The 144,179-nt window shown below is 40.2% G+C and overlaps 1 protein-coding gene and 1 long non-coding RNA gene across 8 annotated transcripts; one reads left to right on the plus strand and one right to left on the minus strand.

The window, feature by feature from the left end:
* Positions 1–3,112: 3,112 nt before the first annotated feature.
* On the minus strand, positions 3,113–75,619 carry WAC (WW domain containing adaptor with coiled-coil). 7 transcript variants are annotated; one of them, XM_055146707.1, is made up of 14 exons: positions 75,487–75,619; positions 73,645–73,681; positions 71,923–72,118; positions 35,860–35,966; positions 33,267–33,382; positions 32,502–32,614; positions 27,842–28,150; positions 16,255–16,500; positions 14,683–14,805; positions 13,329–13,477; positions 11,072–11,190; positions 8,620–8,806; positions 7,569–7,696; positions 3,113–6,244 (listed from the first exon to the last, which is right to left on the minus strand). In XM_055146707.1, exons 3-14 carry the CDS (start codon positions 72,059–72,061, stop codon positions 6,175–6,177), a joined length of 1,806 nt encoding a protein of 601 aa, XP_055002682.1. In that variant the 5' UTR covers positions 72,062–72,118; positions 73,645–73,681; positions 75,487–75,619; the 3' UTR covers positions 3,113–6,174. The 7 variants fall into 7 exon arrangements, with proteins under 7 accessions (XP_055002682.1, XP_055002681.1, XP_055002679.1 ...); XM_055146706.1 differs by lacking the exon at positions 75,487–75,619 and adding an exon at positions 74,745–74,837; XM_055146704.1 differs by lacking the exon at positions 75,487–75,619 and adding an exon at positions 74,076–74,579 and having other exon boundaries at positions 8,620–8,803; positions 71,923–72,135; positions 73,644–73,681.
* Positions 75,205–107,900, plus strand: LOC129406981 (uncharacterized). The gene is made up of 3 exons (XR_008631376.1): positions 75,205–75,335; positions 106,891–106,948; positions 107,807–107,900. It is a non-coding gene; the product is annotated as an uncharacterized LOC129406981 (long non-coding RNA).
* Positions 107,901–144,179: the final 36,279 nt, after the last annotated feature.

Consider the following 144,179-nt stretch of genomic DNA (forward strand, 5'->3'; position numbering starts at 1 on the left):
CTATGTCAGGGCTGGTGACTTGGCAACTTGTTTAAATCTCAGCTTGGTATTTGTTCCTAAAAATCTCATTGTGAGACGGGGAGGGGGAGGAGGGGGAGCTCTGTCAGCACTATTTCCTAATCAACTACTTTTACACTGCAACGTTTTATTTTACTATTCATGTACATTTCCTGTCACTCTAGTGGGGTGTGAATTGCTTCCAAATTACCAGAATTTTATACCACCATTTTATTAGTCTTTTTTTTTAAAAAAAAAAAAAAACTACATATATTAGGATCACAACGGTGTTGCTATTGCTTTGCTATCATCAGAAAACGTTGCTCAAATGTCCACATTTTGTCTTTGCCTTGTTAAGGGTTCAGAACTTGTGCTTTATTTTGCTTGTTTGGTCTTCATTTCTTTTTCTGTCCTCAGCTTTATAGGAAAGCTTTCATTCTTGGGCCCATTCTAACACAGGCAGAACTAGAAGAGGAGGAACTAGAGTCCCTCTCTCCCTGATTCAGGTACTAGCCAATCAGGACCACGGGGGTGGGGGGTGGGGTCCTCCTCACATGCCACCGGGGCACACCCGGCTGTGCTCCGTGCCTCAGGATCACTCCTTTTGGGGCTCGGAGGACCAAGGTGTGGGAATCAAACCCAGGTTGGCCATATGCAAAGACTTTCTGTACTCTGCCTACCCCCGACCATGTGCATTTCTAAAATTACTTTGTCATGAAGACATTTTTTTTTGCTTTTTGGGTCACACCCAGCGATGTACAGGGGTTACTCCTGGCTCTGCACTCAGGAATTACTCCTGGCGGTGCTCAGGGGACCATATGGGATGCTGGGATTCGAACCCGGGTTGGCCGTGTGCAAGGCAAATGCCCTACCCGTTATGCTATTGCTCCAGCCCGTCATGAAGACATTTTAGGAATGCCAAGACATCAACATGGGAAAAAAATTTTGTTTGGGCATTTGCCTTGCACGTGGTCGAGCTGGGTTCGATTCTTCCATCCCTCTTGGCGAGCCCGGCAAGCTACGGAGGAGTATCCCGCCCACACAGCAGAGCCTGGCAAGCTACTGTGGTATATTCAATGTCAAAAACAGTAAGAAGTCTCGCAATGGAGACGTTAACTGGTGCCCGTTCGAGCAAATCGATGAACAAACGGGACGACAGTGTGACAGAGTTTGTTTTTGGACCACACCTGGTCAGTGCTGAGGCTTAGTCCTAGCCATGCACTCAAGAATCAATCCTGGCAGGGATTACGAGACTACATCAGATGCCAGGACTTTAACCCGGACCAACCACTTATTCTACGTAGTGCTGGGGACCACAGGTGATCCTGGAATTTGAATTACTGTCATCAGTGTCACAGCCGCAGACATGCTAGGCAAGCAATTTAACCCTTGTACTATCTCTCCAGTTTAAGGAATATTTTTTAAAACAATACACTGAGAAAGTACTTAAACTATGTACTTTCATCTTGCAAAAATCTCTGATCACCTAGTTGATGGGAGCACCTGTCTATATATCTAAAAATATAAATGGAAAAAATGTATTGAGATATTTTATTAATGGGCTGGAGCGACAGCAGTGGTAGGGCGTTCGCCTTTCACGAGGCCGACCCTAGTTCGATTCCTCCGCCCCTCTCGGAGAGCCCGGCAAGCTACTGAGAGTATCGCGCCTGCACGGCAGAGCCTGGCAAGCTACCCGTGGCGTATTGGATATGCCAAAAAGTTAACAATAAGTCTCACAATGAGAGACGTTACTGGTACCCGCTCGAACCAATCGATGAGCAACGGGATGACAGTCACAGTCATAGACAATATTTAATACTTGAGAAAGGTATCAAACCTTCCATCACAAAGGCAGGGAGTTCTAATAAAAAGCATTTTTCTCTACGATGGGTACAGTTATAGCAGCCAGTAGGTATCTCAGAATGTTATTGCAGTGTTTTCTGCCTCTACAACTCTTGGGGTCTGGTAAGATGCCAACAAATCATCTGGATCATCTGGACCACAGATTGGTGATCAAAATGCTCAAACTTTATGGGTCACACCCAGAGATGCTCAGGGATCACTCCTGGTGGTGCTCGGGGGACCCTATGGGTGATTGAGCCCAGGTCAGCCTTGTAAACCAAACTCCTTCCCCCACAGTACTACTCCCAATGTTGGAACTTAAGAAATCGGGGCCCCAACTTACCAAATACCACCTCAGAAGCTGTCTCATTCTACTGCCTCAGCTCCCAAAGCTTATCCCATCAAGGTGTCATTGCTCCTCCCTGGCTTATTTACTCTTTAAAGTGTGGATGAGACATAAGTCAGTAGGAGGTTTGGATTTCTGAAAACAACACTTCACTCAGGTGTGGCTGTACAGAGAATAGATTGTGTGGTAAGATGTGTGCAAGCAAAGACAAAGGTTAGGACTTTGGGGCAGCAGAGGTAGAGTTGAAAACGATTGTGGATTAGAATAGTAAATAGATGCAAGTAGTGGGAATTCTCAGATCCAAAGTATATTTAAAAGACAATTTGTGGCAAGTGCAATTCAGAGGCAATTAAATGGGCAGTAAAAATAAAGGCCAATTCCATTTTGGGACTCAAGCAACTCAAGTTTTGATGGCACTGAAAACGGGATCCGAGTATCAAAATTCTGAGAACTAGTTCCACTAAGGTAAATTACCTAAACTGTTATTGGGAGGTCAAGAAAGATTGGTGGTAATTTGGGGCTAGGGAGAAGAGCATGCCAGCAGTACTGGCTCTGTGCCACAAGGAAGGATCATTCCTTGCGGTGCTCAAAGGACCATATGTGGTGCAGGGGGTCAAATCGGGGTAGGCTGCATACAATCCAAGCACCTTATTCCGTACACTATCTGGCCCAAAAGACTGGAATTTGTAAAACTACTGGTCTGGATGAGACCTATTGGGGTAGACTGAATTTTAGGACCGGCCCAAAATTCAGAAAAAATACGGTACAGTGAATTATAATTGGACAAAGATCTCCAACTTAGAAATTATACTGGGTTGACTGAAATAAATGACAGCTATTTAAACTTCAACAGCTATCTGGTTTTGAGTCATGGACATAAGGCACTAAGACTTTCAAAACAGACTGTTCTGAAATAACTGCACAATATAGTCAAAACATATTTATTACTTTTTAGTGTCATTTTGTACACTCCAGTACAAATACAAGAATATAGCCATATTTACAAGTATTGCAAAGAAACTGTATATTCAAACCCCACATCTAAATACAGTAGCTTTAAATTCTGAACTACAGTAATAGTTCTGGTTTGCAGTGAATTACTTCGGCGCCCTCTGCCCTGCCCCCTCCCCTTTGAAATGATCCTTGAAGCTGAAGCTGTGTTTCAACAGAACATATATTGTTTGTGAAATGGGTTAACAATTCATTCTTTGCAAAGTTTTAAGCACCTCCTTTCCAGGACTTAGTAAGTGTGGAAACACTTAAAATCTAGATAACAAAATCATTCATTTGGACTATTTTTAAAAAGGTGAAGCATGGATTTCCTTTATCAAGTTTTAAAAATTAGTTAATAGGAAAAGCAAAGGAAAAAATAGAGAAGCTGGTTCTTTTGGGTAAAGCCTTTCTAAGAGACACATCTCCACAAAATACATTTTATTACAATATTAGTTTTTAAAGATTTGACTACAAGAATGTCTCTTTTAAAAGAGAAACATAAAAAGATAAAAACCCTGAGGTTTCCTAGGGGGCTATCCGTATTTCTGATTGCAAATTATTTGAACCGAGGTGCCAAACGAAGAGATACATGTTCAAAATAATGACAACAGGTCAACTAGGTAAGAATATTTCCAGATATCATGTGTATTTTAATAAATATTCCTGGTTATTCAAGGTTAGTGGTAGTTGAATAACATGTCTGTATTAAAGTGCAATATTTAAAATAATTTACGAAAGAATAAGTGAATCAAATATTGTAAAAATATCTCCACAAAACTTTAATTTTTTTTGTGTTTAAAAATTCACCAAGAAATTCCAAATGAGGCATCTTTTACTACATATGTGAGTGATTCATTTAAGGATGTAAACATTTTTTAAAGCAAAGGAGTAAGGTGACAGAGAACAATAAACTATTAGCAAATCAAACTTAGAATTCCCTTGTATCACAAGTCAAACTGCCATCTGATCAGGACAATTTGCCTAGTATAGCATAAATTGCTCATTTCTTTCCAGGAAAAATACAGGACTCATAAGTAAGGGTTCTTGCTTAACATAGCTTGGAGTTTCACTACATGCACTAATCAAGCCCAGCAAATGTCAACAATCTCACACAAGTATGAACATTTCATGACGATAAGATTTTGTGACATGTCTTTTCTTACATTTTAAAAGTATTTCCAAGTTACAATTAAAAAGTCACCTCCCAGTAGATTTTGGTTCTTAATTACACTGGAACATTTTAAAGAAAATATCCATACCATTGCTTACAGGTTATCTTTAAAATCTGTTGCAAGTCTCAGCATTATCTTTTATATTTTGGGCTCAAAACACAAAGCAACTTAAAAACTTTAGTATCCCAGAAATGTAATATAACATTGTCTAACAACACAAAATAAGCCCTTGGTGCTGGCAGTTCTGAAAGCACATGAATATATCTGCCTCAACATACAAAACACAAAGTCTCTAAATTGAGTACAATTTTTTAAATTAAAGTTTGTTTTTTCCTGCATAAAGAAACCTTTGTGATTTGTTATAATACTGGCAGTGTCATGCTAAGGCCATGTGTCCAATATTTTAGCAGAGGAAAAAAAAAAGCCAAGGTAAATTTATAGTAGCAATAGTTTCTTTTTTTATTTTAATATACTTTAGGAAACAATATACAAAGCTGAGCTTTCTGACCATCTCCAGGTAACAGCAGAAAGCTCCAATTACACAAATTTAGCGTTTTGTGATGGCTAAGAACAGCAGTCAGCACCAGACTTGAACAGTTAACTACAACACAAACATCCTTCAAAATGAAATGTCATAATAGCAAGACAGGTAAACCAGGGCTTAACAAAGGACAACCACTTGGGAAGTGACTCAATCATTCTTGTTGAATTTCATATTTATTTCCTTAAATATCTTATACACAATTTCCTGTTAATAGACTTAAACAAAAGCTTCCTTAAGAAATTAAATTAAGTAAAAATATTCAACAAGAATATTTCTGATAAAGAGAATCCCCAGGTAGTTCAAAATTCTAATATGCACTGACCGAAGGAAAAGAAAAGTAACAATTTTTGTTTTTGTTTTAACATGTTTATTACAACAGATACAATTCACATCTGACTAGCTTTGTTTCCTCTTTCCCCTCCCACAACCATGTTCATTGGGCCATTTCCTTATATTTGAGCAATCAATGTACTTTCAGCACACATGCCCAGCAGTACTTTTAAGTCCATTCTTACAGGGTGCAAATGGATTTCAATAATTTATACAAACAAGTGGGTTATGCTCAATCACTGCAATTGTAAGCTACTGTACACAGGAATGAAAGGTTATAGAAAAGTGCCATAGCAACAGTGCCTTAAGAAAGGAGAAAAAGAGGAGCCTTAAAAAATGGATAAAATCAGATCAAGGATTTCCAAAGGGAATGGAACACAAGGGAAATGGAAAACATTTCTCTGCAAAACAAATGGAGAAGCACTGCTCTCGATCAGGTGCGCGTATGGGAACAGCTGTTTCATGATATTTTGTACATTGCCCGTGTGGTTCAAAAATCGTATCCTTGGACACATATCGCCTGGCGCTTGCACTGAATTTTTGAAAATTCAAGATTTCTGAATGATAAATTAACCCCCCCCAATTTTTTTTTTTTAAAAAAGCTAATTTTGCAGACAGGTTTACATGTAAAAGGCTAGGGATTTAGCCACCTCAGCATTGATTAGTTTTGGATGTCTAAGCTCTGTTACACATGGCTTCCCATGGCTTCACTCTACAAAACATATTTACAACGTGAAGAATACATCTACAAGAAATCTACATTTCAAGGGTTTTACAAATGAATTTTGTATCTTCCCCCTGAATTGACTCTCACAGACCCCGTCCCCTTGTCATTTCCTTTGCCCAGCTTAACGGTCCAAAGTCTACTTAAATGCAGCTCAAAAATGTTAAGATTGGGCAAGAGATAATATAGTTCTTGTACTCAAAACCATGTGCAATTATTCACATCTTCAAACCATGAAGGAGTTCTGATTTTTTAGCTTTTCAAGTTCCTTAATTTGTTGCCTCAAAAATAGTATCCTGAAAGAAAAGAATGTTTAAATAAACATCACAGACTTTTAAGTAATTTGAGACTAATAATCCAGAATTGAGAAAAACTATAAAATATAAGCTCTATTTAAATGTATCTGGATTGCAAAACATAAGATGTTTCATAGCAGTTTCTCAATTAACTTAAATACACAAAAAGATGGTTAAAAATGCTGTTCACTATATTCTCAGAAAGTGCAAACAGGGTTTTTATGTTAGAACCACTTGCAAATCAATCCCATAGCAAAAAAATTTCTAGATTATATTTACATTTAAGAATGATCTCTGGTTATTCTAGTATTAAAAAGGTTAAGGAAGAAAACCTTTTCCAAGTTTACTGTAAATCCCGAATTGGTATTAACCAAATACCTATTTATGGGTTCATGACAAGATCAACCTCACCTGTGAGGTAGTGATTTACATAGGTAGTTTGTGAAATCACTTTAAGTCTGCCATGATTTTGCAATAGATATGTAAAAATTAAGTGTATAATGTCTGAATGGAATACAGATTAAGAAATACAACACACAAAAATATTTAAAACGCTAATGCTGGCATGGACCACACGGATGGCTCACACTTGAATGTGGCTCAATACAACCACAGCGTGTAAAGTTAAAACAAAGCACACATGACTACAATTGCTGGAAAATTAATTTCTCTGCATGATTTTCAAGGGACCTATTAATGATCAAAATTTTGGGCTGAGAGGCTGGAGTGATAGCACAGCAAGTAGGGCATTTGCCTTGAGCGCGGCCGACCCGGGTTCAATCCCCAGCATCCCATATAGTCCCCTGAGCACCACCAGGGGTAATTCCTGAGTGCAATGCCAGGAGTGACCCTTGTGCATCACTGGATATGACCCCAAAACAAAACAAAAAACAAAACAAAAAAAGGCCTGAATTTCAACTCTAACACATGGCACCCTAAAGTCCTACTCTTTAGGGTGTATAAGGTAGTGTAGTTGTAAAATTGTAATTAAGTTACTATCAAGATTCCATTTACAAAATACTAAGTAAAAAAGATTTGTTTTTTGTATGACACCCCACGATACTCAGGGGTGACTCAATTAGTCTGTGCTCAGGAATCACTACTGGTGGACCATATGGGATGTCAGGGATAGAACCTGGGTCGGCTGTGCGCAAGGTAACCACCCTGCCAACCCCGAGAAAATTATTTAAATCTAAATTACTCAACAGATTTGTTACTATGGAATATGAAAAGTGTGTAAAAAGGCCAACTTTGAATTTTAACACTCCTAGGCCTCATCTTAGATTTAACTATGAAAAAAATCTTATTTTAGAAAAAAATTTACCTTTGTTCTCGCAAAGTTGCTTGAATTTCACATACTCGGACTAATGATCTTAAATTTTTTAACTCAGTACAAATTTCTGACATGTGAACACTTCCCATGTTATGGGATTCTTCTCTCAATCTTGATGCCTGCATAAAGAAATACGTCATATAAAATATAACTTGCATACAGAATAAACCAAATTTCAGAGGAGAATTTTAAACAAGATTACATTATAATCGGTTTCCTTTAGATAGCATCATATTAGGATTGAAGGACTCATGACCTGTGGTTGAGAAGGGGTCAGCCAAAACAAAGTTCAGGTATAGCACTGATACAGGGGCTCCACTGTGTTCTTGTGTTTAAACACAAAATATATCTCTGTGACTCTACATGGAAATTTTCAGATGGTCAATTATCTGATAAAAAGGAGAAGCCAAAGAATTCACCACAATGTCCTCAGAGCCCTCATGTTCATCCCAGAGCAAAATTATACTCCGTAACTTGCTAGTCTAGTCGGATGACCATGAGAATAAGTAATACTAATAGGATCTACAATAGTCAGAATGACTGAAGAAAAAAAGGAGGAAAAAACCCCACAAAAAACCCCAATATTTGCTTTTAAGGTACAACATTTTAATGAACCAGGTAGCCTTAGAACAGTATATTTGACCTTAAGGGTCTCTCCAAGCCATACAGTAAGACCTCTGTACAGGATAGCAGTAATGACAACTGTATAATAACATTTTACAGAACTATATAATGTTTTATGAGATTATAAAAAGTTACAAAAGCCCTATAAATATAAGTCAAGTATTTTATAAAATGACTCCAACTGATTATTTGAAATATATCTTGAATTCAGTGGCTCAGAGCAGGTTTTGTGGTGGGACAGGGGTTTGGGGGCCACACTCAGAATGCTAAGGTACTATAAGCAGTGCCACAAGTAAGGCAAGTACTATGTCTCCTGTACTATCCCATCAATCTCCAGATAAGATTTTTAAAAATAGAACTGAGAGTCTCTTTTGACCATCCAAAGGTAAAACATATGCTGCCGATTATGTCAACACACCTGTTTCTCTGCGTGATCTGCAGGCCATCCTTGAACATGCTTTATGAGATTTTCACTGAAGTGTGCTGCTAGCGTAGGTGTTAATGAACATGAAGGTCGGGCAGATGAATTCTGTGGTACAACTGTTGCATTTGATACATTACTACTAGAAGTATGATTTGGACCAGGTGACGGACTTCTCTGGCTACTGGGAAGGGGGTGAAAAAAAAGAATTGCAAGTATAGTGTGTTTAAAAGTAGTTTCTAGGTACTGCAGACATTCCTGATATTTTTTTACTAAAGAAATACAAAACTTTAACATAAAGTATGGTTTAAAAGCCAAAGTACGTACTTATCATGTGTTCCTTTTGGGGGGAAAAAGTCCTTTAACATAAATGCCAATCAATTTTAAAAGAACAGTATTCTTAACATTTAAGACCAGACCCTGTTGTCCTTGCATATCACCAAATACTAAGAATATAAAAATGGTCTCATTTTCAGTTGTATATATGTAGCGGGGGTGGGGCGATAGGGGAAGTGTGTGTGTGTATGGTTGGCCCCTGGTAGGGGAGGTTCTCGCTGCAGGTCATGAAGATGCAGAGGCGGGCTTAAGCAATCAACACCTAAAGCATTTTATTTTATCTTAAAAATTTATTTATTTTGGTCTTTTGGTGTCACTCCTGGTGATGCTCAGGGGTTATTCCTGACTCTGCACTCAGGAATTATGCCTGGTGGTGCTCAGGAGAACATACAGGATGTTTGGGATCAAACCTGGGTTGGCCAAGTGCAATCTGCTGGACTACAGCTCCAGTCCCACTGAAAGCATTTATTTATTTTTGCATTTTCCATATATATGTGTATATATATATATATATATATATATATATATATATATATACATACACCTCTCGAAGAGCCTGGCAAGCTACCCAGAGTATCCTGCCCACATGGCAGAGCCTGGCAAGCTACCTGTGGCGGGTTCGATATGCCAAATACAGTAACAATAATAGTCTCATTTCCCTGACCCTTAAAAGAGCCTCCAATTGTTGGGAAAGATGAGTAAGGAGAGGCTGCTAAAATCTCAGGACTGGGATGAATGGAGACTTTACTGGCGCCAGCTCCAGTAAATCGATGAACAACGGGATGACAGTGATACAGTGATAAGTGCCACATCTGAGAATTCTATCTTAAATATTTGTAGATAAGTTGCAGGAAAATGCACGGTCTTAAAAACAAAGTCACTGTATCACTGACATCCCATTGCTCATCGATTTGCTCAAGCAGGCACCAATAGCGTCTCCACTGTGAGACTTGTGACTGTTTTTGGCATATCGAATACACCACGGGTAGCTTGCCAGGCTCTTTGAGAGAGGCAAAGGGATAGAACTCGGGTCGGCCACAGCCCTACCCGCTGTGCTGTCACTCCAGTCCAAAAAAAACAAAATTCTGGCTGAATACTGTAAAGTCAAACATAAGCATCTTTTGATAGCATGAATGAATTTAGTGGCAAGTAAGAGTAAAAAGGAACACTGAGATTCGCCTTCTTTTCTACCTGTAGAAAAGTTATAGTTTGGCAATATGGTGGCAAGAACCAAATATTTAGTGACACAAGTTGATTTCCTAGCCTACCTATGTAACCACACTTGGCTCTGAATGAACTTGTTATTTTTCAAATCTAAATCTCCCAAGAGATTAAGAGATTTTACCACCAACGGTATTTAAAGTAATGGTGAATGCCTTAAAAAACATTTAAGAAGAATTTCCAAAAATGGCCTGAGTAAAGGCAACACTAAGGAGATGCTTGCTGAGGTGAAGAGAACAATTCTCATTTGCAGTTTGAAATGCTTGTTCATAGAATAAAAAGTTGTATTACTTGCCACCTCATAGCATGAAATAAATATCAAACAAATAATTCAAAGGTGTATTTATTAGCAGAAAAAGCGATAGAGACAACAGTGCTGACAAGGAATCTTCTTAGGCTTCTGAAGCTATTTAGAAAAGACAGCATACCCACTGGGAAATATAAACACAAGTTCAAGATGTAAGATCGTTTTGCTTTCTCAATACGCTCCAATGTAAAACTAGTCATGGAGCATAAGATTATGTAATTTTTCAACAAATGATGGTATTATCAGGTTATATGTACTATCATGCCTCACAGACTTTACCACCAAGAGAGACAGACACTGCTGAAAAGCTGTTTTTCAAAACAACCCGGTTCACTACAAAAGACAACAACCTACTTGTAATAAGATCTGCATCTGGAAATTCCTGAATATATACAATTATATATATATATAATTAGGTTATTCAATATAAATTATACAATTTATAATATAAACTTATACAACCATATAAACTTCATGTATAAAGTTTGATTTTATGAACATCTCTAATATTTGAACAAAGCAATATCCCTAGTAGAGGGGTTGGGGGAGAAAATGGTGTTGTCTCAATACATCAAATGAACTTACTTTGACCGCTGAAGACTTCGAGGAGAGAGAGGTTCGTGACCCGGCTGTTTCTCAGCCGTTACAGGCTGCTGTGTTGCTGATTGCGAAACTGGTCCTTGCTTAACTACTGGAGTACTAACCTAAAATGTCAAAATTTGGTTGAAATAAACGTAAATCATATATACTCAGAATGAAAACTAGATAAAAGCAAAAATTCTACCATTGAAAATTTTCTATTCCTGTTTTTCAGTGGTTTTTAAGATAATAAGAGCTCCTCTATAAAATTACTAATAAACATGTTTACTTATATAAAGAACTAAAGGTTCATAACACGTCTTCAGATCCACAGAGCAAGTCTAATCAATGATCATGTTGCTCCAAAGCTTTGGAACTATCTGGCCCAAGAGCTAAGTTTTTAAAGACACAATTTCTTTATAAAATATGGTCCAGGTGCATTATCAGATAAGAACTGGTTTTCTTCAGTTTTAGCCCCATTTTCTAATACCCCACTGGGAAGTTGAATAGCTAAATAGCTTCAGCTCTAACCCTAAGCAGGTTACTTGTCAGCAATGTTGTTCCTATCACTTCTTTGCTAACAAATAAACCTTTGAATTAAATATACCTTTTTGGACTTCTCATTGCTTCTATGGCAATATTTCATCTAAGCAGAGAATATATCAATCCATCTCTTAAGGCAACAAACACTGACACATACATTTCTATGTCCTTTAAAAGAGATGTTTTACCCTACAGACACCTATAATGAGAGGTCCACAAGACAGAGACATGCCATATTCCGATGACACCAAGAGAAAACAAACAGCTTTATAGAAACCCAAATTAAAGGCAATCAGGCCCATCTGTGATTAAGTCACACTCACCATCAGAATTGTGGATTTTGGGGTGGGGGAGAAGGGTGTGCCGGGTCAAGAATGGAGGAAAGAGGTGAAAAATACGCTCACAAAATCTATCTAAGACTGAATCTTTATTCTATAGAGTGGTCTATACACTTGAAGCACATTTTCTACCACTCACTGGGCACATCACGCCCCCACCCCAGAATGGTTTATCACATTATCATTTTACAAATAGTCACCAGTCATCACACTTTCTTAAATCACAAGTTTAATTTAGAGTTCTAAGAATACGTTTGTTTTTGCTTGAAGTTATTATAATTCTCAGAAGCTAAAAGCAGGGCCAAAGGGATATAGATAGTTTAAGGTGCTTGTTTTGCAAGCAGCCAATCTGAATTCAATCTCTGGCACCACCACCTGGTCCCCTGAGCTTCAACAGGAATGATACCTGAGCACCACTAGTTTAGCTCAAATAAATAAAGGCAAACTAAGGAATTTCATAGTTTAAAAAACCCTTAATTAAAAAAATAGTCTATACTGATCCTAAAACATAAACAAATAAATGGCTTAAGTAGAGAAAGATGAGCCAGAAATAAAAACCTAAAAGTTGTCCTACTCTACATACTTTAATGCGTTATCATTGTTTCTGATTATAGTAAAGAAATCTCTGGCACAGAAACTTCAAACAGTCCAATGTTTTACAATAACTTGAAAAAAACCCCTTCTATCATTTGCCATTTAAAGCTGAAAGAAGAAAAATGTCCTAACTTGTATGAGCCAAACTTACTATCTTTCAGAACTTTACTAAGAGTAAAAGAGTACGATATGACTGGGATTTGCTCTTTAATTTTTGGGCAAAACTCAAACATGTGGTGTAAAATCTGACTGCAGCATGAAGGCCCTGTACAGATTCTAGTAAGAACAGGCCAACAATTTTCTAGCTAAGTCCTGGGTAGACACCCAGGAAACATTTTATTCAAACAAAAACAGTATAATTCAGTAAAATGGGTTTTAGATTAAAAAGACCAAGATTATTTTAATGTATTAGATGAAGTGTGATTGATTCTGATGATATGAAGTTAAACATATATAAAAATGAAGCTGTTAACGTAGAAATACACTTACTTCCGAAAGAGGGTGTTGGGAATAACTGAAAAACTGGTTTTGTAAGGATATCCTAGAGTGTCAAAAAATTTTACAAGTATGTCCCTTATCTGGCTCTCCAATGTCAGTAATTCCAAAATCAAAATATAAAATCAGCATATAAGAATAGCATAGATGACACACCTTCCTACTTAATTTCAGTTCAGTTAATTATTCACTCTACTACCGCACACTTCATTCTTAGAAGAGGTTTTCCTACAATATAGATGTATTCAAGACACAGCAAAATCATTTTCCTTTTCCTGAAAGGTTAAACATACCTTTGGCTGTGATGAAACAGGAGGAGTACTAATCAAAGGTTTGATAGGAACTGTGTTAGTCTGAGGTGTGCTTATTCTTGGAGACACATAGGATCTTGGGGACGACGCATCAGACGTTAAAGACATTGGAGACTGATTAGATGGCTGAGCTGTATAGAAAAGAGAAGCAAATGATTTCAAATAAACCAAAACCCTTTGTAATATATGTGGGAGAGAATACAGCATCTCTCCACATGCCTCATGCTGCCCTCTCAGCCCCTTAAATTCCCTTTCAAAAGAAAATTCATCTTATTAAATCAAAGTCTGAGATATTCAATGATGCCACGCTGATTTCACTAGATAAGCATACCATTACATTAGTGTAATGCTAATTTTTCACACTGGAACGAGAACGTAAGCTATGATCTCTTCACACATGGGCAGGCTTTTTATGTCTAATCTTCACTCCTCGATCTTTTCTAAGTTTTGGGAGTCTCTTGCTTTTTGAGATTAGCCAGAAAGTTGCTGAAGTCCTTTCACTATTATACTTTAATTTTACACCAGGAATTCTTGTTATCAATGTTCTCAGGTCTGAGAAAGGAGTCTAATGAAGGACAGTAGTACAGCCCTGCCCCCGCCCGCCCACATTTCTTTAGCGCTTCTTTCCATCAGAGAAGAGGGACAGCTACATTAAAACAGGACTCGCATATTTCTGTATCTCTGAACAAAAAAGCATTTAACATCAGTTTCAGACCAAAATCCACTCTTAAATATATTATTTTTACTTATACCAAATGTATTTGGAGCCAACTATATCAGTTAGTCCTGAATTAAACATATATTATAAATTTATGTGATGGCAACACAAAGTATAAAAAACAAAAAAAAACTCTGTAAGGGTTAGATACTATAGCTGGTAGGTACTTGCCCTGCCTTGTATGCGGCTGACCCGGATTTGATCCCTGGTCCCTATATGGTCCTCTAAGCCCACCAGGAAGAATTATCCATGAACATCAAAATAAACAATTTCACTATAGCTATCAAAAAAAAGAAGAAGAAGAAAAAAAGAAACTCTTGGGGCTGGAGGACAGCACAGCAGGTAGGGCATTTGCCTTGCACATGGCCGACCCAGGTTCAATTCCCAGCATCCCATATGGTTCCCCAAGCATCGCCAGGAATAATTCCTGAGTGCATGAGCCAGGAGTAACCTCTGTGCATTGCCAGGTGTGACCCAAAAAGGAAAAAAAAAAAAGGATAAGAAAAAGAAAAATCTCTTGCCAATCTTTTCAAAGGCCAAAACAGTATACAGTAAATAGTAACATTAAAAAAATAAATCATGATTCCAATTTTTAGATAATTTTATGAGTATAAATACCTTGTGTGGAGAGCTGAGCAGCCTGAGATATCAGAGAAGTTATGTTGAAAGCAGATGGTCCAGCAGTAAGAAACTTATGAATTATAGACTGCAATGAGGCTTGCGTCACAGCAGCTGTAAGAACTAAGAAAACACATCTAAGTTAAACAAACATTAGTAACAACTTTCAAGAACTAAAAAAAAAAAAAAACTCAGGAAAGTGTTTCAAATAAAAACTCTCAAAAGTTTACGAAACAGAATATAAAACAGGTCTAAAGATTTGAAATAAAAGCACAGGAAAAAGTATTTAATATGTTTATGATAGTCATGTAGTAGTTCCCTTCACACTATAAACTCTGTGTGTTGAGTTAAAAGAAAACCTCTTTATGACAGTTTCATTCAAGTCTCTTCACTGGAACTTACACTAGAAACCTCTCATATCTAGGTAAAATGCTTGGCACATTACTTAGCACTAAGCAGGTACTGGATACTTAGTGCATCTGCTTATGAGAAAAACTAATCATTTAAAACCTAAATCAAAACCTCACAAAAATTAATATGTATATACATATAAAGTTGGTGCATAGTTTAGAATATCAGCTATTTTCAAAGCATGCATAGTTATTAACAGGGTTCTGTAAGTCTTCCCTAAACCTATCCAACATAGCTCTCTCATGCCCATCAAAACATTCATCAAACAAGAAAATGGCATAATTAAATACAGATTTTGGGGTCACACCCAGCAGTGCCTTAAGTTACCACTCCTAGTTTAATGCTTAGAGGGCAGAGGGGAAGCAGGGGTCATAGCTGCAGTGCTCAGACGACCATGAAAGGTTGGGAAGCACACTGCTTGCAATATAAGCTCTAACCCATTATCAGTACAAGAGTGGTATACCCATCATTAAAAAAAAAAAATTACAGAAGGTAAATTAAGATTAATGACCAGCAAGCCTAAATAGAAAAAGAAATTAACCACTCAGCAATACCATTAACTATATATATTATATAGTTACACATTACATATATAAAACTGTAAGTGAAATAGAAATATTTAACCACGCTCTTATAATTCAGTGACTCTAAATGGTTTATGAATTAAAATTATACTTTATTCCACCTTAATTTGAGGCAGTGCTTAAATACAATATTAAAAAGCAAAGTTAGAATACAAATTGCAATTAAGAAAAATAAAGTAGAATCCCATTATTACTACTCAAAATTATCTATTATACTATCAGGGGACTTACCTATATTTCTATTCTTAGTAATTAATATTTTAAAATTTCAAATAATCATTTACCCATTTATAGGAAACTCTAAGACCTATTAGAAATGAAATTTTCAAATTTCATTCTTAGTTTTAGTAAGTACTTTCAACTACAAAACCTAATTTAAATAAAGAATGACTTTTTAAGTTCATATTAAGCCTGGAAAAACAGTGAAGGAAACAAAATTTTAAGAGAAGTTTGGAAGTTTCAAAACAAAATTCAAATGTTAATATAAAAATGAAACAAGTATACTAAATTAGGGACTTTACTAATTGCATAACTTGCACAATACAGACTGCTTTGTAAACCTACTATAAAAATTTACCTTCATTTATTTTGGATATGTCCACATTAGAATTATTAAGTTGAAGCGTGGCTTGCAAAGCAGGAAGCAATTGTCTAAGAAGATTTGGGTCCTGAAGTAATGGAGGTATTGGAGACTGTGGAACAGGAGAAACAGGGATTGCTGAAGCAGATGTTGGAGGTGCCGATGTGGGGTTCAGCCCAGAGGCAGAAGATGTGGAAGGAGTTGTGCAAGAATGTGATACAGTTTTGTCTCCAGATGCAGATTCTACATAAAATAAAAAGATAAAAGGGCTAAAAAAACAGTGCGTTTGAATGGAGAAAAACTGAAAGTCAATCTCAAATCAACAACTTCCATGTCCCAGGCACCTAACACAGTAATCATTTAGTCTTTCCGTGGGATGGGGTTCATGTAGATACAGACGCCCTGTAAAGTTATTTTATCCCAATTTCATAGGTAAGAAGACTCAACAAATAACAGTAACCATAGTATTTGGTAAAACAGTAATAGTTTAATCACACCCATGCCTTAAATTTATACTTTGCCGACTAGGAATACTATTCTGAACAACTTAATTGTTTTCAGCTTTTAGACCATTCCCAGTGATGAGTATGTAGTGCCAGGAGTCTGTGCCTTAAGTGCTGTACCATGTCTGTGGCACCTGAGCAGTGAAGTTTTAGCTACATCTTAAAATAGGCTTTATTTGGAGCTACAGAGATAGTACTGCTATGAATATTGCCTTAGCACTCCTAGGGTAACACTGCTACAAGTAATTCCTGAGCACAAAGCCAGAATAACCCTGAGAACGGCTGGGTGGGTGTGGCTCTAGAGCCTAAAAGTAAGTTTTTAAAAGACTTTATTAAGATAAAGGAGCAGTACAGTTCTCCAGAAATCTAACTTCTTATGTCTGATAAAATTTTAGAATTTTATGTCTGATAAAATAACTTCAGCTGGAATATTTACAGCCACAAGTAACAGCTAAATATGGCAAAGACTTTCATACAAATCAGGCAAGGCACCATCACATTAAGCGTACCAAGTTTTTGATAATGAGAAGACTCCCTTTATTTTAGAAATGACATACTACTCTTATAAATTAAATGTATAAAGAACTCTACTGATATCGTTTACGGATTATCAAAACTTAAAAGTCATTTCCATAACAAAACCAAACAAAAATTACAAAAAAATCCCGTAATATCTGTATTCAGAACTAAAATATGCACTAGAACATTATCTAAAAGCTGCCATTGCAAGTGATTTATACAGACTCAACATAGGAAGTATTAACAAATTCCCTGCTTACATCTGGAAGAAAGTGTCAAAGAGAGCGCACAGGAGCTAAGGGGCATGCCTTCCACCTATGTGGCGGACCTTGGTTTGATCACAGTGCAAATGATCCTGGAGCACTACCAGGACTGCAGCACTGAGGAGACAGGAATAAACCCCTAAGTGTCACAAAGTGGCCCCCAAACCAAAACCAACCAAACAAAAAAGACCTGGAAACAGAAACACTGTGGCCTGCCTTGTCAGACATTTAAACTAAGATGGGGGCAGAGGGGAGAGTGAGGGGTGATCACCAGGGCAAGCAGAATATCAAGAAGCAGGAAATTAAAAAAAAAAAACAAGCATAAAAACCCAATTATATACAAAGTACGGGGGCAAGTATTTTATGGAACTCCTATAAATCCAAAAAGACAAACTCACAGTATAAAAAAGAGCTGCAAAAATACATTTTAAGAAGAAAACGGAATGGCTTTAAAACCACAGAAACTGCTTGGTTCATCATAAATTAAGAGGAAGGATATCCTTTCACATACTTCATACTGAGAAAGGGGGGGGAGGCAGCGGGGCGCACACACGGCTGTGCTCAGGGCTCATTGCTGGTGGGGCAAAGGGAAACCATACGGATCAAATTTGGTTCAACACTGGTTCAACAAGGCCAATCGCTGTATCAGCTGTGCTATCACTTTGGCACCTCCCCCCTTTTTTAAAAAAAGTATGACAAACAGATGTCAACAAGGAGTAATGAAAATGCAAGCCTTTCTACTCAGAACATAAGTAAAACATAATCACACTGGAAAATAATCTAATTTAGAAAAGTTGGAGAAATACTTTTTGACCCAGTTTCTCCAACAGTTATGTTGTCTCTGGTATATGTAAAGAAGGAAATATATTTAACAATTTTCAACAGAATTATGTTTGATTTTTAGAATTTTTGATGCTCTGGGGCTATTTCTTATTCCATACTCAGGAGTGACCCTGGACAGTGCTGGGGGGAGGGGATTTGTACACAGGCTAGTAGGATGCAAAGCCTTAACCCACACTTTCTTTGTACTCTAATCTCTGCCCCGTATTTGTTACATCTTATTTTACTTTTTGGGTCACACCTGATGACACTCAGGAATTACTCCTGGTGATACTCAGGGGACCATATGGGATACTGGAGATCGGACGTGGGTTGGGTCACCACATGCAAGGCAAATGCCCTGCCTGCTGTACTACTGTTCCCGGCCATCACTTCCAGGTTTTGTTGTGAATTAATAAACAAGTGTAAAAAATTGTTGAATGATATACAATGTCCTTGGAAAATTGCTGAGTTATTACATTTTATATTACTGCTTTCTTCAGATCATATTCCCTTAAGAATCATCCTAGAAAATAGCAAAGGGACATTTTGATTAATGTATAGAATGAAACAAGTATTATATGCCTGAAATGATCCTTACTCTAACTAGAATACTGGGGACTTTTCTACTCTTTCTTTCTTTCTTTCTCCTCTCTCTCTCTCTTGATTTTTGCGTCACACCCTGCAATGCTCAGGGGTTACTCCTGACCCTTGCACTCAGTAATTACTCCTGGTGGTGCTTGGGGAATCATATGGGATGCCAGGGATTCTGGGTCAGTGACATGCAAGGCAAACGCCTTACCCGCTGTACTACTGCTCCAGCTCCCCTTTCTACTTTTAATATTTTAAGTTTAGGAAAGGAAAACGCGTGTTTTAAATTAATTTTCGATGCTATTAAATCTATTCACAGATTTAAAAAAATGAAAATATTTTAAAATCCTTCCAATTCAAGAAAATACACTACAATATTAGTATTTATTTACCCCTAGGATAAATTTCCTTTTGTAGATTTTTGAGATTACAAATAGTATGGAAGCCAACTGTTACTACTCAGAAATTCCTGAACAAATGTCCCCGACTCTTTTCTTGGGTATGTCATACCCAGTGGTGCTCCGACGATCATATGGGATTCCAGAGATCAAACCCGGGCGTGCCGCATGAAAGGCCCCAAATGGCTATTTCTTAAGGCAAGAATTTCTCTATTAAAAGACCTCATTAGTTCTCAACAGAGTGCTTTTTTAGAATTTTAATGTTGAAATTAAAATAGATACCAGACTCCACCCAACCTAACAGTGCTTGGAAAAGACCAAGCAAATTTGAACTTGCAATACCACATGAGTGATTTTGGCACGCCTTGCTGGTTATGGGGAGGATGGGAAAAAATCCTGTAACTTTTACCGAAGAACATCAAAAATTTAAACATAGCATGGCATAGAATAATGAAAAGACCAAAGACAAGAAAGCTAAAACACTTTTTAGATAAGTCTTTTTACACACTAGGAAACACCGTTTCCTCCTAAAATGTTCTTTTCCCTAAGACTCATAAAAATGCCCTTCTGAAGTATGTATCACAATAAAGTGAGTCACTAAGTTTAGTAATTTATATATAAACTGTAAACACAAAAAGCCATTTTGCCCTAACCGATATTTCATGTTATACGACATCAAATATGATTTCAATTATATCTGTAGCCTAGTAAAAAACAGAAGTTGGCACCATCATACTTGTTGACTGGGTGCTTCTCTTAATCTATGAATTCAAATCCTGACATAATGGGAGTTGAGGTCTGAGAGAGTACAGCAGGTAAGATGCTTGCCTGGCACAAAACTGACCTAGGTTCAATTCCCTGCGCCATATATATGGTGCCCCCCCAAGTCTCAACAGTAAACCTTGAGCAGAGCCAGAAGAGCACAGCTGGTATAGCCCCGTTGCCTCCCCCCTCCCACCCACAGCTGGCCCCCAAACCCCCAAGACAATGGGTAGAAAAGTATAAAGTTTCCATAAATAGCTGGCCACATGAACAATTAACATCTTACTTTATGTTATTTTCATAAAGGTAGGTCACACTATAGTCTTTTGAGAAATTAACTTGTATACACATATGCAATCTGTCAGGATGTGAAGCTAATGTACTTATTTACTAACTTGCTTACACAGACTTCTGCTAAACTAAAAATGAATTTTAAAAGCCGTATTTTTTGAAAATAGCTGAAGGTAAAGATGTACTTTTAGAGAATAAATGTAGTGTTTTATATCTTATTACAATAGCCTCTAGAGGCTTTTTTGAGAGTATCAGCCTCTTGTTATACATTCCTTAAATGAAACTTTACCAAGCCTCTTTTTAAGAGGTTCTCCAAAATGAGTCTGCTTTGAAATGGAATGGTATTAAGTTTCAGCTCTAGTGGCATTGTGATACTTGTGTAACTGCATCTCTGCACTAACATTTAGTGATCTCTAAGCTACTTGAAGATTTAAGAAATTTAATTCACTTTGCCTTGTTTCTCTGACTTCTGGTTTCCTAACCAATTCTTTTCTTTAGAATGAAACACAATAAGCATGTTACTCCCATTTTAGTTTGAATTGAGTCTGTTTTGTAAAACCTCTATCTCTCCCTTTGTTTAGAAGTATAATTATTTGGGGCGGAGCGATAGCACAGCGGGTAGGGCGTTTGCCTTGCATGCAGCCGACCCGGGTTCGATCCTCGGCATCCCATATGGTCCCCCAAGCACTGCCAGGAGTAATTCCTGAGTGCAAAGCCAGGAGTAACCCCTGAGCATTGCTGGGTGTGACCCAAAAAGCCAAAAAAAAAAAAAAGAAGTATAATTATTCATTTTTATTACCCATTTTTACCAGTAGAGGGAATAATCTACCATAACCTGTTACTTAAACTAAAATTCTGATTACTTAAAAACCAGTATCCCTCACCTCTTTTAATCACTCATCCTTTCAAAACAAAACTCAAAACCAGTTTAGGAGGCTGAAGAGACAGTCCATTGGGTAGCCTTGCATGCAGCTGACCTGGGTTCAATCCTCAGCATCCCATTTGGTCTTCGGAGCACCACCAGGAGTTACTTCCTGAGTGCAGAGCCAGTGGTAATCCCTGAGCATAGCTGGTGTGGCACACTGGCCTCTCCCCTCCCAATCAAGTTTCCCTCTAATCTACATTTTCCTGACATGCCAAAATATATCTTTTTAAATGTACAACAATATCTAAAGAGATATTTAATTTTATTTCTTATAATTAAAATCATTATCCTAAAACATAAATAATTCAACATTTTTGAAACTGTAACAAATTTTGCATAAATGACCTCCATTAACAATGTTCCAGTTACATTCTCCTGTCCCCATATTCAACTGTTCTTAATGGCCACTAACTAATGGGATAATAAAAATCAAAACCAGCCAACTCATTTTAATATTAATTTTTGGTGTGTATCATCTATCTCTTGAAATGTTTTAATGCTGGTAAATTAGAGTCCATTATCATATAAGCATCACTATTACACAATTCCAAAACTATATCATCTCTTCAAACAGTGATTCAGTTTTAACAGTGACTTCACATTTATCACCCCCTCCCTATTTCCCCGGAAACACGATTTGTCTGCTAACTCTAGGTGCCTCATATAAATACGGTATTTGTTCTTTAGTTTCACCTAGTTTCACTTTAGTTTCACTTAAACGATTTGTGATGCCAAATCTATCAGAATTTTATTATCTAAGGGTACAGATGTTACATGTATACATTGTATCACCTTTTGTTTATCCTCCTACTGATAGACACTTGTATTGCTTCTATCATTTCCCTATGATTCATAAACTAGGTAAGGAATTGCTGGGTTCCGTGGTCATTTTGTTTTTACTTTCTGAGGTGCTGCCAAACAGTTTTGCACAGTAACAACATGATTTTAGATTCCATAACAGCAACACAGTAGGGTTACAATTCCTACACACCCTCAAAATCACCTTATTTTCCGTTGTTTTAGATGCATGCCAGTATGGATGATAAATGGTTAAATGGTTCATTCATTTTGCAAAGCAAATGCCCTTATCCTGCTCTACTATCTTTCTGGCCCTGAGAATGTCTTTTTAACGTAGCCAATTTTACTGACCTAAAGCACCCATTTGTTTTTGGCTTTTGTTTATAGGGTCCACACCCAGTAATGCTGTGGGGCCACCTGGGCCACACCTGGCGCTGCTTAGGGCAAAGAGAGGATGCAATTTAGATACCTGACTGAGGGTATAAAGTCCCATGCGCTATAAAGATGCATCTGTCTTGAAGGCTTTATAAAGGCTTTCCTACCCCTCAAGATATATATTCTTTCCAGTTATTTCTTTTGCCTTGCTGTTCAAAATATTTTCTTTCAGCTAAGCTCAGTATGCTGGATTTACTGACAAATAGATAAGATCCCTCCACTAACGTATTTTCACAGTAGTTATATAACATTAACTTTAACTCTATGGCTAGTTTTTCCAAAATGCTTTGTAGTCGTAAAAATTATTTCATAAAAAAGGAACAATAAATAGCAGATTACTACCCAGTTATCTTCCTAGAGCTTAAAGTCTATGATAACACAGCTGAAAAAGTCTTGATACTTTGAATTTCACTGTGTACAAATATTGATCAGATCACTAAGTGGAAGAGTATTTAATACACAAAAAATAACTGATTAGATTATGACTGTGGGACTAGCAATGTGACTGTGACTATTCAGACATGGTGATCTGAGGGCTAGCTTGGGAAATCACTCTTAAGCTTTCTTCTGTGTACTATTATCTAGTTTTCAAATTTATCTATGCTAATAAATCCGAAGTTACTTGGTAACTCCTGGAGAGGATATGCATACTTTAAGTGTAAAAGGCCCAGTTCTATTTCCAACACCACAAGCTCCCCAAGTACCACTAGGAGTTATCAAAGAGCTAGGAATAGCACCTCCAGGCACTACCAGGTATGAACCACCACCCAAGAGTCCAAACGTGGAGGGGGGAGAGAACGACCCAAAACACACCAAGTATGTTGATTAAGGGCATTACACTTATTTTTTCTTTTTGGTTTTTGGGTCACACTTGGCCATGCATAGGGGTGTGCCTCTGCACTCAGGAATTATTCCTGGCAGTGCTCGAGGGATCATATGGAATGCTGAGAATTGAACCCGGGTTGGCCGTGTGCAAGACAAATGCCCTACCCACTGTGCTATTGCTCTAGCCCCCTGGCCATTACACTTGCATTTATTTGACTAAACCAATAAAGACTGAGACTCTGAGTCTTGTGGTCTATTTTGTTAATACAAATCTGAAAAGGAGGATGAAGTTCAGGAGTCAGCTAGAATGGTCACAGAATTGCCAACCAGTGAAATAATTTTTATTTCACTGTGCTCAGGGATTACTCCTGGTGGGACTTGGGGGACCATCTCGGATTGTCTAGTACTGAACTTGGGTCAGCCACATGCAAGGCAAGCACCCATAGGGTGCTTTTTTGAGCACGTCAAGTTTCTCGACTTTTTATATACAGCTGACTCAATAAAGCATTCCTGCCAACAGGTGTTCAAATATTACCCTAAAAGGGGGTGCCTGACTCCCTTCTTTGTATTATCTAACAACTGAATTGTTCTCTATAAAACTAAAGAGCTTTGCTGCTTTTCTGCATTTCCATTCTTCAAGTTCTTTTTCTTAAAAGATGTAGTAGCACTGAGTAGACTGAAACTTCTTGCTGGGAGGCTTTCATTATATGCACAGCATATAAATTTTCTTTTTCTCTAAAATATGTATTTTTAACCGTGATAGTTGGTGCAGATGGTTCACCAATCCTCACATTATCATTATTCTTCCAATTACTTAAAATTACTTAATAAACATCTACTGTTTTTGTCAATCACTAGGAATATTATCAGTGGCTATTTAATACAGCCACCTGGGTTTTTATATTTTCAGATAGTATGGCTATACAATGGGCACTTTGTAAATAGGAAGTTTGTTTAGTATTTCTTACATTAATAGAGAAGAAGCCAGAGTAATAATACAGTGGGACGTGTAACTGCCTTGTTGCATGCAGCCAACTTTGGTTCAAATCCCGTACTGTCCCCCAGCCTGCAGGGAGTGGTCCCTGAGCACCAACAGGTGTGGCTCATGACCAAAATTAATTAACAGACAGGGACCAGGGCTAGTGCCCATGTTTGCCTGGAGCCCTGATTCTGAGCACAATATGAACCAATTATACAAGTGATAATATAAATTTGTTATATATAATTTTTTTTTTACATATAGCTTGTGATCAACAAAGATACTTAGACCTGAATCATTATGATTTGTCAGATTTTATTTTTTTGCTTTTTGGGTCACACCCGGCGATGTACAGGGGTAGTTAGTCCTGGCTCTGCACTCAGGAATTACTCCTGGCGGTGCTCAGGGGACCATATGGGATGCTGGGAATCGAACCCAGGTCGGCCGCGTGCAAGGCAAATGCCCTACCCGCTGTGCTATTGCTCCATCCCTAATTTGTCAGAAAATTTTAATGCTAAAATTCAAAGCAATACAGATCTCTATGTAGTTTTTTCATTCCCAGCAGGTCAACTGAGCCAGAAGAGCATGAGATACAGCAGTGCAGCCACCAGGGCTATACCCAGCAAAGCTGAGGTGTGTACAGCTTTTGTGTTATGGAGAACACAGATTTTGAAAACACTGCCTCACAGACCACAGTATTGAAAACTAGGTTCAGGTTCGTATACAAGAGAGTAATTTCCTTTACAATATGTTATAAAAAATAAAGGCTGGAGAGAGAGGGCAATGAGTTGAAACACATGGTTTGTATAAAGGCTGCCAGATTTCAACTGCAGAGTGTGTCCCCTGCCCCCTCCTTGCACCATAAGAACCCACAGCATGAAACTGGGGTTAGCCCCTGCACATCACAGGTGTGGCTCTAAAACAAGAGTAAACTCAGATGTATAAGAAAATTCTTAGCATTAAATCTGGGTTCATAAAGAGGATACCAGAGCCAGTTCTTTTAACGAAGGAATTACGGAAAATATAAAAGTAGAATGTGGTGATCAGTGTCAAGTATTTGCTATGATCTTACTAAGATGTGCAACTTTGTCTTTTTGGAACCGTCAAAATTTTGGGGGGTGCAGGGGGCGAGAGGGGATAGGGTGCACCTGACACTGCTCAGGGGACTGCCAGGTGATGCCAGGATTTGAACTACTGTCACGGCTGCTGTAACTTAACCTCTACACTAGCTCTTTGCCCTTCACCAACAGAAGTGACACATTATCACCTAAATCATGTAATGATGCCATCATACGTGAATGGACCAACAGAATGGCAGTTAATCAGTTAATCAGTAACGTACTGAAACAGAGATCATCTAGAGAGAAGGCTGGTTCTCATCCATGTGTGAGGCCTTAGATTTAATAAAGACTTAAAAAAATTAAAAAGCACCTCATTTTCAACAATGGCAGTGGCAATAAAAAAGAAAACATACACAGAATGATGTAGAATAGCTCATGATTTGTCAACATAACAAATGATGAAGAGCAAGGAAACTTTTGGGAACAGTGTTGTCACTGAGAGAGTAACATGAAGAAAGGGAGAAATCTGGGACACATTACTGCAAGGAAATTGAATAAATACCAGGAACTTACAAAAGGGAGTCTAATATAACTAAGAAATAAACCTAAGAGAGAAAAAGCTTTTAGTAGATGTGCTGCCAAAGCAAGCACAAAGAAAAACTTTCAAGAGGAATTTAAAACACAAAAAAACCCACCAAAAAACAAAGCCTTATATTGTTCTGTGATTAAAGAATCGAACTGAACTGAAAAACCCTTATTAACATCATCTGTAAAGTACCATGATATTACAGTATTAATTTAGATGTCACCTCTTTAGATTTCTTTTTATAAGTTTAATTCTATAAGGAAAAATATGACTTCTATGTATAAACCATCTCTAGAGAATCTGACACTTGAACACTTGGAACAACATGTCTAATGCCTATGAAACTATGTAGTTTAGTAATATATAGTAAGAGCCACAAAAGAAATTTAAGTAACATTCATCAAAGGAAGCTAGGAATAAAATTTGTCAACAAATTAAATCAAAGCGTGAACTAGTAAAAGGACAGGGGTCTTACATGGGCCAGGACCTGAGTTGGATACTTAGCACCACATGGCTCCCTGAGCACTGCTGGGAGAAGCCCTAGTGGGCCCCTGCACCACTTCATCACCAGGCTCTGCATTGCCCAACTGGCTAAGCACTGCCAGGTATAGCCTCCAGAGCCCTAGGATCAGGAGTGCTTAGCATTCAGGAGCCAATGGACAACAGACTGAACATGAAGACGAATGCACACCAACTAACCCCTCAGGACATAAGCATATACAACTTCCTTAATTACTGATGTTGGGCTGGAGAGAGAATACAGGGGTTAAGGTCTTTGCCTTGCATGTTGTCCAAGCCTGGTTCACTTTCATAGTATCACATACATCCCAATCAATACCAAGAGTGATCCTGGAGCACAGTGTCAGGAGTAAGCCCTCACAGTGGGGTATGTGCCCCACACTCGGGCACTCCCCCCCCGCCCCAATTACTAATGTTTCTTACTGGTCTACTGACTCTACCTATCTTTTGCTTACTTACTGACCAGTAATATCCTTGGTCTCTTGAACCCACAAGTTTGGGATTGGGATTGAGACTGTCCTAGGCAAAGACACTTATTCATCCCTTCTTTTTTTTTTTTTTTTTTTTTTTTGCTTTTTGGGTCACACCCAGCGATGCTCAGGGGTTACTCCTGGCTTTGCACTCAGGAGTTACTCCTGGCGGTGCTTGGGGGACCATATGGGATGCCGGGGATCGAACCCGGGTCGGCCGAGTGCAAGGCAAACGCCCTACCCGCTGTGCTATCGCTCCGGCCCCTATTCATCCCTTCTTACGCTATGTCAAAGTCAAGAGTCAAGTAATTATTTTAGAACATGATACTGTTACTGGCACCAAGCACATTTGGGATGCATAGGTTAATTTTTACTCTTCAGACAAAAGTTAAACCCGTGACTTGGGTTTTTTATTCCACATATAAAACCTTAATTACAAATTATGTAGAAATGACAAGTTTTAAGTATCTCTATTCATAATTACTTTAAATTAAAAAAATGAGAAAATTTCTAAACCAGAAAACAATTATCACAAAAATTTTAAATTACTTTATATAAATATGAAGGGTCATTTGGCTTTGGTATGTTAAATCATTGTTAACTGCATGTTATGTTAAATCACTATAACCTGACCTCAAAGTGTCAAAGGCAAAAAAAAAAAAAGACAAAACCCACCTAAATATGACTAATGCTACACCTCAATCTATTTTGTAGCACTTTAAGAGACCTTGAAAAAGAACTTATAACTTAAGTATTACTTAAGCTAAAGGAAATAATGTAATATAATCAGAAACTCTCAAACTATAGTTCAACGTGCAGCATCTAGTAATAATGGCATACCTTTTCTTTCTGTTTTCTGTGCAGGGACAGAAGATGTGGGTGTAGGCAGTTTTGATAAAGTAGATGCTCCATTAGCATCAAATGATTTCTTTGGCTGGTGATCAGACTGTAGCGTAAATGGACTAGAAGGAACAGTGCTTGGGGTAGCAGTTGGATGAACCACTGGTTTGATGGGGTGCTGTACTGGCGTAGAACTACTGTGAGTCTCTGCTCTTGGCAGTCTGTAGTCTCTGTCATTGTGTCTGCTTGTTTGAGACAAAATATTCTGTGGGAGCAAACTACTGGCATCACTGGAATGCTTGTCTTCCACTTTAGTTCACAGTTCGAAAAAAGAAGTTGGAATGATGGAAGGGGGAAGAAAAAAGATTACGTTAGAATCCTGTCTTTAACATCACCTAATTTAGCAACATACTTGTACTTATATCTTTTTTTTAAGGAAAAAAAAAAAACTGCTAACCCAGTTAGTGTCAGCAGTTTTACCACTATAAAATCCAAGTACTGGAAAAGTTCTAGCTTATAACTAAACTTAAGATTTCAAGTGGGCTACTGTTTCGGGACTCTAGAAACACATCATAGTTCAGAAAAAAAAAAAAAGTTAAAAAATCTTTAAATTTTTTTCCTTTAAAATATGGATAATAGGTTCTAGCAATTAAATTATCCACAGTGGTTCAATTTGGAAAACTCATCAGGCTGTTTTTTCTGAATACGTAATAACTGGTGGGCTTTAAAGTACTTTGTACCAAGGCTTAAAAGAGCTTGCTTTAGAATGATTGGATTTATGATGAACTGCATCCAGTAAACCAATTCGCAGATACCAGTCTGCTACAAAATCAAGGTGTAGATAATGGTATCTGAAAATAGAAACCCTCTATCACAGAAAAAATTATTATTTGCCAATACCAATTACATATAAAAATCAAACCATTTCAAATTTAAAGCCACAAAAATACTTCAACTCAGAAGATACTGAAAATAGTTTAAATTCTATCACCATGTTTTCAAAAAAGCATTATGAAAAGTTGACATCACCAGCTCACCAAATAGACCGACCCCAAAGCCTGTAGTCTAAATTCCAACAGTCCAGTGAATTAAAGAACTAAACTTTCAACACAGAAACATCTAAGCTTCAAGCACTGCTATACATGGTATTTCAAGGGAAGACCTCCCTGTTAAACAGCATCGTGCCCACCCTACGCAATTCATGATTTCTCTAGTCCAGACAAGCACACAACTCTTACAAGTTACATCAATGAGAAATACACGGTACTGCCAACTTTAATTACAACAAAACACAAGGTCTTTTGACTTAACTTCATAAAGTGGAGCACTATAAATAGCTCATGAGAAAAATGAACAAATAGATCTATTACAGTATAATAAACTGTTGCATGATATTAACTTACAAGTAGCAATTTGCAAGAACATACTTATTCTAATTAGAGCATACTTCATTCTAACTTCTGAAAAGACCACTATGTAGATAAAAACCTTAAATGGACAGTTCTAACAAAATAATTCTATTTTCCATTTCCACCCAATTTGTCAGGATCATTATCTAGAACTTTAATCACCTGGAACAAGAAAATTTCCTTTCTGTTCAATGCTACTACAAGCAAAACATATTCAGATACAAGTTAAAAGACAATTCCAAATTCCTAGGCATCATCAAAAAATTGCCAGCAGCATCACAGAATTAAGAAACTTGCAGCTATAAGAGCATTGTTATTCACAACTCTAGACAATACAACTCAAGCAGCAATTCTCTTTGTATACCCCAGACAAGATAACATTTAAGCAAATAACTAGAGACCAACAAAGGAGTGTAAGAGTGCCAGGAATGGTACTGGTCCTCCATATTCTATAACCCTGTATAGCAATCCCACAAAATCTGACCTGAAGAAAACATCAAGGCATGGTAATATTTTGAAAAATAAAATTAGCTTTGCATCATTTCTTTTACCTGTATTCTCTAAATCCTCCCAGCTTCCCTCTACCATTCACTACCTTTTATTGAACATGCAACTACTTAAAATATGGGTAAGCCATACCAACTTATTTTTGAGTAAACAATAGAAAATTTTTAAATGATTAGTGACTTTATTACCATGTACCAAGTATGATTTAGTTTAGCCATATTAAAAAAGCAATACAGCAGAGGTTGGAGAGGCAGTACAATAGGTGGGACACTTGCCTTGCACATGGATGACCCGGATTCGATGATCACCATGTCCCCAAAATCCCCTGAGCCCTGCCAGGAGTGATCCCTAAACGCAGACCCAAGAATGAGCCCTGAGCACCACCCAGTGTGGCCCAACCCACCTCCGCACGCATAACTAGCTAATATTACCCCAAACATTATCTCAAATGTTACCTAAAATATGTATAAAGTTACATTAAAGTAAAGAGTTACGGCAGATGGTGTTGAAATGGCTGACCCAGTCTGATTCTAGGCACAATGGTGCCCTGAGAATCACTGAGTATCCCTGGCGATCCTGGAGCACCACTAAGGTATGGGTAAACCTCACTTCAAACTGCTGGTCTGGAAACCCTGGAATTGCCAGGAGGAAATCCGGCCCCTCCTCCTGCAAATGCGTATAGCACTTGTTCACCAGGCAGGTGAACATCATCATCTTCAACAGCCACAATAAATGGGAGTGTGGGAAGGAATAAAACAAAGAATTGAACATAAAGAAGTAATCAAACAGTGGGTGGAGACCAACACCAAAGGGCTGTTTATAGTAGGGAAAGATTAGGAAACATACAAAGTACCTACGGATATGGTGATTTACAACTCAGGTCAGACCTGAAGTACAAAATACCACATATATAGTCAATAAATAAAGAATAAAAAGACACACACAAGTGTCTTTTACATATGACTGAACAAAATGTTCAAACAGCAACATATAATCCCAATTTTTGTTATAAAATAAATACATGTAATTTTTCTATGTGATACAGATAGCAAGAAAACATTATGTGCTCAAATGTACCTGTGTCCCAAGATGGCAATTTCCCATTCTGATATGTCAATAGCACCTTACTATCAAAATCATAATAAACAGTTTTAAAACTAAATCACATGACTTAACTTTTATCAAAACAACTCTACTCCTCCATTTACTCCTAAAAGCTAACAGGTAACTTTGGAAAGAATATGTAGATATGTTACGTTATCTGTTCTCTCTCCCTGAGAACCACTGAGAGCCACTATAAATAGACATGTCTGACGCAAACATTTTTTAAATGTTGTCTTTTCCACACATTTGCCACTCCTCTATATCCATCACCCCCTACTTTGTCAGATGACGCACAAGCTCAAAAGGAAAACTTTCACTTTAATTTTATTTGGTTGCCAAAGTTCAGTTACTTTAAACTGTGTTAAAGTACAATAGAACTGGAACCCTAGGTCTTCTGTCTCAAAATGTAATACCCTGAATTTCAGTTAATTTAAAGGCTATTATTTCCTAAGTGTAATTTCACTAATTACGAATCACGATTAGTGAATCATGATTAGAAAGTTAAATGTTCCAAAAAACATCCTAATTTAGTTTTGCAATATGATACAATCTATTTCCTTTTTATTCTTTCCAACTTAAAATAAAAATCATCAACATCCGGGGCTGGAGTGATAGCATAGCGGGTGGGGCATTTGCCTTGCACGCGGCCGACCCGGGTTCAAATCCCAGCATCCCATATGGTCCCCTGAGCACCGCCAGGAGTAATTCCTGAGTGCAGAGCCAGGAGTAACCCCTGTGCATCGCCAGGTGTGACCCAAAAACCAAAAAAAAAAAAAAAAAAAAAAAAAAAAAAAAAAAAAAAATCATCAACATCCTTTCATGAGACCTAGCTTTCTGTTTTGAATTAAGAAAGTATCCAAACATTTAAGTCAAGGACTTCCCAAAATACAGTTTAAAATTCGTCTCAGAACTCTAAAGGGCATTTAAATTTTATTTGGGACAATGTAAACTAATGAGAATATAAACTCTTTAGTAAAAGCTTCAGACTGAAATCTATTTTAAAAATGAAAAGCAAGCAATTTATAAAACCTCATTTGAACTAAATCTGACACCAAGAGACCATCAAATTATGCTCATAGTTCAATATATACAGATGAAGACCACCAAAAACAAATGAAGACATTTTCCAGTAGGCACTTTAACAATTCATTGGAAATTCAATATGGAGACATTATATACATGTTTAGAGAAATAAATTTTCAAATATGAGGATAAACAAGTTTCCCACTGAAAACATAAAATACCACACAAAATACCACTAAGCACTTTGATGTAACAATCATGGGTGTGATTCATTGTCAGACCAAAAGCCATCGAGTTTTCAGTTTAAAAGAACACAAGAGGTTTGAGGCAGAAACTATCTTAAAACGTCAATCCAAAATATGAAATTAAGTTTACCAACTAAGCTGCATTAGACCAACTATGGTAGACATTAGCACTATGTACATTATTTCACAATGTGCCCTTTTACCCTTTTTAGGAAACAAAATAGTTGTGAATAGTAGGCTAACTCAACATAAACGATATCTCGTGTTTCTATTATTTTAGTTTACAAATAAAAAGCTGCATACAGACTTGTAAATACATACACTATAGAAATAAAATTAAACATACTGTTTCAAGAAAACATTAGTACTTACTTCCACTGGCAAACCCACTAGTGGCTGTTGCTTGCATCACCTCTCTTCTGTAATCCCTATCTTTTGGAAAGCTATTAACTGCCATCTTGTTTGCTTCTTTTTGTCTTTGTTCTCTAAGAACAACAACAAAAGATACAATTATAAAAACTTTATCAAGTATAATGAGTGACATATACTACTCTTGATCAGATATTCAATAGAACGTAACACATTGGAGGGAGGACCTACAAGAAGACTGAACATGACCATCTGCATTTAGCTTGTATGAGAGATGGGCTGTACTATGTATATTCGTGCATTAAATCACGTATACAAAGAAAATGCATTATTGTCAAAAAAAAAAGATAAAGATTACAACTATGTAAAAGATATACAAATGAAAAGTGTCTTAATAGGAAATGTTTAAAATTAATATACCAATTGCTCACAGGTTGCTATGCACAACTGCTTATCTGGCCTAATATTTTCTCATTAAGGGCTGGGTCACAGCCAGTGGTACTCTGGGGACCAGACCTAAACCCTGGGTTCCTGCACAAAGCATGTGGTCAGCCTACTGAGTTATCTCCACAGCCCTGTCCTATTTGGTTTTCTTTAAAAAGACAAATTATGAAAATCAGAATGAGCCAAACACTGCAATTACAATGAAGAGGAATAACTATCACTATGCCTAACACCAAGAGGCATACAGTGCAAAAAGCTTTGTGTACCAAAATTAACCTGTAGAATCAAGAATGATAACTACTAAATTAAATTGAGAGCAAATACCTTTCAAGCCACTCTTTTGGCTTTTCCCACTGTGAAACTTCTGTTCGACAATTGTAGTAGTACTTTTTTCCAGAAGAGCTAATATGCTCAGACCAGTCATCTGCAGCATCGTAAGGCTTAAAAACACATTTTCAACAATTAGAAATGTCAATAGTGTTTAATCAATTGAGGCGATACCAGAATGTAAAAGGATACATGAGACAACTGAATGAAATAAAAGGTGCCCTGATAAAAGGCAAGTATTTGCATACACTTTTATCTTATGAGACCTATGTCTATTAAAACCTTCAACAATAATAATGGCAGCACCCATATACTATCAAATGAAACAAATTTTAATACATTAACATCTTGACTTTATAGGGAAGCACTACATAAGCTCTCATTATTACCATCACTTAAATTCTGTCACAACTATCTATCACAACTAAGTGGTTTGAATGGCATCACAGCAAATCAGTTATAAATTGGTAAAAGCCTATGACTATAACCACCTGAAGTGTCACAGAATAACCCACACTACAGTAGAAACTATGGTGACCACGCTTCTTTTGTTTTGTGGCATACCTGACGGTGCTCGGTGGCCCAATTAGTGCCAGGAACTAGGCCTCTTGCATGAAAAGCATGGGATCCAGCCTATTAAGTTATCACTCTGGCCATTAAGCTAAATCTCTTAGCACAAAGAGCTTTGATAATGCTTGAAGGTTTATTTTCAAGCTGTTATTCCACTCAAACACAAATAAAATTTCTATATTCTGCTGTGACCCGAGAAAGTCAAAAAGAACTAAAAGCAGACTCAAAATTAAACTGGTCAAGTCTTCCATGTTGAGAATATAAACTCTTAAGAATATTTTAAAAAAGGGGGGGGGGTGTTGCTGGAGCAATAGTACAACGGATAGGGCGTCTGCCTTCCACACAGCCGACCAGGGTTTGATTCCCAGCATCCCATATGGTTGGCCAAGCACCACCAAGAGCAATTCCTGAGTGTAAAGCCAGGAGTAACCCCTGTGCATCGCTGGGTGTGACCCCCCCCAAAAAAAGAGTATTTAAAAAAAATGGGGCTGGAAAGCAAGTTAGGGCACTTGCCTTGCATGATGCCATCCAAGGTTCAATCCCTTGCACGCCCCCATAAGCACCACTACCCATACAGTCCCCCAAGTATGGCAGGAAAGAACTGTGTGTGCAGAGCCTTGAGCAATGCCAGGTGGCCCAAAACAAAGAGAATGTAAGAAATATTTCCTTTATCTTATCTTTCCTTCAAAAGTCTGTACAAGGAAGGTAACATGTACTCTGAGATCCCTTATGCCTCTGAAGACCCACCCGAGAGAAAGACCCCCCCAACACATGAACTGGTCTTCAATTTGCCATTTCTAAACACACTTTCCTATTTTCCCATGTAAGCTGCTTTCTGTAACATGCAGTCAAAATGGTTCTCTCAGATGTGATTCTGTCACCTTGCAATGTGCTGGCACATTACTTCTTAAAGCTCTTTCTCCACCTGATCTAAGGAGTGACCTACTCCAGTGCCAGTGAAACCAGACCTTCACTTGATTAAAGTTTGACTTCACTTGATTACAGTTAGGTGGTATTTAGCACTGATAGGTTCTTGAATCCCCTGTCACCTTTAATATACTGACATTTTCGCTGCAATTTGTTTCACTGAAGCCATATTAAGTGTGAAGCATTGGTGGTATGATACATGGAACATGTCATAGAAGTATGTGCACAATGTGAGCCAACTGACAATGTCTGGGGACATATATCTGTGATAGAATTCAACGACTTTTTTTTTTTTTTATAAAACTTACATTATTTGGCATGAGAAGTAAATTTATGGTCCGCCCCCCACTCTCTCTACAACTTTAGCTCCTACATTCTTCTTCCACACTACCAAAATGCCTTTGTTTCACCCATGTCATTTTCCACTTCTAGGACAGTGTAGGTGCAGTCCCTTTGCACACTACATAGATCTCTTCGACTGGCTCTGTGATATCCAATCTGTTAGGTAGCATTATTTATAATACCTTTATACAGTTTTCATTCATATTAGAAATTCTGAGTGAGTGCCCCCAGAGCACATTTAACATGCACTATTTACTTACCATGGTCTCCATTATAGTTCAAAAGTTATTAACGTGGGCCATGCTTTCTTAGTTCTACAAAGCTATAATCTGGTGTATATCTGACAAACTGAAACCTTAAATTGTGTTGAATGTGTCTATTAAAATTTGCACATAAACTTTAAAGCGACATTTTTAAGCATTAAAAATGTCATACCTTATTAGCATTGACTTCTTTTTATAGATATCTATCTAGAACTGTGTCAAAACACTGTAGTTCCTATCTCTGTATGTGTATGTTATAAAATGTTCATACATTATGGAGAAAATACGAACTGTACAAAAATGCTTAGGAATTTAATATCAAGAAGGTATACTCTGACTAGACTAAGTTCATTAGCTATCCTCAGCTCATTAGTTCAATCAAATACATTACAATCACTGGATTTTTAAAAAAAGTTTAAAAATATTTTATATGACTTTTGTTTTGCAATAAATTAAAACAAAATAGCACTGCCTGTTTAAATACTTACTGCATCTGAAGTTTTGCTTGGATTATTGCTTGGATTAGAAGAATGTGAATTTGAACTATGAAGAGCACTGTGGTTGTGTGAATTTTCTTGTGGAGAGTAACTGGTCCCTTAAAAAAAACAAAGAGAAAAGTGAATTAATTTTAAGTTGCATTTCATGTTTAAATGTGTTTTTATCATAAGTTAACAACTACTTTTTCATTTTCTGGTTTTTGGGTCACACCTGTGATGCTCAGGGGTTATTCCTGGTGGTACTCTGGGGACCATGAGATGCTGGGAATCAGAACTCCAGGCAGCCGCGTGCAAACGCCCTACCCGCTGTGCTATCACTCCAGCCCCACTTACATGTTTCGTACATAATATAGCTTACCGATTTCCCTAGTTACATTTGAGTAACTACAAGAAATACACTTTTTTTTTTTAAATTGAAGATGTGGTTAAAAGAGCATATATCCTGTATGGCTTCATATCCAACTGAGTGGAACAATATTAATAATTCAATGTGCAAAATGTCATCTATATAATCTCCAGCAAAACTTTTTTCCAAAAATAAGTCACTGGGAAAAGGCAGAAACATAATACACAGAATGGCACACTCACACAAAGACACAATAGGTAACAGGAGTCACAATTACACATTTTACACTATTTTCTATTGCCTTAGATTTTTTACACTCTTCTCTAATACATGCAAAGCAAAATTGAGATTCCATACTTGTCAACCCTACGAGATGAGACTTTCTATATTGGTATCTGCTTGTAATCTTCTTAATTCTAGCTCTGTACTGAGCTCTGACTTATTTTCTATTTGGCTATCTAAAATCTTGTTTTCGCTCTGTTCCAGCTCACTGTTACAAAGTCTTAGCCATTTCTGTGGTTCTGACAGCCAATTCCTTCACTGCTGTGCCATCTGAATTTCCCTTTCTTCTTCCAGTTTTGATTTACTTTGCACTATAGCACTGCCATCCCGTTGTTCATTGATTTGCTCAAGTGCAATAATGCAAACTAAACAAAAGCAATAAATTCTTTACATTTAACGAATGAACAAAACCAAGAAAAATAGTCAAGAATCAACTCAGTGTGAAGAAAAGTTAACATAGCAGACATGAGACTGTTACTAACCTTAGAAAAGTGTATTTGCACAGCTGGACAGTGGCTGGCATGCAGAAAACTATATTTCAGGAGACTTCATAACAAAATAGATGGAGTTGTTGTGACTAAGCTGTTTGTGCGTACAAAACAGTTTAGATGGTATACCCTTTCTTACTGGCCATCTGAAATTTGGGTAGGTTTGAGGCAAACTACACGCTAATCAGACAAACCAAATGAAATCTTAGACACAAAATAAGTAGATAAAACTGGGGCTGGAGTGATAGCACAGTGGGTAGGGCGTTTGCCTTGCACTCGGCCGACCTGGGTTCGATTCCCAGCATCCCATATGGTCCCCTGAGCAGCGCCAGGGTTAATTCTTGAGTGCAGAGCCAGGAGTGACCCCTGTGCATCGCTGGGTGTGACCCAAAAAGCAAAAAATAAAAAATAATAATAAAAAAAATAAGTAGACAAAACTTCCTAAGAGTTGCAAGAATTCACTGCTGTTTTCATTCAGAGGATATTCTTAGAAACTTGAACCTTGTTCCCTTCAGATTTTACCTCATATGCCTTTTCCCTTGATGATTTTGTTTTATACCTTTTCATAATGATTAATAGCCATGACTATAAATGAATGAATGAATGAATAAATAAATAAGTGTTCAGTTTTCTTTGAGAATCATCTATCCTGGTGCGGGTCATCTTAGGACCCCAGAAAATCCACTTAAAGAAAAAGTAATAATACAAGTTTTGAAAACTGTAGGTCTAGTAGACCTATGGCAACATTCCCACTTTTCAAATGAAAGTCATTAAAAAAAAAAAAAAAGGAAACAAGTCACAATTTTTGATTCAAGATTACTGGCAAATGCCAATAAAGAATAAACCAGAACACAATTTTTATGTATTGCTAGTACAGCTGAAATATCCATGAAAAATTATATAAATATATATTGGCAGTAACAGAGAAATACGTAACCACAATTCATTATAAATCAGAATTAGGGTCCAAGGAAATAGTTTAGCTCTTAGGGCTTGAGCTCTGATCTCTGGCTCTGCAAGCCCCTAAAAACCACTAGGTGTGGCCTAAACAAACACTTCACAAAAATAGGTAAATAAAAATAAAAACCCACACCAGAAAAACAATTCCACTTATTTGTGCTCTTATACCACCAAGAGCACAAAATACCAGTTCAAGAAGATTTTTGCATTTATGTTCACTGTAACACTATTTACAATAATTCAAGATGTATAAATGCAAGAGTTCAACAACAGGTGAGTAGATAAAGAATCTGGGATACATACCCAACATACAAAACCTTGTTTTAAAATTGAATTTTGCAGTTCATAGCCAATTTTTTTCTCAGAAGCGGGTGCACCAGGCAGAGCTCAGGCTTATTCCTGGCTCTGTACTCAGGGTGACCCCGGTGGGGACCACATGGGATGCTGGGGATTGAATCTGGACCAGCCACATGGAAAGCAAGCATCCTACTCCCTGTACTGCCAATCTGGCTCCAAGTTTGTCACAATTTAAATAGAAACTGAGTATCAAAGTGTCAAAGGGAAGACAAAACATGGAACAATTTCCCTCATGTGTTATAGAAACCTAGTCACAGACCTTGAAAAGTCTGCCTATGAAACTTTACAAAGTTTGCAAAGTGGGGGCAGGGAAGATGCAAGGGTATCTAGAGACAGAGGCGGGATTCGGGAACTTTAGTGGCAGCTACATGTGTAGTGACGCTATGTTGTGACACTATGTGTCTGTGGTATTATACTACTATATATCAAGATACCTAAGTTAGAAAGATTATAGCCCTATTTGACATTTGTTCGCAGAATTCTTCTCTATTTTTTGGGGGGGAGCGGTCTCCCTAGTGCTTTAAAGTACAGGGGCCCCTCTGGCAATCCTCAGCAACATGGCCAGTGGTTCAATGCAAGGGTTAGAGAATGCAATGCTGTGAGGTCCATGAGGTGCTGGGGATTAGCTGGCCACTCCAGGAGTACCTCAAAGGCTCCAAGGACCACACAGCATGGGGATCAAACCAAGACCAGCTGCCTGCAAAGTGTGTGGCTTAATCCCTATATCTCTGACCCATTGCATATTCTTAAGAATGATGGAATATGCTAACATATAAAACAGGTGCCATATTAAAGATTAAGACATGATAAGTACTCAGCAAACAATATGTTAGGGTAAGTTATTTTTTCCTCATCCTTATCCTTTTATGAAGTTAGAAACTTAGAAACTAGGAATTCACCCCATTATAGTATTAATATTATTTCAGTGATAAATCAAAATATCAATAAGCATTCCAGTAAGTTTTTGTCTCTGAAGAAATGGTATTTTCCTACTAGTCTGGCAGAAATTAGCAGGTAGCTTTTAGGTATAGTAGATATGTTTTCAGAGGGCATCACACAACCAAAGCTTAAGTATTAGCATGAAACATGAGCTGAAGACTGAGTCTGTTCAGACTCCAGAGAAAACGAAATCCCCTTTTTAAAAGGAAGTCATTTTCAGAGGCAGGAGGAGCTGGTCTTTTTGTTTTTGGGGGCCCCTACCTGGCAGTGTTCAGGGTTTACCCTGGCTCTGTGCTCAGGTATCACTTCTAGGAGGACTTGAGGCACCATATGCAGTTCCAAGGATGGAACCAAGGTAGGCTGCGTACATTCAAAGTGCCCTATCCACTGTACTATTAAGAGTCTGCAGCTCATGAAGAGCTCTCTAAACAGGACTAAATTCCATACTCTAGAAGACAGTATGGAATTTTACCTAGACCATAGGGGGAAAAAAAAAAGCCAGATAGTTGCGTCAGAACAAGCCAACGGACATTCTTATATAGAATACAAAATAAGGGTAGTTTTAAAGAAATGATAAACACATGAAGCTTTGCCAAAGAATATCACCACTTTATTGTTAAAAGTAACACTACCATTAAAGTTTATATTGTCCTTCAAAGCATCTGGAGGCAAAGGCTGGGGATTTCATTTGGGTTTCTCAATTTCTGCACTCAATTCCTTTCCAAACTGAAGTAAAACAAGAAAATTCTCAAAAGAGGGTGCTGGTGAGTGACTGATTACATACCCCTCCCCAGAGCGATAAGTGGTCAGGGCTTTCCAGAGCTTATCTAGAAAATGTGCTACTACAGTTTTTCTTTAGAATCTTTTGTCTAATCTTAAAAGAGTCACACAGAGATCCAAGAGGTAGCACTCCTGCCTTACAAGCCTTAGAGTGAGTTTGATCACAATGTCACAACAAATTTGGGTGACTTCCACCCCAACCCAACCACAAAAAGGTAAGCTTTAAATAAAAATGAATTTTAAAATACAATTTTAAATATATTTAACAACTCAGATGAACTTCTTTATCATATCCCACAATAAATTTGTTTTTGGATAAAAACACAAAATTTTAAAATTATTAGTATAGGTCTGGAGAGAGTACAGTGGGTCAGGCATGTGCCTTACACATAGCAGCCCTGGGTTCGATGCCTGGCATCCCATTTGGTCCTCCAAGCCCCAGGACTGACTCCTGAATACAAAGCCAAGAATAATCCCTGGGCACTACCAGGTGTGGTCCTAAAAGCAAAGAATAAAAACTAGAATCATGAAGGAGAGTCAGTCTAAGAATGAAAGAATGATTTGTGGGTGGTAACATTAACAGAGCATCAAATTCAATTCAAAGTGATTATTAGTCCTTCAAATGCACAAAAGCAATATGTACATATACCAGTGAGGGATCAGTTTACCCCAACAAAGTAATGATGCAAAAGCTGCTTATAAGGGTCAGTATCTCCTTTAAGAGGATCAGTGAGCCCTAAAGTTCACAACCAGTAGTCTCAGAGAAGGGGGTTAAAGTTGGCTAAATAGCACACATTTAAAACCACCCCTCAGAAGTACAAGCTGTCCTTTTCATTTTATGTTTATGCTTTTAACTATCTAAGTACCTAAAAAACATGTAGAAAATGCTACCTTCTGTATTTAACCGGCAGATATGAAATGGATAGAACGCTATAGTAGAGTAGAAATTCAAGATCAGCAAGCCTCAATCTATTTTGTCCACTTTTTTTAGATTTTCATTTTAAATTTAATTGTGAGAAATACAATGCTTTCATGTACTTATTTAGAGTGATTCAATGCATTTGAAACACTTTATTTACCAAACTCATAGACTAATTGAATTTCACTTTAGACATTCTCAATCTGTATTTTATGCAAAATTCTGATTCAGTCAGGCAACATTATGTTTGTCCATGTTTTTAAAACTAAAATTTTATCACACACAGCTACAGCCTATGACAAATATTATTTATGGCCTGGCTATTTCTCATCTTTAACTGTAGCAATTACTGAGTAGCATATAAGACTAAAACACTATCCAGCACTTTAAGAAAAGGTCTGCAAACCCTTGGACCAGGAAGTTAATCAAAGACAGGTCTCAATGTAATGTAAGAGTCTGACCTTTTCCCCTGATAATATTTAAAAGACAGAATCATCCTCCCAAACTTCAGAAGCTAGACTTTTAAGGGCAAGAAAGATATAACCTGTAGTCCGAGAAAGATAGTCCTAGGAAATTTTCCTGGGAAACGAGCTCAAAACAATAAAAGATAGTAAAACAGACCTGACGCACCAAGAAGTAGCAATTATTAAGATGTCCTCTCATTTATAAAGGTGTTCTCTCAAGAGAAAAGGTAATTTGGATATTAGTGGTAGAAGTGGAATATAAAACTATTGGTTCAAGGGCTCAGGCGGTAACAACGGGTAGGGCATTTGTCTTGCACGTGGCTAACCCAGGTTCGATCCCCAGCATCTCATATGGTCCCCTGAGCACCGCCAGGGGTACTTCCTGAGTGCATGAACCAGAAGTAACCCCTGTGCATCACTGGGTGTGAGCCAAAAAGAAAAAAATAAAAATAAAACTATTCATTCAAAACAGCTATCCAAATACTTGTGACTGGAGAGATAGTACAGCAGATTGAGGTGCTGGCTTCACACAGGCTTACCCAGGTTCTCTCCCGACATCCCATATGATCCCCAGAGCCAAACTGCAGTGATTCTGAGTGCGCAAAAAGTCCAATTCCCCTCCTCATAGCCCACCCCCTCCACACACACACAACAAAATAGTCTAGTGAACACAACTTTTAGAAAAATAAAATCACTTTCACTCTTACTCAAGGGGAAAATATGGTGATATGTTATAAGATGTAGTAACTGAATCAATTAAGATCCCAGAAAGCAAACGAAGCATTTCAAATACATTAGAAAAAAACACACCCAACTGTTTTTCAAACTCATCAAAACAGTCCACCTTAAGAGCTTGGATCTAAGTGGATCTCAAACTTTTAATATTATTAAAAATGTGGATTTCAAGGCTGTTTTAATCTCACAGATGTACCCTTTCACAGTATACAGTAAGGGTCCAAAAAAACCTAAGTTTTATTTATTCTTTTTTTCATTTTGGGGCCACACCCAGAGGCTCAGGGGTTACTCCTGGCTCTGTACCCGGGAATCAGTCCCGGGGGGTGCTTGGAGGATGTCAGTGACCAAACCCAGTAGGCTGGATGCAAGGCAAGCTTCTTGCCTATCCTATTCTAAATGTTGAGCACTGCCTTCCACTATTTGGATCCTCTTATCATTCGACATTCTATCTGTAGTAATTTTTTACCATGACAAATTTTTCTTGAAAAACTTTTATTTTTGTCAAACTGTATGCATATCAAATTGTGTGTGTGTGTGTGGGGGGGGGAATCTTAATGGGAAATGAGTAGTAGCAAACCACTCATAAATACAAGTGTTCCAGGAACACTAATAAAAAAAAAATTCACAAAACAACATGAATGGCACAGGCAAGCTGCTCAGAATTTTGGGAAATCTCAAAACTCAAAAAAGGGGGTATACAAATATTGGTTTTGTAGTAAACAATTTGCCATGGAAATAAGTTCTGTGCATTATGGCTACAAGGACAAAGGCAAAAACACAATTCACACAGCCAGTTATGCAAGATTATTAGTTTTCTTTATTATTTGGAGAGTGGGACACCCAGCAGTACTCATGTTACTTATTCCTGATGGGATAAAAACAATCTGGAATCAAATTCTAAATCTGGGGGCAGGGGTGGGTGGGTGGAACAGCAGGGGATGGGTCAGACCAGGTGGTGTGCAGGGGTCTGGTTTCATCTTCTGGGGACCTTATGTAGTGCTGGGGATTGAACTGCAGTAAGCTGCTTGCAAAGCAAGTAGCTGATCTCACTTTCCAGACCATAAACCCCCAGCTAATAATGATGTAATCAGAAGTGTCCAGAGTAAGAAACATAATTTTTAAAAGTCTTATCAAACTTTACCAAAACTATTTTTCAAAAGACCAGAGCAACTTCACTCAAAGATAAGCACAAATATGCCATGCAGAGCCTGTGCACAGACTAAAGCCTGTGCGCGCATGTGTGTAGGGGGGAATGAAGGGTGGGGAGCAGGGGCAGGAGAAATATATAAAAAAAATCAAGAAGCAAAGAAAATACTTTAAAAAAATCAAAACAGTCGATGGGGACAGCAGGATAGTACAGGAGGCACAGAGCTTTCTTTACATGTTGCCAACCATGTTTGATCCCCAGCATCCTCATATGGCCCCTCTTAAAGCCCCACGAGAAGTGAGCCCTGAACACAGAGCAAGGAGTGAGCCCTGAGACTACCTGGTGTGGCCAAAAAATAAAAATCAACATTGCTGAAAGCTTACAGAATTGAAATATCAATGATGACTCCAACATATGTAAAACTGGAGGTCCTAATGAGACAAGGATATTCAGTTATGTAAGAAAAACTTTCTTGAAAAAAAGAACGCAGTTTAGAGACTGAAACATCATAATAAAAATTTTTCATATTCTGGTAAAGTTGCTGAATTTTACAGAACACAAAAAGTATCAAGACAGCAGAAGCAAATGCCTTGTAAGATTAAAATGGTCTCTCCCATCTCTGACATACACACCATGACCTTCAAGATTCACCGAAAATACATGCTAGAAAGCAATATAGAATTGTCATGCAAGTAAGCCATTTTTAAATACTGGCTTTGACCCGGAAATTCATTTCCAACCAAGTCATTCATGAACATTTTTAAATATTTAAGAATTAAAAAAAATAAAGCATTCTTAACATGGGGGTGATGAGGCTAGCAGGCACACTAACAATCATTATCACTACTGAAGATGTGGCACTTTAGTACACTGACAGTGTATACTGACTACATCTGCTTACTATCTTAAATCTACAGTCACATTATTACACTAAGTGTTCATTTTGTCAACTGTCCTGTGCCATATGACTGGTATAGAGCAATGCTTAACTTGTGGATTACATTCTTCAAACTTTTCCTTCATTTAATTTTACATTAATTAGTTTCATAGTATTCTTTTCACAAATATATAATTCATTATCTAAGGAGGTAGTTCAAAAGGCTGCAGCACAAGTCTTGCATGTCCGGGGCCTTGAGTTCAATTCCCAGTACCCACTGGTCTACCATTTGGGTGCCAGAGCACACCAAAAGTAGCCTGAGGCGTCCAGCACACTGGGCCCAAAGAGTATTATCTCTAGGTCAGAATGAGCCTTCTGTTCTGGTTGCCCGAATATTGCCTGGAGTGACGCCTGGAGCCCTAACCATTTCTTGGGAGGGCAACCCCCAACCAGAAAAAAATGAAACCATTCTTCCCCTGAGTTTAGCTTCCCAAAGTTACATATCAAAACAAACTTTTCAATAGTTCAAACTCCTAGTATCAACCATCTCTTTAAATACAAAATAAATTTTAATTCCCCAGGTGATTCTCATAGAAAGTCAGATATGAAACTTACCAAGTCGGCCAGTCACACAATTTACTACAACCACTTCAAAGTATCCTAATTTTCAAAGGCAAACTAAATGATGTCTAGTAATTTTAGAAGACTCTTTTATTCTTTTTTAAACTATAGATTTTATTATATATCAAATTCTAAAATGTGTGTCACTGCTTTTTGGACAGTGATTTTTAGGTCTTAAAAATAAAGCAGACTGGGGCCGGAGCGATAGCACAGCAGGTAGGGCGCTTGCCTTGCACGCGGCCTACCTGGGTTCGATCCCCGACATCCCATATGGTCCCCCAAGCACTGCCAGGAGCAATTCCTGAGTGCAAAGCCAGGAGTAACCCCTGAGCATCGCTGGGTGTGACCCAAAAAGCAAAAAAAATTAAAAAAATTTAAAAAATTAAAAAAAATAAAGCAGACGTCCCTCTCAAAATATTTAAGACCAAAGACTTTGGAGGTTATAAATTACCTTAAGCATATTGAACAAACAATATCAAAGAATGTACCTGTTCCATTGATTCTACTGACTATATGTGAAGGAATGCAGGTTATCCAATAGAGCTTATTCTTTGATTAAGTGAAAAAGCAAGGCACAGTAAATTTGCTATCACTCTAATAAGACACGAATATTAAAACACTAAACTAACATCTAATAAAACTCACTTAAAAATTCAGGTGGAGGGGGGCTGGAGCAATAGCACAGCGGGTAGGGCGTTTGCCTTGCACGTGGCCGACTTGGGTTCGATTCCCAGCATCCCATATGGTCCCCTGAGCACTGCCAGGGGCAATTCTTGAGTGCAGAGCCAGGAGTACCCCTGTGCATCGCCAGGTGTGACCCCCCACCCAAAAAAAAGATAGAGTACCAGAAGTAAGGCACTTGCTTTGCATATGGTCACCCCCAGTTAGATCCCTGGCACTGCATATCACTCAAGCACGGCGAGTGATCCCAGGGCAGAGCCAAGACTAGTCAGTCCTACACACCTGCCCAGCCCTCACCTGCCAACGAAGAGATAAAAAATCAACTATCTGTGCAATGATCTTAGATTCTGGCAACCGTAATGATTTATAACAAAGTTCAATGAATGATGACAGTAAAAGATTATTTTTCTGCTTTTGTCATTAAAAAGTTAAGCAACTAGCCAATTATGTGTTACTCCAGCAATTGTTCTCAGACATTTAAACAAAAACCTTGTGAGAAGGTTATTATACTGAGAGTAGTCACCAAACTGTGCAAGGCCAAATGTCCCTCAAAGGTGAGTGGTGAAACAAATGGATATAACATCTCATAAGACACCACTCCACAAACACTTTGTTCATATATATTCCCTGTTATGCCTAGTGATGAACATCAGTCTGAAAGATTACATACCAAGATCCTAATTATTTAAATCCTTGAACTGAGGCTCAGGGAAGAGGTAACTAGCTATGGATATAAACCCTGTACAAGGAATTTTCTGTACCTTGACTGTCACTGCAGTCACATTAATTTGCCCATGCAAAGTGCATGCAATTAAATATTTATTTAATAAATAAATATTAAATTATATACATGCAGATACAGGTAAAATGGACAAAATCATGAACAAGGTTGCAGATAGAGGTAAAAAAGGATGAAATCACAAACAAGATCAACGAATTCTATAATGTCAATTTCTTGGTTTTTTGTACTATAATCATGTAAGATAATCTTACCATTACTAAAATTGTAACAGTAATTATTAGTAAATATTATTTTGAAATACTGGATCTCCTCGCAGCATTTTTTAAACCACTGTGAGCAAATCCACAATTATCTAAAAAATTTAAAAAGAATTTTTAAGTAAACCACTTAAAATTAAACAGCTGGAATTCAGTTCAAGTGTTAATGTTCATTCTAATCTCTTACTGTTATCAAATAAAAGGAACAGTTTTGTCCTCTCTGCTATGTCATTTTTGCTAAATGTGCTCTTTCATCATTCTCTTCGCTACCCTCAACAAATTTCCTAATCTACATCACATGTGCCAAACTTCTGTAGCTTTTGATTCTTCTCTCATTCAATCGCCTTGTTTTCAGCATTAAAACTTCCTCCCAGAAAAATCATTGTGTCTGAATTACCACTAATATCTAGCAAATCAATGAAATGAAACTTACATTTTCTTATTCCTGCTACTTGCTTTTCCTACTTTTTAAAAGAATTTCTATTTCAGAATGCCTCTGTTAAAATAACTGTCTTCTTTGTTTTTGTTATTTTGGGGGGGGGGGGCGTAAGGAGGGTGTCACACCTGGCGGAGCACAGGGGTTACTCCTGGCTCATTCACTCAGGAATTACTCCTGGAGGTGCTCAGGGGACCCTATGGGATGCTGGGAATCAAACCCAGGTTAGCTGCGTGCAAGGCAAACACCCTACCTGCTGTGCTATCACTCCAGACCCTAAAATAACTGTCTTTTAAAACACACTGGGAGAGAAAGTACAGTGGCTAAGTCACTTGCTAGCATGTGATCAATTCCAGTTCCATCCTGGTCACCACGTAAGTGTCCCAAGCACCCCCATAACTGATTCTGATAGGAGTTGGCTCTGAGCATAGCCAGGCGTGTCACCTCCTCCCTCTCTCTACACACACACACACACACACTACACTGTGCTGCTTGCTATATTAAATCATTGTAAACTTTGAAAAGTCGGAGAAAGAAAATGCAGAAGATATCTGGTCAAGATTCACTGTAAAATTTCCAAACCTATTAGGGCTAAATGGCAGCATTTTAAGAGCTGACTTAAAAAAAAACTATTAAAAATGAAACGTAAAAAGGCAATGCCATAATCGTCCATTTATTCAGCTGATTTTGAGGCCATACCCAGTGATGCTTCCTTGTAGTGACTTTTGGTGCTCACGCAAGGGGCCACACTAGATTTATCTTAACACTGTACTATCTCCCGAGATATTTTTTGTTTTAAATGACAAAATCTTCCTTGTTCTAATCATCCAATCATTAAGTTGGCTACAGGGCAAAATGAATCAATGACAGACACACCATCATTTATTCTACTCTAAATATCCCAAGTATAGGGAAAGAGTTGAAAAGTGATGGGGGGGGATGTGATTGTGTTTAAATCCAAACTAACTTCTGCTCAATCTGGTATCATCATATAACCAAACACACATACACATCCCTCAAAATAACATTTCTGATTACCTTGCACATGGCAAGGATCATTAACGATTTCATTCAGATATTTTATAAGTCTTAAGCAAATGTCTGATATGGGCAATAAAAATGTCTATTTTAAAAATCAAAACACTGAAAATTTTAAAACAATGGTCCCTGATGACAAGAGTTAACACGAGAAAAGTTAGAGTCCTTGTCCTAATGACCTTTTACATTATCTTTATCATACTACAATGCCACAAATGCACCACTGTTCACATAATTGACATGTGTACTACCCTACATCAGATTTTAATTCATATAACCCCTTCAAATAAGGGTAGAATAACATGCTACACACTGACAATTTCTTTAATTCTGAGAAAATAATGTCAAGGAGAAAGAGAAAGCTATAACATTTCATTCCCAACCCATCTAAAGAAAAACAAGTTCTGTATCCTTGTTTTCCAGTGTAGGGTCAAATCTCACTAAAGTATATATCCACATACCCTCTGGTAAATTACTTTAAAATATCCTGTTTCTGAAAACATCTCTGAAAAACGAACTTTTCATTCATGGTTATATTTTTGTCGAGACCTGATATATTTGCATTTTTAGATTAAATCAAGACAGCAAAATCAAGAAATTTCTGAAGAGGATGCTGGAGCAATAGAACAGCGGGTAGGGCATTTGCCTTGCACATGGCTGACCCGGGTTCGATTCCCAGCATCCCATATGGTCCCCTGAGCGCAGCCAGGGGTGATTCCTGAGTGCATGAGCCAGGAGTAACCCCTGTGCATCACCGGATGTGACCCAAAAACCAGGGAAAAAAAAAGTAATTTCTGAGGATTTCGAGGACATGATACAGTGTATCATCATCACCTTGCTATCTACTACTTCAGTGTTCCTCAATTGAGAACCACAGTGTGAAAACAAGTGGGAAAAGGTCCCCAGTCAGAAGGGTGAAAAACAGCATTATTTTCATGTGAAAAAATGAGACTAAATTGTTCTGAAAAAACATCTTCTAAAATCCTTAAAAAACTTTTTACAAAATAAAATTTCCCTTAGCACAAATAAATCACATGAAAATTAAAACTGGTCTCTCTTCCTGAATCCTAATCCCAGTGGTCTATGCAGCTATTTAACAAAACACCTATAGTACCACCAAGGACAATAGTTTGAAAGATCCTTTTAGCAAATAAATTTTTTTTTTTTTTATTGAGTCACCATGTGGAAAGTTACAAAGTTTTCAGGTTTAAATCTCAGTTATACAATGCTCGAATACCCATCCCTTCACCAGTGCTCATATTCCACCACCAAGAATCCCAGTATAGCTCCACCCCGCCCCCCCACACCCCTAGCCCCCCCACCCTTAGCCCCCCCACCTGTGTAACTAATAAATTTCACTTTACTTTCACTTTGATTGCATACAATATTTCAACAAAACTCACTATTATTGTTTGGAGAGTCTCTCCCCTAAAGTCAGACCTGCTGAAAAGGAAGCATTAGATAATTTGTTTTCCATTGCTGAGGATGAAGAGGTATGAAATTTTTAAAGAAATATTTTCATATTTTAATTTTTTGAAATATTGTTGTAGTAATGATAAATCTCTCTAGCTATAATGAAGTAAATACCAAATAATCAGCAAGGATATTTTAACAGTAGTAAGTAATGCTAATGCACCAAACTAAAGTCATCCCTTTAGTCTGTACTTTAAGCCTCGACACTGCCCCAGCAATGACCCTCTACAATTCTTTTCCTCTATTGGATTCCATCAGTGTGGCTCATCCAGTCATCTATGACACTTTAGTTTTGCTTTCATGGCAAAGCTATTCTGTAAGGACTTCATTGTATTCACTGAATTCATACATCTTCACCCATTTGCTCCCAAAACACTGAGAGCAAACCTTATTCACATGAACCCACTGAAATTACTCTCATCAAGGTCAATGACTTCTAAGACCCCAAGTCTCAGCTAACTCAATCATCTAGCAGACCTAGAAAAGTGATCTGACACATTTCGTAAACACTTTCTTCACTTACTAACTTCCACTGGATACTCTGTCCTTCATCCACAGGACACTCCATCCATTTGCTAATCTCTTAAAATCCTAAATTCAAAATATCCAAGTGCCAAAGATTCCACCCCATTACATTATCTTTCTTCTCTTCAACCAGAGGACATGGTCAAATTGACCACAACCTTTCTGAGTATCATACTGCATCTAAAATATGGCAGAGCTGAGTATTTCTAAGACACTCTAGATGCAAAACCAAAAATATTTACAAATCTGTCCATCACAGAAAGCAATGTCCGCAGATCCCTTATTTACACCAACCATTTATAATCTGAATGAATTCACTGTTTACTAATAAACAGCACTGCCACTTCTGTTCATTCTCTTGGCTTTGGTCTTTTGGCCACAACCAGTTGTGCTCTGGGGCTACTCCCAACAGTAGAAGGGCTGTAAGAGATGTAAGGCCTCTTACATGCAATGCATGCACTCAGCCCACTGAGCTCCCTTCGCCAGTTACCAGGACCTTTCTAAAGTCAGGTTCAAAGCTATTTGCTACTCTACACTTCCCACTTGGTGCCAAACAGGACACTCACTCAAACATTCTCTAACAAACTCCTGGTTCTCCTCACCTCTGCATCAATAGGATAATTCCATGGATAGAAAATGTAACTCAGTAATAGAACACCTGTCTAATGTGTGCAAGGTACCCTGGGTGTGCAATGTCTGGCACCAGAGACGCTGAGCAATGCCAGAAAAATAATTTAAACAATTTAAGCTTACAAATGTTGAATTTTTTTAACTCACTCTTAACTTTCACTTTATTAGTTGATCTTTCAAAATATATTCAAAACCACAACACTATTCTTGTGTCATCCTAATCCAAACCACTATTATCCCTTCACTTTTGACTAATGCAATGGTGATCTCAGCAGCTTTCACCTGATTCAGAGTAAACATCTAAATCCCTTCTAAAGTCCATAAGACCCTGCAGGATCTGACTCTTGCTATCTGAGTTCATCTTTTATCATTTCCCCACTTTAAAGACATGGGTGGCAATACTGATCAAATACAATACTCACCAGATGCCTTTACATTCATTGTTCTCTGCCTGACATATATTTTTTCTCAGTCCTTATAAGTGTACTTCACTGTGTCAAGTCACTGTGACTATTGACTTGAAAAAAAAAATCAATAAAAACTAATACTCTCAATTTCAAGGAATCCCATAGTGGTATATTTCTGGAATAAAGACAACTACAGAAAGTGGATCCTCCAGAACACCAAGATTCGGACCATGAGGGAACAAAATATCAGCAAGTTCCTCTTAAATATAATGTTGTATTTTGAAGAATTAAATAAAAGATTTTATCAGTATTTTGATAGTTTAAAACAGAAAGCTATGTAGGAAACTGCAAAAGAACTACAGTAGGGCTTTCAGGTTAATTATAAATTCTCCATGGTAAGAGAAAATTGATGAAAAACCAAGCTGTTGCTGACTTCATTAGAATCACTGTATCACAACTATCACAGTCAACTTTTTGATTACTCCATTTCATCCAATACTGCTCTTACTCTCCAAACAATTTTCCTAAATAATACATTTTATACATCATTTTCAAAGCATCCAAATGATAGAAGATAGGAGTTTGGAAGTTACTTTCTCAAAAGATGGGAGTACATGCTTTGCTCCAAAATGTAAGTGAAGGAGAAACATGTCCAAAATGCGCAAGAAACTAAAAGGAGATAGGTGGAGTAAAATCTAAAGAACCTAAGGTTATAAATGTAACAAGGGTGGGAGGATGCAAGTAGCAAATTACCTAGGTCACTGCAAATCCACTGGGACAGGGTTTTTGTTGTTGTTGGATTCAATGGTGAGCCACGGTTGCAGTACTCTTGGTTCACTCTGAGCATTGCTCAGGGGACTGAACTAAGGCCTCCTGCACACAAAGCATGTGCTCCTGCCTTTTTTGAGAAAGTAACTTCTAGACTGCACCCTAAAAACCAGGAAGGAGTTAAGAAGACACTGAAGGAGAGTCTTCTAGAATAAAACAGCATCTAAAGTGCCCACAGGTGCCAGAACTCATGATCATCAAATAACTGAAATATAATATATACATATATATATATATATATAAAAGCTAAGGTCTAAGCCACATAGTTTTGATCTTGTACTTTAAAGGCAGTGGAAAGATGCTAAAAATTAAAGGTTTTTATATCAAGAATGAGCAAATGTGTCAAGGGGATTCTGGTTGCAGTACAGAATAAACATAAACAGGGGGACAAAAATAAAAATAGATTTCAAGAGTTACTTCAGAGGCAAGAACTAAGATATTCAGCAAGTGGATACTGGTGATAAGAAAAGAACAGACAAGAACTAAGGAAAAGAAACAAAAGATACCAAGAAAACTTAAGATCATAAAACCAGCGAAAGGACAAGGACATTTCACCCCAGTACTCATCTACCACTCTGTAACCACAGAACAGCGAACATTAAAAATATTCATTCATTAACTCAAAATCCATGTTCACCACCTAAAACAAAAATTCACCATATTTAGAGCATTATTATGCATGCGCAATACTTCAAACTTAAAACCAATAAAGGACCTCCCCGTTTATGTGAAATGGCACTATGTAACTGCATAACAGCTTTGTTTTACACTAGCATTAAGTATCCTATCAAGTATAAAAAAAAAGCTGTAGAGGCTGGAGTGATAGCACAGCGGGTAAGGCGTTTGCCTTGCATGCGGCCGACCAGGGTTCAATTCCCAGCATCCCATATGGTCCCCTGAGCACGGCCAGGGGTAATTCCTGAGTACAGAGCCAGGAGTGACCCCTGAGCATTGCTGGATGTGACCCAAAAAGCAAAAAACCAAACCCCCCCCCCAAAAAAAGCTGTAGACTTAAAATACAAAAAATTTCTGAAATGTATTTTTACTTTTTAAAAAGTAAATCCCTCAGAACCCAGTACATGACCTTTAAACCTGACACATACTATCAGTATTGAGAGTATTCACATTTTTTGTCTTAAAAAAAAAAAATGGACCATACCTGGAGAGCAACTTTAAGGTTCACTGGTATGAATGCTATGACAAAAGTTACTAATTAAACCACATTTTACAAAAATGAAACTAAATTTTTATAATATAGTACCTGCAGTAAAAACTTACAACTTGTTTGTAATAGCCTTCAAGTTTTTCAGTTACTTCTCAATTTAAATGTAAAAGTACTAAAATCATTACACTTTTCTACTACTCTTAAATTGGTAAAAAATATTAAATATTGGGGGGAAAATACTGCAAATATATAGCTTGCTTGCTTTTTCAAGACTATGCTTGCATTCTGCTTTTTATTCCAACCCCAGATTTTCTCTTTAACATGTATCTCTCCTCACATGTCTAAATTTCTTTCAATAGAAACTATTTTGTTTCAAAAAAAGACATCACATATACTGTATTTCAATCAAGCGAAGCAGAGTTACCATTGATATACAACATATAAAAGCACAAATTATCAGAATATTCTCTTGTACAACACATCTTGGGTTGGAGCGATAGCGCAGCGGTAGGGCATTAGCCTTTCACGAGGCCGACCCTTGTTCGATTCCTCCGCCCCTCTCGGACAGCCTGGCAAGCTACTGACAGTATTGTGCCCGCATGGCAGAGCCTGGCAAGCTACCCGTGATGTATTGGATATGCCAAGCACAGAAACTATAAGTCTCACAATGAGACGTTACTGGTGCCCGCTGGAACAAATCGATGAGCAACGGAATGACAGTGACAGTGACAACACATCTTAAGTCACTTGTTTTAGAAAAGAACGTGGAGATAATAAAATTCAACCTTGGTAAGAAAAGGGAAATTAAATGTAACTAATGAGTTACACGATTTGCTCACCGTCAAAACGCAAATCCACAGGCAAAATAAAATTACAGTATCAAGACTGATTCTTTGCAATTTACCTTTTCTTAGCTTAATTATTGTTATCAAATATTAAGTATTGTTATCAAATACTTTCTCTTCTGTTGTTTTTGAGCCATACCCAGCAATGCGCAGAGGACTTTGTGCGGTGCTGGGGATCAAGCCAGGTGGGCTGCCCACAAGGCAAGTGTGCTACCCACCGTACTATCTTTCCAGCACTCAAATTAGTTATACTCTTTTAACAGCACACCCAAATCCAAATTACACCTTTATTAGAATTAGAATCCAAACATTTATAGTTCTGGTTCGATGACAACATTTTCTTTATTTAGGTTTTAAATTGTATTTGGTAGTGTTAAAATGATGCTCTGAATTGCATAATAAAAACCCAAAGTCTCAGTAATCTCCATGTAGGATGTCTGGGTTCAATTCCTGTCACAGCATGGTCCTGAGCACTGTAACTGTGTGTAGCCTCTGAGCATCACAAGCTGTCACAAAATCAAAACAAAAATAGTAACAAAACTAAATATTTTAAATTTTTTTTTTTTTTTGCTTTTTGGGTCACACCCAGCGATGCACAGGGGTCACTCCTGGCTCTGCACCCAGGAATTACCCCTGGCTGTGCTCAGGGGACCATATGGGATGCTGGGAATTGAACCCGGGTCAGCCGTGTACAAGGCAAACACCCTATCCGCTGTGCTATCACTCCAGCCCCAAACTAAGTATTTTTTAAAAAACAAAGGCCAACTAATAATGAAGGTCTTTTAAATTAACTGTACCAAACAGAATAGAATCTCTCTCCATGTCTCTCATCCTCCATTGATAATATTATCAAGTATGTTCTAAAGATGAGACAGGGTCAGCAAACGATAACTGAAGCACCACTAAGGAATATGCCTCACTTTTTCCATTTGATTTTGAATGTTTGAGCCAAGGTAAAGAAAATCCATGAAGGAAACACCCTCTCTACAGCTGCAAAAATAAATTATTGTCACTGTGTGTGTGTGTGTGTGTGTGTGTGCGCGCGCGCTCCAGTCTCTCTCTTGGGTATTGGGGGGAGAAAGTGGAGGGGGGGTGGTGCCAGGAGGCACATGCTACCACTGAATTACCTAAAAAATGTACCTTTTTAAGTGTATCCTGATAAACTACCACATGTATCCTTAAGAACAGTTGAGAAAAAGACTGGAAAAATATTAGTTATTAGACTAATAAAGAGTCCTCATACACCACTATTAGAAACTAACATTCAACTCAAGAAATTTCCAATGATGGTAATTCTTGAAACAAATATTTGTGAGAGTCTAAAATAGATGTCATGTATCTTAAAACCGACTATTAAAAATAGTGATTGGGTACCAAAAAAGGTACAGGGGTTAAGGCACAAGCCTTGCATGCAGCAAAACAAAAGAATTCACTTGGGGCCAGAGAAAACAAGTGCAGCAGGTAGGGCACTTGCCTTGCACTCAGCCAGAGCAGGCATCCCATACAGTCCCCTGGGAATCATGCCACCAGGAATCATTCCTGAGTGCAGAGTCAGGATCCTCATCACTGGGTGCCATCCAAAAAGCCAAACAACAAAAAGTAATTCAATGAAAATGTAATAAATAAGGCAAAAGGAAAGGAGGCAAATACTGTTTCAAATCAAAAGCAAATTGAAGAGAAATAATAATCCGCTACTGGGGCTTTAGATTATGCCCAACATGTGGAAAATCCATTCTGAAATACTTCTGAACAATTATTACACTGGAATTTACTATATTAAATTACTATGAATTTACTTTTTTAAATACTTTTTTAACTATTGGAATGTAGTAGTTCAAAGCTAAAGCATGTTACCTCCCCTCTCCAAACATAAAATGATCTTCAGTAAATATTACAGTCACTTTTAGGAATAAAGTCACAAAACAATGAATCACTAATTAGCACAACCATCCTCAAGGGTAAAGGAAATGGAACACTACTTGAGAATTTCTAGAGAAATTCTTAATTTCAGAAAGCTTGTAAAACTTCACTGGGTGTAGGGTAACATGGGGTTTGCCCTTTTAGCCTTGCCAAAGGGAACTTAGTTCCCTTACAGCAATGGCCTTTCTGTATGGACACAGGAAGACAGTTAATATTATGCTTTGTAACTTGGGAGCTGATTGACTCCACTAATATTTACTCCCAGGCACCTGCTTTCTCAACTCAGTTGCCCTTAGTTCCTAGCATCCAAAAAGCAGGGTCCCGACAAAGGACGGAACGGACCCAGGGCAAGCTGTGAGCTGCCCTGGCATCGAAATGGGCCAGGCCAAAGCGCCACAATACTCAACTATAAGTTGAGAGCATGGTCATAGACAAATGCTGTCATGATCCAAAAGACTAGGACCCTGCTGGGGTTAGGAAGACTAACCTGGCCTGAGGACTGTGGTCTGGAATATATAGTAAGATGTCCTCAGGAAGAACCAAACTTTAAGTCTGATATATCTCTTACTGTGCTCATACAGAATAACATTGCTAGTAATATTAGAAGTAGATTTACTATAACTATTTAAGCAGATTACTAGCTCACACCCTGACACACCCTTGTTTGGAATCACACCCTTGAGCTGATCTCCTTAGATGAGATTTCCTTAGATGAGATTCTGTTAATCTCAAGAAATGGTCTTACCCATCTTTGTTGATTTGTTAATGTTAAACCCACCTTTGTGCTACCGCCCTATGTAATTTGCTATATAAATGGAGACTGTGGGGTGGGGGGGGGGGAGAGACAGAAGAAGAAGACAGAAGAGACAGAGAAAGAGACACACGAGAGGACACAGGAGAAGAACAGAGAAGGGCCAGATCCATAGATCCAGAGGGAGATCCAGAGCTGGGAGAGAAGCAGAGAGAATGAAATAAACTGATCAAAACAACCAGTTTGGCCTTCTTCCTTCCTTCGCCTGCCCTTGACCAACAGCCACACACAGCTGTTCCAGAGCACCGAACGTGGGCGGTGAGACAGAGGCGCCCAGAGAGCCTGAGTGCTCACGCCCGTGTATAGTTTTTTACAACTGGGTATTTATTTATAATTAGGAAATAGTATAAAATAGCCTATCATTCCACATCCCCAGTTCCACTATAATAATATACAAGACTATAAAATCTACTTAGCTAGTGGAGCATTAAATTTAAGACAGTAAGAAACCAGGATTGAGAAAAATGTCAAAAAGTAGTTTAAAAAAAACCTTAAGAAATCTTAAATGTCATTATTCAAATCACAGAGTTGGAGAGGGGTAAGGAGTTTGCCTTGCATGTGGCCATTACCAATGTGATCCAACTGGCCAGATCAGACTCCTGTACCAGGAGTAGACCCTATGCACTGGCTGGATATGATCCAATATCCCTTGCAGACTTTATGGATGGTGATAAAGCAACAAAGTCTGATTAGAAGATTAGCAATGTGAAGGCTGGATGAAACAGATCAAACTGCAGTTGCGCACATCTGGTACGCACAGGACCCCTGTATTTTATTCCTAGCACATGGCCTATTGAGCATCACAGAGTGCAGCCTGGGTAGCCCCCATATCTCTGAGTAGATTGCCCCCACCCAAAATCAAACCAAGTGACAGGAAAAGGAACGTGGTTCAGCAGCAAAGCACATGCCTTGCTTGACTGGCAGCGAAGGAAAAAGGATTTATAATATGTTAGAGTTACATACCAATAATGTACACAATTTTTAAGTTAACTGAAAGTTAATTTTTTAAAAAGGGAATAAAGTAGTTGAAAAGCAACTTCAATTAGACCACTAACACAATACCAGAATAGCAAATTCTTTTACTGCTAACTACATCTGCAAAATTGTTTCAACTCAAAGAAATTAACTTGGGCCTGAGAAGGAATACATGGGTTTGCAATCAATGCCTTCACGAAGCTAATGATCCTATCCCTGCTCCCTCACCATTTTATCCTGATGCCACATATAGTCCCCTGCCCACTACTGAGTGTGGCCCCAAGACAAACAAGCAAAGAAAATTAATTCTTTATAGGCTACTACCATTCATCTGCTTGTTACATTAACAACAAGACATTAATTTAACATTATGAATGCTGGTCTTAATAATATTGTAACAGTCTGTGACTTACAAGCTCACAGCATAGCAGGCAAATATTTTGTTATCTTATTAGTTTTCGTTTCTTAAGGGGTATTTTTTTTTTAAGGGGTATGGGGTCACACCCAGCAGTTCTCAGGGCTTACTCCTGGCTCTGCAATCAGAGATCACTTCTGACAAACTAGAGGGATCATATGCACTGCTAGGAATCAAACTTGGGTTGGTCACATGCAAGGCAAGCATTCTATCTGCTGTACTACTGCTCTGATCCCACAACTTTTTCATCTCAGTATCCTCTATATACACTACATATAATGATTCCACAAAAAAGTACACGAGGACGAAAGAAAAAAACATCGGATTATGTAAGGGTAAATGAAGGGACTGGTATATTTTACATTTATTGTCTGAAACAATGAGAGAACAGATCCATTAAAAAAGGATACTGCGATAGCGGGAAAAAAAATGATCAGGATAGAAATACTCAAAAAAGAAATATGAGGGTGTAGGTACCTCAAATATTGGTTCATCAAACGAAACACGAACCATCAAACAGAACACGCCTAGCAAACATATAGGAGGAGCTGGAAATAAAAGAATTTGAAGCATGAGAAGCAACAGGGAGTGAAAACTTCAAGGAGTGACGATTCTTATGTGTAGGTAAATGAGATATATAATAGGAGTAAGATTAGAAACAGCACACAAGAGAAAACCCAAGGTGGGAGGAGACTCTGAGTGGGAGAACACATGTCTAACACGTGCAATGGCCCCTGTTTAGAAAAAACGCAGAAGGAAAAAATAAATACAAGGAAAAAAAAGAGAGCCATGGTCAAGAAAGAAAATAAAAGGAGAAAAAACTTGAAAGGATTTAAAATAAGAGCGTAAATGCTGTCACTAGACTTGATAAGATAACCAATAGCAAAGAGAGGAGACTAAATTCAAAAGGGTCAAATTTTAAAGATAACAAAAGGCCAAGTTATACTAATCATATCTGAAATGTTTAAGATCAAAGGCTTATTTATTTTGCTATGGCCAAAAAAATACAGTAATAGAATAAGAATATTTTATCATAGGACAGTGCCTATGTACTCAACCACAGAAAAACTAAAATATAATTGTAAAGCTCAAAGGACCCACACTTAAAAGATCATTTTTCAGATCTACCACTGTATCACTGTCATCCCATTGCTCACTGATTTGCTCGAGAGGGCATCAGTAACATCTCCATTGTGAGACTCGTGATTACTGCTTTTGGCATATAAAATACACTACGAGGAACTTGCCAGCTCTGCCGTGCAGGCAAGATATTCTCGGTAGCTTGCCGGGCTCTGAGAGGCACAGAGGATAAAATACTCAAATTCTAAAGTCGTTCAGACACTGAGGAAAATATGAGATATACACCCTATCTATAAATAAGAACTAGGTTTAAAGCTTAGTTTTCAAGCCCATGTTCTCCCTTGAACACACATCTTACTTGCTTGCCTCAATGCTTCTTTGCCTATTTTCACCCTAGAGGAGCCTGTTCTTCTCAAATGTACTTCTTTCTCCCCTCACATCTAATTTTCAGTGAACATATCCTGCCTCACTCTCTCTCTCTCTCACACACACACATCCAAAAAAACACTAGGTTTGACATTGAGCTTATATGCAACAATAGGAACTATGCATTTACAGATTACCTTCAGAAACAAACATTCAAGTTTTTTTTTTTTTTTTTGCTTTTTGGGTCACTCCTGGCTCATGCACTCAGGAATCACCCCTGGCGGTGCTCAGGGGACCATATGGGATGCTGGGATTTGAACCCGGGTTGGCCGTGTGCAAGGCAAACGCTTTACCCACTGTGCTATCACTCCAGCCCCAAGAACAAGTTATTTTTAATCTACCCAAAAGATCACGTATAAAAACAAAATGAAGGCGTGACAAGACTCAGACTGCCATGCAAAAAAGTTAAGCTACATAAAGCTTTTTATACTGCAATATTTAATATTGATACTGCAATATTTAAGCTGCTCAGGCACAGAAAAAAGAAATCTTTCTTTTCCACTGCTAAGCTGCATGCACTCAAGTCTTCACATATGCAAGAAAAGCAGTCTCTGGTCCAAACTCTTTCTAACCTTTTCTAGATAGAGCCGTTGATCTATGGACACAAAAATATCAACATATCAAAATCATAAATACCATGAGCAAGAAATAAATTTTTCAACATTGAGACTTCAAGAAAAGATGCATCTTCAGTTGCAAGATAAAAAAGAGAGATAAAATCCAACATCTATTTGGAATAGTACTTGTTGGCAAAATACAGAAAGCAAAACAGTGTTTTCCTACTATGTTGTCTACTAAGAAATTCAAGAGAATCACTGTTAAAGTGAAGCTCCATGTCCATTAAAAAAGGGAGGAGGGTGCTGGAGCAATAGCATAGCAGGTAGGGCGTTTGCCTTGCACGCGGCCAATCCAAGTTCAATAGTTCAATTCCCAGCATCCCACATGGTCCCCTGAGCACCACTAGAAGTAATTTCTGAGTGCAAAGCCAGGAGTAACACCTGAGAATCGCTGAGTGTGACCCAAAAAGCAAAAAAAAAAAAACCCGGGAGATGGACCCTGTTCTTCCACGAACAGCCTCTGGCACCATAAGCTCATAAATGACCATGATCCAGAGACTCACACAAATCTCAGAAGAGATCTAGAAGCTGCAGAAATGCTTCCAGACCCCAAAGTCACCATCCAGTTAAAAATTTAACCCCAGCTGTATAATCCTATTTAAAATGTTAGAATTCCCAGAGCATGCAGCCACAAACTGTGACATCTCATACTCTACCACTGATGTACTAAGAGTAGCACACTACGTTTGATGAGGTGTAAAGTAGAAGGCAACTGACCTTGATTAAAAAAAAGAGAGAGATATTAGTAAACAAAGCTCAACCTGTAACAACATGTTAGTAATCTTTTTTTTTTTTTTTTTTTTGCTTTTTGGGTCACACCTGGAGATGCTCAGGTGTTACTCCTGACTCTGCACTCAGGAACTACTCCTGGCGGTGCTCAGGGGACCATATGGGATGCTGGAAATCGAACCCGGATCGGCCTCATGCAAGGCAAACACCCCACCTTCTGTGCCATCGCTCTAACCCCTAATCTCTTATATAGAGGGCTAATATCTCCAGAGTGAGAAAATAATCTTCTCATTTTCCTCTAAGGAAACTTTTTGGGATCATTTTTAGCAGAATACTCATAACAAGCAATACAAATAAACTATTTAGGATCTGCCTTTGGGGCAGGCTTGGATGGTGGTACGAAAATTCAAAATACTGGTGGTGGGGTTGGTGTTGGAATACTGAATGTATTAAATTACTGTGAACAACCGATACAATTTTTTTAAATTAATTTTTTGGCAGGGCCAGAGAGATAATACAGCAGTTGAGGCTCTTGCATTGCACTAGACCAATCCAGGTTTGATCCTTGAGATCCCATAACACCTCTAGGAGTAAATCATGAGCAAAGCCAGGAGTAACCCCTGAGCATCAATCACTAGGTATGGCCCAAAAACAAAATAAATAAATATATTTTTTAAATTTAAAAATACATTAAAAAGGAACACGAAGACAGTGTACATCAATTGAGGCCTTGCATGCAACTGACCTTAGTTCAGACACCTGGTCAGGAATAGCCTCTGAACACCACTTGCCTAACCCCCAAACCTCCAAAATAATTAATTTTAAAAGGGAGTTATAGAAATTACCAAGGCAAGAAGCATACTTATGTATACATTCTGTAAGTTTTGAAAAACAATTTTAAAAAGCAGTGTTACATTACCTGTAACAAAATATACATATCCATAACACAATATAGCATATCCCTAACAAAAAATATTGTGTATCTATAAGTTAGGTTGAAACACATCAAATAAAAATATCTTATAATTAATAAAATAATTTGATTAACTTATTAACTGTATAAATTATATAATAAAAATATATTTGTAAATATAAACAATAATTTATTGTTAATAATTAAATCGATAAATTAAAATTAAATTATTAATTTCATTTAAAACTACAAAATTAGGTTAGTCTATGGTTTTTAGAAAGTACAGACTTGAAACTTAACCCTCACTATTCTTTCAAATTTTAATGTTGAGATACTGAAGACCTATTACCACCCCATGTGGTACCCTGAACACCACCAGTAGTGATCTCTGAGCAGACCCAGAAGTAAGCCATGAGCACTGTTGGGTGTAACATAAGCCCAAAATTTTAATGTCAGGCTGGAGAAACAGCACAAGAATTAAAATCAGGAAGCCTGGCCGCCGAGATGTGATCCCGGGGGAGCATGATTCTAGAGGCCAGCTAAACTACTTTTGATACCGGCAGCTCCTTGCAGAATTTCTCCAGACTGAGAACTAAGCCGCGGCCCCATGCCTGCCCAGGAGGGGAAAGGTTGTTGTTGTTGTTTTTTTCTCTCCTCTCTCCCTCCCTCTCTCCTTTTCCTTGCGGGGGGGAGGGGGGCACGGCAACCGCCATATTGTGAGGACGAGCAATGAGAGATACAAGCTTGCAATGATCCAATTTCTGACAGAAATTTCCCTGGACTCAGTTGCTAAAATACAGAAATCCAAAACCGACCTCATATCCCTTCACAGTAGGTCTGACTCTAGCAGGGAACTCCTAACAATAACAGAGAGTTTTTTGTTGAAATATTGAATGTAACCAAAGTAAAGAGAAAGTAAAGTGAAATTTATCAGTTACCGGGGTGGGGGGGTGGGAAGGATGGAAGATATACTGTTTTTTCTTTTGCTTTGTTTTTGGGTGTGTTTGTGTGTGTGTGGTGGAATATGGGCACTGGTGAAGAGATGGTTGATTCAACATTGTGTAACTGAGAGCATTATAATTTTCCACATGGTGATTCAATAAAAAAAATAAAATAAAACAAAGAAGCCTGCCTCTCATGTTGATTCCAGCCCCACACATCATATCCAAATCTGCCAATAATGTTCCCTGAGCACGAATCCAGAAGAAACCATTGGATGTGGCCCCAAAACAAAAGCAAATTTCAATGCTTCTTGATGAGACTCAGGTGGCTATCTATGCATATAATAAACACAAATGCTTTCAAAAGCTTGTATAGCGTCAGTACTGCAGTATTAATTTCAAAACTATTACTAACTGAATTCACTGGCCTTTCTTCAACACAATGTCTTCATGATTTACAGTATACCTACTTTTTATGAAGTTGAAAGTTTGCATTAAGTGTTCTTTGTAAATCAATTATCAAGTGGAAAAATACTTCATCATGACGCTCTCCTATCCTACTAAAATGTTTCATAATCATTTATTTGTTGCTGTTTTGGGGTCATGCCCAGCAGTGTTTAGGGAGCCATATGTGAGCTGGAGACTGAACCAGAGTTGACTGCATGTAAGGTAAGCACCCAACCTGTCCTACTCTCTGGCCCTCAAAATATCGCATTAGCATTGTTTTGCTATCAAAAAGGATTACTTCTGAGTATAGCACAAGTCAAGGCCTTTCAGAAGCAGCCAATATTATGCTCCTTTGGCATACTGTCACACAATTCAGAAACAATCGTATTAAACCAAAATGTTGGCAGTATCTAGGGGAAGCAAAGGGGGCAGGGGGAATCGAGACTGGCTGTGTCTAAATATATCAACCAATCAAACTGTTTTTCAATGCAATAATCATTGTATTTCCATCATATTGTACTGTTCTAGACCACTGTTTCTCATATGCAGTCTGCAACATGCTCATCACATGGAATCTTGTTAAAAAGGGAACTCCTTGGGTCCCATCCATAACCAGTGAACTACAACAGGCACTTAACCCCCCTGGGTGATTAATATGCACATTGTAATTTGGGGGCTATATTCCAGGAAACTACAACCTTTCCCTTTTATAATAATGAAAATATCACAGTTCTTTTACCTACTCACTGAAATATCACAAAGTATCCAGCAATGTTCTAAGCAACAGGAACACAGTGAGAAGAAAACTATTAAACTCCTTGTACGGGTGAACCTTGTACTATAGGAGACAAACTAAAATAAGTGACATGTGCAGTATTTCTCATTTCGAAAATGCAATCTGTCTGAACACTTCTGATATATCAGTTAATTATCTCAACTATTACCCTATTTGGGGAGGGGCAGGGGGTATGGGGGTGTTGCTAAACAACCAATACCCAGTTCTACTACTGAATCAACATCCTCCCAAATTTCCACTTTTAATGAGGTTTACATATGAGAAACAGAACACAGGTGAAGCAAGTTGCACAAAATTTACAAAGCTCACCGATACAGACTGCCTCAAACATCGACCAGCTAAAGCGCATTATATGAGTTAAGAGTTGAGGGGCTGGAGCTGTAGTACAGCAGGTAGGACGTTTGCCTTACACTCGGCCAACCCAGGTTCGACTCCCAGCATCTCATATGGTCCCCTGAGCACCGCCAGGAGTAGTTCCTGAGTGCAGAGCCAGGAGTAACCCCTGTGCATCACTGGGTGTGACACAAAATGCAAAAAAATGTTTAAAAAGTACTTATAGGCTACTTCATGTAACTCAGAAGCTGTCATCCTTCCAACACAAGTCCACTTGGGTATGCTAACTTCAGGTCTTTGTCAAGGTAAAAATGTCACTTTTGCTATATTAGAATGCATGAAACTGTATTACAATGTATTAGGTTCCTTTCTTTTTATGATGTGCCATCATGTTCTTGAGCAACATGCCACTATCCACATTTTCTCTATAAACCCTCAGGTGCTGTTTTGCACAGAATGGTGACTTTCACGAAACTTGCCTTCCAGTTTCAGGAACACACGTCATGTTATAGTAGAATAATCATAAACAGCAGAATAACTATAGTGGAAATGGGAAACTTTGAGAGCAATTCGAAAAGAAGGCCTCTGTGAGGTGCCATTTCATCAGAGGAAGAGAATCAGGTTGAGAACAGAAAGATGAACAGCCAGAAAGCAAAACATGCTGAAAAACACTCGAAACAATGAATTTCTTACAGAAGGCCGGTACACAAAGCAGTACAAACAAGAAAAGTTACGTGACAAGGCCAAACAAGCATTCCCATTCTTTCATGTGTGATTCCTTTATTTTACATTTTCCCCCCTCTTATCTCTCCTAATTGAAACTATTTCACTTTGGGCCAGAGAGAGATAGTACAAGGGTTAAGGTACTTGCCTTGCAGTCAACCCCAATTCAATCCCTGGCACTGCATATGGTTCCCAAAGCACCACTAGGAGAGGAGTGATTCCTGAACATCAGGAGTAAGCTAAAAGCACCAATAGATGTACCCACCCTCCCCCCCCCAACAAATCTATTTTTACTTCAAAAAAAAAAAAAAGACAGCAGACTATACAGGGTTTTTTACAGAGTCAATAGAGGATTTTGAGCATAAAAGTTAAATTCCCACAAAAAAGTGCAAAATTTAACAAGGCAACTTCGCTGTTGTGTGAAGAAAAAAATGAAGTTTAAAAGCAAAGATACATTCAAAAACACTCAAGGTAATAGAAAGTGATAGCCAAGGCTATAGTGGTTGCAAATACTAGAATTGGTTATATTTGCGAGTTTAATTTGAAGGTAAACTAAAACAACAAAGACTTGCCTTCCAGTTTTAACAGTAGGCTAAATGTTTTTATTAGGTTTTACTTTTATCAGATTCTAATAAGCTATTTCAAACAAGGAAGCAGAGAAACATGTAAAAGGAAATTAAAGCAATGAAATCATAAGATGGATTTTCAAGTCACAAATAATTGGTTTCAAAATAATTAATAAATGTATCCCCATTACTTATTATCTAGAAGACAGTTACTGATATGGCCCTAGTTACAGAACCCTTGTAAAGATACACTAATTCACTCCTCTCATTAACTCTTTCCAACACATTAACGAAATTACATACTTACATCAAAACCGTTCTGCTCAATAGGATAATAAATGAATGCTTAATACAGAATCTATAGAATACATAATATCCCTATGAATTATAAACCAAAACATCAAGCATGTTCAAAAGATTCCACACTATTTGATTATGAAAAAAAAACATTTCATCATAAACAATATGTGATAACTACTTCTTTAACAAGTATATGTTTCCTATGGTCTAAATGACTTATGGAGAGCCAATGAACACATGTACCTCATTAATTTTAAATCTTTCTAGAAAGAATTTCTCAAAGTGGGTGATATCTCCACCACTTTGAAATCTGGGGTGATTTCAAAAAAAATGGGGGTGAAAGGGCATGCTCTGGAATGATAAAGGGGTAAGGGTGGGCAGTAGCAGCCCTGAGCACCAACAAGGAGATGATTTCTGTTTGTTCTCTTAAAGTACACGCCTAAACAGATAGAGTATATCACCTGCCTGTACACAGCCAGCTGGGTTCAATCTCAAGAATCCCTTAAGATCCCCAAGTCCCACCAGGAGTGATACCTAAGCCCAGAGTCATAACACTTAGATCATATATGAAGGGTTCTTTGCAAATAAGTATGATTTTAAGGGCTTTATTTGAGAAAGTTTCTTCCTAGTGAAAATTTAGGCAAAAAAAAAAAAAGTAAAAAAACTAGCTGCTCCTGAACTATACTCATAGATTGTACCAATGTCAATATCCAAACTTTGATATGCACTACCATTAGTAAGATAAAACCACTGGGCTAAATTGGGTGAAAACTTTCAGAGAATACAAGGCAAAATGACCTTTGAAATAATTCATGCTTCAAATCCCCTTCCTTTCTCAACTATGGATGATATGATTCCCTCTGGGCTCCCAGGACAAGGGAGCCACCGGGGTGGGGGTGGGGGAGCACAGGAAGGAAACAAAGTTAGAAGGGGGAAGGAAAGGCACAGTAGGAAAAAGGTTGAGAACATCCACAAAATAAACTTTCAATAGGCCTAACTCTCATCTCTGACAGGGCAACGATTTTTCAGAGAATTACCTACACTCAGTTATTCCAATATCTGTTCAATTTTAAGTATAATTTGTGAAAATGAAAGACAGGGATCCTTTCAAGGGTAATATGAGGACCAAATGGGACTACTTTTTTTTTTTTTTCCTTTTTTCCGTCACACCCGGTGATGTTCAGGGGTTACTCCTGGCTCTGCACTCAGGAATCACTCCTAGCAGTGCTCGGGGGAACATAAGGGATGCTGGGAATCGAAACCAGGTTGGCCGCGTGCAAGGCGCTACCTACTGTGTTATCACTCCTGCCCAAGACTACTCATTTTTAATGTACTCTTCAACATATTTCATGTTATTCAAAACTTAGCTAACACCAAAATTTCAGTCTGCTATAAAATAGGGAAAGAAAAAATCATGTATTAAGTTAAGAAACTAGGCAAATATCAATCATCCCCCAGTCTCTACCAAATAATTCTAAGTACAATAACCTATTTAACAATGAAATGACAATGTTTACAAATTTTTCTAGATATGACTAAGAGATAAGACAAAAAATTTATTGAAAAGCTAAAAAAGTTCTAAATCTTTAAAAACAGTATTTACCTACCTACTGAAGGGCTCTAGGGGGAGACGGGGGTTGGGATTCAAAATATTTGCACATTATCTTGAAGATTTATGCAAATTCACTGGAGTCTCACAAACCTGGAATCTAATAGCTTTTCAATTAACCAATTATACTTAATTTTCTTCTCCAATGATGTTCCTTTTCTATATTCTGGATGACAACCAGCAGTGCTCTGGACTCACTCATGGTATTACTTGGAGGAACTGTATGCGGCATGGGAGATCAAAGCCACCATTTAAGACAAGAGCCTTACTCACTCGACCTCTCCAATTCCCAAAGATGTATCCAAAACATCCCAAAGATTCATCCCAAAGATGTATACCAAAAACATGCCCTACAATTAAGTTTCTTAGAGCTAATTCTGATAAAGATGATAAAAATCTTCAGAGGATAAAGCTGTAAAGAAGTTTTACAGATTTCCGGGGGCTGGAGCAATAGCACAGCAGGTAGGACGTTTGCCTTGCACGCGGTCGACCCGGGTTCGATTCCCAGCATCCCATACGGTTCCCTGAGCACCACCAGGAGTGATTTCTGAGTGCATGAGCCAGGAGTAACCCCTGTGCATCGCCAGGTGTGACCCAAAAAGCAAAAAAAAAAAACCACTGAAGTTTTACAGACTTCCTATTAAAATAATCATCAACCCTAGTTGATTATATAAATACCTGAGTTATTTATCAGAATTACATGGGTTAGGAATGCTGTCCCCTTTTCACAGTCAATCCATAATTATTATCCCCAAAATTACTGCTTGCAGTTGACTGAAATATAAGCAGTAATAGGTGCCATTAGTATTAATCACGTGGAACCAGAAAGATAGTATATCAGGAAAGGTGCTTGCACAGGGTTTGATTCCCGGCACCCCTGATGTTCCCCGAGTCCCCAGGAGTACCCGTGAACACAGAGCCAGGAGTAGCCTTGTGCACCATGAGTAAGGTCCCCACCCATGTATTTTGTATGCTATATTATAAATAATATCATTCCTACAATTACTACAGAGAAATCTTACAAAAATTCATCTGTAGTACTATTCTATTTTTATCGATATGTTTACAAGAAAATCTGAGTAAGTGGACATGGACAATTCAAATACACAAGTGTTGAGGGTCAACGTATACTAACATTTTTAAGTTATCATTTAAAACTAGTCCATAAAAAATTGTATTTTAGTTAGATGAAAAGTTATTTCAAAATTCCACATAAGGACAAACCTAACTTGTATTCTATATTTATATCCTGGGTTCTGGATGTCACCTGTATTTTTAAGAACATGTCATTATCAGGGACCAGAGTATTTGTACAGTGGGTAGGGCATTTGCCTTGCATGAGGCCTACCCAGGTTCAATCCCCAGCACCCGTACGGTTTCCTGAACCCACCAAGAGTAAACCCTAAGTACCAACAGGTGTGGCCCTCAAACAAAACAAACCCATGTCATAGCACCGCACCACAAAAATTTAAATCTTAAAAATATACTTAGAGGGGCCTGAATTACTGGTCGGGGCTCTTGGTTTACACATTTTGATCCCTGACACCCAATACTGTCCCCTGAGCACTGTATAGGGCCAGGAGTAAGTATATGTAAAAGTTAAGTGTGTACACACACACACACACACACTGTGACTGAGTCAGGGAAGTAATTTTAAAAAGGCTGAGAAAAAATGTGGCTCAGCAGCAAAGCACATGCCCTGTATGTGTGAGACAAAGGTTCAAAAGAGATATGGATACAAATTATTGGAGCTCATTCTCTGCATATAGGAGTCCCAGCACCACAGTGAGCACTAGCAGTGGTGCCCTACCCCTATGAAAAAGGGGGGGGGACCCCTAACAGTCTGGCTTTTGCATATGCATGACCCTAAATCAGATCCCCAGCACTGTAGGGCTCCAAGCAGCTCAGTGTGACTTCAGGGAACTTTGAGAATTACTGAGAACCTGCACTCCTTCACACATACACTCCAAAGACTACTGATTACTTTTAACAAAGGATTACATGGTTTGCAGATAGCTGACTAAATAAACGAATTTCTTAAGTTATATCTCACAAATTTTCCATGGTTCAATAGACAATACATTAAATGTTTGATAACTATACTACTATATAAGAAGTCTTTTTCTAACCAAAGACTGACAATTCTTCTGAATCCCTTTCTACTTCTTATAAACCTTTCTGAACTAGAACTTTGCAAGGAAAGCCAAAGTATCATGAAAGAATCAAGTAATCATTTTTTTTAAAATACGATATGGACAGGTGACAGTAAAGCCCAATACAGAGAAAAACAACATATACTATTAAGTCCACATTTGATTAACTTTCTTATAAAATTGCAAGTAACAAATTATAGAGCATAATTATTAGCTATTTACTATCATTAGAATAGCTTTGTAGCAAACACACTAACAACCAAAAAAAAAAAAAAAACACCCAGGCAATCAACTAAGTATCAAGAGGAATCAAAGAGATAGGATTAGCATCTAAGGTGCACCATGAACACAGAATGGTCATCTTCTATGGTATTTTAATTCCTACATAAAAAAGAATATAGGCAGGTATAATAGAGATGAGACAGAAATAGAATTGTAATATTAATTAAAAGTGGGGCCTACGAATTCTAAGTTTCTCACAAGTGGAAGTACCAGCAGATACTAATAAAAAGTAAACCAAATGAAACAAAAATTATACACTATAAGAGTGATGGGTCACCAGAAGCAATAGGCAGACAAGGACAAGCCAGGTAAAAGAGGTCACTTTCAGATGTAAGATTCAGACTCTTGGTGAACTTTATGCAATGAGGTTTGATGAAGCTGAACACCAGGTTCGATCCCAGAATCCTATATGATCCCAAGCCCTGCCACAAGTGATCCCTGAGCACAGAGCCAGAACTAAGTCCTCAGTACTGCCTGTGTTGCTCACAAACCATAAAGTTGATAAATTATATATATGTGTAGATACATATATATTTTTTAAAAAAGAAACCAACAACCTTCAGATTATTTTCCCAAAAAAGATACCATATTCTACTTAATCATAATTACAAATAAAGCATAGTACAAATAGAACCTGCCTTCCAAGAGCTAACAATTGAGTTTAACTCCACTAGAGAATAGTATCTCAGACTATATATTGGCTATAAAACTGTGGAAAGTTTACAGACAGAATTGAAATTAGTCAATTTAATTCTACTACTAGAAAATCTCTATCACTGATAGATATAACCAAACCCACCCATCATTTCTATGCTTTATCTGCACAAGCACTAAGCTATACCTATATTCATTAGAACTATACATTCCTCCCATCCATTAGTCATGGAAATTATTCAACTCCATGCAATTTTGATCATTATGAATTTCATCAGTCCAGCAATTACGCAGAGGGGACCAATGTTTCTTAATGTCTGATCACAGCAAGTAAAGCTGACTTCTGTACTAGGAGGCAAAAGCACAAGATGAAAGGGATCTTTTAAAAGCAAAAAAAATGAGAAATGGATAATCAAGTGGAAGAAAAGCACAAGCATGACTTTCTTAGCTTATATAAAAGCACAAATCAATGGTGCATATTTCAAACCAATAAGCAAAATAAGACCTTAGTGTAGAAAATATTTTAATTACCTTAATAAAATTGAGTGCTTTAGATATAAAAGCATGCTTTTAGACATAACAGCACGCATGCTTTAGATACAAAATTTGACTACTTTTGCTAATTTTGTGCAAAAAGTATGAAAAGCTACTGAATTTACTTTCTCAGCTTCCTACTACCAAAAACCTGAAAAGGTAATTGCACTGTACAAATGTGTCTAACTTTTAAAAGGATGAGCATCTGAACACAGTATAGAAATTACATCAATAAATCCTAGAGAATTTGAAAGTTTTAAATGCTGACAACAAAAGCCCAGAAGAAATTTCTGAATCATAAATGGTTCTAGCTATATCAAAAAAGCCTTAAGTTTTTACAAGTTCTAGTTTATCATTAGGAAACATTTTATGTGTACCTGTACTTAATAGACACCAGAATCTGAAAATAAACTAAACACAATGAAAGAAACCTTGAAAAAATAAAGTTCCTTTCTTAGAAAAATGCTCTGCATGGCTCTCCTCATTAATAGAGAATCTGAAAACTACATTCAGAAATGCATTCCTGGGGTCAGAGCTATAGTACAGTGGATAGGGCATGCTGGGTTTAGTAGCCCAATGTGGTCCCTAGAGCCCCACCAGGAGTGATCCCTGAGTACCACCCAGTGTGCCCCCCTCCCCCCCCAAAAAAAACCAAGAAATGCATTCTTTTATGATCAGCCCTGAAGTTCATTTTTAGAAGCTCGGGTTAGCATCTCATTTCTATAGCCGCTTCTTCAGGAATCAATGAATTGACAAATATTTTGATGACATAACCATGTGATAAAGCCCACAAAATATATGTAACTGCCACTTACTGCTATGTATATGGCTTTTATTAAAAAATAAACACACATGGGGTGAGAGAGAGAGAGAGAGAGAGATACTCACCACCATCCCTCTCTCTAACTCTGTGAATATGCACATTTTTGGCCTTACTGTGACCTGTGCTGTCACTGTATTTGTTTTCAGGACTATCAGATCTCCGCAACATTTTATTTGGCGGTGAAGGATCTGCGGCGTCTCGCATTTTTTCATGTCTGTGATCACCACTAGTGGGGTGACTCTTTGATGAATACTTAAGTGCCTGCAAAACATCACCCCCCCAAAAGAGAAAATTGAAGCAACACTAAATTAATTTTATCACACATTTTGGTACAATAACCTCATTAATTTTATTTATATCTACCAATAAAACTAAAATTTCCATTTCCAATTCTTCCCAGTTATTCAGACAATGCCCAAAACACTGAGTCATAAGAATCTTCATACACATTAATAGCATACGGTTTCTTAAAAAATTTAAAAAAAAAAACCCACTCCCTTTAGGTATCTTAGATATAACCCTTCCCTCCCCCCCAAAATGAAATACTTTGGTATACTTAATTTTTTTTTGAGAATTAAGATTCCAGAATGACTACTGTAATTTCTTTCTGTTCTACAACTATTATGCTGACAAGCAAAAATAAGCAAAGCATGTCTTTGCAAATGTTTTTAATTAGCATTCACTTCTCTGATTCTTTAAATAAAACATTCCTGACCCAAGTTACCACTCTTACAGGTGTGCCAGACAATGTGGAGGTATATAAATACTTGCTCCAATATGGAACATAGTAAAATTTAATGGCACTTATTGCTTATTCTAACAAGCAGGTAGGACCCTCACAACGTAAGTCTTTTACACCCTGTAAAATTAGGTTTTAACAGAGGGAAGATTTAACAGTTTAAGTTTTGACACATCTAAATGTAATATTACATGATCAGGGGAGGACTGCTTTAACAACTCACACTGGCTCCTAATAGAACTATCAGCTTAGAAATTTGCTGACCTATTTTGATACAGTAACCATTTACTTCTGTGTCATGTAATAGTTACCAAATTCTTTTAAGATTTTCCCCCTGAAAACAGGAACCACTTGTATCATAATCTTTTTAAATTTTAACATACAGCAACTGCACCAGAGGAACTTGCAGTACCTAGAACCACATGCATTAGAATGAGGTCCGCAAGTACTTAGCGATCCTAATTCTTGTAGAAATCAAAGCATTCTCTTTCATCCCCAGTGCAATTATTTGTAGTGAAATAATGAAAACACCACCAAAAATTTAAATGGGAAGGCGTAGAGGTTTACGACACACTTCAGGAGTTGCAAATCAATTGTTTCTTCCCCGGTCCTGCACCTAATTTTAACACTTTTCCCTTCGAGTTCCCCAATAAACGGAGGCTCCAAAATCACCTAGCGTTGATTCCTTCGTGCTGGGTAGTGGGGAAATTACCGAGCCAAAAAAAAAACACAGAAAAACAAAAAACCCAGTCTGGCTGTTTTTTGCTCGGGGAGGTGGTGGGGGGAATCAAAAAATATATATATGTATATATATCACTAACAAAAAACAACTCCTCGAGTCACCTGTCGGGATAAACTCACTTCCCCACGTTGGAAGCGCCCCGGGGGGGCCCGAAGCGGCCCGTTTCGGGGACCCCGCGGGGCTAGTTTCGGATTTGTTGCACCGCAGGGCCTGCAGCGACTTCTGAAGCCTGCGCTCGAGTAGCTAGTTCCTCCCTTCCCCCTCCGTCCCCCCGCAGCCAGCCCTCCGCCCGGCCTCGCCTGGTACCTGGTAAGGCTGCGAGTCCCCCCTCCGGTCGTGACAGCTGAAAAACAGGAAGAGAGGCAGCGACATGAGACATCGGCGGGCTGTTGGAGGGGGAGGAAGAAACGGCCACCCCCCCCCGCGCGCGCCTTCCAGCGCCCCTCCTCGCGGGAGACCCCGCAAACGTACCGGCCCCGGACACACACACACGCACGCACGCACGCACACACACGCACGCACCCGCACACAGCCGACCCGCGCGGCTGCAGGCGCGGGGGAAACGCCGCCCGCCGCCCGCCCGCCCGCCCGCCCGCGCGGCTGCTCCTCCTCCCCGGCCCGATCGGGATCAGGGTTAACAACAAAAATGGCGGCGCGGCCAGCCCCAGATAAGGAGGAACAGCCCCCCCGCCGCCGCCGCCCCCCGCCCCCGGGCCCCGAACGAAAAGCCAATTTACCCATCACTGAGTCTCTGCTGTTTCCTCGCATACATTACCATCAATGCCCGGCCTGTGAGCGTGTGTCGGGGGAGGGGGGAGCGCGGCCGCGAGAGGCGGGCGGGCGAGCGGGCGGCGGCAGCAGCAGCCCCGGCACCGGGGCCCGGCGCGCCCTCGGCGGCGACTCACACGGCACGTCCCCCGTTAGTGGCGCCGGCGCTCCCGGGCCATCTCCCTCCTCCGCTCCCTATCCACGCTCCCTATCGAGCCCCGGCAGCGGCGCCAACTACGAGGCGGCAGCGGCGAGCCGGGCGGGCGGGCGGGGGGGAGGGCAGGGAGAGGGGAGGGAAGCCAAGAAGACGCGTCCGACTCAGCCCCCCGCCGAGAGCGACTGCCTCCTCCACCTTCTCGGCCTCCCGCTCCGCCGCCGCTTCCCCTCCTCCTCTCTCCTCCTCCTCCTCCTCCTCCTCCCCCCCCGCCGCCGCCGCCGCGCCGGGTCCTTCGCCGCCTCCTGCCGCCGCCGCCGCCGCCGCCGCTGGTGCCGCCGCTGCCGCTCCACCAACTACATCCGGGCAACTCGGCCGCGGCAGCCTTCGGCAGCGCTCGGCAGTTTCCGCCACTCCCCCTCCTCGCCCACCCTCGGCCTTCCTCCCCGCCCCGCGCGGCTCCGGAACGCCGCCTTCGGCAAACCTCGGCTGGGCCCGGCCGGCCGCTTCCTTCCGCGGCCTGGCTCGCCTCCTCGCGGCCCGGGCGGCTCTTTCCGGTCGCCGCTGCCGCTCTGGGCCTTGCGCGCGCGCGGTCCTGTGCGGGCGTCCGGCCGCCGCCGCCGCGCCGCCTCAGGGATGCTCGCGCTGCGCCGCCCGCTCCAGCCTGGGCCCCGGTACCCCGGGGAGCGCGGGCAGGCGGCCGCCAGCGTGACGACGACGCCGGGCCGCGACGGGAGCCATCTCGAACGAGAGCAGGGCGGCGGCTGCGCGTGCGCCGAGGCGCGGGGGCGGGAGGGGGCCCTGCGGGCGAGCTCGCCGGCCGCCGCCCCCGCGGGCCCTGCCCGGGTGGTCGCGAAACCCCCTCTTTCGGCGGCCGGCGGACGCCGCCCCGACCAGCCCCTTCGGTTTCCGCCCCCGCCTGCCGCGCGCGGGCGACGGCCTCTCGGGGATGTAGGGAGCGGGCGCTCTGCGGCCCCAAAGGCCCGCTCCCGGGGCAGTGGGCGCCCGGACCCGGGCAGCGACCCCCCCAAACCCGACAGGGCTGCCCGGAGCCCCGTCGGGCGACGCCTTAGAAGTAAGTCCTCACCTCCTTCCCTCACCCCCCCCCCCCCCCCGCGCAGCAACGCCCAGGAAAGCGAGTTTTGCAAGCGAGGAGAGGCGGCGGGGAAGGTTCTCCGGCGCGGGGCGCGGAGTGCCCAGGTCCCCGGCCCGGGGGCTCCCCTTACCGGTGCAGGTCCCCCCGATGCAGCGGGCGCCGCTGGGCGGGGCCTGCGCGGTGCGGCTGGAGTTCGGGGAGGTGGGTTCTCCTGGGCAGGAGCGTCGATCCGCCTCTGACACCCGGCCGCCCCCCAGCCCGGGACCCACCGGCTGCGCTGCTGGGTCAGGGAGAGTGGCCGGAGGACCCGCCGTCGGGCTGCGAGCTGTGCTGTGCGTGTGCTGTGCCCCGGAATCGAACGCGGGGCACGTGTCGGGCATGTGCCCTGCGGCCCACCCCCGCTCCGCAGCTGGGCCCGGTTCCCGTTTTTTTTCTTAGTTTTTTTTTTTTTTTTTTAAGCCCCACTCCTATTTCTCTTTGTCTTGAAGCCCTTTGGTGATCGAAAATTCAGTCGGAGATACGGCTTGGCTTGTGGGCATGTGAGTAAAAGCGTAGTAAGGGTGTGCCTCCTTGTGTTGGCTTTCCGGAGCGCTGCGGACCCCACTGGGGCCCCCGTCGCATCCTTGGCATACTGGCAGAGGGAGGTCCAGCGTTCCCCAGAATTGAGCTTGGCTGGATGGCAGCGATGCTGAGATGATTTCTTCCTTCCGCTCTACACTGCTTGTACTGCAGCTTGAATGGAAAGGGGTAAACATGCAGTAAATATCCAACAGCTTAACACGGGGGGAGGTCTAGAGGGGGGAAGGGATAGAAAATGGACCTGAAGAAGCAACATCTCACCCCCCAGATATCCAGAAGTCTCTTTTTATACCCAACAAGTCCAAGTCATTGGGCCTAAAGATGAAATGATGCATGGGGTAAAGGCCTGAAACTCACAACTGACTTAAAATAATAGTAATTACATAACCGTGTTTGTCACATCCATTCACCATATGTTTAGATTATTGCTTTATGGGTTGGAGTGCATTCGGGAATGCCAGGTACCCGTGGGTGTGACCCAAAATAAACAATGAAGAGACACTTGTTTATTCTGCTTTGAGGATCATTAAAACCAAGCGAAGCTGTAAGTAGCTAAGCAAAAACTGCCCGAGTTTTATGCACAATTCATAATTTTCTGTAATAAGAGTGAAATTAGAAGAATAAAAAAAAAGCATCCTATGTAATATATGCCTGCTAGGGAGACAGTTATAGGGATTTGGGCCCAGTTTGATCCCTGGCACCACATGGCTTTCCAAGGATATAGTGGTGTCACCCAAGAGGCCCCCTAGCATTCCCCCTAGAGCTGCTGGAGTGGCCCCAGTTACTAGAACTGCAGGTCCTAGCAGCACCATGTCCTGGGGCCTTAACAATGACCCTTCTGCCTCATTTTCCCAGGTGTGGCCTCCAGTCCCCAAACACTTCTTGAGAGTTTTCATAATGCATGAAAACTACTGTATTCCTTATATATTGTTTGATGATGTCTGCCAGATTTCATCCATGTTATTTAACCTAAAGCAGTAAACTGGGCTGACTTAATGAGAAAATAATGCCGTTTATTTTATCAGTCTTATCATTTCACAGATGTCGTGTCTGGCATTTATCTATGAACTAAAACTTAGTTGTAACCCCCCAAAAAGCTGTATGTGCAGCATTCCTGGACTAGCTTAGATTGGTGAAAAATTTAACACACATTCACAGCTGAGGTTAAAGTGATAAAGTCTTGCTGTTCAAGCTCTGATACTGTAAACCTGTGGGTTTCATTTTGTTTTTTACATTTTTGTGTGTTTTGTTGGCAGTTTTGCTGTTTTGTGCCTCTTTGACCCTAGTGCTGAAATTTTTTTTTTCCCTTTTTGGGTCATCCACAACCCGGCGATGCACAGGGGTTACTCCTGGCTCTGCACTCAGGAATTACCCCTGGCAGTGCTCAGGGGACCATATGGGATTCTGGGAATCGAACCCGAGTGGGTCGCGTGCAAGGCAAAAACCGTACCCGCTGTACTATCGCTCCAGCCCCTAGTGCTGAAATTCTTTTTTCGTCTTCCTAAGCATTAAAATCTGCTATGTGCCTGCTGGAGAGAACACGTCCTAGATTAGTGGTCCTGGCAACCAGGTTTATTATTATTAAAACAAGCTTATGGGAGTTGGAGAGATAAAATTCAGCACTTGGCCTTGCACTTAGTAGACCCAGATTGATCCTAGCACTCCACCCTAGGTCACCCAGATTTGATCCCTGAGTCCCAAGCCAGGAGTAAGCTGAGTGCAGTCGGGTGTGGCCCAGATACCAAAACAAACAAATGAAAAGTAGATTTATGTATTGAACACTTGATAAAAAATGTGATTGAGGTTTTCAAAACCTACTTACTATATTATAGGCCTACTTAATAAAATACTTTTTAAATGTTATTCCCACATTTTAAAAGAACAGCTCACTGCCTACCTTTTTTTCTTTATCCTATTCTTTCACTCTTCATTTTATCTACTTAAAATACTGAGTAATTCATCCTGTTCTTGAGACTAAATGGAATTTGGCTGAAAGGGAGGGAAAAAAGCCCTCAGCTGTGTAATATTAATCTGTTTACTCACACCTTTTAAACAGCTGTTTAAAATCTTCTGATTCTGGCAGTACCTTTTTCATTCCTACAGGTCTTTTGTTCTTTCTAGTAGATTTAGAAAGGACAACTCCGCTCCAGGCTGTTTTCACTTGGGGCGCCCCAGAGGAGGGCGGGTGAGAACCCTCCCCAACCGCCACCACGTTCCTGGCCGCTTTCTGGACCGCAGGGACGCACAACATATAAGACACTTCCTACCCATTTTCCATAATTACCACACCATATTTGATGGAGTTCAATCAGTAGGCGACAAATTATAGAGATTGTGTGTGTGTGTGTGTGTGTGTGTGTGTGTGTGTACACATGCCTCGGGGGGGGGGGGGGGAGAGAGAGAGAGAGAGAGAGAGAGTGTGTGTGTGTGTGTGTGTGTGTACACACATGTCTCGGAGAGCCTGGCAAGCTACTGAATATCCTGCAGTATCCTGCCCACACAGGCAGAGCCTGGCAAGCTACCAGTGGTGTATTCGATATGTCAAAAACAATAATGATGTCTCATGTCCCTGACCCTGAAAGAGCCTCTGACCTTGAAAGAGCCTTCAATCCTTGGGAAAGATGAGTAAGGAGAGGCTGCTAAAATCTCAGGGCTGTGAGGAATAAAGACGTTACTGGTGCCCGCTCAAGTAAATCGACAATCAACTGGATGACTGATAGTAGAGTTAGTAGCAGTTCTCACCATTGTACCTACTAAGCTCTCTATATCTGGATATCATGCTGTATCATGTAGCTGTTGCGGAAAATTTAATAGAGCACTGACTATGTATGTACTGTTTTGCTTTTATATAAACTAGGTTCCATTTGCAGAAAAAATCACCCAAATACATGATTTTATTAAAGAATTCTTGAACCAGCATCATTTCATCTATCAACCAGAAAAACATGAAAAAGTTTTTCTGAATGGAGTTTTGTTTTTTTTTTTTTTTTTAATTCTTGCTTTCCCCCCTGGTTTTTGGGCCACTCCAGGCAATGCTCAGGGATCACTCCTGGCTTTGCACTCAAGAATTACTCCTGGCAGGCTCCAGGGACCTAATGGGATGCCGGGAATAGAATCTGGGTCAAGGGATTCATTATTTTAGCTATAATATAAAACATTAGATACATCCTGGGATTCGGAAGGTAGCTCAGTGGTAGAGTATTTGAATATATGAGACCCTTCAATTCTTGCCATTAAAATAAAATCCTTTGTACTCTTAGATTTGTGGTGTGAATTTTCATCAAATTATAATGAAAATGGTAATTTTAAAAATTAGATTAAAAGCCTCCAGAACAGCAAATATTAATGTAGTGTATTTTAAGTGGGGGTAATTAACAGATAAGTAACAAATACTGTGATCCTTATTCACATATGTGGCAGTAGAGGTAAACTCTGAACAAACCAAATTGGCCAGTTTTTAGTATCTCCGAGTGATACTAAATGCAGCCAACATTGAGAACTCTACCCTAGGCTGTAAAGGGAATCATTCCGCTTGAATGGATGTTAAACAATTTGAATCTTCACAAAAGAATGAAAATACTGCCTATGAAAAGATATATAAATTATATATGTTTATATATAAGCATATTCTTTGGTTGGTATCTGGATTTTAAAGACCGCTATAAAAGAATAAAATGTGGATGTAATTTGTGGTATGAGACAAGCGTTGGATCATAGATTTTTATACTAAGTTGGTATTTAACATAGATTTAGACATCCCAGGAAAATAGGAGTCTGCATGATATTGGTCAATGGATATATTTTTAAAAATGCTTTTCATCTCATCAGGAAAATAAATTCAAATTCAAACAAGGAGATATCACCTCATACCATTAATAAGAGTGACACATATCAGAAAGAGTAGAAAGAACCGATGCTGGTGAGGATGTGGGGGGAAAAGGAGTCCTCACCTGCTGTTAGCAGGTATGTTGTATGGTCCAATTACTATGGAAAATATGGAGACCTTATTTAGAGCTTCTATTGGCCCAGCAATTTCAGTACTTCTCATCTACCCTTGGAACCCCCAAACACTATTTCAATAAAGTTATGTGTGCTCCTATGACCATTCACAATAACCAAGATTTGTAAACAAGCAAAATGTCCAAGAACAGGTGGGTAGGTAACAAAACTGCTTTTTATACACAATGGAGTAACATTTTTCTCTAAGAAAAAAAATTAAATCCTGCAGCTCGCTGCTACATGAATGGACTTAAAGGGCATTATGCTGTGAGAGGAAAGCCAGAGGGAGAGGGACAAATTCCGAATGACTTCTCATATGTGAAGAAATTTATTAGAATTAAAAATAGCCAACGGTAATTTCCCGGAGAGCTGAGCTGCAGAACCAAGTTTGCCAAGGGGTAGAGTGGGGAGAATGAGGTTGTACCCGAGACATTACTGGAGGGTTAGTGGAGGGTGTAGTGTTGGAGCACGTACAATTCTGAGTTTTGTAAATTGCAATGAAAAGTGCATGAGATCTCAGAAAAAGGAAAGGGAGGGAAGGGGAAAGGGAAAATTTGGTGGTTCCTGAAAAATTTAAACACTGAATTACGGTTGAGCAATGCTATTCCTAAATAGTACTCCTCAATTCTCCTAAATGCTACTCAAGAGAACTGAAAACAAGTTCTCAAAAAACTCATACAAGAATTTTTACAGCTAAGTAGGAACCAAATAGTAGTTCCAACCCAAATGTCCATCAACAGAACCAAGTTATATGTCTTTTTAATGGGACATTATTCAGCCCAAATCAGAGTGGTGTTGATGCCTCTGAACCTGGATAAGCTTTGAGAAACACGCTAAGTAAAAAGCGAGGCACAAGGAACTAGAAGCCTGATGCCACGACAGTATAGAAAGGGGCAGAATTGGGGAATTATTGCTTAATGGACAGGGGGTGCTTTTTAATTGCATTCAATTTTAGATAGTGATGATTCATGGTGATAATGCGAATGCTCTGGAAATCATGAATTGTAGACCAACATGGTAAGTTTTATCATGTGAAGGTTACCTAAAATGTAAAGCAATAGCACTGTCCTCCCATTTTGTAGGCACTCATGCTTCTTTGGCTTCCGTGTGCAATTATAACATACACAGATTATTTATTAATTTGTATTTCTAGCTCAGAATTTTTTTTCCTGAGTTCCAAGTCCAACTATCCAATGACTTACTTACCTGAAACATACACACATATGAAGCAATTGCATTGTGAAATGTACAAAACTGAGTTCATTACCTGGCTTTAAACTGGGTCATTTTGAATGTCTGCTGTCAGTTACGACTAAAAATAGCTCACACTCAGAAGACTTCCAGCATGGTAGGGCTACATAAATGGTTTTTTTTTAATCCATTATTTCATTTAATTCTCAACAGAATCTTCCGTTACTTGCTTTTATTTCAGGGAGGAAAAGAACTTCATAATTCAGGTTTTCTTTCTAGGGTTGGGGACATACATCCAGCAATGCTCAGGGGCTGCTTCTCTACTGGACCATGCAGGGATCAAACCCTGGGCTCCCACATGCCCCTCCCCCCAGCTCTTTCAGCAATCTCTGACCCCAGAGAGCCTGTGTTCTTATTGATACTGCTACACCACCCTTCACTTTTCAAAAATAGAAATGTAGGAGTCATTCTTATTGCTTCCTTCCTCTATAAGCCAAATCTAATTTGTCATTAGTTCCTGTTTTAATTTCTTAAATATCTCTCTCCAGTTCCTTTCATCTCTGCTACCACCGACCTGATCCATGCCATCTTTCTTTCTGGCTTCCCAATTGATCTCTGCATATTCACTGAGAAGAATATCACTGTATCACTGTCATCCCATTGTTCATCGATTTATTTGAGCGGGCACCAGTAACATCTCCATTTGTCCCAGCCCTGAGATTTTAGCAGACTCTCCTTACTCATCTTTCCCAATGATTGGAGGCTTCTTTCAGGGTTAGGGGAATGAGGCCTGTTATTGTTACTGTTTTTGGCTTATAGAATATGCCAGGGGGAACTTGCCAGGTTCTGCTGTGCAGGCAGGATATATATGAAAATTATATTAAAATTATATTTAAAATAATTATAAATATGCAGTTGTACCTCAGGGATATTGTTGGTTTGGTTATAAACCATCACAATAGAGCAAGATATGCAAAAATTTCAGTTTCCCCGTGCATGTAAAAGTTTAAAGTTATGTTTGATCTTGTAATCCAGTGGTTTTCAAACTTTTTACATCTGCATACCCGCAGCAATTTGCAGACAGAATAGACTGTGTGGTCTATTAAACATATAATAACATTAGATGTCTAAAAATAATGTATAGACTTTCAATGTGTGAAGCAGAGACATGAAGTTTGAAAAATGGCACAGATTTCCTTCATTTTTATTACTACAAATTCGATTTCTTAAAAGTAGATAAAAAGCAGTACCTACAAAGCATAGCAAAAGAAAACAACATACGTTCTGAACTTTGGGTCTTTTTGAAGGGGTGGCGTGAGCTTGTGTCACATGCTGCAGTGCTCAGAGCTTCCTCCTGACTCAGCTTGGGGATCACTCCTGCTGCTGCTCTTGGACCATATATACAATGCTGGGGATCAAATCAGAATCGGCTGCATGCGAGGCAAGTTCCTAACTTCCTATGTTATCTCTCCAGTCCTGAAATTTGGATATTAAAGGTATGGAACTCAAAGGCCAGTGAGAAAGTGCAGGAAGGAGGTAAAGTCACTCGTCCTGTAGGTGGTCGCATCCCTGCTTCCGTCTCCAGCACTGCCCAGGGCTACCTGAACACCACCAGAGGTCATCCTGAGCACAGAGCGAGGAATAGTGCTTGCACACCACCAAGTGTTTAATTATGCCGAAGGAGCATTTCCAAATACTGAGTGTGGCTCTGTAGAAAAATCTCATGAATCAACAATTATTTATTTTTGCAGAGCTAAGGGTCAAACCCAGGGTCTCACACCTGGCACTGTGCAACGTTGCCAACCTCAACATGCAAAATCTTGTGAATTTAGGGGTTGGGGCGATAGCACAGTGGGTAGGGCATTTGCCTTGTACGCGGCCAACCTGGGTTTGAATCCCAGCTTCCCATATGGTCCCCTGAGCACTGCCAAGGGAAATTCTTGAGTTCAGAGCCAGGAGTAACCCCTGTGCATTGCCGGGTGTGACCCAAAAAAAGCAAAAAAAAAAAAAAAATCTTGTGAATTTAGAAACCTTAAAAGATGCTGGTAAGATCTGAGTGCATGAAAATTAACAACTGTTACCTTTATTTCCTGGGCTTAATTTCTGGTTCAATCTCTGCAATCATGCCTGCCTTAATTCTTAGTTTTAGTTTTGTTTGTTCGGACCTCCCTAGTTGTTCTTGGGGTTCTCCGGGCCTGCTCCTGGCTGTGCTTGATCTGGTGCTGCTGACCTGATGGTTGGGTGCTCAGGATATTGAAAGTCCAATGGTACTGGGAACAACAGGGCTATATAACCAGTGGTGCTGTGGGGAGGAAAGAAGGGACTGTGCAGTTCACTGGATTGGACAGAGGGCCTTTCACTTGTAAGGCTTGCCTCTTTGACTTACCTCCGTGGACTTTCATTCTCTAAATTAAAATTCTTGGTGATTCTAGAGGCCAGAGCTATAGTACAGTGAGTAGGGCATTTGCCTTGCACATGTCCGATCCAGATTTGATCCCTGGTATACCCCACCAGTTCCTCTGAGCCTGCCAGAAGTGATCCTTGAGCACAGAGCTAGGAGTAATTTCTGAACACCTCCAGGTGTGGCGCCAAAACCAAAAATAAATATTAAATTCTTGGTGATTTTAATATGCATTCTAATCTTTCTAATGTCTTGGTTTTTCATCTTCTTAAACATTCTTCTTTCTATCTAAGCCTCTCCTTTAGATGCTCCCTAATTAGAACTACTTATTATAGATAGTTACAAACCCCTCATTATCTCAATTCTATGCATCCACATCTGACCACTACCTCCTATCTTTCCAACTCAGTCCTCTAGATACCTGGTGCCCAAACATTTTTCAAACATTGAGAATCCCAATACATTGGCCGCATCACAGTTTAAGGGCCCCTAACCTTTTCCCTCACCATCACTCTCTTTAAATTCCATAGTTAATCATTGATCACTCCCTTGCATGATCTCTTCATTTTCTCCCATGATTCATCATTCCCACCTAGAAAAATTTAATTTTAACCAGTATTCATCTACTTCTCTCTTCCTCCCAGGCTAGCTGAATATTACTGAAAGTAAAGCACAAGAAGTGTTAAGAGATCTTGCTTTTGAATTTAGAAACATAAACCTTAAGTGGTCTCTAAATGTTGCAAGTCAATCAAATACACTGGGTCCAAGTTTATTCACTCTCAAGTTTATTGTCTTCGCCCACTATTTTATACAACTCACCTCTTGAGCTGTTCAGCACTTTCTACTTCCAATCATAGCCTTAGTTTTCCCTGTGTCCCAGAGGAGAGTGAGGTGATCAGAAAAGAGACTGGCCTCTGCATCTGTCTACCAACATCTAGACTCATTTTCTGCTCTCTAGCCCACCAGTGTACAAAAACCATGCTTTTATCTCAAATCTGCCTCCATTTGTGTACTGAATCAGGTACTGGCAAATCACATCCTGTGAACCCAATCCTACTCTGTTTTCATGCAGCTTATAAATGGCAAACGGTTTTACAATGTTTAATAGTTGGGGGAAGGAAGAGAGAATTTACAAGAGACTGTGTGGCCTGTGAGGCCTAAAATATTCACTGACCTTTTAGAGGAAATGTTTTCGAATTTCAGGGCCAGAGAGACGGTATGGGGGGAGGGGGAGGTGCTTGGCTTACACATGGCTGATTCTGGTTTGATCTCCAGCACCATATATGGTTCCCTGAGCACCATCAAGAGTCACTGACCCCTGAACTCAGATCCAAAGTCCTGAGCACTGCAGGGTGTGGCCCTAAGACCAAAAAAAAATAAATAAATAAAAAGGTTTGCTGATTTCAACACTAGACTCTGTCCTCTCACACCCAAGCGGCTTTAATTCAATCGTTCCTCCTCCTTACTCTCCTTCATTAACAAGTTTTGTCTCTCATACCAGAATATTTTCATTATCATACAATCATTACTATTTCCCCATTTAAATAAAAAAGGAGACTCTTCTCTCTTATCCCACCTTTTTGGACAGTTATTATCCCATTTCTTTGCAACAGACTTGCTTGAAATGAAATGTTTTCTTTAACTCAGTTTCTTCCCTCTAATTCTCAGGTATACCTACTTCAGTCAAACTTTCAACCTATCACTAAAGCCACTCTTATTAAGGTTTCTAGTCCCTTACTTAGACTAATTACACACACATACACACACACATATTTGTCATTTTTAGATCACACACAGCGATGCTCAGGGGTTACTCCTGGCTCTTCACCCAGGTTATTCCTGGTGGTGTTTGGGGGAACAAGTGGGATGCCAAGGATTGAACCTGAGTCAGCCACGTGCAAGGAGGCAAATGCCCTACTAGCACTCTGCCCTCCAACATTTAATCTTTATTTCTGATATTATTTGGTCAAACAGTTACTTCTTTAACTCAGTGGATCACATTTTCTTCCTTGATGCACTTTCTTCACTTGGTTTCCAGGCCACCATACTTGATTTTTCTTCCTGATCTCATGTTAGAAGGCCCCAGGATTATGACTGGAGAACTAGTACAGCAGCAGGTAAGGCAATTGCTTTGCACACTACCAAACTGGGTTCAATCCCCAGAACCCCATGTGGTCAGAAAATCCTAAGGTTTAGTCCTTTCTCTACATATTATGCTGGTCTACACATCCTGGTGATCTATCACAGCTTTGCAAGTCATTTACTTGCTGATAGCTTCTACTTTTATATCTAGTTGTGGTTTCTCTTCTGAAATTCAATTACCTATATCTAACTGCCTACTCAGCACCTTCCTTTGGACATCAAGTGGTCATGTGAAAATACCTAAAATCAAATTTCTGATCTTCAGTCCTAAACTTATTCAATAGCCGCCTTTTTATGATGCTAATTCTGTCTGGAGCAGTAGTACAGCGAGTAGGGCGTTTGCCTTGCACGCGGCTGACCCGGGTTTGAATCCTCTGCCCCTCTTAGAGAGCCTGGCAAGCTACTGAGAGTATCTCGTCCGCACAGCAGAGTCTGGCAAGCTACCTGTGGCATATTCAATATACCAAAAACAGTAACAACAAGTCTCACAAGGGAGACATTACTGGTGCCCACTCGAGCAAATCAATGAGCAATGGAATGACAGTGACAGTGACAATTCTGTCAATGTGGCTAAAGCTAAATAAAACCTAAAGCAGCATTTCCCCAAAAAATGTACTTCAGAAAATAATCATTGGAGGGGCTGGAGCGATAGCACAGTGGGTAGGGCGTTTGCCTTACACACAGCCACTTGGGTTCAATTCCCAGCATCCCATATGGTCCCCAGCACCGCCAGAGTAATTCCTGAGTGCATGAACCAGGAATAACCCCTGGGCATCACCAGGTGTGACCCAAAAAGAAAAAAAAAAAAAGGAAGAAAATAATCATTGGAGTTGGTCCTATGCCATTATCAGCCCATTTCTCACTTCTGGGCATAACCCTGTGTACCAGTATAAACTGTCCATTGAGCAGCACCATGGGTTCAATGAATAGCCCCAACCCCGATGGCAAACATAATTGGGCTTTGTTAGGGAGAGATGGTACTAACCTGGAGCCACCATCAAGGGATGTTGGGAATAACAAAGGAGTAGCAAAGTAACATTGCTTTGACTAAAAGGATATCTGGCTTTTCCCTTCCAAATATGAATTTTAAGCACTTTCCTAAAGATAAATTACCTTTTGAAATTGAGCTGATTTGTAAATTTATAGAAAAATGACATGAATATAGAAATAAAGGTATTAAAATATTAGATGTGTGCTTAAGGCAAAATTGGCATGTCAGAGAATTTTGAGAAACACTGCTCTAAAGCAAATTGCTAATCAGTGGATGTTTGAGATGGTTTTAAGAATCTAAGAAAATGGATCAAAACTTGAGTCATTCAACAGCCCCACTTTAAAGGGAGAGAAAATGTATAAAGAAAACTACCTAAAAATGAATAATCAGACTCCTTTATTTTGTCATTTAGAGGGGAACTCTGGCCTCTACTTATTCCTTTTTCCAGTGAAACTTGCTTTAAAGTTAGGTTTTATTCACTTACTCAAAGCTTGTACGCCCCCTCCCAAATCTTCTACACCTACTCACCTTTATTATGAACTTATTAGCCCTTTAAACACTACTTGAGATTACATATCTGACAACGGATTGATACCCAGAATGTATCAAGAGTTCCCTACAGCTCAACAGAAACAAAAAATGCATCATGACTAAAAAATGGGACTTGAACTTGAACACTTCTACAAAGTATATATACAAATAACCATAAGCACCAATGACCATAAGGATGGCCATAATTCCAACAGCACCAGTCATTAAGAAAATGCATATAAAAACACGAGATGCCACTTCACACTAGATTTATTGTCATTAAAAAAAAAAAGACAACAAAGTGTTGGTGAGAAAATTAAGAAACTGGAACTCTTGCATTATTGGAATGTAATGGTATAGCCATTGTAACAACCAGTTTAGAGATTTCTCAAAAGTTCCAACTTCTGGTTATCTACCCAAAGAAAGCAGGGACTCAGCCAGACATTTGTACAACAATATTAGTAGAAGCATTGTTCACCTAAGGAAAAATTAGCAGCAACTGTGTACTTAAATTGGATGATTTGTTACTTAGCCTTAAAAAGAAAATTCTGACACTATAGCATGGACCTGAAAGCAAATGACATGTCTATCACAAAAGGAAAAATACAATTTTACTTATATGAGTTACATAGGGTAGTTAAATTAACAAGGAAAGTAGAATAACATCCCCAGGAGCTGAGGGAAAGAAAGGGTGGAAGGTTGTTTAATAAGCACAGAATTTCAGTATGACATGGTGGAAAACATCTGAATGGCAAAGATGGTTGGTTGCCCAACAATGTGAATACTTAATGTCACAGAACTAACTTATTTAAAGTGTTTGAATAGTAAGTATGTATTTTTTAATCACAATGTATCTCTTTAACCACAAAAAATACATGTGGACTGGAGAGACAGTAAAGTGGGTAAATACTTGCCTTGCATGCAGCCAGCCCAGGTTTGATTCCCTGTACCACATACCCTGAGTTCCACCAGGAATGATATCTGAGTTAACTGGTTGTGGCCCCAAATACCCCTTCCAGTTGTTTCTTTAATTAAAAAAATCACAGTGTGATGAATTGTTATCTAAGCAACTTAAAATCTAACATGAGTCATAATACATGTTTGATGACCCCAACAATTCTCTGCTCACGAATTCACAGTAGCCAATGTAGCATACACCACATGTTTGTATGTATACTCATTTACTCACAAATTAAACTTGAGGCCCAGGGGACATTGCTTCTGACTTGCCATCTTAGGGTTTACTTTTGCAACCCTGGTAATATTACAATAGGGCATACTGGATTCAAAGGGGAAGTACTCTGGTGCAGGAAGTTACAACCCCCACAACCTCCCACCTTCCCCCAAAGGAAACACTGATAATTCATGAGGCAATAGAGCCATGGACTTAAATTGATAAAAATTGACTTACTCAATTGGTAAAAATTGATCTTATTCAAATTCCTGGTTTGCCAGGTCATTTCATAATGAGTTTTTTCTGCAGATTTCTTTTTGCAAAGCATCACAAAAATGATCAATCTTTTTTATAGAAAAACTGATTCTGTTTTGTAGAATGTTCATAATTTTTTGGAAGCAACTATAGTTACTCTTATGAATTAGTGGTTTTAATGTAAGAAACTATATAAATGAGCAACAGATCTCCCAAAACAGAAGACATTATCACTGCCTCAAACTGTATTATTTTTCAGCTATAATCTGACTTTGAATAAAGCAGAGGGAAAACTGAGAAGAGGTTTCAAGAACCCTTTTAAAATTTTTTTGTTTGTTTTAGTTTTAAAGAAATCATACTATTCACGGGTATTTGTTAAAGTGAAATGTGTTTATAAGTAGAATGCTGTAAAACCCTACAGGTTTCTAATGTGTTCTAGCAACTATTTCTTGTTAGACTAGAATTTCCCAGATCCTGCGGTTAGCAATCATTATTGCTATCAGCAACCTTTTCCTGACAGTCCCAATGATCCATCATTACAGGATCTACTTCTACATGTATTTCATAAGATACATATTTCAACTTTCAAGTATGACTTTTTAAACTTTCTATTATAACCTTCTAGGCTTTCTATTACAACTTTATATTATAATTTTCTAAGCATGTATATTTCTAAGCATGGTCATTTTGTTTGCATTTTGAATTCCTGGTAGATCAGGACAGTTATGAGAACTACTGTCAAATCCAATTTAAAATAGAATTATTGGAGACCCAGTTTTTCATGCAGCGTTTGATGCATGTAAATGTAAGAAGTTGTACATTAAGAAGTAAATAGTAACCTGTTTATAATGGATAACTTACATTTCAGGATGGATGCAACTTTTTTTTTTTTTATTGTGGAAAGTTACAAAGTTACAAAGTTTTCAGGTTTAAATCTCAGTTATACAATGCTCGAATACCCATCCCTTCACCAGTGCTCATATTCCACCACCAAGAATCCCAGTATATGGATGCAACTTTTATAGGAATTTTCTTTAGTTTGTTTTGGACCACTGAAGAGGTGCTCAGAGATCACTCCTGCTCTGTGCTCAGGAATCACTCCTGCTGGGGCTTCGAGAACATGCAGGCCACGGATGAAACTGTTCAAAGCAAGCGCCTTGACCTCTATACTAGCTCTCCAACCCAAGGATATTCTTTAAAGTTTCCTGTTACCCACTATTACGTGCTCTTTGGCCACTGCATCAGATACATTGCCCAGTGAGACCCTTGGCACATATGGCAGGTGCCTATTCTCGCTGTCCTGTCCAGTATGGACATACTTTCTCTGCAGGGCCCCAAGCTCAGAGTAGTAGTGGATGCTTGCCAGATGCTACACAACTGTGTGGGAGTACTGGATTCCTTCCTTTGTAGAATGTTGTTTTCAGCAGGCTTTCAATCTCTTTTTGCGTCTCGAGGTATATTTCCAGAAGAAGAAGGAATAACAGTTATATTAAAAGACGCCAGATTAAATCAACTTTTGTAACAAGCCAACTACAGATGACAAAATTCTAAAATCAATTTTTTTTGTGGTGGTTTCCTATTTGAAGGAATAGTAACCTGTTTATAATGGATAAATTACATATAGAATGATAAAAGCCCTATAATGGCAAATGTTCTTTTTCCTGATATCTTACTTGAATTCTTTTTATTTCTTTTTAGGGGAGAAGGGCTTCCAAACTGAGCTCAGAGGTCTTCATGGATGTACCCTGTGATGCTCAGAGAATCATATGGTGCAGGGGACTGAGTATGGCTGGCTGCATGCAATGCATGTGCCTTAACCCTTGGACTATTGTTTTGGGCCTAGAATCACTGTTGTTGTTTTAATTAATTTTTTTCCCCTGAGCCCACACCTGATGGTGTTCAGGCCTTACTCCTGGCTCTGGGCTCAAGGGTTACTCCTAGTAACGCCTAAGGAACCATATCCATCTCAGGGTTGGCCATGTGCAAATCAGACCTAGTCTATATCCTTGATTTTCACTAGGGCCAATCTTTGTCCAGAAAAAGACCAGATTTCCCAACTTGACTTTTTGGTTTGAGCTACAGAAGTAGTTCATGGAATATCAGGGAATGTTTCTAAAGGTATGTGTGTGGGGTGTACTATTTTTTTTCCTAGCTGTAATATTCATGAGACTTGAAGTGACAGTGACAGACTTGAAGAGTCATTTTGGAAGTGGAAGACATGTATGTAAGTACTCAGGATGATAAAAGCAAAAGATAGTAACCTACTTTCCTGGCACCATGCAAAATTGAATATCAACCCTAGAGAGACTATCTCCAGGTATTTTTATATGAAAGAGAAAATACTGTACTAGATAAACCACTGTAATAGATGTAAATCCCTATAATAGATTTTTTTTCTTTTTAACTCCTTGCTAAATCTACTTCAAATTGATAAGCTCTCCAATGTGGAAAGAAACTATTTTCTTTGAAGAATAAAACATTGTTCTCTCAGTTGTCTGTTTTTGGTTAATTCTTACATCTGTTTAGTGAGGTAATTCAAATTTGAATGACGTTCTCGTAGTAAAAAGAAAGTAATGATACTCCTATAATCAGTTTTTCTTTCTGAGGACATCAGTATCTTCATTATGATCTTTACTTCCTTTGAAGAAGTAGCATGTTTCACAAGTGAAAAATGGGTGTTAAAGCAAATGACATGCTACTTTATTTTTTTTTGACATGCTACTTTAATCCTGCCAAAGAGCAAACTCAGCATTTATTGTTAATTTTTATGTCAATATTGTGTGTGAGGGGAAATCAGTATCATCAGAAATTTGTATTTTGATGAATTCAAGAATGTTGGATCACAAAAGGAGAGAGAGAGAAGGAGAGAGACAAAGAGAGAGAGAGAAAGATGGAAAGAGAAAAAGAAAAATGCCTGCCATTGAGGTAGGCTGGGGTGGGGGAAGTTATAGGAAGAAAACTGTGATCACTGGTGCTGGGAAATGTACACTGGTGCAGGGATAGGTGTTGGAACACCGTATGACTGAAACCAAATTATGAAAAGCTTTCTAAAAATCTATCTCACAATGATTCAATAATTAAATATTTAAAAATGTAAAATATTGACGCTGGAGCTATAGTACAGCAGGTAGGGTGTTTGCCTTGCATGCAGCTGACCCAGATTCCATCTCCAGCATCCCATATGGTCCTCCGTGCACTGCCAGGAGTAATTCCTGAGTGCAGAGCCAGGAGTAACCCCTGGGCACCATTTTGTATGACCCAAAAAGCAAAAAAAAAAAAAAAAAATTTTAAGTAAAACATTAAAAAGAAGTTGGATCATTAAATGAATTTTGCACTGAAGAGAATTGCTACTAAAGTATCTTAAATTATCTTAGATTACTATTTTTACTTTATAATATGCACTGAGTTGTACAGTTGTACAGGTATTATGTATTTTTTAATAATAAATCATCAAAGACACAACATTCTGTGTTTCCTTTTAGAGATACACTCACTTAGGTTTTGGGGTTTTTTTGTTTTTCTTTTTGGTTTTTGAGTTTGGATTGTTTTGCAGGAGGGTGGGGGATACCCAGCAGGTCTTACTCCTGGCTCTGCTCTCAGGAATCACTCCTGACAGGCTCAGGGGACCACAGGGCTGCTGGGATGGAACCTGGGCCAGCTGTAAGCAAGGTAAGCACCTTACCTGCTGTACTATCTCTTTGGATCCCACTCACCATTTTTAAAGAAGTTTTGGGGTTTTGCCAAAAAAAAATGTAAAATGTATAATATTGCTGGAAATTTTTCAATTAAAAATAAGTTATGTTGATTAATTTTTTATCAGTTATATGTCATTTTATTGGAAGTCATCAATAATTTTAACTAAGAATAATTTCAAAAGGTTATTAGCCTTTATATAGCATCTACTTTAGTTAAATCCTTAAATATGTACAACCTAGTTGAAATATAACCACCTCAAATCTTTTGGGTAACAAGGCTTGATAAATGGGTGGATTGATCAGGGTTTTTTTTATTACTATTATTGTGAGGACCACTTCCAGCAGTGCTCAGAAGCCACAGGATCACACCGAATGGTGCCTGGAGGCCACCAGGCTCACACCTTACATTACTAGGTGTGGGAGGGGGAGTGGTGATGTGGTGCCAAGGATTGAACCCAGGATTTGCCAAATGATGCATATACACTACAAATTAAGCCATATTCCCAAACCCCACATATCTTTTGAAGTTGCAGTATTTCGAGACACATTTCCATTTTAAAAAAATACAGCATGTTAAAAGAAGCTTTGATCTTCACTGGGAGAAGCTTTGGTCTCTACAAAGAGAAAGCAATGTAGGGCCTGGAGAGATAGTACAGAAAGTACGGCACTTGCCTTGCATTGGTGGACCCGGAATAGCTTCAATCATTGGTACCCCAAGCCCCACCAGGAGTGATCCCTGAGCAGAGCCATAATTAAACCTTGAGCAGCACTTGGTTGTGCCCTGCGCCCCCAAACTGGCCCCCTAATGGGTAATACAGCATTTGTGCTTTTAGTTCATTCTTTCCATAAGATATAATGAGCCCTGTCCTATTTAACAAAGTGCAAGATATGGAAAAGGCCTTTGAAGCACTTTATTAATTTAGTATTCTAATAGCACTTTTGATTTAAAGTGGACATCGTCCAGATTGATCCAAGTTATATGAGTTTACATGGTCACTAGAGGGGATGTATTAATTGGGCTAAGTACCATGAGCTGCCTTAGCAGGAAAACTCACTTCTTAATGAATCAGCACAACGACTGATTCCTCCACATGGCACGACATGTGAATGCAGTAGATCTGCTTGGTGATTCCTGCAATTCTGGGACTTACGATGCTCACATTTGCAACTCTGTCATTTTGAAATCCTTAACTTAGAGCCTCGCAGTTGGGTAAAAATAAAGCTGATAATTCACAAATACTGCATGGTCTTAGATAAAAAAAAATTCCCTGGCCAGAATCATTTCTTTTATACCCTCTCAACTCTAGTGAAACATATGGGTGTTTGTGAACACTTTCTTTTCTCGAAAAAATGGCTTAAAAGAAAACTATTTTATTTAAAGAAAATCTCTTTCTTTGGAGGTGGGGGTTAGTTGGGGGTGGAGAGTTTGGGCCACACCATATGGTGCTCAGGCTTACTCCTGGAGGGAGTTGGGGGACCATATGGGCTGGCTAAGGATTGAACTCAGGATGGCCACAAACAAGGAAAGTGCGCTACCAGCTGTACGAATACGAATGGCTTCAGGTGCCAGAGAAGGTTGGAGAGATAGGGGAGGGGTTAAAGAACTTGCCTTGTGAATCCCTAGTACTGCCAGAAGTGGCCCCTGAGCACAGTACCAGGAGTACTGCTGATTATGACCCAATACCTTCTCCCCGCCAACCACCAGAAGATATCATCTGAGAATCTCATTATATTTTGTATTAAAATAATGCCATTGGTTGCTACCCTTTTATATTTAGTATTGCCTACAGTTCACTGCCTATTTAATATAAAATAACAAATGAACAGAAGTTCCACTCACAATGGAAGAGTTAGTCATATGCTAATCATTTTAATATCATATCTTTAATCCTCACATTGACCTTGAAATAAGATATTCTCATCATCCTTTGTGCAAATAGGAAACCTTAAAACAATAAAAAGAGCATAGTCTGTCTCTAACACTAGCTAGAGACACCTTTCTAGTAAGAGCTACAAAGGTGAAGAACCAGAATTTGAATTTTAGGAGTTCAGTTTCAAAATCTTCATTTCACATGGAATAATTTAGGTGTTCATCATCTACTATAAAGGCAATATACAGGACATTGTAGATTAAGCTTATTCCTGATTTTATTTTTCTGCAAAATGAGCATAGTAAACTAAATAGCAGGCACTCTCTGATAATACAGAAACAAAATGTCCGTGCAAGAATATCTGTGTTTGAATGAAGCTCTGTTGCACAGAGAATGAACTATTAATAGAAAGAGACAAAGTAGCAAAGAAGGTGCCTTAACCCACATTTTTCAGGCTCCTCTTTTTTCTGAGGAGGGTCCCCACAAAAAAGCATCAAAAGCAGGGCCTCACACAAGCAAGGCAACAACCCTACCATTGAGTTACATTCCCAAACTTTCAGTCTTTTTTTTTTTTTTTTTTTAGAGAACCCTGTATCATGTATAATTTTGGACAACTACCTGGTCCTCCAAAGCCACCTGGCTCCTGTTTAAATAGATAGATAAATAGATACAAATATTTGCATAGCATTTTTCTGATTTTATGGCAACTTTACAAATAATTTCACAGTGATTGCATTTTGTTGATGAGAACATTTTTGTTTTTATTTCATTTTTTAAATTTTCTAATTTTTTACCTTAAATATAAAAGTTGGTTTTAAAATATTAAATATTTTCTCAGAGAATCAGGAGCGATTAATTCTCCATGAGTCACTACAGAGAACATGGCAGAGTTAGTACCCTAGAGCATATGATCTAATTATTTTTTCTGTGAAGAAATCAGAGCAGCAGTTTATAATTCAGCTAAGATTTCTTGCTTAGAAATAGAAATCAAATCTTACTACATTAAAGAATATGGAATTTTTTTTTAATGTGTAGATGATTCATTGAAAATATGTAGGATAAATCCATGAGGACTAATAATCATTCCAGAAGAGGAGAGGAGAGAGAAGTAGAGCAGAGGTAATAATCAAAGAAATGACAGAAGAAAATCTCCCCAAGCTAAAATTGATAGGGCATCTGCAAAGCAGAAAAAATTTTAGCAAGACAAATAGCTAAACCAGGTCCTCCTGAAATTTTACAAGAATGACAAAGAGCTTTTAGATGCCTATTAACAGAAATAAAACAAAGTGAACAATGAATTAGTAGACAGAGAACTCATGCTTTCAGAATTTTGTGACACATTGGCTTGTTATTTTTAGGCTTGCCTTTACATTTGTTATTTATAAAACACCTATATCTTCACAGATGTGTGTTTTCTCAACAGGAGAATGGAGTCCTTTAAATTATTTTTTTGTTTGTCTGTTTTGCTTTGGGGCCACATCCTGACTCTGCCCTCAGGGTTCCCTGCTGGTGATCCTGGGGGACCATATGGGAATTGGGGAATTGAACTCAGTCTGGGCAAACAAGGCCAATGCCCTACCCACTGTTTCATCACCTTGTCCTTAGACTTACTAACTTCATGTAAAAAACAATTCTTTAAACACAGAAATATATGTATTTAATTTTAGACAAAGACGTTGGTATTGATTATTACTAAGTCATGTGACTATATTGCTTTATTTCAAAAAACATTGAGTGGAGCTTGGATGTGCTTATTCCCTGTGTATTATTATTTTAAACTACTCCAAAGTGGCAAGGCAATGAAGACATAGAAACTCACTTTATGCCAATTACAGACTTTAAGCAAAGTCCCTCGGCTCAATTGAACACACAAAACTCAGACAATAATAAAATACACGTGAATAGGATCTTAAGTAACATTTCACTGACTAATATTTAGCGTAAAACTCAGGAAGATTTTCAGCGGATGGAAAAGAAAGAAAAATTTGTAAATGATGAAGAAGAAAGCACAAATCTGGAGACATACACACTAAAATGGCAGCTGTTTTGAAGTTATTTGCCAGTTGTGTAGCTACGGTACCAGAGGCGTACCATAGCTAGAGCATAGGGTACAGGCATTGTGAGAAGTCCAGTCAGAGACCCCACATATATAGTTTTTTCGGGTCACCCCCAGCCATGATCAGGAGAAATCTGAACTCTTGCTCCAAAGTCATTCCCAGCGGTGTGCAGGGGAGGAACTGGTGGTCAGGCAGGATGTCCTGCAGCACAGAATGCACTCAGCCCTTCCAAGGAGATCCCGGCCCAAGGCACTTTCCTCTGTTCGATCTTACAGGAAGAGACTGTTTCTTATCGCCTGTTTACTATAAAGCCTTAGGCATGTAAAGGTTGGGAAAAACTTTATTTTTATTGTTATTATTTACCTTTTAAGAATCTGCTCTTTCATCTAGAGAAAATTATTTTCCAGTTGTGTCCCTTCTATAAGAGATAAGAGGGATGGTGACAATGTATTAAATTGATGGCAAGTATTTATGAACTTACTGTGGTTGTCACTAGGACTGGAGTCAGCAAACGTTTTATCTCAAAGGCCCAAATAGTAACTATTCTTTGTTAGTCATGGAATCTTCATCTCAGTCACTCAAGTCTGCTGCCAGGGCTTTCAAGGGACTATGAACAAAGCTGGGGAGATGTCTCAAAGAGCAGACACGGCCTACTTTGCCTATGGTATCTCAACGTACTGGGCGTGGCCTCCAGCACGCCACCTTCCCCTCCTCCACCCTAGAAGACAAGTAATAAATAAGTAAATGTAGCTGCATTCCAATCAAACTTTAAAAAAAAAACAAGTGGCCAGCATTAGGATATGATGTGAGGACCAACATGTGCCGGCCTCAATAAATGACAGGATATTTGAATTCCATTCAACTGTTTAATTGAGCCATGTTTGTACTCCCTTAACTTTTGCTTTAGATTGAACTTCAATGTAAACTTTTAGTAGATTAGTATAAAATGGAGCGATAGCACAGCGGATAGGGTGTTTTCCTTGCAAACGGCTGACCCGGGTTCAATTCCTCTCAGAGAGCCCGGCAAGCTACTGAGAGTATCCCGCCCGCCCGGCAGAGCCTGGCAAGCTCCCCATGGCATATTCGATATGCCAAAAACAGTATAACATATCTCACTATGGAGACATTACTGGTGCCCGCTCAAGCCAATCGATAAGCAACAATGGATGACAGTGCTACGGTATAAAATATGTTAAATTTATTTTGATCTTCAGAAATATTCCTCCCCGTATTATAGAGCCACATAGCAGCATTACTCTTTGAGCAACAAGAATATGTATTTACTTCTAGAATATAGTGACTGAGTCCTACTATTGGTTCACAGTTTTTGGATCTGTGACTCCGGGTTTGTCTGCTCTATCCTGGGTCATCTGGGCACAGCTCAGTCTGCGGGAAAGGGTTGTACTGAAAGGGACTGAATTGGTTGGGATGGCAGAGGTCTTTCTCCCTCCACAGACTCTTGCATCCTCTTGGAGCTTAGCCTGGATTTTCTCTGAGCAGGAGTGGGCAAGGTCGCTAAAGCGACAGAGGGCAAGGCTTATATGCAAGTGCCCTTCGGGGCTCTGCTGGCAATCTATTTTGCTAATGTCCCTTTGGCCAAAAGAAGCCAAGTCCAGATTTAAGGAGTGCAAAAATGGGCCTGCCTTCTGTCGGAAGGAGGTGCAGAATTGCAGTTGCAAATGGGCATGGCTGTAAGACAAGGAACTGAGGGCCATATCTTGCCAGCAACGAGGAGTAACTAAGCAAGACTGGGGGCAATGTGCCTGGAAAGCTCAAAGAGCAGGATTTGAATGTGTTTAACTCATTCCTAATTAAGCCTTTTTTCCAGGACCCAGAGAGATGGTCTGAAGAACTCACGCTCTGTACTTGGAACCTTCTTTGAATCCTGTATTGTGTGTGTTTTCTCACTCCACGTCCATTTGGAGGGTGGCCATGTAGGGTGCATAAAATACTTTACTTGAACCCAGGCAAGTGAATTGAAGACAAATGGTGTACAACGAAGGTGAACCAGCTAATGTGTTGCTCAAAGCCACTGGACTTCTGTTCTTTCAAAGAGATGCTGTTTCAATTATCTCCAGCTTCTATTCTATTCCACTTATTTCCACTGCTGGGCCAAGACCAGAGCCATTTATTTAGTTAAGAGACATAACCTGACTGCTCCTGAGAAGATTGAAAGCAGCTGCTAAATTTCTTTTTCTCAGTTCCCTTGGGTACTACTGAAGTGCATTTTTCCCCATCTGGACCCTAAGTCTGGCCTGTCATTACAAGTTAAAAAAAAAAAAGCAATTTTGATAGCCAAATAACCCTAACCAGTTTAACACTGTCTTAGAAACTGTTCTTCACTTCAGTTTCCTTTTTCTGGAAACAGAGCCACGCTGTATTACCTCGAAGCTGTTCCTGCCAGGCTCTTATAGTCAAGCAGACAGAGTGGTTTTCTGGGCTGGGGTCATCATTACGGTAGTGCTTGCCTTGAATGTATAAGGCCGCAGTTCACTCTCGGACACCATAAAGTAAATTAAAACAAAACCAAACAAAAAGCTAAGTAATGGAAACCCTGGTTTCTCTAAGAACTTTAATTATTTTAATTTTTCCTCTCAACTTTCACCTGCCCATCTCAGTGCCATAGGCTTACATTTTTATTTTCTTAGGAACTACTTAAATCTAAATTAATTGTTAAATAGAACAGGCAAATCTAAATTAATTGTTAAATAGAATTTTCAGGGATCAGAGAGATAGTACAATGGGTAAGGCACTTGCTGGGCACACACTGACCCAGGTTCAATCCCTGGCATCCCATTAGTTTCACAGCCACCAGAAGTGATAGCTGAGCACAGAGGCAGGTGTAAGCCCTGAGCACTTCTGAGTATGGCCCAAACTACCTTCCCCCTCAAAATAGAATTTTCTTTCTCTTTTTTAAATTTAAATTTAAATTTTTATAGAATTCTTCACAATAATTTATTACATTCAGTATTCCAACACCAACCCCACACCCATTACACCTTCCCACCCCTATTATTTAGAATTTTCCTGCCACCACCCAAGCATGACCCAAAGACAGATCCTAAATAATTTATTTTGCATTGCTGGTTATGAATAATCTGCTAGAAATGACTCAAAAAATTTCCTTAGAGGAAAGTGTGTGAAGACTGTTGTATCTCATTGGAGACAAGAAGCTCTTATATAAGAGATTACTAACGTTGTTTATAGGTTGAATCTTGTGTGCTAATTCAAAATAGAATTTTCAAAGTCAATAGCTTTTTTAAAGTTTTTGGTTATTATTTTTTTATTTTTTGTTTTATGGGTCATACCTGGCAATGCAGAGGTGTTACTTCTGGCTCTGCACTCAGGTATCACCCCTGGCGGTGCTCAGAGGACCATATGGGATACTGGGAATTGAATCCAGGTCAGCCAAGTGCAAGGCAAACAGCCTCTGTACTATTGCTCCAGCCCCAGTTTTTGGTTATTCTTAATGAGCACTAAAAAAAAAATGGGGGCCCTCCCAAGTGGTGCTCAGGAGATGGGGGTGGGCAACGGGGGTTCTGATTAACCAGACCAATGGTTCAGTGTAAGGATTCGAGGATGCTGTGGTCCTCTGACCCTCCAGTGCCAGAGATGCCCAGGCCAACCTCAGGGGTGCTACGCACCTCTGGGGCCACACTCTGTTTTGCTCTGGGGCGTGTGGGCTTCTCCCAGGGGCAACGTGTGGTGCCAGGACTCAAACCTGGGTCTGGCACTTGCTAGGCATGCACCCTGCATGCTGTCCTATCTCCTGGCCTCAAAGCACTAATGTTTTTATTCAAAAAACTCTCCCAAATATTGGACATCCTTGACATTATCACTGTTCTGTAACACAGCACTTGCTGTATAAAAAGGAAATATGTTCTGGAGGATTCAGGGAGGGCTCAGACATAGGGCTGTAAGCTCATCCCCTGCTGATCCCCACTTGTCATTTGTGATCCTATCCCACCCCGACTGTCATTTGTGATCTCTGATGCTACAACAAAGTGTGCAATTTCGTGTGTGTGTGTGTGTGTGTGTGTGTGTGTGTGTGAGAGAGAGAGAGAGAGAGAGAGAGAGAGAGAGAGAGAGAGAGAGAGAGAGAGAGAGACCCGGTCAGTACTACAACAACATAGGGACTAGAAAGGGGGAAAATAAAGTAGAGAAATACATACTATCAAAATGATATGCTGTGGAATAAAGGCTCCACTCACTGATGTTTGATCTTTCTCAGGCCTAAATCCTACGGTCATTCCTTTTCTTTGAAAGTTTCCATGTTTGCTTTATTAGGGAGCTGGTTCACTGGGCAAGGGTGCCAGCATGGCACATGGGAGGCCCACTGCTACCACCGTGTGCTTCCTCAAGTACGGCCAGGGGATGGCTCAAAAAGAAGTTCTAAAAAGGGTAGCACTGTAGCACTGTCGTCCCATTGTTCAATGATTTGCTCGAGCGGGCACCAGTATCATCTCCATTGTGAGACTTGTTACTGCTTTTGGCATATCGAATATGCCATAGGGAGCTTGCCAGGCTTTGCCGTGTGGGCGGGATACTCTCGGTAGCTTGCTGGGCTATCAAACCCGGGTTGGCCACTTGCAAGTCAAATGCCCTACCCACTGTGCTATTGCTCCAGTCGACAAAAACATTACTTTCTAAAATCTGATATGTGATGCATTCTGAGTTCAAGTAAAAAATGAAAGGCCTGGGGTGAGAGAGATAGTATAGAGGGGAGGGCGCCAGCCCTGCCCACGGCGACCTGAGTTCAATTCCCAGCACCTCATATGGTGTCCTGAGCTCCAGGGTGCTCTCTGAGCATAGAACCAGCAGTAAGATCTGAGCACCACCGGGTGTGGCTCAAAATTAGAAAGGAAACAAAAAGGAGAAACCTGGAAGTCTTGTGTTTAATTACAACTAACATGACTCTTATTTAAGGGGGAAGAAAATATAGAGTAAATGTCGGGGGGGCGGGGGGATAAAGATCACAAGGTACAGGACTGTGTTCAGATATTAAAAGTAGGGTAAAATTTGTAGCTGCACCATGTTGTTAATAAGAAAAGAGTTATCACAGTGACTCCTAAAAGAAGTGGAGAAGACTGTTTCTTCTCATAAGTTTTCTGTGTTTTGCTAATAGAGCTATTCACTTTCAAAGTAGACTATAATTGATGGACTCTACGGGATTTTAAGGATTTCAGTAACCCGTGATTGTGTTCCTTTTTGCTTAATCTTGTCAAAAAAATTGAAAATGGAAACGTGAAACCCAAGATTCTGTTTTAGCTGAATGTAAGGGAGAATGAAACGGATGGTTACAAAATACTTCTCAACAGATATGTTTTGGCAGATTTCCTGGTGGGTCGCAGAGGCAGGCCTTAGAAGTGGGCCAACCCTGGTTTGCTTTAGTGGGTTCCCCTAAGATTGTTCTCTTTTCTTTTTCTCTGTCTCTCTGTCTCTGTCTCTATCTCTGTCTCTGTGTCTGTCTGTCTGTCTGTCTCTCTCTCTCTCTCTCCTTTTTCCTTTTTGGGTCACACCAAGCGATTACTCAGGGGTTACTCCTGGCTCTGTACTCAGGAATTACTCCTGGCGGTGCTGGGGGACCATATGGGATGCTGGGCATTGAACCCGGTCGGCCATGTGAAAGGCACTACCTGCTGAGCTATTTTTATTTTTTTGGAAAAATCTTTGGGTACTCAGAGGGGAAAAGAAGAAGAAACAGGTTCTTGGCCACTGTTGGCATCTTGAACTACGAGGCATCTGTCCTAATCTTTAATTTTCTTTTACATTTTTTTTTTTAATTAATGGAGATTCCACCTCTGCTTTCTAAAGCTCCTGCTTGGCTCATGCAGGGAAGTTGTACAAGGTAGGAACTGGTTCTCCTGGTTTTCTGAGACCTGAAGAAGCCCTGCAACCTTGGAGGGGGCCTGGAACCACAGCCTTTGTTTCTAGGGAGTGAGAACTCCCGGGGAACTGATCCAAACAATGGCAAAGGGAAGGGAAAGGTGATGAAGGATGGAAGGATCATGTTAGCGCAGATCAAGGGCAGAATCTGCAGGGCAGAGTTGCCTGGAGCCTTCAGCCACCTTTCTTACTAGCTTCTCTCCTTTCACTCTGTCTCTTGTGCCTTCTTCTGTTTTTCTGTTAGCCTCTTTTTCCTTTTATTATTTAATAACTCATTCACATTTTCTTTATTGTCTTTGATAGGACTTAGTGTTATCATTAACAGTTTTTGCTTTTGTTTTTTTGGTTTTTGGGTCACACCTGGCAATGCACAGGGGTTACTCCTGGCTCATGCACTCAGGCCGTGTTCAGGGGACCATATGGGATGCTGGGAATCGAACCCGGGTTGGCTGTGTGTAAGACAAACACTCTACCTGCTGTGCTATCACTCCAGCTCCTTAACATTTTTTGAAATATATAATTTTATTTGAAGGCCACACACAGTGGTGCTCAGGGGCTCCTGGTTCAGTGCTTGGGAGTTACTCTGGTGATGCTGGTGTGTGTGTGTGTGTGTGTGTGTGTGTGTGTGTGTGTGTGTGTGTCTGAGTGGTGTGTATATATTGAGGGGAGCAGGAAGGGGACCATGCAGTTCTGGAGATGAAACTCTGCCCTCCTGCCTATAAACTATGCACTCTAGTCCACTGAGTGCCTCACATTCTTTTTTGGGGTTGGGTGTGGGGTTTCAGTCACACAACTGGCAGTGCTCAGAGCTTACTCCTGGTTCTGTGCTCAGGAATCACTCCTGGTGGTGCTTGGGAAACCATATCCGTTGTTAGGGATCAGGATCACCCACATGTAAAGTTAGCACCTTGCCATCTGTACTATGTCTCTGGTCTCATCTCACATTCCTTTTGAATTTGTGCCTCTAGTTAGATTTTGTTTTGATGAATAGTAATAATTAGGAGATTAATCTTTATAGTACTTTGTAGATTAATCTTTATAATATTATAATGTTTATAATATTTCTAATTAAGATAGTATTGTTGTAATATAGTTAATATATTTTAGTTTAACATTTGTAATTAGGCCATGGAAATTGAGGGAAACATTTGGTTAGGGGCACACCTAGCAGTGCTCAGGGCTCAGTGCTGTGGGTCACTCCTGGTGGTGCTCAGGGGAACTTGTGCTCCTGGGAATTGAACCCAGGGCCTTCCACATGCAAGCATCTTCATTTGTAAGCTTGTTTTCTATCTGTGATGTGTTTTTAAAAAAATCTATCTAGAAGAGTATCTTTACATGGTTTTCTAATTTAAAAATATAATCTAAATAAAAAGAAATTAGCTTCAGATTTATCAAATTAATTCTGAACTAATGTTGTCTATTTCTCCTGCTACAGGTAAGATATATTAACAAATAGGGAGTCATTAACAGTGAATAAATCATTTGTGATAGTTTTCCTAAATCTAAGAGCAATGATATGAAGAGGCTGGCTAATAATGGAATGTCTTTTCATAAGCGATTCCTACAAATAAAAATAGTGGCAGAGAGGGTTAAAATATATTGACTCTGAATTGAGTGTGAATGAGTCCATAATGGTTAAATACTCACACCAACCTACTCCAAGATGGAAATACCAAGCTAATGTATTTAATTCCTCTTCAAAGTAGTAGCAGTTTTTGAAACTTCGAATGTATCTGTTATGAATTATTCTTATCATTTTAGCTCCAAATGGAAATATCAGCTTCTAACAGATACTTGTCTACATAAAGGATAGCTTTTAAATACATAGATAGTCACTTAAAATGGAAAGATATCTAGGATCCACCTCTTCATTTTAATAATGAGAAAACTGAAACAGGAGGATTAAATGATTTGTCTAAGGGTGCACAGATAGAGACAGACTTAGTTGATCCCTGCATAATTAAAAATGACATTCATTGTTTTAACCCTAAGCATGACTAATGATTAGTGACTGAGATGTAGCCCAGGAGATAAGCCATATTTAATAAAAAATAAAACGCTTCATGCAGAGCTGCTTCTGTGTGAGTCAGACTAAATGATCATTGCCCAGTATACAGTCCCGGTGGATTAGACACCAACCATCGTGTTCAGGAAGGTGGGACTTAGGGGTTAGGTCACAGTGTAGCAGTGCTTAAAAGAACTTTAGGCAATAACAGACACATAAATATAATCAAACTAATTTCTATTAAGTTATGTTTTCTATTCTCTTTTCCTTTATAAAAGGCTCTTTCCTATCTTCTTTCTCTAGAAATTCTCCCACTAATAGTTTATTAAAACCTGGTTATACCTACATAATTCATTTTTTTAGATAACAGGGCTAAGGGGTGAAAAAAATATCTAGAATACTTTTCCCTTAAACCTGAATTAACTAGATTTTGCAATACAATAGAATCACTGTATCACTGTTATCCCATTGCTCATTGATTTGCTTGAGCAGGCACCAGTAATATCTCCATTGTAAGACTTGTTGTTACTATTTTTGGCATATCGAATACACCTCTGGTAGCTTTCCAGGCTCTGCCATGCGGGCGAGATACACTTGGTAGCTTGCCGGGCTCTCTGAGAGGGGTATAGCAATCAAACCTGAGTCAGCCATGTGCAAGGGGTTCTTATGTATTTAATTCATGTCTAAGTTAAAATCTTATTTCTTTTTTTCCTGAGAAAGAACAGGCTAGGGACTGGAGCGATAGCACAGTGGGTAGGGCATTTGCCTTGCATGCGACCAACCTGGGTTCAATTCCCAGCATCCCATATGATCCCCTGAGCACCGCCAGGAGTAATTCCTGAGTGCAGAGCCAGGAGTAAACCCTGAGCATCACTGGGTGATGCCCCCCCCCAAAAAAAAAACAACAGAAAGAACAAGCTAAAAAGATGATAGAAGACATAAGGCACTTGCCTTGCATGAGGCTGACCCTGGCTGTCTCCCTGGCACTACGTACGGTTCCCTGAGCATTGGCAAGAGTGACCCCAGAGTGAGGAGTCAGCCTGATAATCTCTGGGTGTGGCCAAAGAACAACAAGAAGAAGAAGATTGTAGAATTCCTGCATTATGTACTTCATGGTCCATATGTCAGAAAACAATTTTTGAGGAAAAATAAAAACCATTGAACTCACCATACATTTCTAAGGCCACAAGCATCTCTATGAATAGAGCTTTAAACTAAACACCTTTATTGGGGGCAAGGGTTGGAATACACCTGGAGGTGCTCAGGGGCTGTTCCTGGCTCTGTTCTCAGGAGTGACCCCTCGCAACACTCAGAAACTGAATAAGACTCTGGGGATCAAACTGGGATCAGCATCATGCCTCATGCCAGGCAACTTCCTTATCTCTTGCACCATCTCTATGGTCCAGAGGATTAAACACCTTTAAATGAAAATAAATACAGCAATGATGTGTACCAGACAAAGCAATAGGACCTGCAAAAGATTTAGAATAAGAGCAGAACCCTACACCCTAATTGAGTGTTCTTTCTCTAAGTTATATCTTCTTCTCTAGGTGACATCTCAACTTAACTGACTACTTGTATCATGCCTACCAGTGTCAGACAATATTTGATTATCCGAAATGGCTGCTTACTCTCAGCATGTTGTCAGAAGGGAATGAAAACTGAGAGTTTCTCAGTGGCATTGATGACATGTGCATGCAGGCCAGTTGGCAGGTTTGTCCTGATACTATTTTAGTCCTATGTTAAGGATAGAGCCCCCAGTGTTCTCTTTTTAAAATCTTTTCTACTTTTGAGTATATTGATATTCAACTTTTTTTTTCTGGTATGTACTGTTATCACAGAAATTATCATGTTAACATGTAAACACACAGAGCATACTTATAACATCTTGAGGATATGATCCCCATAATTCTGAACCCCAGGAGTTTGCTTCTAGCTTTGTTTAGTCCCCTAGCTGTCAAGTTGGAAAGTTACAACTCAGACTCTGCAATACTTCAGATCCTCTCTGTGTTGTAGAAAAGGAACATGGATTCAAAAACAATATTCTGGAAGCTGGTTATACACACATGTATATATATACATACTCAGATGTGTATATATATATCTGTGTATATATATGCATATATATTCCTGACTTACACATGCAAAACAGAACAGTTGATGATGATTTAGTGCAGGTTCTTCAATAACCAGGTATTACGAAGGTATTAGGTGTATGTGAGACAGGAAGAAATGCACTTACCTTGCATGTGGCCACCTCTGATTTGAATCCCCAGGACTACATATGGCTCCTAAGCACTGCCAGGGGTCGCTCCTGAGCTGGGAATAACCCCTGAGTACTGTGGTGTGTGCAAGAGAGAGAGAGAGAGAGAGAGAGAGAGAGAGAGAGAGAGAGAGAGAGAGAGAGAGAGAAGAGGGTAAGAGAGGAGAGAGGGAGGGAGAGAGAGAGGAGAGAGTGAGGGAAGGGGGGAGGGAGGGGGGAGGAGAGAATATTGTGAGAGATAATGGAGAGAGAACAGGGGAAGCCAGGAAAAGTCTTCTAATCATTATCCAAGGTTTTTAATCACTGAAGGGAGAGAAAGAAGAAGAAAAAGAGGAGCATCAGAACATAGCAGTGTGGTTAGATGGTCAGTCAATATGGATCAGACTCCGTTACTAATATGATTTTGTTCTTATACTCCAATATTTCCAGGATATTGATTTTTTCTATATATGTCTAATCTTTTAATTTGTTGGTTGTTTGTGTTTTTGTTTAAGGGTCAACCTCAGGCGTAGCCTGTTAGCCATCACCCCAGCCTCTGTGCCTTCTACTTCGGTAGGTAAGAGGCATGACAGCTACTTTTCTCCCTGTGCTCCTCTGACCCCTCTCCCCAGAAAGTGAATTCCCTTTCATTTCCTCCCAAGGAATTGCTAGCCTAGTAAATAAATTGCTCTAGTAAATTGTTAGCCTAGTAAATGAATGTTACTCTCCTGTGACTAAGTGCCCAATAGCTACTCCTAGACCTTCCTTTCTTTCTGGAACTTTCCCAGCTGCTGGGACTTGGACACCCACCAAGCACTTGCGTTTGCTGACAGCAGTGTGGCAACGTTAGGATGAAAGCCTAGATTTATCCCCTCCCCCCAAACGTGCATGCCTCACATTAGATCCTACCAGGACCTATCCTGACATTTTTACAAAGTTCCCCAAATGAGACACTTGGCAGACCCCTCTACAAAGACTCCCTCTTGAGAACACTGGCTTCCAAATAGCCATCTTAGAGGGACAAAAGCCAACTCTCAGTCTTATTGATGTCAGCGTTATTGAAGCCTCACTGTTCCCAAGGGGAGCTGTTCTAGCAAGCCCGGACGCAAATATGGGCCTCCAGAAGGTGACTTTCTCATTTGGCAGCAAAGGCAAATATTAAACTTTTCCTTCTTTTTTCTTTTTTTTGGTCCATAAACCTGTTTGTAGGGAAAAAAAAATTAAGTAAGGTTTCAGATAAGCAGCCCCTAGGTTTGGGAAGTCAAATAGTCATTTAACGTGGAAGTAGCATCTTGAAACTGTGGCTTTCTGAGGCAGAGGCAAACGGGAAAGAATGCACCTATTAGACTTGGAAATAAAGGCTGAATATTTTGGTTGTTGTTGCAGGACTCTAGCTTCACATTTTCAGCCATACTTACGTGTCTTTCTCAGTCTTCAGATGCTCTAACAGAGACCTGAGAACAGGGTGCAAGCGGATGACTGGAATCTACACCCCAGGCTCATCACAGATCATACAGCACTTCAGGTAAAATTAGAGCATTGCTAAATCCAAATTATGCAAGGTCTTATATGTTGTAGTCATGCAAATACAGCTTTTAGTTCTCCTACTGCAGAAAAAATAAGCAACCCTCAGTTCTAGTTGCTGGTATAGTACCAAGGAGGTCACACTTCCCATGGGATGCTGCCAGCTAATGATGGAGCTTGGCAGCAATATCAAAGAGGATTGTTCCTGGGAGATGGGATTCTCTGAAGGGTGACTCTGGTCCAAGGATTCCCTTTTGCCTTTGCTTAACCTGTTTCTTAGAATCACATAGCAGGCCTCCCATTTTTCCTTCTTTCTTCCTTTCTTTCCCTCATACCCCTTCTTTCCATTCAACCACATCTCCTTTCCCTCCTTTGCTCTCTGCTTTGTTGGTATCAGGCCTGCAATATGGTTAAATGGTTCTGCAATATTAAATAGTTCTTCCTGCCTTTCCCTGCCCCCCTCTCCCATGATCCCTCACAGGAATCCCCCCAGGAAATCTCTTACACACCTGATCCCTTCTTGGCATCTGCTCCACAGACAACCTGCACTTCAATTTAATCTTTAACTATTTTGTTTAGCATGGGCAGTTTAGGAACAACTGTGCACTGTAGCACTGTCATCCCATTGTTCATCAATTTGCTCAAGTGGGCACCAGTAATGTCTCCATGTGAGACTCGTTACTGTTTTTGGCATATCGAATACACCACAGGTAGCTTGCCAGGCTTTGCCTTGCAGGTGGGATACTCTTGGTGGCTTGCCGGGCTCTCCAAGAGGAAGAACAACCATATTTTTTAAAAATTCAGGGCCAAATAGCATGCATTAGAAGGGTGTAGAGATAGTAGTGAAAATTAGATGAGTTTTATATATATATATATATATATAAATTAAGGCTGCTCACCTACATTATAGAATAGTATTTTGATTCTGATTAAAATCTCTAGAGTATGGCCCTATGGATTGGAATAGCTATTGGAAGAGTCACAGGCAAAGAAATTGGCAAGACAATTCTCATTCTTTTTAAGAATTGTATCAATTGAAGTCCTGTGATTTATAATACTATTAATGATGATTTCCCACACACTTAATTCCAACACCACACCTGTTGCCATCAATTCTCACCCCCCCACCTCACCTATTTTCGTTCTTAATGTAATGGAATGACTTTCTTAAAAATGAGGCCATCCAACCCAGAAACCATGACACTACCTCTGAATTTTACTAGTTGTGAATAGGATTTTAAGGGACATATATAGTTGGCATCTCATTATCTACCCATTCATCCACATAATAAAATCTGCTGAATAGCAGCTCTATAATAAGCAGTGGAGTGGCCTCCAAAATAACAGAGATCAGAAGAAAGCTTTGTCCTCAAGAATGTCAAGTTCATGGAAAAAAATACGCCTGCACACTGATAAACTAATAATAAGATATAATCCCTAAAACTGATATATGAAATGACTTGGGGAGCACACTTCAGAACTTTGTAAATTCTTCATGGTAAACTGCACTGCATTGCACTGTCGTCCCATTGTTCATCGATTTGCTCAAGCAGCACCAGTAACGTCTCCATTGTGAGACTTGTTGTTACTGTTTTTAGCGTATCAAAAAAGAAAGAAGAAAAAAACATATTTCAAGCTGGAATTGAAGGAGCTGGACCAATAGTACAGTGGGTAGAGCACTTGTCTTGCATACAGCTTATCAGGTTCCATCCCAGCATGCCATGTGGTCCCCTGGAGGTCCAACAGGAGTAATAATTGAGTACAGAACCCAGAATAACATCTGGGTGTGGCCCCAAAACCAAATAAAATAAGATAAAGTTGGAATTGAAGAGAGAAAGAATTGTGAAGAACTGATATAAAGAAGTGAAGAAATTCTATTCATATTTAGAAAGCACAAAATGGAGACAACCTTAATCTTTTGAGGAGTCTCTGGGGCAAAATTGGCTTCTGTCACTCACTCACTTCATGGTTATCTTACCTTCCTTTGCTGTAGAAACTCAGACTTCTTGCCTTCCTCCATTTACCAGGTGTTTACTCATCTGCTCATACAAAGACTGTTCACTTAGCACTTTCTGTTGCCCAGGCATTGGGAAGGAAGTGAACCAGTTAACCAGTTCTCTGCTCTCCTGGATCTTAAGACTGTGGTAGGAGAGAGAGAAAATAAATAAGTAAAATAATTTTTTAAATATAAGGTTAGATCATCTTTGTAGTGAATAAAAGAGTAATAAAAGAGAAAGGATGAGGGCAACTATTTGACAAATAATTGCTAGTCCTTCCAGCTAAAATGACTTCTTAGCCTCAAGTTTCACTACAATAGGTATCAAATGACTCTTGGGGCAAAAACAAAATAAAACACAACCATCAAAAATTTCCAAAGGCAAGGTAATGCTGAGTTTTGGAGGAAAAGGGGTGCCAGAAGTTCACTGTGCTTGGAATGATGTAATCCTTACCTTTGAATGTTGTCCTTCCTTGGGCAACTTGAAATCTGATTAGAAAGGTATATTCAATTTCTGGGGCCAGCTGCTACAAATTACTGCAACCTCGGTGACCTAAAATAATGGTAAGGTATTTCTATAGAAAATTTTGGAAGCCTGAAGTGTGAAATCAAGCTATCTTGGCCACTGACACAAGCTTGCTCTCTCTCTGAAGTTCTAAGCTACTAGCTGCTGACAAATGCTGACAATTCTTGGCATTCCTTAGTTGTAGGTACTTGACTTCCATCTGCCAATGCCATTACACAATATTATCCAAAGGTATCTGTGCTTCCTTTCTTTCAAGGATACTGTTTTTTGGTGTAGGGCTCCCATGAGGGGCTGGAGCAATAGCACAGTGGCAGGGCATTTGCCTTGCATGCGGCTGACCTGGGTTCGATTCCTCCGCCCCTCTCGGAGAGCCTGGCAAGCTACTGAGAGTATTTTGCCCGCACGGCAGAGCCTGGCAAGCTATCCGTTGTGTTATTCGATATGCCAAAAACAGTAACAAGTCTCACAATGGAGACGTTACTGGTGCTCTTTTGAGCAAATCATTGAACAACGGGATGACAGTGACTATGACAATAACAGGGCTCCCACGAATCCAATATGTCTGCAAAACCCCTTTCTCAGTAAGGTCACCCTCATTGTTTCTGAGTGGTATAGATTTGGGGAAGACACTCTAATATAAGAGAGAGGGAAAGTGGAATCAGCCCCTTTGGCTCTCTGAAGATGACAAAGCATAAAATGGACACCAGGAAAGGGAAGAAATGGAGATGGAGGATGCAGTCAGTCTGATAGGGGCAGGCCTTTCTGAGCTATCACTTCGCATCATCCCCTCACTAGGCTTTGCGTCTTCCTTTTGGCTAAATACAAAGCATCCATCAGCAGTTCCGCTTTTAGAATCTCCAAGTTCTTAGACTTGAGTTCAGAAAGATACCAATCTTGTCAGTTATTAAAGTTTCTTTATAAAGAAATTTCCTGGGATTTGGTTAGAATTCTTTTTGTATTTTTATATTTATTTGAATTTTGTCACACTTTAAATTAAGTAAAAGATGGTTTCATAAATTCAAAGTATTTTCTCTCTTTATGTAGAAGTAATTTGAAGCAAAGGAAAAGTGAGAAAATAAGAAGAGTACTAAGAATTCCATATCATTTCCCAACTCATCAGCATTTTACTCCATTTGCTTTTTCATTTGCTCTTTCTCTTCCTAATATTTTTTCCAAAAAAGCTTTGCATTATATATTAAGTTATACAAGATATACTCTTTATCTCTATGTACATCATAGTTTATATCATAACAATTGTTCAGCTGTTAACTTCAGTAAGTTCAATATCAAACAGTGCTTTAATCTGATCTAATCAAAGCTAGTATCAGTATTCCAGTTTTGTCAATAAATTTAGAATGTCGCACCTCCAAACAAGGCACTGCCCCAGCCCGTTGAGCTGACTTCCACCCACAGTACACTTACCTCCGTTCCAGTTTTTGTTATAATCCTCAGCAGCACACGCCAGTCTGGAGAACACCTCGGATGCTTGCAGAGGTGAAGTGAATATAGGTGGGACATGGGTGATTGGGTGGGCCATCAATAATCCATCAGCAGCAGCATGCATTATGTGATCTTCTGGCTTCTGAAACTTTCAATATTTGCATCTTCTGTAGCAGATAATATGTCTAAGGGATTTTTATTAAAGTTTGGATGCCTTGGGACCCCTCTAAAAAATTAATTTAGAATGTCTTTTATACATGTTCTCTTCTAATCTAGGGTTGAGTATTGTATTTAGTTGTCATATCTCTTCAGTTTATTTCTATCTAGTCCCCTTCAGTCTTGACATTTTCGAAAAACTACAACTTCTCTCTTTTATTTCACTTTTTTGGGGTTTTTTTTGGGGGGAGGGGAGGCCACACCTGGCAGTACTTAGGATTTACTCCTGGCTCTGTGCTCAGGGATCACTCTGGCCAGCTCATATGGGGTCCCTGGGTTCCAACACAAGTTGGCCATGTGCAAAGCAAGGGCTTTACCCACTATACTCTCTCTCTCTCTCTCTCTCTCTCTCTCTCTCTCTCTCTCTCTCTCTCTCTCTCTCCCCCCCTCTCTGACTCCAGCTCCTCTCTTTATAAAAAATGAAATACTCCTGACTTTGGGTTTTCTTAGTATTTCCTCAGGATTAGCTTCAGGTATGCATCCTGGGCCAACAATACTACAAAGTGCTTTTGTAGATACCCTTTTTAGGGTATCCCTTCTGGAAGCTTATGAGATTGTCCCACTTTTCCTTGGCAATGCTGATTTATTTATTTGTCTTTCCAGTGGTATTAAAGGGCCCCAGACTACTCAGTCATCAGGCTGTGTTTCAATGTTAAGGCTCAAGGATCACTAAGACCACCCCTGCAGTTAGGGTTGGGGTGGGGGGGGGGTCTTCAGTTCCACACCCAGTCATGCTTCGGGATCTCAGAACAACACCTAGTGATGCTCAGGGTGCCAGGGGTCAACCCCTTGCTGAGCATTTGCCTTAACTCCTGTTCTGTCTATAGGCCTCAGTTGTGCTGATTCAGACACCTTTGGATAGCTCTGGTCTGAGGACTGGTGATTAAATACCGTTGATCCAGATCACTCAAGGTACTTTGCAATGTCTCCACAGTAAATTTGCTGTTTTCTTTCCACTCACAATAAAATCAGACACACTAAGCTCCCTGCCAACATACCTGGGTTGAGCATTGCTGGGGTTTCTTCTTCAACCCAGGCTCTACAATGAGCAATCTTTCCAGTATACCCTTCACATCAATGGGAAGTTTTCAGCTAGTTGTCAGTCCTTTCTTCTTTTCAGTTATATATGTATGTTTAATTAGTTATTGATTATTACTGTTAATATGGACTCCGGGATTATGTTTTTCACAATGGCTTATAATGCACCAGCACAAATTTGTTGGTGCTCAAATTGTCCCAGATATGATCTAAAAACCTCAATCTAGCTGGTTCCTGTGTCTTTTTGAAATGCTATGGATGAATTAAAAACATGAACAGCACAGGCTGGTGATGGGTTAAGGCACTTGTTTCACATGCCAGTGATTTTGATTAGATCCTCAGCAGCTCCTGGTCCCTTGCCTGGCAAGACCTTCAAGCACAGAGCAAGGAGTAGCTCCCAGCACTTCAGGTATGACCCACTCCCTCCACACCCTGACCCCACCCCACCCCATCCCATCCCATCCCACCCCACCCCATCCCATCCCACCCCACCCCACCAAAACAACAACTCTATTTTAATAAGTTCTGCTTTTACTTGAGAAAAAGAAAAGACAGATTTTGTTATTATTATTATTATTATTATTATTATATGTTTTGGACATCACCAGGTACTGCTCAACTCAAATCTTTTCCTCCTGCATGCTAAACATGGGTTCCAGTCTTTCGCATTATCTTCCTAGCTCCAAAACAGATTTTAAAAATGCAGACCTCAACTGAAAATTTCAGGATGTTCTATTATTACTTGTGTTGTTCACATAGTCCCTATTGCTATAACATGGCTTCTCTTTCAATAAACATTCCTTCAGCACACAGAGCCGAGGCGGGGGATGCAAGAGACCTGGGTTTTGATCTTTGGTACCTCAAAAAGGAAAAAAAGCACATGAAGTGCATTATTGTGCACAATTCCAGTGAGACACACGAGGGAAGTAAGCTTAGGCATACAAAACATAGTATTTCTTTAAAAATTGATACTTAAGCCATAGACAGATCTTTTTAGGGCTTTTTCAGCTTTGAATGAGAATAACCAGAAGGTAAGTAAAAGTCTCCTACTTCCATTGCAAGGGGTAGCAATGGCATTCCAACTCACTGAACTCCTGACTCCTCAGGGGCTGAGGTCACCCTGAAATTCACATTTCCACACTCCCTTGGGCACAGGGAGGCATCTGAGAGACACTGGAGGATGCGAAGCAAACTGGGTCCTCCTTCCCCTCAAGGTTCCCAGAGATCCAAAGATGCAGGCAGCTGACCAGGGGTTTTGCTTGGCTTTTTTGGCTTGTGTCCTATGCATGATGCATTACAGTGCTGAAGAGTTGGTGGAGTCTTCCGCACTGGATCACTGCCTTCTGCCATTCCTGCCCATCTTATCCTCAGAGGGGGTATTAGTGTTGTAGTGGAGGGGGAGGGGGAGGTGGAACGCCAGGGAATCTGGTTAATCCCATCGTTAACCAGTCTCACCTGCATGGGGGGAAAACATTCGGGCAGCAGAAATAATCCAGGGTAGAAAAAACAGACAGAAAAGAGAGCACAGGGTACATAACTTTCTCTTTGACCCCACACCTGTGCCTGGGTGGAAGGCAGGAAATGCAGCAGTTCTCACACACACGCACTTAGACAGAGAACAAAGAACCAGCAAGAAAGACAAATGCTTCAGACACCAGTAGTGTGAGACAGACCACAGAGCTCTGACAACAGACCAGTAGGCCAATGAGAGCACAGACCATCATGGACAGGACCCTCATGAACCCTGGGGGACAGGGTCAGTCTGGAAGTGGTGAGAAGTCAGGACTTCATACACGAGACCCGTGAGGTAGAAACTACAACCAACACCAGAAGCTAATTTACAAGCTGTAAGATCAAAGATCTATAACAGCAAAGATGCCTGGGGCTTATGTGCTAAGTTTATACACAGATTCCTAAGGATCCACCCAGAAAGCCAACTAACATTTGACATAGCCTCAGTCTCCAGTTCCCAGTAATGAACTCCTCACTTATATTCTAATCTGTCGGTGGCTCCTGTTTTCCTGACAAGCAGAATGCAGATCAGTTCATTATCTGTCACATGCTTTAACTGTATTACCAGGAACCACTCACAGTGCTTTACAAATATCCAAGCATTTAGTCCTTGTAAAAACCTTATGAAATAGTAATCCATTCAATCTTCATAGCACGACGAAGAAGGTACTATTCTCTTCCAAGGGCCTGTGTTCACTATTTTGCAGAGGTAAAACACCTTAAGGCCGTAGAAGCAGTACGTTAGTGGTGCTTGGATTTAAATACAACTTAAAATATATATATATGTATATATATACATATATATATACATGTATACATAGTCCAGAGGTCTTTTGATTAAAAAAAAAAACTCTCAAGACTAGCACACATCCAAAAGAACAAAAGCAACCACTGTTGGAGAGGATGTGGGGAGAAAAGGACCCTTCTACACTGCTGGTGGGAATGCCGGCTAGTTCAGCCCTTTTGGAAAACAGTATGGACGATTCTCAAAAAACTAGAGGTTGAGCTCCCATTTGACCCAGCAATACCACTGCTGGGAATATCCCAGAAAAGCCAAAAAGTATAGTTGAAGTGACATATGCACTTATATGTTCACCGCAGCACTGTTTACAATAGCCAGAATCTGGAAAAAACCCGAGTGCCCTAGAACAGATGACTGGTTGAAGAAACTCTGGTACATCTATACAATGGAATACTATGCAGCTGTTAGAAAAAATGAGGTCATGACGTTTGCATATAAGTGGATCAACATGGAAAGTATCATGCTAAGTGAAATGAGTCAGAGAGAGAGAGACAGACATAGAAAGATTGCACTCATCTGTGGAATATAGAATAATAGACTATAAGACTAACGCCCAAGAATAGTAGAAATAAGTACCAGGAGGTTGTCTCCAGGGCTTGGAGGCTGGTCTCTCATTCTGGGTAACTCAGGGAAGGGACCACCAAGTAAAATGTGGTTGGAGGTCATGTGGGGGAAGGGTGATGCAGGCCGAATACAGACTAGAGACTGAACACAATGGCCACTCAACACCTTTATTGCAAACCACAACACCTAATCAGAGAGAGAGAACAAAAGGGAATACCCTGCCATAGTGGCAGGGTGGGGTGGGGGAAGACGGGACTGGGGAGGGGGGGAGGGATGTTGGGTTTACTGGTGGTGGAGAATGGGCACTGGTGAAGGGATGGGTTATCGAACTTTGTATGGGGGAAACATGAGCACAAAGATGTATGGATCTGTAACTGTACCCTCACGATGACTCTCTAATTAAAAATAAACTAATAATAATAAAAAAAAAAACCTCTCATACCCTGAATTCCAGGGAATGGGCTCAGCAGCTTCGGCTCCTTCATTGGTTGCCCAAGTGACCTCTGGATGGAACCTATTGGCACTTCAGCCAAACCCAAGTCCCCTTCTCTTTGGCTTCCCTTTTTTTTCCTTTTTGGGTCACACCCAACAATGCTCAGGGCTTACTCTTGGCTCTGCACTCAGGAATTACTCCTGGAGGTGCTCAGGGGACCATATGGGATGCTGGAGATCTAACCCAGGTCAACCATGTGCAAGGCAAAATACCCCTCTGAACTAATGCTCTGGCCCTCCTTTTTCAGATAGTTTTCCTTCACCTGTTTTAGGAAGTTGTCTTAACTCTTAGAACACTATAATATGCTCAATAGGAACACCCAATATCTTGGGAAGAATCTTGTTTTTTACTCGTCTGTTTCTGACAAGGCCAACAGCATGCTGAGTGACATTACTGACTTCTCATCTTGCTGTGGTTAACATTTGTGGGGCATCCCTTTTTGAACAGTTCCCATGCCCTTTATGTCTATATCACCTTTCTTATAGATCTGCATAAGAAAGTGACCTGAGGAACAACTCCATGCTTTTTCAAAGGTCTAGAGAACGTAAGGTGGCATCCCTCCTCTTTCCCGTTGGGTTGGTCATCTTTTGTGATTTACTGGAAGATGGTGGTTCCCGAAACACAACATATTTGGCTCCACAAGCTATTATTTATATTGCAGCTTTACCAATAATAAAGCACCTGTGCCATTGTCTTAGTTTGTTAGGCTATCATAACAAGGTACCACAGAATGGGTGGCTTAAACAACTGAATTAATGTCCTCACGGCTCTGGAAGCTAGATGTTCAAGAGGCTTGAAGTGCGTTCTGGTGAGTGCTCTTCCTGGCTTGCAGAAGGCTGCCTTCTCTCCAAATAGCACATGGCTGCTTATATGTGTATGTGTGTGGGGGGGTGTAGTTGGGGGACAGTGGAGGAACTCTGGGGAAAATGGGAAATGGGAGTAGTGACACAGAGAGGACACACTAGAAAGACTACTCTGAAGTCTCTTCCTCTGAGGAGGGCCCCAACTTTGCAACTTCTTTAATCTTAATCTATGATGGTTCCACCTTCAAATACAGACAGAGGTGGTGGTTGTTTTATTTATTTATTTATTTAATTTTTTTTTTTTTATTGAGTCACCATGTGGAAAGTTACAAAGTTTTCAGGTTTAAGTCTCAGTTATACAATGCTCAAACACCCATCCCTTCACCAGTGCACATATTCCACCACCAAGAATCACAGTATAGCTCCATCCCGCCCCCCACCCCTACCCCCCCCACACACCCCTTGCCCCCCACCCCACCTGTGTAACTGATAAATTTCACTTTACTTTTACTTTGATTACATTCAATATTTCAACAAAACTCACTATTATTGTTTGGAGTTTCTCCTCCCTAAAGTCGGACCTACCGAAAAGGAAGCACTTGATACTTTGTTTTCCATTGCTGAGAATGAAAAGATATGAGGTCAAGTGACCGCACTAGCGGCCTCACGGTTTTGGGTTTCTGTATTTTAGTATTTTAGTAACTAAGTCCAGAGAAATATCTGCCAGAAATTGCATCACTGCAAACTTGTACTTCTCAGTTATATTATATTCCACATATGAGTGCAATCTTTCTATGTCTGTCTCTTTCTTTCTGACTCATTTCACTCAACATGATACTTTCCATGTTGATCCATTTATATGCAAATTTCATGACTTCATGTTTTCTGACAGCTACATAGTATTCCATTATGTATATGTACCAGAGTTTCTTTAACCCGTCATCTGTTTTGGGGCACTCTGGTTTTTTCCAGATTGTGGCTATTGTAAACAGTGCTGCAATGAACATAGACATGCAGATGCCATCTCTACTATACCTTTTTGCCTCTCCGGGATATATTCCCAGGAGTGGTATTGCTGGGTCAAATGGAAGCTCAATTTCTAACTTTTTGATCGTCCATATTGTTTTCCACAAGGTCTGAACCAGTCGGCATTCCCACCAGCAGTGAAGCAGAGTCTCTTTCTCCCCACATCCATGCCAACACCGGTTGTTTTTGTTTTTGGGGATGTGGGCCAGTCTCTGTGGTGTGAGATGATATCTCATTGTTGTTTTGATCTGCATCTCCCTGATGATTAGTGATGTTGAACATTTTCTCATGTGCCTCTGTGCCATTCGGATTTCTTCTTTGGGAAAGTTTCTATTCATTTCATCACCCCATTTTTTGATCGGGTTGGCAGTTTTCTTCTTGTGGAGTTCAACCAGTGCATTGTATATCCTTGATATCAACCCTTTATCAGATGGGTACTGCGTAAATATCCTTTCCCATTCTGTAGATTGTCTTTGTATTTTGGTCACTGTTTCTCTTGAGGTGCAGAAGCTTCTTAGTTTGAGATAGTCCCATTTATTTATCTCTGTTTTCACTTGCTTGGCCAGTGGCGTGTCAGCTTTGAAGATACCAGTGTTTTCAATGTCGTGGAGGGTTTTGCCGACCTTGTCTTCAATGTACCTTATGGATTCTGGTCTGATGTTGAGGTCTTTAATTCATTTTGATCTGACTTTTGTACATGGTGATAGGTAGAGGTCTAAGCCCAGTTTTTTGCATGTAGCCGTCCAGTTTTGCCAGCGCAATTTGTTAAACATGCTTTCCTTGCTCCACTTCACATTCTCAAGCTTTTCCAGAAAATTGAAGAAACAGAAACCCTCCCAAACAGTTTCTATGAGGCTCACATCTCCCTAATACCAAAAGCAAACAAAGACACCACAAAAAAAGAAAACTACAGGCCAATATCCCTGATGAACACAGATGCGAAGATTCTCAACAAAATATTAGCAAACAGAATTCAACAACTCATCAAAAAGATCATACACCACGACCAAGTGGGATTCATCCCGGGGATGCATGGATGGTTTAACATTTGGAAATCAATCAACATAATTAATCATATCAACAAAAGAAAAGATAAAAATCATATAATCATATCAATAGATGCAGAGAAAGCATTTGACAAGATCCAGCACCCATTTATGGTGAAAACTCTCGCCAAAATGGGTATAGAAGGGACCTTCCTCAATATAGTCAAAGCCATCTACCACAAGCCTACGACAAGCATCATCCTCAATGGGGAAAAACTAAGACCCTTCCCTCTGAGAACAGGGACGAGACAAGGATGCCCACTCTCTCCTCTTCTGTTCAATATAGTACTGGAAGTACTTGCAATAGTGATTAGACAAGAAAAAGATATTAAGGGCATTCAGGTAGGAAAGGAAGAAATCAAGCTCTCACTTCGCTGATGATATGATATTATACTTAGAAAACCCTAAAACCTCTACCAAGAAACTCCTAGAAAGAATAGACTCGTATAGTAAAGTTGTAGGCTATACAATCAATACCCAAAAGTCCATGGCTTTCTTACATGCAAATAATGAGAAAGAAGAAAGCAACATGATAAAAGCAATCCTGTTCACAATTGTGCCTCAAAAAATCAAGTACCTCGGAATCAGCTTAACTCAGGAGGTAAAGGACTTGTATAATGAAAACTACAAAACTCTACTTCAGGAAATTAAAGAGGACACGAGAAAATGGAAAAATATCCCCTGCTCATGGATTGGAAGAATTAATATTGTCAAATGGCAATTCTCCCCAAAGCATTGTACAAATTCAATGCGATCCCTATAGGGATTCCCTTGTCATTCTTCAATGAAATGGAGCAAGTGCTCCTGAAATTCATATGGAACAATAAGCCCCCATGAATAGCTAAAGCAATTCTTGGAAAAAAGAAAATGGGAGGAATCAACCTCCCCAACTTCCACCTCTACTACAAAGCGGTAGTCATTAAAACAGCTTGGTACTGGAACAAAGGCAGAGCGGCAGACCAATGGAACAGGGTTGAATACTCTGACACACCCCCCCAAATATATGACCATCTAATCTCGGTGGTGGTTGTTTCAACATGGACTTTTGTCAGCCAGGTAGGGGACACCATTTAGTCCTTAACACAGATTAAAATAATACCAACCAGGTCAGGGAGACAGCTCAGAGGATGCAGTCCATGACTTGCTTCATGCTGAGGCCCAAAGTTCAATCCCTGACACTGCATGCTCCACCCACACACCACTGTGTATAACCGAGGAGGGGTCCAGAGCCCTTCGGCTTGAGGAGCAGCCTGGGCATTGTCAGCCAATGAAACTTCAAGCCTGCCAGTCCAGCCATGTAGCAGCATCAGAAATAACCCCAGGCCCCCTGAGTACTGACTGGGAAATTCCCCACTAAATAAAATAAAACTGCGGCAACAATCTTATTTACTAACAAGTCTCACAATGGAGATGTGACTGGTGCCCCCTGGATCAAATTGATGAACAATGGGATGACCGTGCTACACTGCTACATGATGTGTGGCCGTAGGAACACAGTTTTCTTTGCTTGAAAGGACTTTTTAAAAAAAATGTATTTATTTTATAATTAGTGAATCACCATGATGGTATAGTTACAGATTTACACATTTTTGTGCTTGTGTTTCCCTCATACAATGTTCGAGAACCCATCCCTCCACCAGTGTCCACTCCACCCAGTATCCCTCCCACCCCCCAATCCCATCCCCCCCACCTCAACCCCTCCCTGTGGCAGGGTATTTCCTTTTGTTCTCTCTCCTCTTTTGGGTGCTGTGGTTTGCAATGGTATTGAGTGGCCATCGTGTTCAATGTCTAGTCTATTTTCAGCACGCATCTCCCTTCCCTAGTGGGATCTCCATCCACATTTTACTTGGTGTTCCCTCCTCTATCTGAGCTACCTTTTTCCCCAGCATGTGAGGCCAGCTTCCAAGCCATGGAGCCAACCTCCTGGTACTTATTTCTACTCTTCTTGGGTGTTAGTCTCCTACTCTGTTATTTTATATTCCACAGATGAGTGCAATCTTGCTTGAAAGGACTTTGAAGTGCAGAAACTTGGTTCCAAAAAGTGTTTTAACCTCACTCTGTCCTGGAAACTTCCCTTTTTTAAAAAAAATTTAATTATGCCTCAGTTTCCTCTTCTGGAATGTGCATAGTAATATCTACCTGCAGGATTGTTGAATGTTAAATAAGAGAATGAAGCAAAAGTCAGAATGTAGTACCAACCACGTAGTCTGTGCTCATCAGATCTTACATTCCTGCTTTAAAATCTTCTCCAACAGGAGTCATTTACATAATGTATTTGGTTCTTTTGTAGTTGAGGTCTTTAAAAATTTTTTTTCTTGAGAACAATTTTTGCTAAGATGTCTATTAGGGTAAAGTTAGTTTTTTATTTTTTAATTTTTTTAATTAATTAATTTTGTTGCAGGAGGCACACCTGATGGTGCTCAGGGGTTACTTCTAGCTCTACTCTCAGGAATTACTTCTGAAAGTGCTCAGGGCACCATATGGGATGCCGGGGATCAAACCTGGGTCAGCTACATGTAAGGCCAGTGTCCTACCTGCTATCTCTCCAGCCCCCGTATTTAAAAAACTTTAATTAAAAAATTATTTTGCTTTTGTTTTGGGGACCAGACCTGGCAGTCCTCAGAGCTTATTCCTGGCTCTGTGTTCAGGAATCACTCAAGGGGACCATATGGGGTGTTTGGGATCAAGCGTTGGATAAATCTCATGCAAGTCAGGTGTAGTCTCTACCCACTGTATTATCTCTCTGAAAAGACCTGAAGAGGTTAGTCTTTTAAAAATATCCCAGAATTTATAATGAGGAACATATGCTAAGGAAAAAACACCAAACAGGACAGCATATAACATTTAGATTTATTTGTTAAATAGTCTTCTTTATCTTAGTAAATTTCTCTTTTCTCGAGTATAGGCAAAGGTTATAAAGTAAAATATAACATTTGTCATATGGATAGTTCATAAAATGGAACCCCAGCAATGTCTCTGAATTTTGTAAGTGTTACCTTCTAGACTTGTCATGTAATGCCTAGACAACCTGGTTTTGTCTCCACCCATGAATATCTACCTTTTTGTCAGGAATAGTTTGGGGTGGTCTTTTTCCTGATCCAGGGGTGTTCTTGGTGATCGGTGCCCTCAGCACGTGTATTTGCCTCTCATTTTACTACTGCCATTAAAATTCTGTGCAAGATAGAAGTTATATTGCATATGCTTAATGGACAACATTTTCTAGCTTCTTAAAATTGCATGCTAATAACTTTTAATAAGTTCTTTTAGGTAGTTTAGTTTTTCCTGTGTATCGGAGAATTTTATTGATGTATTTATCTGTTTCTTCTTGCATTTCTTTTCCCTTCTGATGAGAAACCAAACTGTTTCCAACTTAAAATAACACTGCATATTTTTTTCCCATCACATTCTGTATGTTTTTCTTTGCTTTCACCAGAGTGTATTACAGAAGAGCTGTGGCTATTTCTCAATTTTAAACAGTTGCTTTCTGGGGGAAACTAGTAAGAGTAACAGAATAAAGTTTCTAAAAGAGAGCAACACCTTCTCTCTTGCTTTCTACTTTATGTATTATTAAGATGTCTGTGGCTGCACCTCCTTCAGGAGACATAGAACTTGACCAATTTCAGATTTTAAAAAATTTAATTAAAGAGCAGTGATTTACAAAGTTATTGATAGTTGAGTTTTAGGCATACAAAGATTCAACACCAATCCCACCACCAGTGTCAACTTCCCTCCACCAGTGTTCCTGTATTCCCTCCTCACCCCAACCCCTGTACCATCCCCCACCTGTCAACTGGACAGGGACATTGCAAAGTTCTAGTGGTTGCTGTTTAGATCTCATGTTTTTCAGTGTTGTTGAGTCTGTGTTTTGGATATATGCTCATACCACTCACACGCATCACTGGTATAACTCAAGCTTTGGTGCCTGTTCACCCATTACATCCCATTCTCTTCTTCATCTTCCTCCCTTGAGAAAACCAATTTTCACTAAAACTGAGATTTCTATATAGATTTAAGAGCACACTTGAAATATTTTCCCTCTGCTCTTCTAAATCTCTAAGTCTTCAAGACTAACAGCAATTAAATTAGCACCAGATTTTAGTAAGGGGGAAAGAACACATTTTATTACATGTATGGAGATACATGGAGGTACATGGATCTACATGCATCTGCATTTAGTTAGACACATGGGTCTCCATGGATGTAGATTCTAAAGCCAGGGGGGCAAGTGCTGGCATGTAACCCGAGCTACAGGCTGGCAGAGGGGCCTGGAGCTTCCTGGAGGGCAGAGGGAGACTCACAGGACGGGAAACAGGACACTAATCTGATGAAGACCAGCTGTTCTACAAGGAGATATTTGCCCTGCCAGGTAGGTTTCTTGCATAGAAAGTTTATTTCTGATGAAAATCTCAAATCTGTATAACATGTCCCATTGTTTGTTGTTTTAGTCATTAAGGACTTGGTAAAAACTTGTTCATGAACCTGTAGGGTTACATTAGGGCCTTGATCCCAGGTTACATTAACCCATGAACCACAGTGGCTCATCTGGGGAGGCCTGTTCTCATCATGGACTGTCTGGGCCTTCAGCGGGGCTTCCTGCTGTGGTTGAGCTTCTTTAGATCATCCTCGCCCCCAAAGACCTGTCTTCTCTCTCTACTAGCTCTCTCTCATTTTCTCCAGAGCGGAGAAGGGCAAAGCAGTTGACCATCAATTTCCATTTCAGTGACCACCAATAGTTCTAACCCCAAAGTTTTCCTCCATTATTGGTAACTGCACCACTTTTCTTCCTTCCCCTTACCCCCATGGCTGTGTGAGTACAAACGGGTTTTTCTTCTGTTTTTGTTGGGAAGGTGGGGACCACTGGGAGGTATTGTTTGATTGAGGGATGTTGACTAACGTGCACTTTTCCAATGGAAGAGGAGACAGGCATTAAACTAAATAACCACTGAGTAATTCAATTATTTTTAATTTTCTGACTTACAAATACTATTAGTAATGGCTTCTCATGGAGTGGATGAAATTCCAGCACCACACAAGGTAGCTATAGGCATGAAAACCACAAATGTTAACACAATTGTAAGCAGGAGCATTTTTAAATGACTGGCAATGAATGGGCACTCAGATGGCCAGATTGTTTTTGTGCATTGATACTTGCTTAGCAATAAGACCTGAATTCTACATGCCCTCCCTTGTTTGTGCATTGCCAAATTGTCAAGTCAACATTGCCATTTTCAAAGGAAAGCTAATTACCCATTTAATCTTTAATTTTATAATGTTGACATTTACATGTATATCTAATTTACTCACTTTAGTAGTTTATAGTAGTTGACTATAAAACCAAGCTTCTGGAAGACATCTTATAGCCTAGTTCTCCCTCTGGAAGAACCTGGCAAGCTACCGAGAGTTTCTTGCCCACATGGGAGAGCCTCACAAACTCCCCATGGTGTATTCATATGCCAAAATCAGTAACAATGATGGGTCTCATTCCCCTGACTCTGAAAGAGCCTCCAATGTGGCACCATTGGAAAGGATGAGTAAAGAGAGGCTTCTAAAATCTAAGGGCTAGAACAAATGGAGACGTTACTGAGACCGTTTGAGAAATTCGACTATCAACGGGATGATGATGATGATGATGATGATGATGAATGTTGACATTAACAGTGAGAACTATACTAAACTATATTATATTACCTAATTATATTACCTAAACTATAATGTCCTTTTAAAAAAGACATTGGTGGAAGGGGCAGGCACTTAAGCGGAATGGACTCTATTGTAACCATGAGACCTAAACTTTGATAAAAATAAAATGTATTTTTTTACAAAGAAAAATGTACCATGCTTAAGGTAGAGTTCAATGGAAAATTCTCAAAGTGTGCACAATGTTCTAAACTATGAAGCAAATAATGTTTGGGATTTGGGCCTCTCAGGGAACTCACTGTAATGTGAGACTTGCATGTAGGACTTTTTGAAGCTAAACTCCTGATTCAATACCGAGGAAAGGAAAAGGGAAGGAAACAGGTTGGGGAAAATGCGAAGTTGGACTCTGTTGAAGTTGAAGTCTTGAGAGGAGCTCCTACCCATCCCTCAGAGAGCACATGGTCCCTCTACACACAATGCCTGCTCAATGAGTCACTGATGTGGCCCCTCTTAGGAAGAGTGCATTATCTTGGGGGAACCACTTCTCTTCAACTGAGGCAATTCTCAAAGAGGCCACTGTGGCTGCTGTCCCCTGACAACACAGCAGAAGGACCAAGGTCTTTTTTCACAAAGGAGATTCTGGATGGTACGTTACGTGTTCTCTGGAACCAGGATGCTCTTTTAGAAGATGTCACATTGTGAATCTCAAAGTGGAGATTCACATGAGCCTATGATGAGATTTCCTCTGGCTGGCTTGTGGCTTACCAGGCAATCTCTAGCCACTGGCATCAAGGAAAGAGGAATAGTGAAGGTTATGATCACCTCCTCCAGCCTCCAGCTTCAATAATTCTGTTGTCTCTGGAAGGCAAATTCATGTAAAACCCTTCCCTTGATCTCCACCCCATTCAGGTGAAGAGCTGATTTTTCGTTATCATGACTATATAAGGAGGTGATGAATGTAAATTCTGATTCTTTTATTAGAAGGGCATGAGTTTTAGAGGAGATGATAGACCTTTGATGAAATAAAGGATAGAATGTTTATACAAAAGAATTTTTAAATAATAGAAAGAAATCACAGAGAGCAGGTGCTGCATGAAAGGAAGAAGAAACAAAGAGAAATGCAAATCTGGAAGCTATGTAAAGAGAGCTCTCAAACAAAAGAAGAAGAAAAAAAAGAATTCTTTGGAGGCACAAGATTAATCTCTTAACTAATTCATAAAATGCATAATTTAAGTTTGACTTGCTTAGGGGGGGAAATATTGCTTTTTAAGGGGAGAGGGTTCTCCAGAGTTACATGCCACTTATAACAAGTGCTAAGAGCTATTTATTCTTTATTGGGGGCCACACCCAGCAATGCTCAGAGGTGACTCCTGGCTCTGCATTAAGGAATTATATCTGGCAGTATGAAGGGACTGTATAGGCTGTTGGAGATGGTTCGCAGAGCGCAAGACAAATACTTTACCTGCTGTATTTTCACTCCAGCCCCGAGCTATTTATTCAAAAGCAAGTGCTAGATACAATCACAAGACAAGCAATCCTTACTCTATATCCTTTACTTGATATTTAATACTTTGTATAATTCCTTCTCTATAACATCCTTTATATATAGAAGAAAAGCTGTGGGGAGATGAGATGAAATACCCTCAAGGGATTTCCATTGTTACGGAGCTCACAAAACTATAAAGTCGCAATTTAATCCAGGCATGAATTATCCCAAAATCCATGCTCTTTTCATCACCTCAGCCTGACTCTTGAAAAAGGTTTTAAGTAAATATCAAGAACCTACTAATGAGAAAATAGATTTGAAAAGACTCAAGAAAATGCCTGGGTCAGATTCTTATGAGGTAAAAGGTTTTCAAAGGAATACTTTAGAAGTGAACTAAATAAATATAGTTGATCATAGAATATCTGGTTCTGATAAGGTTTGCTTAAATCAAAGCCCTAAATTTAGAGTTTGTAAACTTTTCTCAGGAGACAATTATAGACTGCGTGAGCTTCTGAAAGATGCTTAGGATACCAAAAAATGTGAAAAAAAACCCTCACATATTAAATAGTTAGACATATAAGAGAAAGACAAACAGAAAACAGGAGATTGTGCTAACAAGAGAAGGTAAGCCAATCATGAGGATGAAAATAAAAGGATGAAAATAGACTAGAGAAAAGCAAAGCAATTCTTCCACCCACTTTTCTCATCCAATACTTTAGTTAACTGCAGAGAAGCAAATTCCAATGAAACTCAAATAACTAATACCAAGGGATTCAAAAAAATGTAAGATTTTCTCCATCAGGCTTACAGACCTGGGAGTCAAGTTCCTAGGTAGAAAAAAGGCCAGCAGGGGCATTTTGACCTTGGAGGTGAAGCATTGGCATCACCTTGTTGGTTGGGCCTGTGTTAAACATCAGCAAGGATGACTGAACTAGGCTGTGACCCGGGTACAATACTCAGAAACTGAAAAAAGCTTTGTAACAACAATAAAACATGGAGCGAGCCAATACATACGTTTTTAAAACGTGCGTGTTTGTGTGTTTGCATTTGGGATATAAGAGAAATTTAAGGTTTCTGATCTTGATTAAAGGCAGTCAATTGTATGAGGAGGTGAAAAATTTAATTTTGGTCAAATCAGGTAGCAGAGCAACTTCTGAGTTATTTCTCCAAATCAGTCACTGGCTATTCATTTTTACCTCACTTTTTCCAAATCACTAAACTCCAAGTACCTTCCTTTTACTTACAGAATGTTTGTTTCTCATTTGCATAAATTTAAATGGGGAAAAATTGATGATAAAGACAGGAGTTGATTTTAGGAGGTCAAAAGTTTCTCTTTTAAAAAAGTTCCTTTTTTTAATTTTTTGCTTTTTTGGGTCACACCTGGCAATGCACAGGGGTTACTCCTGGTTCTACACTCAGGAATTACTACTGGTGGTGCTCAGGGGACCATGTGGGATGCTGGGATTCGAACCCGAGTCGGCCGCGTGCAAGGCAAATGCCCTACCTGCTGTGCTATCACTCCAGCCCCCAAATTTTTTAAAAAAATCCTTTTTTTAAAAAGGTTGCTTTGGAAGGCTGGAGTGATAGCACAACAGGTAGGGTGTTTGCCTTGCACGCGGCCGACTCGGGTTCGAATCCCAGCATCCCATATGGTCCCCTGAGCATACGCAGGAGTAATTCCTGAGTGCATGAGCCAGGAGTAACCCCTGTGCATCGCCAGGTGTGAGCCCAAAACAAAAACAAAAACAAAACAAAACACAAAAAGATTGTTTTGGGTTCACATCTAGTGGTGTTCAGGGACTACTTCTGGCTTCATTCTTGGAATGTTACACATACCCACACACAGTGCTCAGGGATTATTCCTGGCACTGCTGGAGGTGCTCAGTAATATTCCCTGGCTCTGTGCTCAGAGATCACTGCTGACCTTGCTCAGGGGACCATCTGTGGTTCTGCAGATCAAACCTGGCTTGGCTATGTGCAAAGCAAATACCACATCTGCTGTGCTCTTTCCATGGCCAATGGATCTATTCTTGAGAGTCTCTCCTGGTGTGCTACTAGGGATGGAACCTAGGTCTCCCACCGGGAAAGCATGCACTCTGATCTCTTGAGCTATTTCTCTGGCCAGGAGATCAATGTCCTAATAAGGCTCATTTATGAAATTGGAGACTTTTGTGACCATCTTCAATGAACATAAGGCACTTAGATAGACTGAACAAGTACTGGAGATTTGTCCAAATATATCTAGGCTATGTTGCAGTGAAAAATACCTTGAAAAATCTCCATGACTTGGGATTGGGGCTAGAGACAGTGGTAAAGCATATGTGATATATTTACAAAGCCTTGGGTTCCCTCTCTGGCACTCTCCTCTCACCCAGCAAAGGAATACGCCCCCCCCCCCCCGCTCTCCACCCTTTGGTTTATTTCTAGTTCATATTCCTTGTCCACTGAAGGTTGACAAGGGTTTTGCTCCACAGAATATCAGAGTCTTGTGTGCTGACATTGGTGCCATGGTCTTGGGCCACTGTTGTCTCAGTACATGCTTCCCAGGGAGAGAGAGTGAAAGAACTCAAATGAAATACTGCTAAGAAGGGCTGGAGAGATAGTTCAGTGGGTAGGGCATTTTCCTCACATGGAGCTGACCCAGGTTCAATTCCTGACACCCCACCAGGGCCAGTAGTAAACCCTGAGTAACAACAAATGTGGCTCCAAAATCTAAATAAATGAAACAGTAACAACAAGTCTCACAATGGAGATGTTGCTGCTGCCCGCTCAAGCTACTGAGAGCCCCGTGGTCAGAACTAGTCACCCTGACCCCAATCTAACAGCAACAAAGGAGAGAAGTACTAGATCTGATGGTTCTTGTTTTCTCCCCCACCCACTGTTCTCTGGATCTAGTACACTGTGTCAGAATTAGAAATGCAGTTAATAGAATTTTTATTAAAAGAAGACAAGAGGAAAAAAAGGAAGTTGCTGTGTCGGCTTATGCAAAGCTGAGCTTTGATATAGGAATTCTCATAAGTTACAGAAAGCTTTCACATTTTAATGAGTGCCAGATCATTAGAGAGCTCAGTAAAACACAGATTCCTGGTTCCAATCCCTAGAGAGTTTAATTCAGCATGGCTGAGAGGCAGTTGGGAGTTTGGGTTTTAATAAGCACCTCTGCGGAACTTTCACACAGGTGGTCTTCAGGGCTTATAAACACAAGATTATTGGTTTCTGCCTTCTGACAGTGATATCTTAAGGTTTTGGCATGTGTGAGAAAGACTGTGTGTACGATATTTTGTTTTGAGAAGGCTACTAAGAAGCAGATGGCTGTTACTTCTATCTGATTGATCTTCACAAGATGAAAGACTTGGTAGAAATGGGTCCCCAAACTGCAGACATGTGTGGAGAATAGAAACTGAAAATGATAGAGCAGAAGAAGAACATACATTGTGAGAAGGTGTGGACTATGAAAGGGTGCAAAGGAAGTGTGAAAATGAGGATAACAAGTATCCCTTGTAGAGCAATCTTGGTCTTCGATGCTGGGATTCACTTATCTGGGTCAACATATGGTCTGGTGGAAAGAGAAGGTGTTAAAAGTACTCCTCAATATGGTAATGGGGTTTTATGGTGGTTTTAATTAGAACCACTTAACTGAAAAACTATGACAATGTGAGAAGAGGCCAAGACCCTAGTATTATCGAAAATGTGGTAATTTATTAAAGAAACAATCAGAGCAGTGCACATATATCATATACAAAGTTTCTGCAGCATTTTCATAATGATGTAAAGTTGGAAAGCACCCACATCTTTGCCAGTTGGAAATTGTTTAAGTGGATTAGGCTTCATCCTTGTGTTGGGTTGCTATGTAACCACAAAAAACATTTTTGAAGTATCAAGGAAAGACAGTGACCTAGAAGGTATACAAAAGTCTTCTAATACTGACTGTAATGTAATAAACTCAAAAACACCATTGAAAACACCATCCAAAAACAAGTTTAGGAAATTTTTCCAACCTCATACCACAGATTTCAAGAAACTAAATCCAAATCCATAACATCCAATATGTCCAAATACGGAAAGAATTACACTTCATTGTGACAAAATTTTGGGAATTAACTAACAACTCTCTTTTTGGAGTTAGTTGTATGACATGGTGAGATGAAATGGAATTTTTGAAAAATCTCACTTAAAACGCTTCTCTCTTTGAACGACTGGAAATAAGGGCCTGAGTTAGCAAGCGAAAAAGATCTGGAATATTTCACTTTGAACCATTTTCTTCACTCTAAAGCAAACCATCAGTTGAAGGCCACTGGCGGGCAAGTGTCCAGGAATAAGTTTCTAGCAGCAGTTGTGACAGAGTAAGTTGGGCAAAAGAGAGTAGGCAGGACCATGCCTGACAAGGCGTCCACTCCCCAGCTGGGCTCTCATGCCTGACCTCTAGCTCCAGTCTTGACTAGCCAGAGACCAAACCTACCGCTCCACACTCACTATCATGCATGGGACAGGGTAGATTCTCTATTCATTGAACCAGGCCTCTGTCAAGGGTCTCAACCAAATAAAAAATAAAATGAGGGCAGGAGAGATAGGACATCAGCTAAGGCCTTGCACGCCTCCTGTTGGGTTCAATCTGTGGCATCACTCTGGGTTCCTCCAGGAGTGAGTCCTGAGCACAGAACTGGGTGTGGCCTAAAGTCCCTTTCACCTTCTATAAAAATGATTCCCAGTTTCCACAGTCATTAGGAGCAATCTCCTCCCGCACTGTTAGTAGCCCTGAGATAAACAGATATACATTATATGGGTCTGCGTCCTAGCTCACTCACATTCCAGAGGGAAGATGCAGAAAGTACTCAGGTCAGCAGAATGTCAGAGATCAAATGGATATTTTCCAGGTGAACAACAGTCTACTGCTACTCCACAAGTGATTTTACAAGAAGAAACCCAATTGGGGTCTGTGCAGTGATTCTACTTCCTCCCTCCCTCCCTCCTCTGGAAAAAACAAACAAATGAACAACCAGAAAAAGGAAAGAAAAAGAAAAAAGAGCTTAAAAGAAAAGAATTGCCTGGGTGAGGCTCTGATTCCATAGCATACATACATGCACACGCACATGCACATATATGCACATGCACACATGCATACTTGCACTCACACACATTCACACGCACAACACACACATACAACATGCATCCACACATGCATGTGCACACACAAGAAAAAATTGAAAAGGAAGAGCTTGTCTAGGAAGACTATTTCAGGAAATTGCTTCTACTCTTAAGTAAATTAGAAAGAAGGGCCTTTGGGCTAGAGAGATAGTACAGTGGGTAAGGTGCTTGCCTTGCATGTGGCCAACTTGGATTCAGTCCCTGACATCCCATATGTTCTCCCAAGCACCACCAAGGGTAATTCCTGAGTGTAGAGCCAACAGTAATTCCTGTGCATCACCAGGTATGACTTCCCAACAGACACACACACACACACACACACAAGCACACAAAGGGGACAAAGAGAGAGATAATGCAGCAGATAGGCATTGCCTTATGTGCAGCCAATCCAGGTTCTCTCCCTGGCACTCCATACGGTCCCCAGAACCACACCAGGAGTAACCCCTGAGCATAGAGCTGTGAGTAAGTCCTGAGCACCACTGGGAATTCCCTTGCACCAAACAAAACAACAACGACACACATACACAAATAGTGGGGTGGGGGAAAATAAATATAGGATCAAAATAGCAAAAGGAGAGAACTGCAGATCTTCCAGAGACTAGGACCTATGTGGTAGGTAAAAGATGAATAACTGTCTTCTCTTAGAAACATTTTCTGGAGCTGTGAGTCTAGCGCACGGGATAGATGGGAGCGGAGTGTGTGCTGAAGTAAACTTGATTTTGTATTTCATACACACATTCCTTTCCTCTTCCATGGAAGAATTTTTACTGTGTTGAACTTTCCACCTTCTCCACAGAGCCACGTAGGTCAGAACAAATTAGACACTGCACCACTAGCAGCATTTAGCTCTGTCCACTTGTAACTCCCAGTTCATCAATGAACAGGATTGTCATGGAGATTGTGAATGGTCTGAAATGGCATCTGAGACATGTTGATGACTTAAAGAACAGTTTCTATTCAGTGACAGGACCCAAAAAAAGGATGGTGGAGCTTTCGTGACCACTTGAAGCTATTTTGTGATCATAAGGAGATCATAGATGAAGCCACCAAAGACAAGAGAGAGAGACAAGAAACTTGAGACTGGTGACTGTGAGGAGTCCTTGCTCTGAACTTGTTTATGCCAATCAAAGCCTTAGTTTTTTAACTTAAACATTGTGTGTGTGTGTGTGTGTGTGTGTGTAAGTGGGACGGCTCTTTCTTTTCTATATACTTCCATATTGTTTGAATTTATTTTATATTATATATTTTTTAGTAAAAAATTTATTAAATCACCATGAGATAGTTATAAACTTGCATGATTGCATTTCATTCGAACAATATTTGAGCACCCATTCCTTCACCAGTGCGCATTTTCCACCACCATTTTTCCCAGTATCCCACCCACCACCCCTACCCTAGCCCACTCTCGGCCTCTGTGGCAGGTACAATTTTTCTTAGAGAGTAGAATAATTTTTTTAAATTTTATTTTATTGAATCACCATGTGGAAAATTACAATGCTTTAATAATGCATTGTATGTCTTAGTCATACAATGCTGAAAAAACCATCCCTTCACCAGTGCACATATCCCACCACCGAAGACCAAAAAAAAAAAAAACCCACAGTACACCTCCCATCCCGCCCACCCCCACACCCCCCCGCCTTGTAACTGATAAATTTCACTTTACTTTCTATTTACTTTGGTTACATTTACTATTTCAACACAAACCTCACCATTATTATTAGGAGCACCCCACTAGAGTCAGACCTGTTGTGAAGAGAAATGAGGTCGCGTGGCTGCAGTAGCGGCTGCGCGGTTTTGTATTTCTGTACTTTAACAACTAAGTCCAGGGAGATTTCTTCCGGATATTTGATCATTGCAAGCTTGTAAACCCCATCTGTGGTCGTCATAATATGGTGGCCCCCACGCCCTTCATCCCCGGGAAGGGACAGGCGAGAGAGAGAAATACCTTTCCCCTCCCGGGCGGGCATGGGGTCGCAGCTTAGTTCTCTGGCAGGAAACAATCTGCTAGGAGCAGTCCATGTTGTAGTTGGTTCATCTGGGTCTGGATTCACGTGGGTGCAGCTGCGGAGGAGCCGCACACGCGTGCGGCCCCCGGGGTCACATCTCGGCAGTGGTCTATTTTATATTATATTGAGGAGCTGTTATTTTTGTAATTAGGGAAAAACAAAGGCATATTTAATAATACATGTATAACACAGATAATTATATTATTTAATATATCTTAGATACATAGTAAAAAGTATGAAGCTAAATGTTTGGATGTGATTTTTCTAATTTCACTTTAAAAGGTATATAGAGGCTAAGGGATAGGACAGGTGGGTTTAATGCACTTGTTTTACATGCAGTCAGCCCAACCCCTTGATTACCAAAGTAAGTGACCCCAAGAAGAGCTGGGAGCAGCCCCAGTCACAGTAGGGTGTGTTTCACTCCCCAGTAAATACACAGTATGTAAGTGCTATGTGTATATAAAAGATAATCTCAAAAAATGCCTGTCCAAATAATTATAATTATTTTTGAGTGGTAGGATTATGTGTGATCCCCTATTTTCTTTTTTGTTTCACCAGGTATTTGTGTGTTTGGGGAGTGTGACAAACAGACAAGGAGTTACATAAATATTTAAAAAATAAAAATGAGGGGGAAACCAAAGCACTTTATAATGTCTTCAGTTATTTCTTTTCCTCTTGTATTTGACTTTATAAGATTTTGCAACCATTACAGTGAAATGGAAGAAAAAGAATGGAGACACTCCCTCTCTGAAGTGCTGGCAGACCCACTCTGAGTCACTGGACTCAGGCACACTGGCCTCCACGCAGGCCTGTACCTCTTCCAACGGTAGAACTGAAATGTCTCCTCTTTCCCCTTTTGGGGGTGAACCTTTCCGACTCTGGTTGTTTTAGGATCTTAGTAAATATCGTTTGTCTCCAAGGGGCTCTGAGTTAGATCTGTAACAAATCTAGTCCCTGATCACTCTGTGAGACACCAACAATGGAAACAAGTTGGCTTTCCATATCCTGAAAATAAAGGCTTAGCCCAGCACTATAAAGAGAGAAGAATATCTTTAGTACATTCTTCTCCTAACAGGTCTCATTCCCCTGACCCTGAAAGAGCCTCAAATCATTGGGAAAGATGAGTAAGGAGAGGCTGTTAAAATCTCAGGGCTGGGACAAATGGAGACGTTACTGGTGCCTGCTCCAGCAAATCGATGAACAAAGGGATGACAGTGATACAGTGATACATTCTTCTCTTTTCATCTTAGCAGCCCTCATTCTCATTCCTCCTTGTTCCCTCATTCCCCTCATTCTCTCTCTGGCCTAATGGTTTGGTACTCGGGGCAGTCATGCGGCAGTGCTCAACCTGGCCGTGCTTACGGGACCTTGCAGTGCTGGGGGAATCTATCTCTGGGTCTGGCATAGGCAAGGTGTGCATTCCAGCCCTTTTAACTTTCAACCCCCAAAACATCTTTCTTTTTTCCTGCTTTAAAAAAAATATTGGCCATACTTGACGGTGCTCAAGAAGTATTCCTGGCTCGGTGCTCACAGATCACTTCCGGTAGTGCTCAGGGCAGGGGATCATACTCGATGTTGAGGACTGAACTCAAGTTAGTCATGTGCAAGGTAAGTGCCCTATATACTGTACTGTCTTTCTGGCCCCATTTATCTGCGTTTTGAATAATGCTTTTTGGGGACCCCACCTCGCAGTGCTCTGAAGCTCCTCCCATCACAGTACCAGGGACTCTTGGTGGGACTCAGAAACTAGGCAGAGCGGAGGATCAAATCTGGCCTCCTGCAGGTAAAACAGGCACAGAGCTCTTTAACTATCTCTCCGGTCTTGGAAAATTATTCCTCATGAGTTTGTGCCACTGTTTTTTTCACCTTCACCTCCTCTATTATTTTTCTTCACCCCTTGGTATACTGGACTCTTCCCTCTCCCTAACTCCATCTTGAAACTTTCTTTCCCCATCTGGCCTGGGTAATTCTGATCATCAGTCAAGAGACAGTTGGACAGAATTATTATTTAGAGCAGCCCCACCTCCATTTTTCTTAAAATTTGAAGCACCATGATTTCCAATACTGTAGGGTTTAATGCCTACAATGTTTCAACACCCTCCACTCCACTTCCCTCCACCATTATCTTATTTTTTTCCCTTTAAAAAACTTTACTTACTCCCTTGCAAATCTTAAACTCTACTATGTCAACTTCGTTTATAGCCTCCATGTCCTCCATCCTATTCCTTTTGCCGAGTGCCCAGGGTAGAGGAGAAATGCCTGTGTTTGTTGGATCTAATTAAATGAAATCCCACAGTACTTTTTCTCTCATTAAGAGATCAATTCCTTTAACCTTTCCTTTCCCCTTAGGTATTCAGCGAGTAGTTATTTAACAAATAATTTTCATAGGCACATAGTCCCTTTTCTCATAAACAAAATTAGAGATGGGATGGAAATGATTCTTTATACTGTAATGGGGGCTGGTGGCAGAAAATAACAGGAAGTTAGAGCAATTGTGTGGAATATACAACTGCTCTCGAAATGAAGAAACCCTTATTTCCACCAATTTAGTGTCCGATGGGATCTCCTCTTGATTCCCACAATGCTCTTGTGGCCTTACATACGTGCCTGCAAACTGCCGACTTAGACCCCTAAGTCTATGTTAGTGAAGTGTCTGGTTTTCATATTCACCCAGATTATCATCAGAAATTTGAGTTACTCTTCAAGTTTCCCTTACTCTTCCCATCTGGTGTTGTTGTTTGTTTTGGAGGCGCGCCTGGCAGTATAGATGGGTATTCCCTAATCATTGCTGGTATTGGGTGGGGTTCACCCCCAGCAGTACTTAGGGGATAATGAGGTGATGGGAGTAAAACCTGGGGCTACTGCATGCAAAGCATATGCTCCAGTACTCTGAGCCATCTCCCTCCCCTCAGATCTTTATTTCTTAGGTCACTTACATAAACTAATATATAGACAAATGCAACTTTTTAGGTATGCTTGTAGCATGAAGCCCTAACATGAAGGGAGATCATACAGCATATATAACTCTTTGTTTCTCATTTTGAAATTTAAGTCTTGAGTATTTTTCCACTTCAAAACGATGTAAAACATAATGCTTAAAAAGAATTACTGCTCAGTGGAGAGATACAATAGTCTACTTACCTTTAGAGTAAGTCAATCAGTAAGTAAATGCTAAAAGTAAATGTTTACTAACTTACTTTACCTTTAGGCTGACATTTAGAATGTTTCTAGTTTTTGACCATCCTTAATAATAAAACTCTGTATATTCCTAAATGTGGGCGGGCAATTATTTCTCTCCCGCAGATGCTGAGACATCAAGCCCCCAGTTGAAGAGAATCAGCTTTCTGTTTTCACACGGGCTGTTAGAGGTACCTCCCTCGAAGCCCAGGAATTCTGGGGTGTAGACACGGGAATATAAACCGGCTCGCCCCTGGGTGACAAGACACTGAAGACAACCTTTGAAAAAAAGAGGGACTTGAAACTAAAAAGTAACAAGGTTTTTCTTTGTTACTTTCTAGAGTTCTGTCACTAGAACATGAAACTCTTAAGTTTGGAGCCTGTGTTTCTTTGTCAACCTGGTGTGACTGCCCGGCCACCAGATGCATGTGACCTTGTCACGTCTGTGTCACGTCCTCCTTCTACGGGCATCTGGGACAATGCTTTTCACAAGTTAGGAGACTCTGGTCACTTCTGAGTTTCTTAGCTGGCGGGGTCCCCTTTCCCTCCTCTTCCCATCTCCCCCTTCCCCAGGCTGTTTGCTTGGTTGATAAGGGATGCTGTATTAGGGACACTCTCCTTCACTGGCGTCTACTCTCCCGTGTCCCGCAGGGGGCGCTCGCCTCTGCTCTGGCCTCCTCCCACCTGCGTGGTCGCTTCCTGGCGAGGTTCATGGAGGGGAACTGCATCAGGGTCTTCCCCACCCCTCTGCCGGCTCTGGCTCTGCAAGCACACCGCTGCCTCACCCTAGTTGGAGGACGCTGGGCTTGCCTCCGAGGTCCCTTGTGTGGCCCTGTGGTGCTTAGAAACCCAGCGTGGGCCCCTCCTATAGTGGGAAGCTTCCTTGGCTCCCGCTTGCCTGGGGCCGGCCTGGTTGGTGCCGGTGGTCCGCGCCTAATTGCTAACAGCACTCCCCGTTCACTTTTGACCAGTTTGGATGTTAAACACGGGCTCCCGTCTCTTCCAGAATCTAATTTTACCTGCTTCTTAGAGCGCTCCTCTCCGAACCTAGAGAAGCTGTATCTGGTTTCAGCTTGGAAAACATGACTCCCCATCACCTCGTATTCTTTCCAATCTGATGTTTATGACATGGAACGAATGTTGGGAGTCTTTCAAGGCTGGGCGTTTGATACTTAAAAAGCCCAGATGTTTGGACTCTCAGAAATGCATTTCCTCTGCTTCTCTGATGTAATGACCCTTCCCTGGGATGTACAGCAGACGCCTCATAATCTACTTAGACTTAGTAAAGGGCCGGGGGCGGGGGGTAAAAGTTGATTTTCAGTAATGGAAAACACATTGTATAGGATCCTACTAATCCAAGCCCACCGCATTCACCCTCCCTCTGCTTGTCCCCCAAACATGCAAAATAACAAAACAAAACAAAAACCTTGAGGACTTCTTAGGTGTTCTCTGCTGCTCCATTCCCCAGAAAGAGGGAACAGGGTCTAAAGTGAACTCTCTGGGGGAATCAGTTCCACTGAAGGGACACCATTAAGTTGCCTGTCCAGGATCCTCTCAATGACTCCAGCCTACACCAGCTGTCCAGTCTGATGATTAGCATTCCAGTAGTCCTAGGGGTGAGACAGCACCGTAAGAGCACATGGAACTAACTAGAATGGACTTTCTGTTATCCCATGCAATGGGCACACAAATAGCAACCTAGTAGAGTTATGGGAAAATTAAGCAAGTGACCCCATTTTTTTTTTTTTAAAGAAATGTATCTTAAACAAACTCACTCCCGTTGCAGACAGGGACTCAAGTGGGATTCATGGCAGTCCATCATACCGAGAGTCATACAAATAATGATAGTGATATTTAGCTACTGCTTACTCTGTACCAAGTTCAGAGGGCTTCTTGTGTTGTTAAATAAGAGATACTCTCATTTGCCCCATTTTTCACAGAAGAAAAGTGAGTTCCAGAGAGATTACAGGATTGTCCAAGGTCAAAGTACACATTGGCCCCACAGACCGATGACAAGCCCTGGAATGGAATTTGGGGCAGGTCACTCCAGGACATGAGAAAACTTGTATGCGGAGATGAGGCAAACTTCTCAGAAATTGTTGTTAATTTTGAAGCATCTGTGGGCTGAGAGGAGAGTGGAGTTGAGAGGGGAAAGAAGTTGCTCTGGTTTCTTAGTTTATGCAGGCTGGCCAGCCAAAGGAGGACATGCAGGGGCGAGCAAAGGCAATGTCAACAGTTATCTGTGGATTCCATGTATGGAACTTTGTCCCAGGAAGGGACATTTTGTGACCTGGAGCTCAGAACCCTACCATGGACCCCAGCTCTGGCCTCCCCGAGGGGATCCTGGCTCCAGGCAGCCTGGCATCCACTCAACCTGCCATGGGGTCTGAGGCCACTGCAGACAAGTGTGCTTGTGCAGAAGAGCCCAGTTTCCAGGGCCTGAAGGGAAAAGCATTCCTCATCCCAAAGGGGGTGAAAGTTGTGTTTTCTTTTGCCGTTTAAGACAATGTTTAGATACTTCTGGAAGCACAAATACCTTTTCCTTGATTTTATCAGTGGAACAGTTGGCAGTGGACTGTCACACCAAAGCTAAGGCAGATGTGGAGACTTCTGGAAGGGGTCCTAATAAAAGCATAAGAATCCAGGGCCAGCCTGCCTCCTTTCCCCCAGATAAGGCCCAGAGAGAAATGAAAAGAGGAAGTAGGCAGAGCGGGGTAAGCAAGTCACATGCTCCCTTTATAACTGCATACTCCTCTGAAGGACTGAAGCGATAGCACAGATAGGGCATTTACCTTCTATGCGGCTGACCTGGGTTTGATTCCTCTGTCCCTCTTGGAGAGCCCGGCAAGCTACCAAAAGTATTCCACCTGCACAGCAGAGCCTGGCAAGCTACCCATGGCATATTCAATATGCCAAAAACAGTCACAACGAGTCTCACAATGGAGACGTTACTGGTGCCTGCTCGAGCAAATCGATGAACAATGGGACGACAGTGCTACAGTGCAGTGCTGCTACTCTGAACTCAGTAAGTAGAACCTCAGGTAGTTGGGGAGAGCTGAGAGAGGGGCAGTGGGGCTGGAGAGCCTTGAGAGCCCCCAGCACTGTGGTCTGCAGCTGTGGAGAAGAGAGCCCCAAAGTTGCATGAGGCACCCTTAGTGTCCTGTAGGATTAGGATCAGTGCACATGCAGCGGGCAGGCAGAGGATGTCAAAAAGAGTTTGTGATGATCTCCATCAACATATACATCATCATCATCGTTGATCATCGATTTTCTCAAGCGGCCTCAGTAATGTCTCCATTCATCCTAGCCCTGAGATTTTAGAAGCCTCTCTTTACTCGTCCTTCCCAACAGTGCAGCATTGGAAGCTCTTTCAGGGTCAGGGGAATGAGACCGATCATTGTTACTGGTTTGGGCATATGAATATGCCACAGGGAGCTTGCCAGGCTCTCCCATGCGGGCAGGAAACTCTCAGTAGCTTGACAGGTTCTCTGAGAGGGAGAACAAGGCTATAAAATGCTTCCGGAAGTTTGGTTTTATAGTCTCTGGATGTTGACTGTTGATGGGATTACACGGCGCCAGGGGCAGTTTCTGAGTGTGACCGCCTAACTACTGGAAAATAGGGGATATGGGTGGGAGAGGCCCAGTCCCGATCCAAGAAGTCTGGGAGATCTCAGCCCCAGGTACACCTGGGTTCCTCTGCCAGTTCCTTCATGTATGAGGCTCGTCAAAACGTGTGGAGAGGGGCCTTGAGCATGGCTGTGGCTGGGTTCCGGAGGTCTTTTTTTTTTTTATTAGTTTATTTTTAATTAGAGAGTCATCGTGAGGGTACAGTTACTGATCCATACATCTTTGTGCTCATGCTTCCCCCATACAAAGTTCGATAACCCATCCCTTCACCAGTGCCCATTCTCCACCACCAGTAAACCCAACATCCCTCCCCCCCCCCAGTCCCGTCTCCCCCGACCCCACCCTGCCACTATGGCAGGGAATTCCCCTTTGTTCTCTCTCTCTGATTAGGTGTTGTGGCTTGCAATAAAGGTGTTGAGTGGCCATTGTGTTCAGTCTCTAGTCTGTATTCGACCTGCATCACCCTTCCCCCACATGACCTCCAACCACATCAAAATAACTTTTTAAGGTTGTGCCGGTGCTGGCTCTCTGAGGTTACACAGGGCTGGCTCTCTGAGGTTACTCAGGTGCTGGCTCTCTGAAGGTTCCGGAGGTCTTTGGCTGCTGGGACTCTTCCCGGGGCAGAGAGGGAAGCTCAACCCACCCCCTCTGAGGGGTCCTGATGAAAACAGCCAGGCGTGGGGTCAAGAGACTCTGCCCAATATATATATATATATATATATATATGTTAGATAAAAATTATGTATATATTAGCACACAAGGCTTGACCTGTAATAAGATGTTAATAATCTCTTATACAAGGGCTTAACGTCTCCAAGGTGAAAGACAACAATCTTCATACAATTTCCTCTAAGGAAACTTTTTTGGATCATTTTTTAGAGGATTACTCTTGATAAGCAATGCAAAATAAATTATTTTAGGATCTGCCTTTGGGGCAGGCTTGAGTTGTGGTGGGAAAATTCAAAAGAATGGTGGTGGTAAGGTGAAATGGTGGTGGGTTTGGTGTTAGAATATTAAATGTAATAAATTGTGAAAAACCTTATAAAAATTTGTTTTTTAAAAAAGAGTGTTTGTGAGCAGAGGGCTGGTACCTCAGAGGGTCCTAAGATCAGGCATCTCTTCCTACCTACGTGAAAAACCCCACAGCCGCAACCCCCAGAGTTTAGGTGCAGCCCAGGACAGATATGGAGGAAAACCTGAACTGTTGAGAAATCACGGGGTGCATTGGCTAAGATTTCATTTTTGCCACTCAGCAGAATGAAGAGTGGTAGGGAGTGGTGAGTCTGAGACAAGGCATTGTTGGAATTAAAAAAAAAAACCACGAAGAAATAACATGGTTATCTTTCTTGAACACCTGGATTTTAGGCCCAAGTCCTGGTGTCCACTCTGTTTTAGGACATTTGCTGGAATGGGCCCTTTTGTACTATACCAGGGGAAATTGTTATAAGAAACTGGAAATGATCATGAGTTGGAAGATAGGTGAGAAGGTGACTATTCTGGTTTGCTAAATTAAATTCTATTTTCAGGTGAATGGTATTTCTTTCTGGACCTCGGGTTTGTGGAATGGGAGAGTCTTGGCTCTTTGTGACTGAATTCAATGCTGCAAGTTGTTCAGAGAAAGATTTTAAAAAATTAAGAAAAAGAAAACTGGTGTTCCATTTGCTGTTTTCAGTCAAGAAACAAAGAGAAAGAGCAGAAGTGTCTGCTTCTGAGAGCGACCTTGAGGGCCCACAGAGTGGCCCAGACATACAGTGTGTTCTGGGCCTCAGCCAGAGGAGAATTGGTTTACGGGCAGTTGGCAAAGGCCCCGATGGTGCTGGGAAAGTGCAGTACGATCCTTTGGCAGTCTCCAGGGCAGTCGGTGATGAGGAATTGAGAGGGAAGAACATGGCCACAGGAATACTTGGTTCTGATGACTCTGAAGATTCCTAGGTATGAAGACAGAACCAGGCATCCTGGATAGAAGGGGAAAGTGTTGACACCTCGAATTGTGGGTTACATATGGTGTGTATGAAGAGACCCAGAGTTGCAGGTGTAAACAAATCACGTTTCTCTACTTTCTACAGTAACCTGCCTGCATGTTCATCACTTTGACTCATGGGTTGTTCCAGTCAGCCTTGTTGAAAGGCTGTGTTTCCAGGTGAAAGCATTTGTTCTCTGAGCCCCTAACAGAATCTGGAGGGAAAAAAAGGCCAGTGGGTTAGGGTCTATTGACAGATATCATGGCAAGAAGCTCCCTCCGCCCCACAGCTTTCACCCTTGGTTTCTAGCTGATGTCTCAGGGCCAGGGGAGAATCAGCAATATCGTGAGACATATGCAGCCTGACTGCAAGGTGTTCCTCCAGCTGGCGAGGGAGCTGGATGCCAACAGACTGTCCCTCTGTTCTTCTGAGCCACCTGCTTCTGGGGCTGGGATCCATAATACGATTAGAGCCTCTCACAGGCACTCCCCATGGGCTTCTGATCTGTAAAATGAGTTCTCGATCGGAAGTAAGATTGTGTGGGATGCCACGAGACTGTCCAAGCCCACCAGGAGAGTCCATAGAGAGGAGGCTGGCACTCGTGTGATGACAGCCGGGGAAATCAAATCCAAACGTGACACCGAGAGCTCGTCCGAAGAGGGCCATCCTGGTCTCAGCCCCGGTGGCAAAGGTCCAATGTAATCAACCTGCCACCTGCTCACTGGCTCCACCCCGCAAGGTCCTCCTGGAGTTAAATAGCTCTGCTAAATTGCTTCGTTGATGGGTGTTTGAGGAATCCTAAGATTCCTCTGTCAGACTGAATTTTTCTTTACAATCACTGTCCGCTTTGTGAGCAGGCACTGCTGTTTCTGCTTTGAAAATGGGCTCAAATTCCATCCCAATGACCTTGACTTTTCTCCTGTCATCCCAACAACCATCCACTCTCCTGGCCTGACTACAGCAGGCTCCCAGCAGGTTGGCAAACTGCTCTCCACCCAGGAGTGACTTTTAAAACATTTTAAATGGTGACAAAGTACACGTAAAGTTAAACAGATACCATTTTAATAACTTGCAAGCATGCCTTTCTGTAGTGCTAAGCACATTTATGACTTGGTGCAACCATTCTCCAGAACGCTTTCATCTTGCAAAACTGAAACTCTGTCCATTAAGCAACATCACCCCATTCCTCCTGCCCTCCCCCCTTCCCCCAGGCTCTGGCAGCCATTATTCTACTTCCTGCTACTAGGGATTGGATTACACGCTGCACATAAGTGGAATAATATAGTATTTACCTTTTGTGACTGTCTTACTTCATATAGCTGGATATCCTCAAGGTTTGTTCATGTTGTATCCTGTGTCAAAATTTCCTTTTTTTTTTGAGAGGATGGGTACTATTTTATTGTAGAGGTGTACCATATTTTGTTTATCCAGAGCACTTATTAAAAACTATTAGGCTCAATTTGTTCAATCAACAAATGGCATGGGAAAGAGACAAATCAACAAAAATTGCAATGGGTGACTTGGCTTGCACCAACCATTTGAGCAAACTAATTATAAGAAACATGTTTTTGAGACAATGGGAAATTCAAACAAGAATGTGGTTTTGTTAAGGAAGCACTAAAAAAACTTGTCATTTTATGTGTGTGTGAGAGAGAGACACAGAGAGTAAGAGAGAAAGAGATAAACATGTTGTGGCTAGCTTTATTAAAATATCTTCTGAAAATATTTAATGAAGTATTGAGGAATATGATGTTGTATATGTAGTTTTAGTACACC

This window comes from Sorex araneus, chromosome 9 (genome assembly GCF_027595985.1).
Source record: "Sorex araneus isolate mSorAra2 chromosome 9, mSorAra2.pri, whole genome shotgun sequence".
NCBI lineage: Eukaryota > Metazoa > Chordata > Mammalia > Eulipotyphla > Soricidae > Sorex > Sorex araneus.

Bases quoted from the DNA above. Each gene is read 5' to 3' on its own strand.
- WAC (XM_055146703.1), bottom strand. From the start codon at position 74,116: ATGGTAATGTATGCGAGGAAACAGCAGAGACTCAGTGATGG. The intron at 13,478-14,682 runs GTATTTATACTC...TTTTCTATACAG, and splicing joins TGCTCAGCTCTCCACACAAG to CTCAGCCATCTAATCAGTCT. The intron at 8,807-11,071 runs GTAAGTTCATTT...CCCCCTTCCCAG, and splicing joins CGAAGTCTTCAGCGGTCAAA to TAGCCAGAGAAGTCCGTCAC.